Source organism: Heloderma suspectum, chromosome 5, assembly GCF_057233095.1.
Source record: "Heloderma suspectum isolate Gila_16-S chromosome 5, 16-S_ref, whole genome shotgun sequence".
Taxonomy (NCBI): Eukaryota; Metazoa; Chordata; class Lepidosauria; order Squamata; family Helodermatidae; genus Heloderma; species Heloderma suspectum.
Window position 1 is genome coordinate 154,970,539 of NC_139462.1, and position 131,605 is coordinate 155,102,143.

General features: G+C 45.1%; 2 protein-coding genes across 2 annotated transcripts; one reads left to right on the forward strand and one right to left on the reverse strand.

The window, feature by feature from the left end:
- Window positions 1-31,198: 31,198 nt before the first annotated feature.
- On the reverse strand, window positions 31,199-40,458 carry LOC146344674 (zinc finger BED domain-containing protein 4-like). The gene is made up of 3 exons (XM_084857886.1): window positions 40,156-40,458; window positions 35,507-35,895; window positions 31,199-34,310 (listed from the first exon to the last, which is right to left on the reverse strand). The coding sequence occupies exons 2-3, from the start codon at window positions 35,889-35,891 to the stop codon at window positions 31,720-31,722; spliced, it is 2,976 nt and encodes a 991-aa protein (XP_084714012.1). The 5' UTR covers window positions 35,892-35,895; window positions 40,156-40,458; the 3' UTR covers window positions 31,199-31,719.
- A 13,415-nt stretch (window positions 40,459-53,873) lies between these two features.
- TBX20 (T-box transcription factor 20) lies at window positions 53,874-115,547 on the forward strand. Its single transcript, XM_084860398.1, has 8 exons — window positions 53,874-54,118; window positions 63,036-63,276; window positions 68,157-68,321; window positions 81,193-81,301; window positions 84,501-84,659; window positions 88,968-89,044; window positions 111,103-111,215; window positions 114,299-115,547. The coding sequence occupies exons 1-8, from the start codon at window positions 53,992-53,994 to the stop codon at window positions 114,637-114,639; spliced, it is 1,332 nt and encodes a 443-aa protein (XP_084716524.1). The 5' UTR covers window positions 53,874-53,991; the 3' UTR covers window positions 114,640-115,547.
- Window positions 115,548-131,605: the final 16,058 nt, after the last annotated feature.

The following is a 131,605-nucleotide window of genomic DNA, read 5'->3' on the forward strand; positions in this document are numbered from 1 at the left end:
TCTATCTGCAAGCCAACCCACCCCAGTCCCAGGGTGCAACTGAGCATCAGCAGATGTGGCTCACTCCATCTGGAGGAATGTTGCACACATTAGTGGACAACACTGTCTCTCCTTCTGCAGGCACTGTATGTCCTATACTGCCTGTTTTATCCAAAAGGGGAGAACTGACATGCTCCCACGGTAGCCTACCCTTTCCCCACTTCCCCTGCCCCACAAGATTTCACAGGTTGGCTGGAAAAAGAGAAGTGGTGTGTACCTGTTAAATATTCTACAGATCCAATTGTTCTCAATATTTATCTGTTATAGGGTTGCCATCTTTTCATGAACAAAGATGGTTGCTACCACCCAACCGTGGCTGCTTAGTCCTGCTGCATAGACCGTGCAGACACAAAAAAGAAAGAGAGAGAGAGATTGCAATCATGGGTTGGATCCAGATTTAGTCATACTTAGGGCACAATCCTATCCAGATAGGCGGCCACCTCCAAACTCGGAGGCAACCGCCTATCCAAAGCAGGGCAGGGGAAGCATGGAGGGGATAGTTCCCTCTGCGCTTCTCCTGCCCTGCATTTTCGGCTAGACAGACAGTTGTGGCTGTCTAGCCGCAGGAGGGCTGAGCGAGGGAGGAGGCTGCTGTACGACACATTGGATGTGTCGTACAGGCATTTCTGCCCCCAGACATGCCCCTTTTCAGCCACTCCATGCTCCTCTTGTGAGCGCGGAGGATGGGAGTGGAAGTGGGGGGAGGTCGGTTCCCGGAAAACAGAATATCCTATGGCCATCTAACCGCTGTCTAGCGGCCATAGGATTGCTCCCTTAGAGAATCAGTGGGATTTCATCATGATTAAATGAAGACCCATTGATTCCAATGGGTCTGCTTTAAGTGTGACTAAGTCTGGATTCAACCTTTTGTTTTTAATTACAAACATCACCATTCTGTAGCATCAGAGTCAGGGTCCATTATACGTATGTGGGAATTGTGAGCAGGCTAGATTCATATCACAGGCTGGCTAATTACAAGATTTGGTGGCTTCACTTGCAAAATCAGGTTTCCCAAGCTGCTGGGCTCTCATACATGGCTGATGGGTTCCAAGGTGGTAGGCCTGCTCGATGAAATAATTGCAACCGAATGCACAGCAATGGCCCGTCAAAGCTAATATTACAACCCCACCCTCCGATCTTGAATGCAATGCTAAATCTCCTGTCATGCATGGAATGTAATTACCATTAAGGTTGAAAAATGAGAGAGATGAACAGCAGTGGCAGTTTTTCTCAGGTTTATATAAACACCCACTACAAGAAGAAGGCTGGAATGTTAGAATCAAAGAGCCCATGTCACATCAGCGCTTTAAATCTCTAAGTGGCTTCCTCGGAATCATCTGGCCTTGATGTGCACAAACAGCCGATAAAAGCCTCAGCTGAAACCAGTGCCCATCCGCTAATTTAAGAGTCGGGTGGCCCTATAGTCACTGTCCCTAAGAAAGTAGCAATTTTGGCACTTGGGTTTCTGAAAAAGGGTCGACTCTTTTAAAGAATTGCTAACTGGCCAGAAAGGAAGAAGAAATTACTTGGTCATTATTGCGGGTGGCAGAGGGAGGGGGACCGACCACCCATAGCCTCGATATTGGGAAGACTTAAGATATATCTGCTTGGCTGGAACTCAGTGTTAAAGTGCAAGTTCACTGGTATATTGCTGGACAAAGAGGACCCATCTCCTCATGGGGAGGTGGCACTTATGATGAGTGATGCTGACCTGCATGGGATTGTTCCATCGGCATCAACAGGTGTATCCATGACATCCCATGGGCTGAAATAAGCCAGGTTGATGGAAGTGGTACGAACAGTTACAGAACATCACATCTCATTTGTAAACTTCACCATCAAAGAAATGGATTGCTCATGTGGCTTGCTGTGTGTGAGATACTGGTGTCCATTTGGAGGTAAATTTCATGTCCTGAATTTGAGAGGTGGTTGTAAACATGTCCAATTTCCAGTCATTTCTAGTGATGCTGTCCTGGACAGGGCTGGCCCAAGAGGTTTTGCTGCCTGAAGCAAAGGACAAGGTGGCATCTCAACTCCTTTGACCATGTACAGAAGCTGATTGGATTGACGTTTGAATCTTACTTTAATATTGGTGATTGGATAGCATCCTCCACCACACCTGAGGAAGCAGATAAGTTGCGGGTGGGGAGGGGGAGGACAGGCTGTATGGCATACATTGCTCTGTCCTCTAACAACGGAGAACAGAGAGAGTGTTCATGAGGAACTGCTGGAATGCAGTCCCTGCTTCCCCCAAGCATCTGCTGCCTGAGGTGGTCGCTTCACTCTGCCTAATGATAGTGCTGGCCTTGGTCCTGGGCTACATATATTCAAGTTTTCAGCTATCTAATCAGTGTGGGCTTTCCTTAATTGTACTGGATTTCACTTCCAGTATCCATTTTGAGGCAGAGATTTACACATAGCCCATTGTAAGGTGCTCTCCATGGGCAGATGCTCAGGCTACCTTTGACACAGCCCCTGATTTTCAGCGTAAGGTACCTAAGCCCTTCTCCAATACTCGACTCTTTGGGGGAAGGACTCACTTCAATAGCTGGCCCATCTGGTGGTGTTGTGGTCATCCAGGAGGCATCTATAAGAATCCCAGTGTCCTCTGGTGGATCCATCTCCCTGGTGTCATTTCAACCTCTTTATACTGAGGGCTCAACTACATGTTTATGTTAACCATGCTTTTTGTTTAAAAAGAATGTTTAATGCCGCCACGTTGATTTTGAAGCAATAACAAACAACATGGGAGGGGGGGGGGAAATAGCACTGGTGTATGTGTGTGAGGGGGGGATTTTTGGCAGGAAACCAATACAGGACTCCAGTCTCAGATGGCCGTGCCGCTGCTTTTCTTTCAAAATAAAAGTGATGACATCAAGCACACTTTTTAAAAAGTACGATTAATGTAGTGTGTCGTTTGGCAGGGGTGCCTCCTGGGAAGGAGTACCATTGGCTGGCTCCCTCCTTAGCAGCCTTCTCCTTCCTGTCACCCACACTCTGAGGATTGCCTTCCAGCCCTTCTCCTGGCTTGGTTTTAGCCCTCCTGCTTTTGTCTTCCCCTTCTTCTCTGTTAAGGAGGGTTGTTGTTTTTAAAAGGCTCCTGGGATGAGCTGGGGTGTGGAACTTCTTTCAGCCCAAGGGCCTAATTCCTTTGCAGGGAAGCTTTCAGGGGCCACATTCCAGTGGTTGGTGGAGCCAAAGGAAAAAGGGGTGGGCCCAAAAAATTCCAGCATGTTGTAGTTCAAAGCTCTTCCTGCCAATAACTAAGCCTTAGCAGAGGCATTTCAGCTTTTAGAATGGGGGGTGGGGGGGATGCACAAAAGCCAGGAAACCACCAAATGATAGGTGGTCAGGAGAAGGGGGTGTGGCCATTTAGGGAACCCCGGAGGTCTGGATTTGGCTCTTAGGCCTGAAGTTCTGCACCCCTGACATAGGTTTTGGTGGTGGTGCATCACTTCTGGCCCAGCTGTGTGAACATCTACTCAGGCTGGCCAAGGTTTCGTGAGTAATACGACTCCTGGCACACCAGGGGCTTCTTTACATGGAGCTTTTATCCTGCTATTGAGATTGCTCACTCATGGAAGTTTGCAAGCTGTCACCCTCCAGGGGACATCCAGAGGTATTTCTTGGTTATTCCATCTCGAAAAGATCTGGAAATAATGAACTATCAAATCAAGTCGGATTGTAATGCTATTAAAACAGATGCTAGATGGTGCTGTTTCATTGAGATCTATGCAAGCTTGAAAATTAAAAACTTCCCTTCTCAGCAATCACATGGTTGCCATCTGGGAGCCCCCCGTAAATGTGGAAAGGCTCCACAACAGGAGGACAGCAGGTTTTTTTCTTTAATGTAAAGGCTGTCCAAATGTCAGCTTTAGTTTCTACCAGGGAAAGAACTGCATGTGCAGATGGACGTTTGCTTGGTCTTTGGTATCTGGGTGTGGTGGCTAAGGGTGCAATCCTGTGTGCATGTTTATACAGAAAGAAGTCCTACAACCCCCAGCATTCCCCAGCTAGCTAGGGAATGCTGGGAGTTGTAGGAGTTAGTTCTGTCTTAACGTGCATAGGATTGCACCGTAAGTGTATAAGCTACTGTAAACTCAGTAAGTTGCTTCCAGTAAGCTGCTGCTGCTGCTTCAGCCACACTTCTGCAATATGGGAATAAATAATGGTCCACCTTATAAGACTATTGTAAGAAGAATTGAAATAATGTATGTGAAATGCTTTGATCATTTGAACTGTGCAGTACATTATCGTTTTTCTGTAGTAAAGGGGTGAGCAACCTTTTTCCTGCCAAGGGCTGCATTCCATTGTGGGTAACCCATCGGGGGCCACATAGCAGCAGTGGGTGGGTCGCCACTTTTCTCTTTCTGCCGCCAGCTTTTCTCTATCTTTCTGCTATCTCCTTTTCCGTCTCCTTCTTCTTCTTTCCCACCCAGTGGGCTGCCAGGGATGGGAAGGACCACCCTTGCCAGAGGTCTGAACTGATCGCCTACAGACAGCTTTTGAAATTAGGTTGCGGGCCGCATGTGATAGGGTCGCAGGTTGCCCACTCCTGCTGTAGTATTCCTACTGCCAAAGAGACAAGCTGCTGTTCAGTTAATTGGCTTTTCTCTTCGGCATTGGGAAGTGGTTTGGCCATAATTGCGAACAATGCTCCAACTACACACATCAACATCTTGCATGCACATGTGTCCTTTCTTTGGATCCTGATAATTATTAATTTAATAATTAAAGCCAAAGGTACTATATATACAATGGGTTGGATCTAGACTTAAACACATACAAATAGGCTTGTGGAGGTGGACTTCCCTGCCCCTTCCTTCCCATGGCAGCCTCTTCAGTCCCTGAAAATGTGAGGCCGAGGGCTGGGGGCCCTTGCTAAATGGGATGACCTGTGGCAGTGGGGAGGGGGGATCGCTGAAAATCAGGCAGAGTTACCTTCCATGAGAGGAGCCTTTCCTCTCGCAGAAGGAAGTTCCTGAATCCAACCCAAGCATTTTCAAAACCAGCATCTAGTTTTATTCCAGAGACTCAGAATCATTCATAACAGGTATACCTGTCACAACATGATGTTGATCAATAAGAACTTCACATTTTGCTTCTAAATTATGCCTGTTTCCTTGGCTCTGTGCTTCATCCTACCCTAATGCTGGCACTGGGGGAGAGAGAAAAAAGATCAGGTGCTTTCTAAACTGATTCAATATTTATTAAACATTTAGTTGGGCTAAATGTATTAATGTAGACTTGCAACACTCAAGAAGAGTAAAAAGAAATACCCCCCACCCTGGGCAGGAATTCTTCAGTAGAAGTGAGACAAAAATTGAATACTTTAGAGAGGGTGAGAATGTTCTTATGTGTAGAAACCCTTTTTGCAATGTCACACAGCTAAACAAGACTTTTATCAAAGTGTACTGGCGATAAAAGCCTGGGATGAGAGAAGACGTAAATGAAAAAAAACAAAGACTCGGAGAAAGGAGTCGTAGCTAATGAAGAGTAATGTCCTTGTTGATTAATTTTACTCCAGCTGTATACGGGGCTGCAATTAAGAGAAATGACTTTTACTTCCTGCTAGCCTTTAGCTTCCTATCAGGAGTCTGTTTATTACTGATAAGTTTTCAAAAATTAGTGTAATGGTAGCCAAGGCAGGCGGAGAAGCAGAACTGGAGGTGGGAGGTGGGGAAGGAGACAGACAGAGTTGGAAAACAAAAATTCCTCAGAGCTTTCATCCTCACTACAGCTCTTTTGCCTTTTGATTCCAGATGAGAACTGTCTGTGAAAATAGAGTTGCACTTTATGCTTCTCTCAAGTACCAGAGTACAATGGGGATTCAATCTGGTGAGATCCAAGGCTGTTGGGTTTTTTTCTTTTTTGACTCTTGCTTAGAAGGTTTCTTCATTTTCAAGGAGTGATTAAATTGGTTAAATTTTGCTTTGCTCTTTCATTCAATTTAAAACCAGTAATTTATAATAAAAAATATTGCTTGTCTGGTACAGTGCAGATTTTCCCAGACCTAAATTTTGAACAAAATGGCAGGCAGGGGGTGGGGTGGAAATAAAACACACCAAAGAATAAATAGTATGAAGACGAATGTATACATAATAATTAACTCCATCGGGCCTACCTAACTGGTGATGCTGCCCACCATTTATATATGGTAGCCAACCAGGGACCCCATAAGGAGGTAATTTTAGACTGAACTTAATGATCTTCTTGGGCCCTACACAACTACCATTTCTCTCTCCCTGCCCCCACAACTGCCATTCAATGCTTTACACCTGATTCTACATTCCTGATATGTTAGAACAACAGTAACAAAACTGTTTGCCAACCTGGATTAAAAAAATATACTCCGAGCATGTGCAATTTTGCATTTTAAATTTGCTTAAATCATAGCATGGTCTTGACTACAGCATCATGAGGGCAGGAATATAATGGAACTTGCTTCTGCTGCCCTGCTGCCCTCATCAGCTATCACTCTCTGGACAGACATGGGGGGGGGCTAGGCTATGGGGCCCTGGACTTTGGCCCCAAGTCCAGCCCAATCTGCACCACTGCCCAGAAGCCTCTTCTTTTTGCTGTTTGGCTAGAGCTGCAGAAACAAGGGCTCTTCATGCACCTGTTAGGCCACAATTAGTGGCTTGTGGGCTGGATTTGGTGAGGCACAAGTTATGGAGGCCAGAACTACATCTTAGGTTTGTTGTGACAGAAAATAAAAGAAACTCTGTAAAGCACTTTACCTCATGAAATGTTTCTGAAACCATCCATACTTCATGACGTTATGTTCATTTGTTGTGGGGGAAAATGAGGGAAACTCTGTAAAACACTTTACCTCATAAAATGTTTCTAAAATCATTCATATTTTGTGACATTCATTTGTTGTGGGGGGAAATGAGAGAACTCTTTTAAACATTTTACCTCATAAATGTTTCTGAAATCATTCATATTTCATGACATTATATTCATATGGTTTTGCCAATGTGCATTAACATGTTTCACAAATACAGTAGAAATTACTATTATTTACCACATTTATTATCCCCCCCTTTCCCCCCCAAAGCACAAAGTATCATACATGGTTCTTCCCCATCCCATTTTATCCTCACAACCACAACCCTGTGAAGTAGGTTAGGCTGAGAGATAGGGAGAGAGTGACTGGCCCAAAGTCTCACAGTGATCGTCATGACTGAATGGGAATTTTAACCTGGGTTGCCCCAGTCCTCGTCTGACACTCTAACTAGTGATGCCACCAGATTTTATTAGTTGGCTCATTGGTTAAAACCCATCTGTTCACAAAGCTCTCCTTTCTAGCAAGCCTGGATTGATGTATTACGAATTCACTATTATGAATTTGCTATTAAGTCTGGAAGTGATTGTGAGCTTCGGAGCATGCACAGTAAAGTAGCACACAGATTCCCCTCCTTACATTTTCCATCATTCTACCACCTCAAAACCCTAGTTGAAGCTGCAGCTGCAGCCTTTCCTTTTCTGCAGCAGAGGTGGCGGGGGATTGGGAGTTGGAGAAGGTGGCCATGAGTAAGGGGAGGAGGAAATTGTGAGCGGGGGGGGGAGGAGGAAGGAGGAAATTGCAAGGGGGAGGAAGGAGGAAATCACAAGGAAGAAGGAATTCAGCTCATATATCATATCTTGTCAAATACTGATGTTGAATATTAAATGTTCACCGAATATTCACACACCCGGTGAATATTCAGAGAATATTTGCAAGCAAATTTCATAGAAGAGAACATTATTTCACTTCTGGTCTAGATCACCCATTGAGTTTGACCCTTCTCACTTCCATCTGAAATTTCACACAGAAGGTTTTGGGCTCCCTCCATATTGGAAAGTTCAGGTCTTAAGTTCACATACCACCCGTTGTGTAGATGCTGTTTCCTATATCAAGGTTATCAATTTCATGAGAAGTGCCTTACATTATTTTGATTACAGAGAAGACATCATGGGTTGGATTTATTCATACTTAGAGTAGACCCACTGAAATGAATGGGGCTTCCACTGATTTCAATGAGTCTTCTCTATGTATGACTAAATCTGGACCCAACTCTCTGCTTTGTAGACATTTTCTTTAACAATTTTTCACTTGGATTATGTTAAACTCCTTGTACAACTGTACTGATGAAATCCTTTATGTATGTGCATTCCAATGAGGCCCTTATTCGATTTTCAGGATTCAGGTCTCTTATTGATCCATCAGTTTAGGAAAGGATGAGGACTAAAGATTAGCTGAAAGACAACAACCTTTGCCCATTCTCAACCACAAATGTATTTCTGCCTTGAACAGATGGCAAATGTATTCCATGGAAATGAAGGCAGTTATGTTCTTCGTAGATAAGTGATGACACTGCGGAGAGAAGACATGGCTGATTTTTGCTTTTCCCTCAACAACACTGGAGACAGGGTCAATTGATTCACACAGCTGTTTCTGCACATGCTGGCTGTCACTTAACATGCACAGAAGCCATGTGACTGCTCCAGCACATGTAGGCACTTGGAACTGTGCCTGGTACATCTTGGTGGAAATTTAGTATTGGTAGCTGTATTTCTAAGTGGATGATTCAAGTATAGTAATCCCAAGGTTGGACATCCACTTACCTGCTGAATTTGTATCATCTGGAATCTGCACTAGGTCCCTTTTTTCAGTGCCAACATTTTTATTATTTATTTATTTATTTATTTAAAGTATTTTTCTCCCACTCCTCAGCCAAAAAGTCTCCTGGACCAGCTCACATACAATCATTTTTAACAAGATGGTCTCTGCTTTACAATCGAAAAAGACACAACACATAAGGAAAAGGTGATGAGGAGAGAAGAGGAAAAAATGAGGCAGTCTTTCAGCAGAGCTGATGGAATGGCCCCACTTCCCCTCTCATCTTCCCAGGATACAGCCTGCTGGAATGGCTGCTGGTAGTGACAGCTGAGGCAGAAGCCTGATGGAGGTGGTCTTTGAGCAGGGCTGGTGGAATAGCCCTGCTTCCCCTCTCATCTCCCTCTGTTACAGCCTGCTGGAATGACTGATGGTGGCAACATTTGAGGGAGGGGGAGCCTTCATGGACGTGGTCTTCAGCAGGGCTGGTGAAATGTTATGCCTGGAAGACTGTTTTTCTCTCTAGCTAGGCAGACCCCACTCTTTCTGCAATGGCTGCTCTGCCAGCTGATACAGAAATTACGTTTCCCCAGCAAATCCATGTTGTAGTGCGAGTGCTGAGGAAATACAGTTTCCCAGCAATGGGTACACTAGCTGCAAGAACATCATCTGAATTCCCCTGCGACACCCAAGTGATGACTATGCAGTTCCGGACAGCTTCTGGAATGGTCTCAAAACATACATGGAAGAAGACGTCACCAGCTCCCCGTGGTGAACATGTAATTTTGATTGCCAAGTTGTAACCCAGAGATTGCACTTTTACCTTTAACAATGCATATCCCGTGAGAGAGGTTGCGAGCACTGAACCTCCTCCAGCCCCATTCTTTCCCAGGGCCCTGTTGCTATCCTCCTCCTTCCCTATCTTCCAAAGAAAGCAAGATTTCAAGTGTGGCCCATAGCAGATGGGGAGGTGATTGAATAACATGTTCCAGCAGCACCCTCCGACATCACATAAGCACCGAAACAAGATGTGGTGATGGCCACTAGCTAGGTGACTTTAAAAGGCTATTAGATACATTTGTGGAGGAGGAATGTCAATGGCTAGTGACCATGATGGCTAGATGGAGATTCCAAGTTAAGAGGCAATATGTCAGTACCTGTGGTGTAGGGGAGATGTTGAAGTAAAGGGCTATTTCCTTTACACCCTACTGTGGGCTTCCCAGAGTCATCTGGTTGGCCACTGTTGGAAACAAGATGCTGGATGAGATGGACCTTTAGTGCAATCCAGCAAGGTTCTTCTTACGTTCCTATATATCAAAAGTAAATACGCCATTTCCAGGTTGTAACCTGATGTGTTAAGGAGTTCTTCCAAATGTTTAACAAAAATACTTGGTACTAAAAAAAAAGAAAAAACCATTGGGTTGGATCCAAACTTAGTCATACTTAGAGTCGACCCATTAAAATCAATTGGACTTAAGTTAGTCATGGCATTTTTACTTGATATTGTATGATTTTATTGTGTTTTATCAGTTGTACTCCACTTTGGGATTATTTTATAATAAAAAGCGGGTAATAGATGTAATAAATAAATAAAACAAATAAGTTCAATGGGTCTGCTGTGACAATATCTGGATCCAACCCATTGTATCTTTCTGCCATACTTGGTGGATAAGGAGAATAACTGTTTCTCCTAGGCTTTCTCAACTCTTTTTTTTAAAAAATAAATACATAAAATGAAATTGAAGAACAGCCAACATATCCCTATTTTAATTTTGTGGGACACCTGGGCCTCAAGTCAAAATAACAATATAAAAATCACCAACCAAACTTCTAGGTGAAGGTGAGTTTACATATTTATTTATTTATTTATTTAAAGTAAACTCACTTTAATATATATATATATATATATATATATATATATATAATTATAGTTATTTAAAGTAAACTCACCTTCACCTAGAAGTTAGGTTGGTGATTTTTATATTGTTATTGTGACTTGAGGCCCAGGTGTCCCACAAAATTAAAATAGGGATATGTTGGCTGTTCTTCAATTCCTTACTTTAAATAACCATACATACATACATACATACATACATATATATATATATATATATATATATAGTGGGGCCGCGGTGGCTTAGTGGTTAAGACGCTGAACTGCAGACTGGAAGGTCGGCAGGTCAGCAGTTCGAGACCCGAGTGCTGCGTGACGGAGTGAGCTCCCGTCTTCAGTCCCAGCTCCTGCCAACCTAGCAGTTCGAAAGCAAGAAATTGCAAGTAGATAAATAGGTACCGCCTTGGCGGGAAAGGTAACAGCGTTCCGTGCACCTCGGTGTTCAGTCATGCCGGCCACATGACCACGGAAGCGTCTTCGGACAGCGCTGGCTCTTCGGCTTAGAAACGGGGATGAGCACCGCACCCTAGAGTCGGACACGACTGGTTGGGGACACACACACACACACACACACACACACACACACACACATATATATATATATGACAATTCTATAAACAATAAACAATAGGGTGAAGGTACAGGTGAAACAGGACATAGAGCATAAAGCTATTAATGGCTACTAGTCATGATGACGATTTATTAATTCCAGTATCAGAGGTAGTATGTCTCTCAGTGCCAGTTACTTGGGAGCATGAGGGGTGGTGCTATTGCGCTCAGTTGCTTGGGAGCATGACGGGGGAGGGTACCATTGTGCTCATGTCCTGTTCGTGGTTGGCCATTGTGGGAACAGAATGCTGCCTATAGGCCCTTGGTCTGATCTATCAGTGCTCTTCTTACATTCTTATGTTCTTATGACTGCTGCTCTAGAAGCAAGTTTCATTATTAGCAGCACAAGATTGTTTCAAAGTTAATTGGGGGGGGGTGTGTGAAAATACCCTGCTGTTTACACCCATCAAGACTCCTTTTATGTAGAATTCCTTTTCTGATTGCCTCTGGGATATATAGTTTGGCTATTTTATCTGGACATGATAACTGCAGATGGCGAGAAAGTGTTTTAACGGTATTGCCTCTGTTCTTTCTGCGAAGGAACTTCCAAATATGCCGGAGCTGAGTGGATTGAACTTCTCAGCCTCCCTCTCTCATTCTCCCTCAGTCTGTTCCTTGTCAATTCACATCAGTTTAAGGTCAAGAAAGCTAATAGGGAACAAGGCACTACAAGATTTGAACTCCACCTTGCTTCCCCAGGAACACAACTGACAATTAGCACAAGGATCAGCATCAAAAAAGAGCAACCCAGCATGAAGTCTGTCTAATTAGTCATATGAACGGAGGGCTTCCCCTCCACTTCCTCAAGGAGCACATGCCTGTCAGATCTTATACAAGGGAGGCTGCTCTCTCCATCGTAGGGCCAAGAGGAGGTTGAGAACAGGTAACAGCAGCTGAAGAACTTAATTAAACCTTTGCCTAAGACAAAATGCTGTATGACAACCTTCCCTAACCTGGGGCCCTTCAGCTATGCTGTTTGGGGGATTATGGGAGTTGCAGTCCAGCACATCCGGAGAGTCCCTGGTTGGGGAAGACGGCTATATGATTATACTGTCTTCTGGTGCATTTTCCTCATAAATGCTTTGCAAACGATGTACAGCAGGACAGAAGAGGGCAAATATGATTCCCAAATTTGAAAGAAAGAAAGAAAGAAAGAAAGAAAGAAAGAAAGAAAGAAAGAAAGACATTTCCCTTTATCACCAGATCATCTCATAATAACTTTCCTTGTATTGATTGGCAAAAGGAGGAGGAGGAATTATTGGAGGTGAAAGCTGTGCCAGATCTCAGTTCAGAAAGAATGCATATTTATTCGGTTTTTAAAAGAAGAAGAATTTTAATATGGAGTTTTATTCCTTTAGTCTCTTAGCTTTTTATCTTTTATTGTTCACTGCTCCAGAATCTGTCTAGATGTGGAGCGGTATATAAATGTTGTAAATAAATAAAATTTATCATTTTCATTTCTTTCTTTCTTTCTTCTTTTTAAAGTCTGAAAAGAAGGGTAACTAACACCTCCTGGTTCTTTGGAAAGCATAAGACTGTTCATTTTCATCTTTGAGTTTAGATATAACATTTAACAAATTAGCACTCAATCTTTCTGGCTGAAGGCCTGGTAAAACAACCTAGCTTGAAAGGCAAGGAAGGAGCAAGTATGTGGATCATTCTAGAAGTTGTCACTTGTTTCAGGGACATGATGTAACTCATTTAGGGCTTCTAGACACATTCCCACATCTTCAGAACTCATTATTTTATTCACTGGACATTAAGAACATAAGAAGAGCCATGCTTGATCAGACCAAAGGTCCATCTAGTCCAGCATTGTGTTCACACAGTGGCCACCCAGATGCCCACGGGAGACCCACAAACAAGACATGAGTGCAACAGCATCCTCCCACCCATGTTCCGCAGTAACTGGTGTACATAGGCATACTGCCTCTGATACTGGAGGGAGGATATAGCCATGAGGACTAGTAGCCATTGATAGCCTTATCCTCCTTTAATTTGTCTAATCCTCTTTTAAAGCCATCCAAATTGGTGGCCATTGCTACATCTTGTGGTAGTGAATTCAATAGTTAACTATGTGCTGTGTGAATAAGTACTTCCTTTTATCGGCCCTGAATCTCCCACAATCAGCTTCTTGGGATGACCCCAGGTTCTAGGATTATGACAGAGGGAAAAAGATCTCCATAGCCAGTTTCTCCATACCATGCATAATTTTTGTACACCTCTATCATGTTTCCCCTTACTTGCCTTTTTTCCTAAGCTAAACAGACCCAGATGTTGTAACCTTTCCTCATAAGGGAGTTGCTCCACCCCCTTGATAATTTTCGTTGCCCTTTTCTGCACTTTTTCTGGCTGTACAATATCCACTGTATCTCACCCTTCTGCCAAAGAGCAGAACATGGGGCAAATTGGGTAGCATACATGAGGTTATTCTTATATCACCCACACAACTTGATGAGTTAGGCTAGGCTGAAAGAAAGCAACTTGCCCAAGGCCACCTGAGGAACTTTTTGACTTCTGAAGTGCTCTGGTAGCTGCCTGCTTAGAGCAGTAATATTTGTGCTGTTGAATCCTATGTGGAATTTAAGGGCCTCTGATGTCATGCCTAACTCCAGCCTTTTATTCAGCCACATCACTGATTGAAAAGTACGTGCATTGCACTGATGTACATTGTGCACAGTAAATTTTTCACTACATATCAGTGCCAACATGAGACATTGGAAATGTGCACCTGATCTTTAACCCTCTGAAGGTTAGCCTTATTGTAATGAAGAGATACAGATTTCCAAGCTTCAGCTTACCATGTTCCATATATGTGTACATAGACCAAAAAATGCAGATCTGGTGTCATGACGATCAAGTAAACAAAGCCAGGTGATTAACTGGGGGGAAATGTTGCTTAACAACTAGGGAGAACATTACAAGAGTATGACCATCTGTATTCTTTCTTAGGGTGTTTATCAGGGAGAGGATGATCACTGCTACTACTCTAGGAAACAATTATCTATGCTGTTTTTTATGGCAGAGGCAAACTCTGGGCTAGGACATGCATGCAACTTGATAATTCAGTCCACCTTGTGAGAATGCTGAGATTTATAGTCCTGATAATAAAAAAAGCACGTGAATATTACAGAAATTTGTTACTGCTTGAATCACTCTGTGTAGTGGCTACTACCACACAAGGATCAACTTAACCTAATAGTTCACTACAAAAATTGGGTGATTTCGTTTGCACCACAGCTAGGAATATGGTTCAGTTCACCTTTGTCCAGAATTTACCTAGTTTGTACCTCCTGGAACCTGAGTGCAATCTGCGGTTGAAGTCCACATGTTTCTGAGCTTGCAATGTGATTAACGAAACAAACAACAATAAAAAATGAGTTTGGGAAAAAAGTGCATTTTAAAAATGCACATGAAAAATGTGCACATTTAAAAAATGCACACATTTAATGAGTACATTTGGAAAAAATGTGCATAAATGTTCATGCAAAAAGAACTAAAAGCTTGCAATCTGATACAGACATGAACTGAAACAAGCTTCGAGGCAGAATTTATAGAACCTCGAAACCATCCCTAACCAGGGCAAGTGACTTCAGAGTTTGCAGTGATGTAGAGAAAAATCACCTGGTCCATTGGTAAGCTGCTGCAACGAGAATAGTTCACTGTGTGGTGGTAGTTGCTACATCTGAGTTGGCATCCATGTTGCAACCTCAATATATGCGACAGCCCTGAGCCCCAGTGAAAACCTTCCAATGGAAAATGTACCCAAAATAGTGAAGAAATAAGATGTCAGCAAATGACCTTGGTGTTCTTGATGGTATTGGATTGCATATGCCCTCGCCATCAGTTCCTATGGAAAGATTAACTGGTCAGTTCAATTCCCCATGAACATTGTTTGGTTAATTAGAAAAATGTCTAACTGAAGGATCAGTGAGCAGTGGGACTCTCCTAATGTTTTTTTCTAACAGATTTGCTGAAAAGGCAGCTCTCTAAGGGTCACTGGCTCTGAAACTGCTCTGGATCTGGGCTTTCAAGTGATGATAAGGAAGCTTTATCTCAAAGCTCCTGTGGTTTGGAAGACACTGGCATTTTGTGGCAGCATCAGCAGTTCAAAGAAAAGTGGAGTGAGTTACAGGCATCGATGGCTGTATATGGAGGGAATAAAAATGGCATGGAAGACCAAGAGCAGTCATGCAACATAAAGCCGTTTTGAGGGTTCAGATTGTTCATCTAAAGGGATTCTTCAGAATAATAAACTCCACTGGATTTGTGGGAGGGGAGGGGCAGAATTCCAAATAAATCCAATGTCCATCAGGTCACCTGTTGTTCTAGTCCAGAAACGTAGAACTGAGGGCCAAATCCAGACTTCAAGGGTTCCTAGATATCCACACACCCTTCCTCTGGCTCACCCCTTTCCCTCAACCATCAATCTTTTCTGGTTTCCCACTTTTTGTAAAGTATTTTCTCCATTCTAAAAGGCTGAAGTGCCTCACCTAAGGCTTAGTTACTGGCAATAATAGCTTTAAGCAAAAGTTTGCTGGTATTTTTGGTCTTTTGGTCCCATCCCTTTTGCCTTTGGTCCCACCAACCACTGGAATGTGGCCCCACAAGAGCCTCTCTGAAATAGAATTAGGCCCTCGGGCTGAAAGTGGTTCAACACCCCTGTTCAAGTCAATACTTGAGTGTGAAGGTTTGAGGCCTACAGAGGCAAAGGGGGAAAAACAGCTAGGCTTGGAGGCCTAGAGATTTCTGTTAGGAGGGGGTAACCCTGAGAGGAGTACTTTCATTTCTCCGCTTGAGTTTCATTTCTTCAGGTCTGAAGAAGTACTTCTGATTTTGAGGGAGGAGGGTATATAAAGAGAGGGAGAGAGCCACTAAGAATCAGAAAGACCAGGCTGCAGCGAGAGCAAGAGAGACAGCCAGAGCCTGAAGTGAGAGCAGAGTCTGAAGAGTGAGCAGGAACAAGCAGCCTAGAAAAGTCTGAGGACAGCTAGGGTAAAGGAACTTGCATTTTGCCAATTTTATTTTCTTTTAATCCCTTTTGTGTCACTCATCTCTATTGTGTAAATACCCTTTGTTGTAATTTGTTTGCTTTAAATATACTAGTAAGCTGTTGTAGTTAAACCCTGTGTCTAGAGTGTAGACCCCATGTCTACAGCCTAAACCTCATGTTATTGGAAAGGGGAAGTTTAATAGAAAGAAAGTAGGAGATACTCAAGGAGTTGCTGAGGGGGTCCAGGTCATAAGCAGAACTTTGACACTGAGATTCTAAAATCATGGGCTGCAGTGCATGAAAGCTTATGCTACCAAAAAATGAGTTAGTCTTTAAATTGCCACAACTTTTTTGTTTTTGCTGTGATATACTAGTGTGCCTGACCTTCTAGGTTCTGTAATCTAGAATGTGTCACTTCTGTTAAAATTTACTTCTGACCCACAGCAGCAAGCATAAAGGTGTATGTAGCAGCACATGTGCAATTCTATGCAAGGATGTCACCCACCAAAGTGACAGTTGCTGGGGGGGGGGGGGGTCCCAAAAGGTAAGGGTAAATTTAGAAGGGATGCCTGGCTTCTAAAATAAACACTACTAAAGCAAAGGTAGATTGTTGTGTGATTACATTTGACTCTTGTTTAGTTTTGCTGGCTGAGTGGAATCAATAAAGGGAACATGGAGTTCCTGTATAAAGAATGGAAACTGCAGTGGTTGTTATTCTCACCTCAGCCACTTTGTCCTAGGAACAGACAGGCTTATCGCTGAGACTTATCAAATTCTACTTGCCTCGTACCGCATTCCTCTTTCTTTTAACCTTGGGTTTCCACTATGATCTCGGCATTAAACAGCCAATGTAAAACTGCTTGCTAATTGGATCTCTGCTTTCTCATATTGGGGACTCTTGGGATCAAAACTGTTATCTACCTTTTACAAGGCCAGTCTCACTTTTACTGTGCGCTTAGCAAAACTGCCTAGTTTATTGGAGAAGGGCTAAAGGGATTTTCCAGTTCTTGTACTCTGGAACCTTTTAAGCTGGAAGCGCTAATCGTGGTGGTGGTGGTGGTGTTACATTCTGCTACATATATATGAAATTGGCAGAGATCACTTTCTGGTACAGTTGCCATGCAGGCCCACCTACATGTTAAGAGAGGTTCATTTTGAACAATCATTGACCCACACAACGGCAACTATATTGTAAAGAGGAGGTACCAGAGTGGAATACTATCAGTGGGCACTGCCAGACACCGGTTTCCCTACTGACAATAGCACCAAACTAGATGTGGGGGAGGAGTAAATGTTACTAACTACTGCAAGAGATTGGCGCTTCTGTTGATCTATATACACAATACAGCCACTGTCACCCACGCTGATCTTGCTAGTCAGTTTTAAGCAGCAGTAATCAGCACATTGATCGGCGCAGCCCGTGTGATTGTGATTGTCGTGTAGTCTGATGATCCAGCGCCCCTGTCGCTCACCAAAGAAGAGCACCCTCAATGGGAGGCATGTGTGTGCATCAGTTGACTGTGAAAATCATTGCTATGAAGGATACCTGTTAACCACTGTCCTACATATAGATTACACTTGCGGGGGAAAGATGTAATCAATTTATCCAGCATTTTCCTTCTTGTTTCCAGCGCCCCAGGGGGAGTTTCAGGTCCAACCTTGTAACCATCATAAAACTTGCACAGCCTAATTTGAATGTTTGAATTTTTAATTGTGCTTTTAATATATTTGTTTACTAGTTTTAATCAGGTTTTTATGTATCTGTTGTTGTAAACGGTCTTGCGTGCCATTTTCTTGATAGAAGGGTGGGAACAAATAAATATCGGCAGAGTCCTCCGCCTTCACTTCATCTTGGGACTCTGAAAATGCAGTGACCTGGTTCAAATGACCATGGGCTAAACAAGCCATGGTGGTTTGATTAAACCATAGTGCCTGCCTGGCATCGTTTTCCTAATCACTGGCCCATGTGCAGCTTGTCATGTTATCCAAACCTGGGCAGCATAGCTTGTTGGACGGGGAAGCAACCCTCAGATAACCCAAACAACCCATGGGTTGTTTGAGGGTTGTTTCCCCCTCCAACAGGTCGTGGGCTTGTTTAATCCACAGTGATTGTGTGAACCAGGTCACTGTGACTTCACCATCATCAAGTTTTATTTTTCCTCCCCATTCCTCCCTCCCCCCCTCCCCGATTTTTGTTATATCTTGCCAGATGAAGAGTCTGGAGATCTTGAAAGCTTGCATGTTTTGGGGCGATCTTTTGGTTGGCCTAATTACATCAATATGGATTTCAGCATTTTTCTTAGCCAACGTGGCTACTTTTGTTTGTTTGCTTTCAATTATCCAGTATGATTCGTCAAGGAAACCTTGCACTGCAGATCTTGAAAGGGGGGGGGGGGCTACCCTGCAAAGTCTTCATCACTTGGGGACTTTGGAAGGGCCTACTCTAAATGGTGTTGTGAAAGTCAGCATTGATACGCCTTTGAACCCTGGATCTTCTGCAGTTCTGATGGGCCCTGAAGTTTATTTTAAAGGCCATTTTGGCGCTATTGGACTGGAGAATGTTCCGTATGCCAAAGCTGACCAATGAAGAAAAAGCAAATTATAAAAATGACCTTTCATTCCAACAACGTGGCGAAGCTTTGTTTTATTAAACTGTTACGTCATCTCACAGAGGAGAATTTGGCCTATATCAGCCTTCCCCAACATGGGGCCCTCCAGATGCGTTACACCGCACAATTGTGGGATTATGGGAGTTGAAGTCCAACACATCTAGAAGGCACCAAGTTGGAGAAGGTTCCTTGCCTTCCTTGGGGCTTTTTGCAACATGCACACTTATTTAATGAAAGAATATTTTCAAAGCCAGACAGCTAATTGATTAAAATATTTAATGGATTGATGGGCTTAATTGCAAGGCAAAGAGAGCGATTAACAGCGAGGACATCAGGCACCCCACCTGGGCTATGAGATTGTGAGGTATAGGATCTGGACGGGCTACTGTGCCTTGCCCGCCTCTGTATGTGCAGTTAGAGAAGTTGTCTAGTTGTTTGCAAGATAAGTAAATTGTCATCCAAAACAAACTTTCTTAGAAGTAAATTCTATTGAAATCAGTGGGTTTAACTTTCAAGTAAACATGTCTTACAAGATTGTGTTATATGTAGTTTCACACGGTTGCAATCCACCTCCACCAAACCAGCTGCCAGTTTTCCACTCACTTCAGTGGCTCTGGTTTGAGCATTTGGTTTGCACAGCAAACTCCAAGAAATGTGTCAATGGCCATGCAGGTGGGTGACCGGGCCACGGGTCCCAGGTTCAATCCCCAGTATCTCCAGGTAGGGCTGCAAAGGGATAGGCAACTTGGTGCCCTCCAGATGTTTTGGAGCACAATTCCCATCAGCCTCAGACAGCACAGCCAATGGTCAGGGATCATAGTCCAAAACGTCCAGAGGGCACTAGGATGTCGTTCCTCCCGAACTAATGGACCAGTGCCTGACTCGGCCCTACAAGGCTCTCTTTGGCCTAGCCTCGATCCACAAAGAGTTGCAAGAGATTCAGCTGTGTAAAGAGTGCACTGGTGTGCTGTAGCAGTCGGACTGGGATGCAGGAGATTCAGGTTCAAGTCCCCGCTTGGCCATGAAGCTCACTGGGTGACGTTGGGCCAGTCACTGCCTCTCAGCCTCACCTACCTCACAGGGTTGTTGGGAGGCTAAAATTAGGAGGCTCATGTAAGCCGCCTTGGGGAAGCTTTCCTCCTTTGAGGAGGAAAAAAGGCGGGATAGAAACATAATAGAGTGAAAGCTGGCTCGCGCCAACCCCACCGCTTTTGCAAGCGATGCAGCCAGTCCAAGCAAGCGACAGCAACAACAGCCAACCCCAAGGAGTTGCAGACCCGGCAGGGCAGGAGGGGGTCGCGCTGGGGGGGAACGTCCGCCCGTAGCTGGGAGGGTTCGGACTTGCTAATGGGAGTAAAGCTCCTCTGGCGCCATCCGCCAAGCCCGGCCTGATAATGGGGCTGATTAAAGCAACCAGCCAGCGGGAAGGAAGCGGAGGGAGAGAGCGCGGGCAGGCTTGGCAGAGGGGGCGCCCCTGCACCCACGACTTGCGAGGCGGCGGCGAGACAGGCGATGCGGAGGCCGCCGCGGCTGCGCCCCCAAATCAAAGGCGGCCGGCTGCTCTCGGCTCCTCCGATTGGCTACGACCAGGCGCTCGGAGCGCGCAACGGAAGCCGTCCGCTCCGTGGCGGGTGCGACGCTGGCGGCGACGTGGGCGGGGCGCGATTTAGAGCAGGGGATCTAGGGGTGGGGATCTAGGGGGTGGGCGGGGCGCGATTTTTCATCTGGAAAAGGCGGGAGGGAAAGGGTCGAGAGGCCTGTCTCCCCCGCCCCCCCCGATCCTTTGATGTTGAAACAGACAGCAAGGGAACGGTACGCGCAGGTCACTGAACACACCAGTCGCCTGGGTCCGCCAGTTTGCACGGAAAAGCTTTTTCCTGCACCCAAGCCAGCTGGGTAGACTGGAATGTGAGCGTTTTTTAGAGATCTCTTGGGCTCTCCAAACTAGCACAAGCAGGGATCGTGATTGGTGCTCTCGTTGTACGCTCCAGCGGCCTCCAATTCCCCCTGTTTCGGGGAAATCGGTGTCCCTATTTTGCCGTTGGGATAGATTTGAGAGAAGCCTTGGAAAATGTTGTGGAGTGGATCCACGTGCCCTGGGCGTGCCATTCTTCAAGCCCCCCCCCCCCCCCCGGCCGCCCTCCAGATCTGTAGAAATTAACTCTTTCAAGAGGAGGGGGCAGTTGCATCTGGACTTCGGGGCACGTTTAGTAGCCTAGACATTGTTATAGGAATTCGGTGATGGGGCTTACTGAAAGGAACGCATAGCGCAGAACGTCCCACGGAACATTTATTGATGCCTTCCGAATAGCTAAACGAAGGAACTTGTTGAATCAAAGGCGATCGGTTGTTTATACAGCGCAGTGATCTTTATAAACGTACATTTTTACTCCACTTATCGGGTCGTTTCAGACTGTAGTTCTCGTTTGGTCATTTAATAGCCCGATCCTAACTATGTTGACTACCGGTGCAAACCTATACATGTCTGGTACTACTCAGAAGTAAGTACCAAGTAAGTGTAAGGGTGCAATCCTATGAATGTTTAGACAGAAAAAAGCCCTACAACTCCCAGCATGCCATGCTGGGAGTTGTAGGACGTTTTTCTGTCTAAACATGGAGAAGATTGCACTGACAATCTCATTTATTTTAATAGGGCACTTCCAAATAAGGCTGCCTTGGTTTATCTTCCATAGTACTTTAATCCCTGTGAATATATTCCAACCACTGCCTCCATTCACACATCCAGCAAGCTGTTTTATTTTATTTGGGGTGGGGGAGCTCTGGCTAAGTGAACCAGTTGGTGCCTGGCACCCCAACCCTAAACAGATCACGTGGAACGAAATCTCTCCTTAAGATTAATAGCTAGGGGTTACTTACAAGACAAGCCTGCAAGGTAAGGGGCACAAGCCAAGATCATCTGGACTGTTTGCTATGGCAATTAAACAAGGACAAGTCAAGAGACCTCAGAATGATGGAGGCAATTTATTAGCCAGAAATGTGTCCACCATTTTAGTGGCCCAGTGCAATTCCAGTATAATTCGTATTTCAGGAGAGGGAGGGGGGATTCCTTGAGCCTTGTAAAACACAATATAATATATATCCTAGATCCTTCCCCAACCTGTTGCTGGTGTGTGGACTACAGCTCCCATCCCAGCGTACCCCTGTATGGGTTTGATGGGAGTTTTAGTACAAGACAGGATGGGGAAGATTGCCCCAGAAATACTGATCTAGGGAGCGCTATGCATTTCCCAGCTGGAGGGAAAGAGAATGAAAGTGGCTTGTTTCAGATTTCCCCCCCCCCCCACCAAACAAGGTTAACCTAAATAATACCCCCACCCCTGTCAAAGGTACCCAAAGGCAGCCAAGTCATTTTTGGCACCTGAGGCAGAAAATCCCACAACTGCTCCACCTGCTCTCAGACGGTCAAAATACAAAATAATAGCAATAACTAACCATTTAGGACCCTTTCATGATCCAGAATCAGCTGCCTGAGGCAACCACCTTATTCGGCCTAATAGCAGGGCTGGCTCTGTCAGCTGTTTTAACACTTTTGAGATCCCCATCCTTGTGGGTTATACTTATACTTACTGAGAGCCAGTGTCATGTAGTGGTTAGAGTGTTGGACTGGGGCTCTGGAGATCTGGGTTGTAGTCCCCACTTGGCCATGAACCTCATTAGGTGACTTAGGGCCAGCCACAGACTCTCAGCCTAATCTACCTCACAGGATTGTTGTGAGGATAAAACAACCATGTAAGCTGCCTTGGTTTCCTTGCGAAAGGTGGGATATAAATGTAATAAATACAATATACCCCATACCTATGGGGCATCACCCAGCCACACCGATCTCAAGGGGAGAGGCTGATGCAGAGGCCCTTTGAAAGTGGTTCATTTTGGCTGGATCGTGCCCATACTGTGTATATTGAATATGTAGGGAGACTGTGCATGCACACTGGCCCATTTCCAGTATGCACTGTAGGACAAGGAACGATCTCCAGACTTGTATATAGAAAGGTGCTTTACAGTGCAATCCTATGCATCTTTACTTAGAAGCCGCACTGTGTCCAATAGGTTCACTTCCTCCCAAGTAAGTGTTTAGGACTGAAGCCTTGGGTATCTGCTCCATGGGTCAGATCCAGTGTTAGTCATGCTTAGAGTAAACCCATTGAAATCAACGAGACCTAAGCTAGTCATGACTAACTTGTCCCCTTGATTTCAATGGAACAACTCTAAGCATGACTAAATCTGGACCAAATCTTGTATGTTCAAATCTTGTCTGAGGAACGAATGCCTGGTAACTGGAGGTTGTGTGAACCTAGCAGGACTCCTGTGCTGTGCCCGCGTTCACACATGTGTCTGAAGGGGCGTGTGCGTCCCCTAGGCCGTTTGCAATCGCGCTTGCCTGCCTCTGCCTCTCTCCCTTGCTCGCCAGGGCTTGGAGGCGTCCTCGCTCCCACATCCCTCCCCCTGCCTGGCCCGTGGGAGCCTGCAGAATGTGAATAATTTTCAGGAAGGAGTTACACTAAGCGCGAAAGCTTTTAGCACATTATCCACTAGCAATTGGACTATAATCTAATTGTCAACCCTCTGGTCTTAATCGAGCTCCCCGCCCCCCTTTCCACCCTTGGATTTGCATCGGGGAGACGCCTAATGGGTTTAAAAAATGCCTGGCTTTTCACCGCAAGAAGGAGCCACCTCTGCTGGGGGAGGCGACATTGACGGCGGGTTGGTGGCGAAATTGGATAGAGGGCCGCCAAGTTTGCCAGACTCAGAACCAGCTCAGAGCCTGGGTTTGTCTCAGGTTCTGGAGAAGGCAATGGGAAAAGCAAGGGAAATTCTGCGGTGCAATCCCTATTGAAGCCAATGGAGGCTGCACAAGAGCACTATATTGCCCATGGAGCTCACACAGGAGAATTTCCCTGTTAACAAAGCTTCCAGGCTGATCCGCACATGAGTTAAGCTGTGATGCATTAAACGCACGCCTCTCAGTAGCCTGACATCCAAGTCCTTGGGCTCAGCTCATATTGGGACTGTAAGCCACCTATAGCATCCTTCCCCAACCTGGTGCCCACTTCAACCCCCATCATCTCCGGCCAGTATGGCCAATGGTCAATGTTTTCTGGGAGTTTGAGTCCAAAACGACAGGAGGGCACCAGTCTGGGCCCACATTAGATACAACCCATTAAATGAGACCTGTAACAAAATATTTCCAATGTATTCCCACCTCTAACAGGAGTGCTCCTGTTCAGGATTCCAGCCAGCCAGTAGTCAGCTGTGCCCTCCTCCAGCACACCATTCCATCCGTCCACCCCCTTTTTTGGTGGTTCTTTTTCAACTGACATTCAACATTCCATGGCCACCGAGCATGCTCAGTCCTCATTGGGCTGGTGTGTGTGTGTGGAGGGGGGAGGGCTGGCATTCGATTTTGGGTTAGATCCAGGATCTGCCTTCCTCTAAAGGAAGGACTCCCCTTGCAGAGGGACCCCTCTGCTGGATTTCTTGGGATACCCTGTTCCCCACAGCTCAGCCATTCAGCAGGGTCTCCTAACTGTAGCATTTTCAGGGGGCAGTTAGTCCAGCTTAAATCTGGATCCAACCCTTTATTATCTCTAAAAATATGTGTAGGTCTGCAAGCATGCTGATACCACGCTCTCGTTTCTCAGTGGCCCTGTTTTGGCTTCATTCCTCCCGGTGCTCAGCATCTGAATTCACTATTCGAAGGAGTGATAACAACAACTGAGACACAGAGGACGAACGGATGATGCCTCGTACCACCACACTGCAAGAGAAGTTTGTCTTTCTCTGACACTCCAGTTTTAAAGAAATCCTTTGTGAGTTTGTGGGTGGCTAGGGTATGCTGAGAGTTCTAGGACTTTTTTCTTTCCGAACATGCATAGGATTGCACCCCTAATTGAGAGCAAGCCACAGTGATCTCAGTCCGTGTTGCTTCAAGTTCCGCCTGTTGAAGTGAGCACAGGATCAGGCAACGATGCAGGCCAAGTGGTTTTGTTGACCTGATCTGTGTTTTTTCCTACTCCCTGGCGATTGCAAGCCATGAAAGAAGCCATGCTGGAGTTACTGTAGATGGGGCAAGGGTCTAGTAGGGTCTAGAGCTTGAGCTAGTGGGTGGTACAGAAATGTAATTAATTAATACTAAAGTTTGACATTGAGCATATGGAATAAGGATGCCCTGTCTTCTTTTGAGAGGAAAAGAACAAGGAAATGAGGAGAGTTTATAGCAGTGAAAAAGATGTGGAACCAAAAAAGTAAGGAAACTCCATCTCCCTCCCATTAGGTTTGGGGTATAAGCAGTTATAGAACGGTTCCAAATCAGATATGCAGAGGATAACCCAAGCAAAATTAAGCACAGCCAGAGTGTCCCACGTGTATTTCAGTGGAAGAGATTTACAGCCCAGTCCTATGCATGTCTACTCAGAAGTAATGGGATTCATTCCCAAGTAAGTGTGTACTGGATTGTAGCCTCCAGCTTTGAAATCCATTGGCCTTAACTCACGCTTAACTTTGGGTGGATCGTGCCCAATATATCATGTTGCCTTGATTTATTTTGCATATCAGCTGCTGCTTCTCTCCCAGGCCTCCCCCAGGTTTATCATTTGCAAACTCCAGGGTAATATTGCAACATAGGAGGAAAGAGGAGGAGCAGGCAGGCAGGCAGGCAGGCAGGCAGGCAGGCAGGCACCCCCCCCCCCCCCCAGCTAACACTGCGGTTCTCACATCACCTACAGGAGTATCCCGCCAAAGTTAAGTACTCTGTATCCTATACACCCTTTCCTGGGAGCGAGCCCACTTGAACTTAATGGGGCTTATTTCTTTACTTGATTTACACTCCACCTTTCTACCAAAAAACGGCACTCAAGGCGGCTTCTGAGTAGCCATGTATAGGATTGCGCTACTGAATTCCCCTTGATTTCAGCAGGAGACATGCAGCATGATATACATTGTGATATGTTTACTATTTATTTATGTAGAGCATTTTTACCCCATTCTTCAGCCGAAAAAGGCTCCCAGAGTGGCTTACAAAGGCTAATATTAAGACAGTCCCTGGCCTCAGGATTACAGTCTAAAAAACACAACACAAAAGGAAAAGGGTTTGGGAAGGAGGAGGGGAAAGAAGGCGAATACATTGCTGACCGATGGATTGGGCTAGGTTGGTCTCCCCCTTGCCATGATGCTCTTTCTGGGAGATAGGGAGTTCAGCCTCCCATTGGCCCTTGGTTCTCTGGCTCATGGATGAGGCCAGAGTCTGCAGTCCCAGGGAAGTGTCACTTGGAGCTGCGTGTTCATTCTAGCTGGGAGGGGTGGCGTGAGCTAGAAGGCAGCCTCACTGAATTCCATGTATCTTACTCTTTAACCATGCAATCCTATATATGTCTTCTCAGAAGTAAGTCCCATTCATTTCAAGGAGGCTTCACAGGTTAGTGGGTATAGGGTTGCAGTCCAGATCTAGTAAGCACTTTCAGGGCTGCAGCCCTAACTCTCTCCAGCTGATGTATCAATTGGATTTAAACGGCTTTTCCATTTTGGCCTGATTGCCCCATGGGATTGCTCTGGGGGATTTGTGGCCAGGGAATGTATAATATCACAAAGAGAGGCAGCATTCCTTTTAAAGCCCAAAGCCTACGCCTTTCACAGAACAGGTCCTGATTCTAAGGCTGCACCCGCAATCCATAAATCTGTAAAGCCAGTGCAATCCCTGAAGTCCGAATCAGCTCCCAGTGAATAACCACAGTTGTGAACAAAATACACTCGAGTCGTGGGTTAGGAATAAAATCTTACTGGAGGTAGAACAAACTTACATCTCAGGGTAAGATGGCTGAGATCAGCCTCATGGTCAGCATCACAGTTTGACCTTTGTATATGTGGTACCTTCCAAGTAGCGCATCGCACACTTCACCCCATTCCAGTCATGCTGAGATGGGTGGGCCACTTTCCTGCTCAGGATGCTCACAGCTGCAGCAATGTCTGGTGTGGTAACTGTCGCGATGAATAACAGCTTACCACTCACCCTTCGATACTGCTGATAATCTGGTAGCAGAACGTTGTCATCTTGTCCCTTCAGATCTGTGGTCATGGGAGTCTTGATCCCCTCTGCCTTTCTGAACTCCAGCAGCATCTCCTCGATCTTCAGTCTTTGACTAAGGAGGAAGCTCCTGTCTTCCCCTTCTCAACCTGTATGCACAAATAGGGAGTTATTGGACCCGGATCTTTAATTTCAGAGTTTTGCTTTTGTCTGAGCATGATTTCTGTCCTATCACTTTACTGCTCATAGCACGGGACCAGATCATCCACATACACTAGTATATATGCCCGCCTGCCCTCCTTCTGTTTGGTATAGAGGCAGGCTTCTGCCTTCCCCCTGATGAAGCCCAGATTTACTAGAACTCCATTAATTTTTTTCATTCCAGGCCCTGCTTGAGTCCATAGATGCTTTTATGCAATTTGCACACTTTCCCTGCCTGTTTTGGATCTACAAACCCCGGCAGCTGCATCATGCACAAATCCTCTATTTCACTGTACAGGAATGCTGTTTTAATGTCCAGATGCCTAACTTGCATCTCCCTGCTGGTGCTGTGCTTAGCATTGTTCTAATGGTAGTGTGTTTTACCACTGGGGCAAAAGTTTAACCATAGTCCTCCCCATACTTTTGGGAGTATCCCTTCACTACTAACCTGGCTTCGTAACAGTCCACTTCACTGTCAGCGTTGCATTTCACTTTGAAGGTCCACTTGCAGCCAATTGCCGAGAAGCTCAGCCAGGGTCCAGGTCCCATTCTCATGTAATGATCCATCTCTTGTGCCATGTTCTTCCACTTATCTGCCTCATCCTTAGACAGGAGGGTGATGTCCTGGCTCTTGGCTCTGCTGTGCTCGGGCTGCAAGGCATTAGTCTTGTACCATCCCCTTGGTGGCCCTGTCTGACTTCCTAGGTTTCTGCTGCTCCGTTGCCTTCAGGTTACGCTCCCTGGTGTCACTAGCCTTGCTGTTGGATATGGGTGTGTCAGCTGCCCCCTCATCTTCCTTGGGCGCCATGGGGTCCCCTCCTCCACTCTCTGGTGTGCTCTGTCCACTCCATGGTCCCAGGGCTTGCAGTCTCGAATTGCACGCTTTGGTTGATGCTACAGTCTTGGGGCATAAGGATTCCGTAGCCTTTACTGTAGGGGCTGTATCCCACCAGGACCCCATTGATGGCTCTGTCAGCCAGCTTGGTCCTTTTCTGCTCTGGGATGTGAGCATAGGCCTTACACCCAAACACTCTCAGATAGCCCACCTTTGGCTTGGCTCCATGCCACAGTTCAAAAGGTGTTTTATTGGTCGCCCTGGCTGACAATCTGTTCTGTATGTAGGCGGCTGTAGACGTGACGGCTCTCCAGAATTTGAATGGTAGATTTGCATCTGACAGCATGCTTCTTTACCATGTCTAGGAGTGATCTGTTGTGCTTCTCAACCATGCCATCCTGTTCTGGTGAGTAGCTGACTGTCCTTTGGTGCGTGATGCCTTGGGCCTGCAGGTACGCTTCCATCTCCTTTCTGATGTACTCTCCTCCATTGTCGGTACAAATGGCGCCCAGTGTCATGTGGAATTTGTTCTTGGCCACTGCAACAAACTCCTTCAGCTTGCTCAGTACTTGATCCTTATGTTTGATGATGTACACTGTTGTGAATCTGGAATAATCATCAATGAAGGTAACAAAGTACTTCCCCCCCTGTACAGAGTGTGTACAGGGTGTGGTGGTGTACAGAGGCCAACTGCCAAAACAGTTATCCTTGTTCCAATATTTCTGGCCCTGACTGTATTTTCTCCCTGGGCGGGAATCCCCCCATAACTTCCGCTGCACTTGCCATTGTTATGATTGCCTTGGCTAAACTTCCCCGCAATTTTCATAATTGTTTATGTATTTTTTTTCATTACTGCTTGGAATGTTTCCTGCCCTCTGTGCGCTCCCCCAGTCTCGTTTTCTCAGACAGGGACAGGGACTGTGATTTTATTAATTTCTGTGTATTTGCGGTTGATGTTCCTCGCGTTTACTGGTCTTGTTAACCTCAGAAAACCCAGCGTCTCCCAAATAAAAAAAACGGGGCTGCAGCTCCGCTTCTGCAAACTCTGTCATCAACTTCCTGCTAACTTCTTGAATGTCGTCTGCATCTGCATCTGCATGGTGATTTGTGGTGGAGTTCTGTTGTGTGGTGGTGGTTGTGTATTAGTGGTGGATTGGATTTGCTCGTGTCAGCATGTTGTTTGTGCATTGTGGTGGTTTTGTCTGGCCTGTGTGTATAGTTAAGTGGTGGCTGTGCGTGGCTGTCTGGTGTGTGTGTGTGTGTAGTAGTGGTGGTGGTGGTGGTGGTGCAGCTGCACTAAAATGGCTGCAGCAGCTGCACCAGTGCTTGGCAGGTGGGACCATGAGGAGACCAAGGCCCTCCTCATCAACATTATGAACAGCGAGGCAGCGGCAGCGCTGTTTGGTGGCTGCTCCTGCCGCAATGAAGTGTATTGAGCGCAGATAAAGAAGAGGATGGAGCGAGCGGGCCACCTCCTAACAACGGGACAATTACAGTCCACATGGAAGGCGTTGAAGCAGTCCTTCATCGGGGAGGGGATGGCTGCTGCTGAGAAGGGCACCGCTGTTGACCCCCCCCCCCCACTACTGGCACATCCAGAGTGCAAGTCAAGGCAAGCCAGCCCCTATTTTCACAGAGGCATATGCCTGGTAAGTTATATTTATCCCATCCCATCATCAAGCTTAACTGAATAGGAAAACAATGATGTGTACGGAAAATGAAGCTATCCCTTTGTGGTCTCATGTGGAAACAAACAAATCCTGACATCTAGCCTGCAATCCTATGCTTGTTGAACTTGGGACAGAAGAAGGTCCCATCATCTTCAGGCCACTTTGGCTGGTTGAAGGGGGGATGCTGGGAACTGCATTGCTTTTTCCTGTACAAGCACATGCATAGGATTATGTGGGCCTGGCTACAACTCATATTGCACACTGACACACTGTCCATTTCCGAGGAAATGCTGCTGCTGCCGCCAGTCTCCGCGCAGTGCAGAAGACTGGCACCAGCAGCAATAGGGCCAGCCTCTCGGTGTGTGCATCCTTCTGATTGCTGAATTTTTGCACCCCACCCACCCCACCTTTCTACCAAGACATTGGCACTCAAGTCAACTCATGAGCAAGTGTTGATCTGGGAGCTTGGAGATCTGGGTATAGTCCACTCAGCCATGGAAGCTTGCTGGGTGACTTCGGTCCAGTCAGAAAGCCCCAACCTACCTCAGTGTTGTTGTGAGCATTAAATGGAGAGGAAGAGGATAATGTGAGCCACCTTAGGTTCCTTGCACTAGGAAAAAAGGTGGCATTTATGCAATGCATCAATAGAATAAATAAATACCATGGCATTGCAAATGCAGAAATGGGGTGACTAAAAGTGCAATCCTGTGCATGTTTACAGAAGTCCAACAGTCCCCATCACACAGCCAAAACTGTCAGTACTGTATAATCTGCCTCCCTAATTATCACCTCATCATTAGACTTTGTGGTGGGAGGACAGAATCAGTGGTTCTTATGGTAGTAGGGATGGTGATAAACGGATCAATGAATGGCTGTGGTTTTGTTCACTCACCACATATATAACTGCATTCATTCTGTTACTGTGACAGCTGCACATCGTGCCTTGCTGGCGGAGGAGGCACTGAGGGCCGCAGAGAGGGAGGGAAGAGGAAGAAGAGGAGGAGACCCAACTGCAGCCAGAGCCAGCAGCAAGAGGAGCAGCATCTGTGGAGGAAGGCCACCCTTCTTCCACATATGAAGCCTCTCCTCTTGCGCTCCTGATGCGTCTGATGAGAGATGTCCAGAGGTTCAGCACAACCTGTAAGTAGTACTACAGAATGGCACCTGAGCTAACAACTCTGCCTGCAAGATGCATATTACCAATGTGCTTTATTCTTCTCTTTCTACACACAGGTAATGACCTTCAAAGAAGGGTGGAGGCCCTACAGTAGGAACGGCATCCTCCTCCAAACTGAAGCCTGCAGCCAGCCAGCACTGCCCAGCATCACAATTGTTTTAGTGTTTTGTTTTGTTCTGTTTGTTTATAAAGTTCTTTCTGAGAAAAGTTAACAATTCCTTGGTTCAAGTCCACAGATATATTTTTTTTAATCTAGATCATTTTACACAATGATCTCTGTGTTTGCTTACTGTTAACCGCAACAAGGATGCTTTCCAAGCCAAACAAGCCCAGCTGTTGTAAGCTTCCCTCATAGGGAGATGGTCAGTCCGCATCCCTGATGTTATGAAGTATGCTTTATTTTACATGGAGGTGCATATCACATACATGTAAACTAAACACATACCGGAGGGATCTTTTCACACAGAACTCTCGGTGCTTAGGAAAACCCAAAAGCTGAGGGAGTCAAGAGAGAGACCACAACAAGGTCTTTGAAAGTAATTCCTTGATTTATGAAAGAAGAATTTAAAATGAATTAAAAGCACACATCAAGAGAATTAGAACTATACATACATTTGGGGAATCAGAATCATACTAACATTCAGAGGGATAAAGACATATACAGTCAATAGCGAAGTACACTAGGATGCATAGAAAATTGGGCATGTGTGTAGTAGGGATGTACGCTGTTGCATAGTCCGCCACACACAGTCGGGTAGCGCAACTGGACTCCGCATGTGAGTTATTTTAATGCTCCACCACATATCACCAGTGCTTTGGGCTCTGCCCAGGCCAGACAGGGACTGCTTGTTTGGACAAAACACGAACAGGATGTCTACGTACGGTGTGGAACATGTACGCTGCTGGTACAACCACCACTGTGAGTTGTTGCCTCTTCTACATGCACATTTGGAAATGGTGTTTTCTCTACCAATTGAAAATGTGCATGTGCTTGGGGTCACACTCACAATTACGTGATTCTGCCTCATTGTCCCTCAGAACTTTGGCTCACATTAGCAGCAGTTATCATCATCCCAGGGGTCCTCCTTGTCACTTGATGACTGCTCTACTCTGCTGACAGTTTCAGCTGGCGGAGGGAGGTACTGCTCGGGAATCCATGCCCTGTTGGAACGTATGAAGGCAAGGGTGGAGACACATTCTGGTGTGAGTCTACTTTGGTGGGTAGTGACAATGTTGCCAGTGGTGGAGAAAAACCTTTCAGAGGACACGCTCGAGGGAGGGCAAGATAGATGCCAAATGGCGACTTTGGTCAGGTTTGGCCAAATGCCACGTTTTTTCTCCCAGTATAGGAGAGGATCACTCTCTGGGCTGCAGTGCATTTCCCAGAAATTGTCTCTGGCATAAGCTTCCAGTTCCTGGATAGCCACTGCTTTGGCGCCCTGCGTGCTCCCGCTTACACCGAGCTCCACTGCCATTGAGCAGTACAGGTAGAACTTTCCACGAGATGCCCCTGTATCTGTATGTTGTGTTGGTGGTGCAGCTGCTGTGGCGTCATCATCGCCCCTCCTGCTGGTGACGTTGCTGCTGCTGCAGATATTATCTTCAGGGGAGGTAGTAGTCCTACTAGCCTCACTCTTCCCCAGCTCCATCTCATCCAGAACATCTCTCTGGCAGCACTCCATGACTTTCTCTGTCAAATACCTTTTTAGACTTTGGAAGTCAAGGTTTTGGTTTGGCAGCACCACCCTCATTGTGCTATCCCGGAACCGTGGTTCAAGGAATGAGGCAGCAACGTATTTCATGTCCCCCCTCATCAAAGTGATGTGTTTGTTGGTGCCCAGCTCCTGCAGAAGGAATTCAGCAAGCCTAACTGCAGGACTGGGGACTTGACTGCCTACAGCACTGGTGCGCTCACAAAGCTCAGCATGGCGTTTTCTCAGCACCCCCTCTATAATCTTCAGCACAGGTAGAACTTGGCCCAGTGTGGCATAGTCTGCACTCAGTACTGTTGTGCATTCATCAAATATGTTTAAAATGTCCACCAGGTCTTGCATCCAGAGCCACTGATGTGGTGTGACAAAAAATTTGGAGTGGTATCGTTTCTCAATAATGTAGTCATTTATAGCTGCTCTCTGCTGACAGAGTCTCTGTAGCATATGCAATGTGCTGTTCCAGCGTGTGCGCACATCCAAAATGAATTTGTGTTGTGGAAGGCCACGGCTACGTTGGATGGCGCCAATTGCCTCCATTGCTGAGCAGGACTGCCTGAAGTGGGTGCAAATGGATCGGGCCACCTTAAGTAGCTTGCCTATTTTAGGAGATGCGTCGCTCAATCCGGAATGCACCACAAGGTTCAAACAGTGCACAACGCACTGAACGTGGTTTAGCCGTGCAGTGCGGGCTGCTTTCAGGTAGTTGGAGCCATTGTCTGTTGCTACACAGCCCACTGTTAGATTTAAGGGGGCCAACCAGGACTGAACAACACCACTGATGCTACTGGTAATGTTTTCTGCTGTGTGTGTCCCTGAGAACATTGTGAGGGCCAATGTCGCTGTTCTCCGAGTCAGTCTGCTGCTTGCATCGACGGATACCCACTGCGCGGTGACACACAGATAAGACTTTGTTTGATTACTTGTCCATGTTTTACTCGTTAAATGTACACTTCCTCCAACTGCACATTTCAAATCCTGTTGGAGTACCCTTTTGATTTCAGAAGCCAGGGCTGGAATGGCAACGCCACTAATGTAGTGACGAGAGGGGAGATCCCACTGAGGGCACACCTCTTTCATGAAGCGCTGGAAGTCCTCGTCTTCCACCAAGGAGAAGGGCAGCATATGTTTAACAATGAGCACTGTCAGGTCGCGATTCAACTTTCGTACCTGGACGCTGTCAGGTGGGAATTTCTTTATCAGCGTAAGGAATTTCTCCATTGACACCTGCCTCTTAGCCAAGTTGCCTTCTGTGCCCTTCTCACCTGGACCACTTCGCGTTAGGTCTTTGGAAGACGAGGCAAAGAAGGTGGTAATGTTCTTTTTGGATGGCTGTGACAGGGACGTGCTGTTACTATCTTTGGGCACAAGAAGCGTATGATGCACCTCCATGTGTTGCCTCATGTCAGACTTGTCTGCTCGTCCACAGCCCTCTTCTTTTCCTAGCCGCACACGGCTTCTACAAATATTGCAAATCACGACATGGCAGTCATTTTCTGCAAATGTGAAGAAGCGCCACACATAGGAACTCACCCTGCCACCACTTCTTCTTTGGGGAATGGGGGTATCAGTTTCAGATGAGGTGGCATCGGGAGCTGCACGTTTCCGCTCATCTGTGGATGGTGTTGTTAGCATTGTTGATGGCGATGACCAGCATTTAGCAGGGGATGTTTGCTCCAGAGGTTTGGGATTGCTCCCAAAGAACCCAGCAGGCTGGACCACAGAGTCAGACTCAATCTCAGCAGGGACATTGATATAGAAGGGCTCCTCGTCATCTTCGCTGTCCAGATCACTGATGAAACTAAGTCCCCCGGCCTTTTTTTCCAAATCACGTGAGCCGCTGCCCACAAGATGATTATCAGCAGGCAGCTGTGGACCTGGTTCATCTGTCCCACTTCCACTCTCTGATGCAGGGAGGACGGTTGTGGGCGTCTCTGTAAAGATTCAAAACAGAAGCAGAATTTCATGAGAACTGCACCTTTTACACATGAGTAATAGCAAAGAGAATAAATCTGTGTACTTGTGTAAATCTATGAAACATAGGTTGTAATTGCGATCAATCAACATTACACAAGGTGCATATGTAAGCTACTATTGCACTAGCTAGTACTGGGAAAACAGCACACGACACAAGGTGCAAAAAAATGTACAGACAAACTCCACGAGTTATCTAAACGTGTCTTCACTGCTAAAAGTCTGAAAAGCATGGGGGAGGAGATATCTGGCTCCCTTGCAAGGTCCACTCCTTTGCATCAGTTCTATTATATCACTGTGTGAGACTCAGCACCTACAGGGCTGGCCCAAAGCATTTTGTTTCCTGAGGCAAAGGATAAAATGGCACCCCTCCATCCTACATAGAGCGATAGCTGAATCTTACTTGAACAGTGACAATGGGAGAGCTTCTTCCACCACACCAGAGGACAGCAAGCTGGCTGAGGAGGTACAAGGCAGTCTAAGGAGAGCCCACAGTTCTGTGCCCCAACCCTCACTGCTGCCTAATGATAGGGCTGGTCCTGAGCACATACTTGGCAAATCCCACTGCCTTTTTCCAGAGTGCATTTGTGGTCCCCCAGGAGCAATGCCTGATTAGTACGGCCCTGTTTTAAAAACCATCCTCAGAAATGTAATTGATTAATCAATTCACATTGCAGCTCTAGTTAAAAGAGATCAAGGCCAAACAAGACAGCAAAGTATGATGAATGGCTTTGGAAACAAAACAAGAACAAAACACTGAAGTGTTTTCCCACCGAAAAGGTGTATCGTTTGAGAAATTACTGCAGTTCTTCTAAAGAGTTGGGGTTTTGTTTAGTATTGGAGTACCATATCACATTTTAATGATATGAAATATGGTCACAGCAGTGAGTATGAATGAATGTAAAACAGTCGTGTGTGTTTTGTGATGTGGAAGAAGAGGATCCCGCGGGGCAGTCTTCCCCACCCTCCAAAGGTTTTGGACTTCAACTCCCATCAGCCCTAGCCAGCATGACCAATGGTAAAAAATGCTAGGAGTTGTAGCCCAAAACATCTGGAAGGCTGCAGGGTGCAGAAGGCTAATGTAGGGACTATTCAAATATTCAAAGGTATTTATTTGTATCCAGATATTTAAAAGCACCTATGATGACAGTCTTACCAGATTCATCCTTTGGAATGACGTAGACAACTTGACTTTCATTCTGCCGCTGTACAGTCTCCTTGGGAACATTTTCATCCACTTTGGAGACACTGCCCTTCCGCTCACCATCCATGAACTTTCTTCCTCTTCCTCTGGAGTTGTGGCTGGCTGTGCCTGTGCCACTTTCTGTGGCAGTATTTGGTGGTCTGTGCTGCTTACGGTTGCAGGGTGGACTACTGCTGGGGCTGCTGTCACTGCTGGTCACACCTGGGGCTTCCTCCTCTTCCATCTCATTCTCAACACACCGTGGAAATACAACCTCAGCGGTGTATTTTCTCGCCGGGCGTCCACGCCTCTTTTGAGTGCTGCATTGCCCATGGGTTCCTCTTTTCTCCATGTTCATGTCTCTGGGCAGGAGGAGACAGAAATGGATGTGGCAAAGCTGAAATCATGTGAACAGCCTACAATCGCAGATGTAGTGCAGTATAAAAGTAGTTTCCCCCCGGCCCCCCATCCATCCATCCAATGCTAACTAAATACGGGCATATTGCACAGCAGATTAGGCAGAAAAGCCCAAGATGGAGGATGTAGTCCATCCATGCAGCCTGAAAAACACGAACCTACAGTACACACAAGACGCTGGGGGATGGAGTCCTTCTCAGCAGGCCCAAACAAAGGCTGCTGGCCTGGCTGCACAGGCCCTCCCCAAAATCACTAAGAAATACTAAGTACATAGGGGCACATGGAAAGCACATTAATTTATCCTAGACAGCCTGAAAAGCCCAGGAGGATGGAGGATGGAGTCCTTCTCTGCAGGCCCAAACACAGGCTGCTGGCCTGGCCTGGCCGCCCAGGCCCTCCCCAAAATCATTAAGAAATACTAAGTACATATGGGCACATGGAAAGCACATTAATTAATCCTGGAAAGCCTGAAAAGCCCAGGAGGATGGAGGATGGAGTCCTTCTCAGCAGGCCCAAACACAGGCTGCTGGCCTGGCCTGGCCACCCAGGCCCTCCCCAAAATCACTAGGAAATACTAAGTGCATAGGGGCACATGACTCTTGGAGTTGTAAAGCACATTAATTTATCCTGGAAAGCCTGAAAAGCCCAAGAGGATGGAGGATGGAGTCCTTCTCAGCAGGCCCAAACACAGGCTGCTGGCTTGGCCGCCCAGGCCCTCCCCAAAATCACTAAGAAATACTAAGTGCATAGGGGCACATGACTCTTTGAGTTGTAAAGCACATTAATTTATCCTGGAAAGCCAGAAAAGCCCAGGAGGATGGAGTCCTCCTCAGCAGGCCCAAACACAGACTGCTGGCCTGGCCTGGCTGCCCAGGCCCTCCACAAAATCACTAAGGTATACGACCTACATAGGGGCACATAGAAAGCACATTAATTAATCCTGGAAAGCCTGAAAAGCCCTGGAGGATGGAGTCCTCCTCAGCAAGCCTAAACACAGGCTGCTGACCTGGCCTGGCTGCCCAGGCCCTCCCCAAATTCACTAAGAAATACTAAGTACATAGGGGCACATGGAAAGCACATTAATCCTGGAAAGCCTGAAAAGCCCAGGAGGATGGAGGATGGAGTCCTTCTCAGCAGGCCCAGCAGGCCCAAACACAGGCTGCTGGCCTGGCCTGGCTGCCCAGGCCCTCCCCAAATTCCACTAAGAAATACTAAGTACATAGGGGCAATGGAAAGCACATTGATTAATCCTGGAAAGCCTGGAAAGCCTGCTAAGCCCAGGAGGATGGAGTCCTCCTCAGCAGGCCGAAAAACAGGCTGCTGGCCTGGCTGCCCAGGCTCTCCCCAAATTCACTAAGAAATACTAAGTACATAGGGGCACATGACTCTTGGGAGTTGTAAAGCACATAAATTAATTCTGGAAAGCCTGAAAAGCCCAGGAGGATGGAGTCCTTCTCTGCAGGCCCAAACACAGGCTGCTGGCCTGGCCTGGCCGCCCAGGCCTGGCCGCCCAGGCCCTCCGCAAAGTAACTATGAAATACTAAGTACATAGGGGCACATGACTCTTGGAGTTGTAAAACACATTAATTAATCCTTCAAAGCCTGAAAAGCCCAGGAGGATGGAGTCCTCCTCAGCAGGCCCAAACACAGGCTGCTGGCCTGGCCTGGCCGCCCAGGCCCTCCCCAAAATTACTAAGGTATAGTACGTAAATAGGGGCACATGTAAAGCACATTAATTAATCCTTGAAAGCCTGAAAAGCCCTGGAGGATGGAGTCCTCCTCAGCAAGCCTAAACACAGGCTGCTGACCTGGCCTGGCTGCCCAGGCCCTCCCCAAATTCACTAAGAAATACTAAGTACATAGGGGCACATGGAAAGCACATTAATCCTGGAAAGCCTGAAAAGCCCAGGAGGATGGAGGATGGAGTCCTTCTCAGCAGGCCCAGCAGGCCCAAACACAGGCTGCTGGCCTGGCCTGGCTGCCCAGGCCCTCCCCAAATTCCACTAAGAAATACTAAGTACATAGGGGCACATGGAAAGCACATTAATTAGTCCTGGGAAGCCTGAAAAGCCCAGGACAATGGAGTCCTCCTCAGCAAGCCTAAACACAGGCTGCTGGCCTGGCTGCCCAGGCCCTCCCCAAAATTACTAAGGTATACGACCTACAGAGGGGCACATGGAAAGCACATTAATTAGTCCTGGAAAGCCTGAAAAGCCCAGGACGATGGAGTCCTCCTCAGCAGGCCCAAACACAGTCTGCTGGCCTGGCCTGGCTGCCCAGGCCCTCCTCAAAATCACTAAGGAATACTAAGTACATAGGGGAACATGTAAAGCACATTAATTAGTCCTGGAAAGCCTGAAAAGCCCAGGAGGATGGAGTCCTCCTCAGCAGGCCCAAACACAGGCTGCTGGCCTGGCCTGGCCGCCCAGGCCCTCCCCAAAATCACTAAGAAATATTAAGTGCATAGGGGCACATGGAAAGCACATTAATTAGTCCTGGGAAGCCTGAAAAGCCCAGGAGGATGGAGTCCTCCTCAGCAGGCCAAAACACAGGCTGCTGGCCTGGCCGCCAGGCCCTCCCCAAAATTACTAAGGTATACGACCTACATAGGGGCACATTGAAAGCACATTAATTTATTCTGGAAAGCCTGAAAAGCCCAGGAGGATGGAGGATGGAGTCCTTCTCTGCAGGCCCAAACACAGGCTGCTGGCCTGGCCTGGCCGCCCCGGCCTGGCCGCCCCGGCCCTCCCCAAATTCACTAAGAAATACTAAGTACATAGGGGCACATGACTCTTGGAGTTGTAAAGCACATAAATTAATTCTGGAAAGCCTGAAAAGCCCAGGAGGATGGAGTCCTTCTCAGCAGGCCCAAACACAGGCTGCTGGCCTGGCCTAGCTGCCCAGGCCCTCCTCAAAATCACTAAGGAATACTAAGTACATAGGGGCACATGGAAAGCACATTAATTAGTCCTGGAAAGCCTGAAAAGCCCAGGAGGATGGAGTCCTCCTCAGCAGGCCCAAACACAGGCTGCTGGCCTGGCCTAGCTGCCCAGGCCCTCCCCAAAATCACTAAGAAATACTAAGTGCATAGGGGCACATGGAAAGCACATTGATTAATCCTGAAAAGCCTGGAAAGCCCAGAAGGCTGGAGGATGGTGTCCTTCTCAGCAGGTCCAGCAGGCCCAAACACAGGCTGCTGGCCTGGCCTAGCTGCCCAGGCCCTCCTCAAAATCACTAAGGAATACTAAGTACATAGGGGCACATGTAAAGCACATTAATTAATCCTGGAAAGCCTGAAAAGCCCTGGAGGATGGAGTCCTCCTCAGCAAGCCTAAACACAGGCTGCTGACCTGGCCTGGCTGCCCAGGCCCTCCCCAAATTCACTAAGAAATACTAAGTACATAGGGGCACATGGAAAGCACATTAATCCTGGAAAGCCTGAAAAGCCCAGGAGGTTGGAGGATGTTGTCCTTCTCAGCAGGCCCAGCAGGCCGAAACACAGGCTGCTGGCCTGGCCTGGCTGCCCAGGCCCTCCCCAAATTCCACTAAGAAATACTAAGTACATAGGGGCACATGGAAAGCACATTAACCCTGGAAAGCCTGAAAAGCCCAGGAGGATGGAGGATGGAGTCCTTCTCAGCAGGCCCAAACACAGGCTGCTGGCCTGGCCTAGCTGCCCAGGCCCTCCTCAAAATCACTACGGAATACTGAGTACATAGGGGCACATGTAAAGCACATTAATTAATCCTGGAAAGCCTGAAAAGCCCAGGACGATGGAGTCCTCCTCAGCAGGCCCAAACACAGGCTGCTGGCCTGGCCACCCAGGCCCTCCCCAAAATCACTAAGAAATACTAAGTGCATAGGGGCACATGACTCTTGGAGTTGTAACGCACATTAATTTATCCTGGAAAGCCTGAGAAGCCCAAGAGGATGGAGGATGGAGTCCTCCTCAGCAAGCCCAAACACAGGCTGCTGGCCTGGCCTGGCTGCCCAGGCCCTCCCCAAAATCACTAAGGAATACTAAATACATAGGGGCACATGGAAAGCACATTGATTAATCCTGGAAAGCCCAGGAGGATGGAGTCCTTCTCAGCAGGCCCAAACACAGGCTGCTGGAGGATGCCTTCCCAGTTCCCCCCGACCCACCCAAAAATCATTAAATATAGGGGTACATTCAGGTTCAGTAAATATATCAAAGAACATACCTTCCCTGTAATAAAGGTTGAACTGCAGTGCCGTAGAATGGGGACACACACAAACACACTCTGTCTGCAGCAGCGCCTCTCGTCTCAGCGTCTGGACTGGAGCAAGTGAGGCTGGACGCTCACGCACCGCCGTCTTATGTGTGAAGGCGGGAAAATTGTTGTACTCCGTCCCCGCCCCCGCCCTTTTCAGGCGGGGGGGGGGTTGCCTGGAGGGATCTCAGTCACCTGACCTCACCTCGCCTCCCCTTCACAGACAATAAAACAAAAGATGAGGCTAGGTGCGCTTCGTGACTCCTCCCTCCCAGCGCTTTCACAGGAAATGGCGTATTTATTAAATAGTTTTGTAAAATCCCTTTCCCATTCCATTTCCATTTCTTTCGTTCCGATTTGCGGAGTTTCTTATGTAAATGCTTTCGTAAAACCTCCCTTCGGTGGAGGAAAAAAAGAAAGAGTACGCATGCGCTCCGGTTCTGGTAGACCGGGGCCCCCTTCCGGGGAGGTTTCCGTGTGCTGGATTTGTCAGAATTCGATCATTTAACTTTCAGGCGGATTTCTCTGACATCCCTACTTTGGTTACCAATTCCCTCACTGCCTCCATACTTCTGTGCCAGAGGTCAATACAACTGCTGTGGGGCATGTGGTCTGGCAAGCTGGCTCCTTTCTCATTTTAAACAGCCTGCCCTTCCAAAAGTGCTTTGTATCTATGCTGGTAGGCTGGTGTACTTTCTGCAGGGCCTCCCGCACTCCCTTAGCTGTTTTTTCATTTCTGATGTAGAGCAACAGGTCATTTTTGACTGATAGAGCAATGGTTGCCCTTGCTTTTCTGTCCCTGTTGTCCCAGTCCTGGGGGTTTTCTGTGGTGCACACTGACCCCAAAACCTCCCACAAGTCCTCTTTCATTAGCACCATTTCCATCTTGAACTTCCATATCTGGTAGTCTCTAGTGCCTAGCTTTTCGGTGGCTGCATATATATTGCCTTCAACCATTATTCCACACTCTGAAGTTTTTCTCCCTTTGTCTGTCCGATAGGCAGCACTCACAAGTTTGTGAGTGATTCTTTGCAAAAGAAAGACTTTTCTTCCGTTATCAGCGGCTGGGCCCCTTAACCTGAAGTCTGAATCAGCTCCCGGTGAGTAACCACGGGTGTATGCAAAACACACTCAAGTAGTGGGTCAGGAATAAAGTTTTACTAGAGGTAGAACAAACTTACATCTCAAGGTAAGTTGGCTGAGATCAGCCTCATGGTCAGCATCACTTACAGGAGGAGGAAGAAAGAGGAGAAGGAGGGGACAGGAAAAGGATAGAGCAAGCATCTCAACAGTCCCCTCCGTCTCACTCAGGTACATGTTAACCCTTCAAGTTCAGGTGAAGTGATGGCCCTAGTCCTGCCAACAATCCCAAGGGCATTTGCTTTAGAAGCTGGGGAGGAATCTGGGTAGTGGGACATCATGTATCAATCCAATCAAAGTTCTACATTCTGTTCATGTTTTCTTCACATGCTATTTTGTTGCAATCAATAGGACTTACAAGTGCTCAGCATTGGCAGGATCATGCCCATGTGTCAGGGTGAGATAATACCACTTAAGGCTGCAATCCTATACCCACTTACCTGGAAGTAAGCCCCATTCTATTCAGTTGGGCTTACTTCTGAGTAGACATGCATAGAATTGCACTGTAAGAAGAATTCTCAGGCACTCAAAAGCCTGAGAACTGCACTAGAAAGTATATTTCTCAAGTACATGGGGGAGGGAGAGTACGTAGTTTTTTGTATTTTTTAAAAAACATACATATTTGATTTCAAGCCCAAAAAAACCTTTTTAAAAAAGACGATGTGATTGGAACCAGCTCGCAGAAACGTGTCTCTCTAACCACTTTGGGTTTTCAAGTACCTAAGCTGAACAGATAATAAAACGGGGTCTCGGACACTTGCGGCTGAATCTCACTAACCCCCTTTTGGCTTTCATTCCTAGATAACAGGCAGCACCAGACACAAAGCAGTCAAGTTTGAATAAGAGGAGGAAATGGATCAAACACTGCAAAGTGATATAAAAATGATTTCAAGAGGTCCAAGCATGACTAAGTCTGGATCCAAGCCAGTAATTCCAACAGGGTCCCGATTCACACATGCATGTTTGCTCATCAGTCTTCTGTGGCGATGGCTGTTTGCTGTCAACGAGGGCTAGTTAAACAGGATACAAATTTGTTTAAAATAAATACACTGAATTTATCACTCCTCATTTGGTTATGCAACACTTGGCTTTCTGCAGAAGGTGTGAAGGGTGCTGGAAAACACTGTTATGTTTGAGTTGACCTATGATGATGTGAAAATTGGATCTGTGACTGTTCACACATGCAGGTCAACACTTAATGAGTCAATGAGTAATGAACACCTATGTGTGAGTGTGTCCTAGGTGTCAATACCTATGAAGCTCTAAAGAATGACAGAGTGGTGGAGTATGGTAGTGGCAGGTATATATCTGATTAAATTCTACCTGGGGGAGGAAGCAATGAGCTAGCTATCTCCTGGAAATCTGTGGTCATTTCCTTTCTGAGGCATTGTCCTCCTAAATTACCTAGGGAGGTATATATTACCTAGGGAGGTGGTGGGCTCTCCCACACTGGAGTCATTCAAGACGAGGCTGGACAGCCATCTGTCAGGGATGCTCTGACTTGGATTCCTGCATTGAGCAGGGGGTTGGACTCAATGGCCTTGTAGGCCCCTTCCAACCCTGCTGTTCTATAATTCTAAATCTATACTAGCAGCCATGAGGTCGCAGTTTGTTAAAAAAAAAAAAAAAAGTTTGAGTTCTCCAGTTGTTGCACTTTGCATCCAGCACTAAATATTCAAGAGGTGACTCACAGCTTTGGCAATTAAGCCTCTCGCGTGGTCTAGCGTAGGGGTGGGCAACTTGTGGCCCTCCTGATGTTTTTGCCTACAACTCCCATGATCCATCACCACTGTCTATGTCTGCTAGGGCTGCTGGGAGTTGTAGGCCAAAAGATCCGGAAGGCCACAAGTTGCCCACTCTTAGAGCAAATTCATACCAAATAGTAGCCCTGGTCCAGGTCCCTAGAGGCTAGACTCTCAGCAACTGTGCTTCTGCCCTCACAATGAAAAGCATGAACAGAGCAAAGGCAGACTCCTGGGGAAGTTTAAAATCTCTGGATTACTTACCAAAGTCGATCAAAGGTTTCCAGAACAACTCCTTTTCTACCCCAAATCTCTTCTTTAGAAGTCACAACATCCCAGCAAAACAATTGGGCTGTAAAAGGCCTATATTATAACTGTCTTTTAAAGCCCCAATTCTTTTACTCAGAAGTAAGCTTAATTGAGACAAAATGGGGCATACTCACTACAGCTTTAGATTATTTAGAAGGAGTAAATTCCATCAATTTTGGGTAACAGTGCCCTCTTCCCCAATCCAAATTACATTTGCTCCTCCACCTTCCTGCTTACTGCATTTTTAAAAAACAAATAAAAACAAACCTCTTTCCTGTGTCTATAAGAATATAGAAACATATTTAAATTTCCTGAAATCCCACCAGACTATTGGCACTGGGTATCAAATGTTGTTTGTTGCAAAGGCTTCAAAATGCAGGCAACCAACTCTAATTTACTGTCCTGTTTGAAGTTGATTAATCATGTCATAAGAGGTATAAATTATTATTTTCAGTATCTTACTCTGTCATCAGATCTTCATGGGTTGGATCCAGATTTATTCATACTTAGAGCAGATTCATTGAAATCAATGGTACTTACATTAGTCATTACTATATTGATTTCAGTGGGTCTGCTCTAAGCATGACTAAATCTGGATCTAGCTTCATATACTTTGGATATTAGGGATATATTTAAGGATAAAAACACTTTTTATTATTCTTATTATTTATACCCTATTCTTTCCTGCAAAGACCTCATGGTGGCTGCATGGTTCCCCCTCCACCTCATTTTATATTCACATCAACCCTGTGAGGCAGGTTAGGCTAAGATATAGTGAACTGGCCCAAGGTCATCCACTGAGCCTCATGGTTGAGGGGAGATTTGAACCCAGACATATGCACTCTAGCACAATCAGTTTACCTTCCAAATTTTCAAAAGCCACAATTCTGTGCACACTGTCTCATAAGCAAGGAAATAGTTTACATTCAACACAACAGGAAACAGCACATACTTAAACTGTGGAACTCACTGCCACAAGATATAGTGATGGCCATCGTCTTCAATGGCCTTAAAAGGGATATAGATAAATTCATGGAAGAATTTCATGATGGCTATGTATTACCTATCAGATTGGTTATGTACTTTGCAGCCAAAGATGGAGAAGCTCTATACAGTCAGTAAAAACAAGACCTGGAGCTAACTGTGGCTCAGATCATGAGCTTCATGTTGCAAAATTTCGGCTTAAATTGAAGAACGTAGGGAAAACCATTAAACCATTCAGGTATGACCTAAATCATATCCCTTATGAATATACAGTGGAGGTGAGGAATAGATTTCAGGGATTAGACCTGATAGACAGAGTGCCTGAGGAATGGACGGAAGTCCGTCACATTGTTCAGAAGGCAGCAACTCAATCCATCCCAAAGAAAAAGAAATGCAAGAAAGCCAAGTGGCTGTCTGATGAGGCTTTACAAGTAGCTGAGGAAAGAAGGGAAGCAAAAAGCAAGGGAGAAAGGGGAAGATATATCCAACTGAATGCAGAGTTCCAGAGAATAGCAAGGAGAGACAAGAAGGCCTTCTTAAATGAACAATGCAAAGAAATTGAGGAAAACAACAGAATGGGAAAGACTAGAGATCTCTTCAAGAAAATCGGAGATCTCAAGGGAACGTTTTGTGCAAAGACAGGCATGATAAAGGACAAAGAAGGCAGGGACCTAACAGAAGCAGATGAGATTAAGAAGAGGTGGCAAGAATACACAGAAGAACTATACAGGAAAGATCTGAATGTCCCTGATAGCCACGACAGTGCGGTCACTGAACTTGAGCCGGACATCCTCGAGAGTGAAGTCAAGTGGGCCTTAGGAAGCATTACTAACAACAAAGCTAGCGGAGATGACAGTATTCCAGCTGAGGTATTTAAAATCCTAAAAGATGATGCTGTTAAAGTGCTGCACTCAATATGCCAACAAATCTGGAACACTCAACAGTGGCCACAAGACTGGAAAAGGTCAGTTTACATTCCAATTCCAAAGAAGGGCAACGCCAAAGAGTGTTCAAACTACCGCACAATTGCGCTCATTTCACATGCCAGCAAGCTTATGCTCAAAATCCTACAAGCTAGGCTTCAGCAGTATGTGAACCGAGAACTACCGGAAGTACAAGCTGAGTTTCGAAGAGGCAGAGGAACTAGAGATCAAATCGCCAACATTCGCTGGATCATGGAGAAAGCAAGAGAATTCCAGAAAAACATCTATTTCTGCTTCATTGACTATGCTAAAACCTTTGATTGTGTGGATCACAACAAACTGTGGCAAATTCTGAAAGAGATGGGAATACCAGACCACCTTACCTGTCTCCTGAGAAACCTGTACAAGGGTCAAGAAGCAACAGTAAGAACCAGACATGGAACAACCGATTGGTTCAAAATTGGGAAAGGAGTATGACAAGGCTGCATATTGTCGCCCTGCTTATTTAACTTATACGCAGAGTACATCATGAGAAACACCGGGTTGGATGAATCAGAGGTCGGAATTAAGATTGCTGGGAGAATTATCAACAACCTCCGATACGCAGACAATACCACCCTAATGGCAGAAAGCGAAGAGGATCTAAAGAGCCTCTTGTTGAGGGTGAAAGAGGAGAGTGCAAAAGCTGGTTTGAAACTCAACATTAAAAAAGATCATGGCATCTGGCCCCATCACTTCCTGGCATATGGAAGGGGAAGAAATGGAAGCAGTGACAGATTTTATTTTCTTGGGCTCCAAGATCACCGCAGACGGTGACTGTAGCCATGAAATTAAAAGACGCTTGCTCCTTGGGAGGAAAGCTATGGCAAACCTAGACAGCATAGTAAGAAGCAGAGACATCACCTTGCCCACAAAGGTCCGTCTAATCAAAGCTATGGTTTTCCCAGTAGCAACATATGGCTGTGAGAGCTGGACTATAAGGAAGGCGGAGCGCCGAAGAATTGATGCTTTCGAACTGTGGTGCTGGAGAAGACTCTTACGAGTGCCCTGGACTGCAAGGAGGTCAAATCAGTCAATCCTAAAGGAAATCAACCCTGAGTGCTCATTGGAAGGACAGATACTGAAGCTGAAGCTCCAATATTTTGGCCACCTAATGCGAAGAGAAAACTCCCTGGAAAAGACCCTGATGCTGGGAAAGACTGAAGGCAAAAGGAGAAGGGGACGGCAGAGGATGAGATGGCTAGATAGCATCACCGATGCAATGAATATGGACTTGAGCACGCTCCGGGAGAGAGCGCAGGACAGGAAGGCCTGGCATGCTATGGTCCATGGGGTCACAAAGAGTCGGACACGACTGAACGACTGAACAACAACAACCTCTACTTAACTCGCCCTTTAATCACCCAGCCCATATCCTGGTGCTTTAAGAACTGTGGCATCTCCGTCCGCCTTTCGCAAAAATGGGAATCCCTGGGCAGTATCCAATGGTGGTCCTACGTAAACTAGGCCCATTTACTCCAATGAATGGGTCTACTCTGTGTAGGAGTACCATTGGATGCTACCCCCAAAGCCCCTTTAGTGCGGTTTGGTTAACCGCGCGATACAACAAAGCTGCCCCGATTGCCTGATTCGCAGAGAATTGCCGCCTGGCTGGCGTATCAGCTCCCCGGATTGGCTGAGCCCCAGGCATGCGCAGCGTCAGCGAAAAGCGGAAGAATCCGACTGCGGCACCGGTGGGCGTTCCATTCATGCAGTCGGCGAAGGAGCGGGAGCGTTACTCAATGGGCCGGCTGGAGTTCTGTCTTAAAGGAACAGGCTTGATCTGCCCAAGGATTTTCTCCCCCCCGCGCCGCCCCGCTTTCCGAGGGGCTTTCCTTTCCATATAAGGAAAGCAAAAGGCGTCTGTGCAAAGGGAGGCCTGGCGGATCCTGCCTCATACCAGAGTTTGAGGAGATCTGCCAACTGAAGCCTGCAAGTCTAGTATTCTGACAGGTGAGATCCGCCATACGCTCGCAAACCTCCCGCGTGCTCCTAACTCATCTTGAGCCCACTGAAACGAGCCTCACTTGAAAAGCCTACGTTGAAATCAAAGGAACTTGCTTCAAAACAATCCAGTTAAAACGAGGCTGCGACCCTATGCTCACTTACCTGGAAGCCAGTCCCATTGAACTCAATGGGGTTTACTTCTGACTGAGTAGACATGTAGAGGAAGGCATGCGCGGTAAATCTGTTCTCCGCCCCACTACGTTTCCATGGCCGAGATTTGCAGCACAGTGGTCACTGAGCATGTTTCCTAAGTCCCTACAGTGTTCAGCGGGACTTGCTCCCACAAAAATGTGCATACGATTGCAGTCTTGAAAGCATGAGCTTTCCTCTTCCCACTGCAGTCAATAGGACTAAACAAAACTGCTTAACGGCGCAGTCTTATGCATGTCTACTCAGACGCAAGCCCCATTGAGTTCAGTGGACCTACTCCCAGGGGAAGCGTGTATCGAATTGGAGCCTAAATTTGGTTGGTCGCACAACTCGTGCTGGAAAAGAGTTTCGGCACAAATATTGTAATTTTATTACTATGTTACTTGTAAGCCGCCTTGGCAGAAGGATTTGTATGATGAAAGGCGACATATAAATAATAGAAATAAATAATAAATACATACGTTGAAGCTGTTCACTATCCAGAAATATATAGGGCTGTATCCAGGATCTGCTTTCGGCGAGATACCTTGTTCCTAACTGAGGGATGTATATATGTGACTTTCCCAAAACGGTTCTCCTTTTTAAAGCAGCCCTGGGGATTTCTACAGGTTGCGTTCATAACGGTAACATCCGGGAAGGGATCCGTTCAACACACGATCGGTAAACACTTCGGGTGAACCATTTCCTACTGAAACCAAGACAGAAAGGCTTTCAGATCTTCCCACGCAGCTTGGCAAAGCGGCTAATGCCTCTAAAGAGGGTCTTTGGGGTCGAAGCCTCATTGGATGTCGGGGTATTTCTAATGTGAAGAAAAAGGATGGGCAGGATGAATCTGCAAAAGAAAGAAAAGGGGGGGAAGTATTAACAGCACTCTGCACATGGTCAAAGGTGCTCTCCTCGTCCCCACATCCAAGGACTGAGAGAGTTGGCTAAACTGGATTGTAATCCTGATCCAATTAATTGAAAAGGAGTTTTGCCCCTCCCTGCAATTCATTTTGCTCGCAAAGGGGTTTGTTCTCCATATTTGCAGTCACTCTGCCATTGTTAGGACTTCAGCAGTTGCTGAAAATGTCAAAAGAAGGAAGACCAGGGAAGCCAGCGAGCTTTCGGGTGGGCACGTCAGAGCTGCAATCGCAGGGTCATTTACCTGGGAGTAAGCCCCATTGAATTCACTGCGACTTACCAAATAGGCTTAGGCAGCAATGCTGAATTCACTTATTGGGTAGTAATCGATCAGTCCATCTTTATTACAGTCCTATCACCCATTTAGGTTAAAATACAGAACAGAACAACAACAACTACAGTTAATCCAGTTTAACTAAAACAGTCAGTTACCAAGAATCGAGTCGCATGGGAAGTAAGTCCCAATGAACTTACTTCTGAGTAGATATGTATAGGATTGCACTGTCAGAACCGGACTACAATCGAGGACACCCCACCCCACCCCCGGAAGTGGAAGGGAGTTTTAGAGAAATCCGTTGGATTTAACGCTAAGCAAACAAAACCCAAAGGGCTTGGGATCGGGGTCGTTATTAATCCGTTTAAGTCCAGGCTTAACTGGTGAGTGGATCGGTTTAATAAACAGAATTGTGAAGTCTCGACTCACCAGTTTACAGGGCACGAAAAAAATAGCTCACATTTTCCAGATACATTCCAGGGCATGCAATTCGGGAGAGACGGGCAGCGGTTTGAAATGAGGAGAGAGGGAATCCAAATCTGGTTTCTTTGGGGAGCAATCCGTTCTAATGATCGGCCAGCCCTCCCTCCGTTCCTAATTCAGCAGAACAGAGGACATGAATCGAAGCGGACGCGGTGGGAAGCCCACTCCTGGAAAGAAGTTTTCTCGGTTTCAGTGACGCTCTCAACCAACACCACAATCCTAAACACGCAACATGGAAATGGACTACGCAACCCGATCCTATGCATGTTTACTGGGAAGAAGATTCCACTGAGTTCATGTCAGCTCATGGATTGCGCTGCAGTCGAACTACCTGATTCTCTATTACCTCGGGAGTAGGGGCCACGAAGTTCAGTGGGTCTTCCAGTTATAACCGTTCATAGGATTGCAACCATAGAATTTAGAACTAGGGTTCTGCCACCTTACACGTACACTTGGGAGGAATAAGAATGGCAGCAAAGGAACTTAACGGTAGTTTAGTGTGGACCAGATATTAAGGGTTTTTTTTAATGTCTTGAAAGTCGCACATTAAAGGTAAAATCCAGCTTAAGTCCTACTTAAAGGAGACCCATTGAAATGAATATGATTTAAGTTAGTCATGACTAACATAAATCCCATGCATTTGAATAGGTCTACTTTAAGTAGGACTTATTTGGATTTTAGCCTAATACCCCGTCCGAAAGTGTGAGCCATGCAACGTTTCTTACTTGGAAGTAAAAGTCATTCAAGGAAATTGACACCCTCCACTTACTTGGTTTAGGACTGCGACAGAAAGCTTATGTTTTATTTGGTAACCTTCCGGAAAAGTGAATGTTGGCTTCAAAGAAGCACCTATTTTGTTAAGATACCTTATCCTACCGACTTTAAAAAATAAAAGAATGTGGGGGAGGCAATAAAGGTTTTCCTAAAATCAATTATTGCATTCCTTCAAATAAACGAAGGCTGCAATCCTATACACACGCTTATGGGAGCAAGTCCCAGTCATAAAACTTACTTCTGAGTAGACCTACATAGGATTGCACTGTTAGCGGCGCGATGAGGGGAGAATATAAGAAAACACTTATGTGTAGGTGTTGTTGTTTTTAAAGAGTTTTTAATGTATGCTAAATCTTATAAAGGAAAAAAATCCTATAGGGAAATACCTTTAACGCGTTTGTACTGACACTTCCGACTTACGGCCATTTGTAGCACCAATCCACAACCCAGACAACACCCTCATCCAACTACGTTACGACGTGAAAGTAGGATACCACATTGAAATCTATGAGAGTTATTCATAGACGTTTATTGCGCATCTGTGGAAACGTACGTGGTCCCATTTCACGCGATGGGACGAAAAAATGCCCAATAAAGCTAATTCCTGGGATTCAGGCCCGGCACGCCTTTCTGGAAGAAGAGAGGAGACGCCGTCGGCTTCTGTCGAAGTGGGTCCATTTTCACTACGATTGGAATCGGGCCTCTGAAGTCCCTGGCTCGGTTTCTGCTCGGGACAGCTGGTAAGGCCACTTTTCTATGAAGAAAAGCGACCAAGTCCACGAGTGGTCGATTGTGAAACTGACCAGCTCTCCCTGGCGCTCATGCTCCGTGGAAATTGGAGGGGCTCGGTGAGTTCGTTTCTTGCGGGCCAGTGGTAAGAACACACGTGTGGCCGGCGCAATCCCGAACACGTTTACTCGGGAGTAAGTCCCAAAGAGGCTTATTCCCCAGTTACCAGTTCGGACTGCGGTGTAGTCTTGAACTACAACTGAAATCGGAATTGTTCGGGAGGGCTGAAGCGAAAAGACACACGCCACCTACCCGCAAGTAGTCAAGTAGTTTTCCGTGAGTCTAGGGAAAGGGATCGCAGCCTCACGTGCCTTCTTTTACTGGCTGGCAACCGGATCCAAAATTCGCCGCCCTGGAAAGGAAGTTCTCAGTCAAAGAAACACATTCCCAAGTGACAATCACATGTTAGATAGACCATATTATCCCAACCTCATTCCAGAAGAATTAGACAATAGGTTAGATAGATCAATGGTCTTATACAGTGTAAATCAGCTCTTCGTGGACCAATGGAGAGTATAGTCTGTGTTTTGGTGTAAAAGGCTGGGAAGAGGCGTTGTTGTTGTTGGGTTTGTGGTCCAGGGTTTGTTTGTTTGTTTCGTTTGCACGGAGAGCTCGGAATACACAGCCCTGCGTGAAGCCAACCCCCTTAGGGATGGTTCACATTCACATGTAATTTATACACGCGGTTACTTGGAGGTGTCTGTGTGAACTGTAGACATGAACTTAACACAGGCACTTAAGTCCATATGCATGAACTCAAACAAAAACAAACCGGCCCCACCGAAAAGCAGGGCCTTTGAGGGGATACGAACATTCTCTCTGTAGTGTTAGAACTGTAACCGTCCTTTCACACGTGCGAGCCCTCACTTGTTCAGTCAGCGGGAGATGAACAGGCGTGTGTTTGTGAACCCTTTGACTTTAACTCCGGGCGAAGTGAGTGCCATCAAGCAGCGGTTGTGACTGATCAGCCTATCGCTTAAACAGTCAAACCCTATTCATGATTACTTGGAAGTAGGTCTCACTTCAGTGGGATTTTCTTCCAAAGGAAGTCTGCGGCCATAATCCTCCGACTTCTAAACGAGGCGTTTAAACCATCGGCCTCCCCCCCCCCCCAGACATACACTTGGCCGCATTCACAAATACTTTTCTTTATTATTGCTGCGAGGTAGTCGGGATGCAGTCTCCGCTTTGTCTCTGGGTAGTATCCAGCGTTAGTCCTACTCATAGTAGACCCATGGAAATTAAAGACTAACTTGTCCCATTCACTTTCATGGGTCTACTCTAGACAGAACTAACATTGGATACCACTCTCTGAGTATTGCCATGAAGGTTGCAAGACTCTCTACACTCACTTTGGAATAAGTCCCCTTGCTTGAGCTGATCCTTCTGCTGCTGCATAGGATCCCGCTTAAAGTAGGACGAAAGAGCTGAAGGACAAGGGCACAATCCTATGCATGGTTAGACAGAAAAAAGGCCTTCAGCTCCCATCATCCATGACCATTGGCCATGCCGGCTGGGGCATGCTGGGAGTTGCAGGCCTTTTTTTCTGTCTAACCATGGATAGGATTGCGCCTTAAGCCCCTTGACTGGGTACAATATGGGGAAGTGTGTGGTTCTGAGGAGGAAACCAGTCGAGTAGCCTCCCCCAACTTTGCGCCCTCCAGATATTTTTTGGACTGCAACTCCCAGCATTCTCAGCCTGCATGGCCAATGGTCATGGATGGTGGGAGTTGTAGTCCTAAAGTCTGGAGGGCCCCAGGTTGGGGGAGGCTGCGGTAGGCCTACCGTGGGCAGGAGTGCCTTCGCTGGTATGGCTGGACCTCCTCTGGTTGGGGGGCGGGGGGAAGCGGCTGAGGGAAAGGAGGGGAGTCCTGTGGGCAACGGCCAAAGCATGTGCGAGCGGGGCACCTGGACACGTTTCAAGTCCCGATTAGCGATGTAAGGGCCCAGGGGGAACAACCCGGGAAAATTCGGGGAGGACGGAGTTTTTCTCATCCTTCTCCCCCGCCCCCGATTTTTTTCTGGAAAAGAAACAAAAAAAGGGGTGGAAGGGAAATAACTTCCCCCCCCCCGCAATTTTCTCGGGCCTTCACACCTCTAGTCCGGTTCACAGCAGTTTGGGATGGGAGTTCCTTCGCCTCCTTCCACCTATTGGCAAGAATAAATCGCAACATCGCCACCACACCGCCATCGACAGCGCCTTTGCTGTGGTGATTAAAAACACACACACGCATCTGAGAATAACTACATATTTTCCAGAATCAGACATAAAGACAGCTGGTCCGCGATGAGGGGTGGGTGGGAATCCAAAATCCACAGCCGGGCAAAACCGTTGTTAGGAGCACCATCCAAAACGCCGCAACTTCTTGTTCTCTTTGATCAAAGCTGGTCCAGGCCATCCCAACGCACCCCCATCCCCCAGCTGCGCGCCTTTGGCAGGCGGACCTCGGCTCCCGGGAGCCGCTCGGCGCGTAGAACTAGTGCGGGATCGTCACATGTAGGCAGGCCTGTAGCCAGGAGTGGACGGGGGGGGGGCTGCCCCCCAATTTACAAATAATTAAAAAACAGTTGACAATTTTGTCTTTAAAAGGCCTGCAAACCAGGCGAAGCCCCCTTACTTTGGGGGGACCCCCGCCACTCTAGGCTGGCTATGTCCCTGCATGCGGGCGGCGATGGCCTGGGGGTGGAGCGCGCGCGCGCTCCCGAGAGCCCCCCTCCAAATGCTGGGGGAAAGGCGGGGGCGCCCCCTTCGCTCGAGTCTCCCCGGAACCCTAAGCCAAGCCCCGCGGGGGCTTCCGCGGCTAGGGCGAAAGGCGCGTGTGGCGCGCCCCTTCCCCCCCCGCGCCCCCCCCTGCGGGATCAGGGAGCCCTGACGTGGCCAGGCGCTGATTGGCCGGCGGCCGATAGGATCTCGGCGGCCAGCAAATTAAGGCGGAGGCGAGAGGGGGGCGTCGCATTGCCCCGGCAGGCGCGCGGACCGGGCTCGCCTGGCTGGCTCCGCTTCCCCTCCGCGGAGACCGGACCGCTGCCTCGCCTCCGTCCGCTTGGGCAGGAGAAGCGGGGAGCGGCGCAGCTGGGCCCCGGCCCGCCGCTCGCGTCCCTCTGGGGCCCGGAGCAGTCCCGCCGCGCCCGCCTGCCGGCTGGCCCGGGAGCGCCCGCCTGCCTGCCTGCTTCCAGCCGTGCGCCGGCTGGCGGGGCGGGCTGGGCGCGGGCGGGCGAGCGGGGCCGGGGGGGACCCGGCGGCTCGGCGCGATCCTGCGCTCGCGCTCGCCGCCCTCGCTCCGCCGCCATGGAGTACAGCGCCTCCCCCAAGCCGCAGCTCTCCTCCCGGGCCAACGCCTTCTCCATCGCGGCGCTCATGTCCAGCGGGAGCTCCAAGGAGAAAGAGGGCGCCGAGAACACCATCAAGCCGCTGGGTAAGTCCCCGCCGCGCGGGCAGCCTCAAGAGCGCGGGCCGCCCGAACCGCGGGAGCGAGGCGAGGAAGCCCGGGTGGCTGACCGGGCGGGCGCGGGGCGCTTTGTCTCGTTTTCCGTGCGTCTGACTTCGTGTGCTTCTCCCCGTCCATCTGACTGTGCGTGTGTGCGCGCGCGAGTGTGCGTGTATGTGACTGTGAGTTTTGGTGATGCGTCCGTGCGAGGGTGGGTGTGTGTTTCGTTCATCTGACTGTGTGTGTGTGAGTGAGTTCGTTTGTTTTTATTTTGGTCTATCTGGCTGTGTGTGTGTTTTCGCGGTGCGTGAGTGTGAGTGTGTGTGTGTGCGTTGTGTATCTGGCTGTGTGTGTTTTTTCGTGTATCTGGCTGTGTGCTTTCGTGGTGCGTCTGCGTGTGTTTCCTGCATCTGACTATGTGTGTGTTTTCGTGGTGCGTCTGTGTGAGTGTGTTTCATGCCTCAGACTGTGTGCGTGCGTGTTTTCGTGCTCCTGACTGTGTGTGTGTGGCTTTTCCGAGGCGATCGATCCAGAGTGACTCGCGTAGGATGCATGTGCTTGGGCTGGGTTGACATCTGGTATCTCCCCCCCCCCCCCCGGTCTGTGGGCGACTCGATCTTGTCGATGTGACCGAGTTGAGTGGGAGTTAGTCCCAGCTAAGTGTGTGTGTGCTTTTAGAATCGCAGCCTTCCGAAATACTGACTGATGAAAAGCTGCACTTCTGGTCCCCATTGGATTCGAGGTCTCGGCTGTAGTTGATTCCAATGGTCCTGGAATTGGAACGGCCATTTCCAGTGTAAGGCATCAAAACAAAAATCGGATCGAACGTTTGAAGTACCACGGAGACAAACGTTTCAAAAGTAGTCTGGAACCAGGTGAAGGATCCAAATCTTCCTAAAATGGAACTGAGAGTCCCGTTGGGCCACATTAAAGAACTGCAACTCGACACATTCTTTTGGGGGGAGCAAGTCCCATTGCACACGGTGGAGCTGACTTTCGAGTGGTCGTAGATAGGGTCGGGCTCCAGTGCCATACAGGAAACTGCTAAGTGGGAAAGTCACAGCCGCAGCCTAAGAAAACTGGGCTCAGTTGGCTTTTCTTTTTGACCTCTCTTCTTTCTCTCTCTCTCTTACCAAAAGAGTTTAGGACCAACCGTTTCGGGCCATCTGTCTGGAGAAAGCACTTTTGACAACTTTGGGAAACAGCTAATTGTAGTTGTAAAATTAGCCACAGGGAAGCTGATGAAGTGGGATCTTCTTTTTTCCGTTCTTTTTCACTTCCCACAAGATCCGTTGTTTATAGGGGCTTGAAATCTGCTCATGGCACAGGGGGAGAGAGACCGATCCACGCAACCCGCTTAAAGCAGTTACTGGGAATCTGATGGGCCTTTGTAAGGTTGTAGTTCTGCCACCATTTACTTCACAGTAAGACGGCACAATCCCATGTATATTTGGCTGGAGGCACAGTGGACACAGTGTGACTTACTCCTGAGCAAACACGAGTAGGATCGCACTAGAAGGCCCATTTAGGTTGGTGGGACTGCTTCTGAGTGAACGGACAAAGGATCGGGCTGTCCTTTCCTGGATAGGAGTTTGCATTTTTTTAAAAATTAACAAGGTTTGCCCCTGAATAGATGCCTGGCAGGAAGAATGTCTGTAAAATTATTGGGATTCCTTTCCGGCTAATAGCCCGATCTCCAAACTGCGTTCTGCGGCTGTGATCCGGAGTGCATTACATAGAATTGGGTCCCATTAAGCAATGGAAGTGACTTGCTTTCAAGTCAATACGCTTAGGATGGTGGGGGGGTGATTAGATGTTAACACAGCTGAGGGAAGAGAAGGGGGTTGCTTTCAAGCAAAAGGCCAGTCCCCACCGCAGTGAAGTCGGTGGCAGAACTTCGGCAGGTTCTGAAATGCAACCCAAAGGCAAGAAACCAGTGTGTTTGAGTGTGATCCTAAAGTAAACCTCCTCTAGTTTGCGTTGGTGGCAGCCTCATCCTCAACATGGTTACTCTCAAGCAGCCCCCCCCCCCCGCCGCCGCCACTGCCTTCAATGGAATTGCTTCCTGATAAACATGTTGATATTGCAGTTGTATATTGATTACTAACACACAGTTCCTAAACATTTTTTCAAACCTTGGAAGTAAGTCCCATTTCTTCTCAAAAGAACTTGTTTCCAATCCCAGAAGTTACTGTGTGGACCCAAGGATTTCCCCTTAAACAGTAATTCAGGCAGAAAATTTCTTCTTTAGCCTTCTTGGTCTCCACCACCACCTTCTCCTCTTCTTAAAATGTATACAGCGTCACAAGTTCATAGATTTATTTTTTACAAACCATAAATAGAACCCTGCCCCAGGGATCGTACAATTATCTGGAAAAGAGCAAATGTTTCTCTTTGTCTATTTATCTTAAGATACTATTTTATGGACTTCGAACTTGATCATACTTGGAAAACAATCTTTTGTGGGGCACTTTTCTCTCAAATATATATTAATAAAAGCCCTTCATAATTGACCCGTATTCTAATGACTTTCGTGGGTTTCCTTTATGGCTGTTTTAAAAACATTAACTAGGGAGCAATCTGCTATACATTTCTCAACACTTCTCCCTTCTGTTTAGACAGCTTTTCAGCCATGAATAGAAATAATGCAAGCTTAAGCAACGACTTTTATCTTGGCTAATAAGTAGGGGAGAGCGAGAGATCCCACTTGAAATTACTGTGTTAGAAACTGATAACGTAAACAAAAATGAGCAAGTTTTCGCTTTAAAATGGAGGCAATACATTTTATCCCTAGCCATCGGTTGTCGATATATTTGCTTATGAAGCTTTCGCTCCTAAAATAGACCCGTTTCCCATTCCAAATGTCATACTTCAATAAAAGACGTTTGAATAACGATTCTTTAGGAAGTTTGATCAAGAGAATTTGTTTAATGTTCTTCACAATAGCGAGAGTTTAGCGAGAGCGGAAGGGAGTTCGCAATTCTGTCTTAACGCGGTGGGGTTATTGGCATGGATGTGCTTTCCCACAGGCGCTTAGGAAAACCCTGGTCTCTTTTCCTCTAGTAAATTTCCTTCTAGTAAACCCTTAAATAAAAATAAGCAGAACAGTCAAGCTCAGGACTGAAGACTTTCAAACGACCAGACTTTTCAGAGCTGCTAGGCTAAATCCACTAATGACTAAGATGAGCAACAGGAGATTGTGTGCGTGCATATCTCTAAGGGTTTTGTTTTTAATTTGTTGGATCTCTACTTGGGAGGAAACCTCTGGCTACTCCCTTTAAATCTAGTTGAAGTTGATGGCACTTAACTTAGCGTCCCAAATCGACTGTGTGGGTAACATTGAAATGACTGACTTAAAATGTCAGGAGGAACTTAAGGCCCATTTATTTCAGTGGGGTCTACTCTAAGTAGGACTAACGTTGGATAGGAGCTGTTAGCTGCCGGCTTTCTTCTGCTGGAATAATAGGCCCAACTTGCCTTCCGTTCTGTTTGGTCCATTTCCCAAACGGGAGACTTCGGCTGAATCTTGTGCATCCAGAAGTGCCTTAGAACCGGATTCACGGAAATGCTGGGCTCTGCTCGGAGGCCAGTTCCATTGACATCAATGGGGCATCCACACTTCGATCTCTAGGTCGGTCCAATTAAGCCCAGTGGGGCACTGTCACGAGTTCAGGGTATGAATGAATGTCCAGACGATTGTTTTAAGACCCGGGGGAACGATTGTGGTCCGTTAGATCTGGGGCAGAGTGTGGGAGTAGAATGGGACTGACTGCACAATCTCAGCATTTAAACTGAATGCCCTCGGGATATATCGAAGGATCTCTGTATGGCCGTGCGAGTTACTCAGCCAACCTGTGGAGGGCTTCTATGGGATGTTTTGTGCCACCTGTTTGCTTGAATAAAAATTGGTTTCTGGAGATTCCAACTGTATTTAAGAAACCTTGAATTTAACACTGCGGGGCTGACTGTATGGGATGTCCCGCTGACATGATGTTTGAGACGTTAGCACTTCAAACAAAAATTCCCACGGGACAACCCTTTAAAGTTCCTGCAAAATGCGTGCCTGATTCTGGTCGTAGTCCTGCAACTATTGCAATTAATTTCCTTGCGCGGAGGTGAGGTAGTCCTTTAACGTTGTTGTTGTTCTAAAACGGGCTGCTAAAAGTTTTGACATCAGTGGGACTTCATTCCAAATAAAGTCACAATGGCCGAGAATTTCTCCCGAGGAAGCCACCTGTCACTTTAACGGGATTGCGCAAGAGGCGGGTCCATTCATTTCAATGGAATTTGCGCAGGAGAAATCACTGCTGGGTATCCTAAACGGGGTGTCGGAGGAATATGAGCGACCATCTTCTGTCCCTCCAGAAGTCTAGGTACACTTGTATTTCTTATTAGTAGCTGTATACTTTAGGACAGGCTGTTCTCAACGCTGCTGTTAAAACGATGCGCAACTCCGGAGTTTGCGCTGCCTTTAGCAGTAGGTTTTAACAGGATTAATGTTGGTTGTCTTCAGCGGGGTGGGGAATTTCGCCACAGCGTAATTCGAAATGTCGTGTTCCGAGTCCTGTGGGACTGAAGCTCACTGGAATCAAAGACCTTTGGCCGAAAAGGGGGATGCGGATCAGGGTTGGATCCTGTCCTCAGGATTTCCGAGAATCCGAGTGAGAGATGGGTGATTTGATCGGCTTGCTGATGAAGTTACAAACCAATAGGCTGTCCTAGACGTTCTGAGGAGGAGGTAACCCTTAATCGGAGGTAATACTCGGACTGCACCCTGCCCAATGCGCATAGATTTTCAGCGGCGCTTGAGTCTCAACACCCCCAAACCGAATCAAGTTTTTTCTTGGACGTAAGGTCGCAATCCCCCTATACACACTTCCCTGAAAGCGAGCCCCATAGAACTCAATGGACCTTACTTCTGATAGACACGTATAGGATTGTTCCGTTCTAGCACGATGTCTACTCGGAAGTAAGCCTCATTGCGTTCATAGGGCTTCCCCCTCCCCCAGGAATGTGTGAATACGATTGCTCTCCTAACCTCACTTTTTTTGTAGGGCTCGCTTCTCTCGAAATGTGTGGTTCGGTTCGCGGCCTTACACGGGACTAGTTTCGTTGAAAGTGCATATAAGAGAGAAGTGCGAGCGCGTTCTCTCCCAGTCTCTGTGTGTGTTTTCTCTGGCATTTGGTGGGTTAAACGCTTTGGATCAATCCTGATCCCGAAGTTTACCTAGGATCGGCCCAGTTAGTTGACGGGGTCACCTCCTGCCATTCTGGGCAAGTTCTATTTGGGGTTTCCTTTCCCAAGTGCGCTGCTAATTGGGAGGACAGCTGAATAAGGTCTCCCTCACCACCAGGCCCTCTTCTCAAGTGGTTTCTTATTTTAAGGGCGGCAAGAATCGGGGCAATTTGACCCGTGCCCTGCCCTTCCCTTCCCTCAAGCCTGTGTCGTCCAGTCGAGGGGACCCCTGATGAGCTGGAAAGCCCAGGCACCACGCGGCAGAGATCTTCTCCTGCGTAAATCCCGCTTCAGCTCAGTGAGACTTCTGCAAGAGATCTTCCCCGCTCGCTGATGCTCCTGACTGGATTTCACAAGGAGCTGTTAATCGGTGCCCCCTTGTCTCCAGAACATCTTCCCTTAAGCCCAAAACAGACGTTGGGCGCAATCCTATGTATGTTTAGACAGAAAAAGGCCTACAACTCCCATCATCCATGACCATTGGCCGTGCTGGCTGGGGAATGCTGGGAGCTGAATGACTTTTTTCTGTCTAAACATACATAGGGTTGCACCCTAAATCTGTGCCTAGCACCTCTGTCTCTCCCCATTCCCGTTTTTACTCTAGAGTAGGTGCGGGGTCCCGATTCAGAACAGGACCCTAGTTTGGGGGGGAAGTTAAGGATCTGGATCGGGGCCCCTGGACCCTCTCTAGAGTAAAAACGCCGATAAGGGCCTCGCTGCTAGTCACGCATTGAAAATAATCGTTCCACACAAACCGCTGTCCTGATTGGATCGGGAACCCCAGGGCGCCGTAGTTCTGCGGAACTCGTTGAGTTATGCGCGCTTGCCCGCTCGAGGCGTTTTCTTCGCATCTTCTCCTCGGGACCTGAAGTTTTGGCCTTCCGCGCTCCAGCTGAGGCTGAACTGGGCGTCGCAAGAGCAAATCCGGTATTGGTTTGTGGAGGGAGATCTAGATTAGAACAAGGGTCAAAGGATCGTTTGATTTACTGGACCAATCGCCCTCGTAAAACAAGGGGCTCTCTTTGGAACCGCTGCACGTAGGACAATACCTCTCCAGGCAGAGCTGGTGGAGTCAGAAGTCAGAATAAAACCAAACTAAATTGTTGCGTGTCCACTTTGACCGGAAAGGATAGAGGCCGTCCAGTTCAATTAAATTTTACTGTTCCTTAGGCACTTATATCGGGAAAACCTCGACTCTCATGGCCCTTTTATCTATTTATATTTATTCATTCATTCATGACATTTATATCTCTCCACTCCTTTAATGAGCTCGAGACGTCATACGTAAGCCGTCACCCCCCCAAACTGTATCTTCACAACAACCCTGTGAAGGAGGTTAGGCTGAGAGAGAGCGACTGGCCCAAGGTCCCCCACTGAGCTTCATCGCTGAATGGCAATTTGAACTTGGGACCCTCCTCTCCAAGCCCGACACACTAACTACTACCAGACCATCCGACCTTACACGTTCATTTCAACAGTAGCTGAAATTTATTCCATTTCAATTACCCTTTGCACGGGGAACCAAATCACAACCGGCGGAAGCTACATGGTTCGTCCATCGGTCACAAATTGGAAGCATGATCACAAGCCGCGCAATCCTAAGCATGTTTACTCAGAATTAAGGGCCACCACTTATTCCTTTGTAGGAATTTGTAGCTGGAGTTAGGCACTTTTAATTTTTGAGCTCAATGGGAGGAAGTTTAGCGCGTGCAATTCAGAAGTCCCATTGAGTTCAATGGGACGTTTTCCCGGGCAAGTGTGGATAGGATGGCAGTCTAAATCTCCCGCTGAAATCCAAGGGTTGTAAAGGTGCGTTTAGTTTGTGTTCCATGTTATTTCGTCCATTGTGCTTTGATTTTGTAAAAGCACACATTTAATTACTTACCCTCTAATTCTCAACGTATTTAATGTGCAAATGTACTACAGGTGTTGACTGTGCCCTGTAAAATTTCTTGTCAAATAAACCAGATTTGCAACCGCGTTTTAAATATCTTTACCTAGAGGTAAGTCCCACTGAGTTCAATGGGACTTCCTTCCAAGAACGTCTACTTCGACCTTTCCGGCGCAATCCTGTCTAAACGTGCATAGGATCGCATCCTAATGGTCGTTTTTATTACCCTCCCCCCTTAGTTTAAAAAATAATGTATTCCTCGCATTCCATTTCGAATTCACCTATCCCGCATCCATCGCTGTTTTCAAGGGAGGCAGGTACAAACTCTTTTGATCTAAAACGTTTCTGATCAGCTTGTATCGAAAAACAGTACGCATTTTCAAGGACAAGCAATTTCCAGCACAGGTACTCTGGAGTTACTTCGAGGTTCCAGGCCTGGGTGAGGTGGTAAACCTGTTCTTGGATCCTACCACTACAGATTGCAAGGGAAGGGTCACATGATTGAAAGGTCCTCTATTAAAAAGCAAAAAATAAAATAAAAAATTACACATAGAAAACTAGATGTTAGGGCGAGTGTGGGAGGCCCCCCCCCCAGCTAGTTTTCTACCTGCAAGGGTTTTTGTTTGTTTGTTTGTTTTTAACGAAGAGGAATAAGTAATATCTGCCAACAGTCTGAAGTGGTACAACCCAGGCCCGGGTTTATCATCTCAGGGAGAAGGCAGTTAAATGTCTTGGGTACTTCTCCAAAATACCGTCAATTCTACAAAACCATCACGATTTCTTTCTCTAAATGGTGTCTGCATCTTTCTTGCTCTTCTAATAACGAAACCGTTCTGTGTAAATCGAAAGCCTGCATGATGGTCTTAAAGCCGTAGGCGCTGAATTCAAGGGGAGAGATGGCGTTTCCTTCTTCTACCTACTAAAATCTTGAGGACAGAACATAATAGAAAACTAGAGGTCGAAGGAGCGGAAGGGGAGGGGTTGGGGGAACCTTTCCATATACAACACTCCCCGCACCCTCTTTGATCAGTTTTAATTCCCAGTAATTGAAAGTGATTGTGTAGCCTGGGAGAAAACGTTTGTTTACTACAGTTTAAACACCTTTCCTTGTCCTGTTCATTTTCCCAGAGAAAAGCACACGGTTTGAACCTAAGACCCGTTTATTTTAGAGGGAGAGATATTTAAAAAAACAAACGAACACTGGTGCTTTACTTTCACACTGAAGTTCAGGAAGCGTAACTTTCGCTGAACCATGACCGTATTTTTCAAGGGTCTGCTTTCCAAAAGGGTAAATGTTTGCTCGCTCAGATAAGGCGAGAATGGGGGGAAAAGAAACCCAATAGTCTAAAGGCACAATCCTATCCACGTTTAGGCAGAAAAAAGTCCTACAACTCCCAGCATTCCCTAGCTGGGAGTTGTAGGACTTTTTTTCTGTCTAAACATGCATAGGATTGCGCCCTAAGCCTAGTTTGATTGTCTTGATTTTCTGGGTGCCTCCAGGCTGAGGCTATCACGGAGACGTTGTCAGTTTCGTATTTATCAACTTCATTTCTGGGAGCTGCGGATCTTTCCACATGCGTGTCAATTTCATTTCCTGGGTTATTGGCTTTATACTGGAATCCTTCCTTGTGGTTGTCAGTTTCACCTCTCTGGTCCCTCTAGCCGCCGCCTGGGCTGTCGATTTCTTTTCTTTAAAGCTCTGATGTGGTGACTGGTTAATTCATCAGGATCGGTCTTCTCACTAGGTTGTTGCCCTTTCTCTCTTGTCCTCCTTCCAGAGCAATTTGTGGAGAAGTCATCTTGCTCTCAGCCTCTGAGCGACTTGCCCAGTTTGGACACGCACGGGGAGTTCAGCAGCAGTAGCAGCCCCTCTTCCCTGTGCACTGAACCCCTTATCCCCACCACTCCCATCATCCCCAGCGAGGAGATGGCCAAGATCTCCTGCAGTCTGGAGACCAAGGAGCTTTGGGACAAATTCCATGACCTTGGTACTGAGATGATCATCACTAAATCTGGAAGGTAAGACATTGGGAGAACCACGGAGGGACTTGGTTGGGAAGTGAGACACGGCTTAAGAAGTCTTCAGCCTTAGCATGATATAGATGCTCGTATTTTGTAGTTGTGACTATACATGTCTACTCAGAATAATTGTTATCAGGGAGGCTTACTCCTAGGTAAGTGTGTGTAAGATTGCAGTCTTAAAGTAGTTGCTAAAGGAAATCCAGGAGGTGAGAGGGTGAGACTATAATGTTGTAGGACACAGAGCAAGTCGAATTCAGAAGCGAAAAAAGGAAGAATGTACCACGAGCTGGGTAATTTACTCAAAGTAGCTTGGGAATTTACCCATCCCATATTTGAAGCATCTGGGTTGTGCTAGAAGAACTTCCTTAATGCTGAAGGGGGGTGGGGTAGGGGGTGGATTCCTTCATCTCTACTCAATCAATGTCTCATCACTCCATCATGCCAGGATGCACTGGATGACACACAGCTGAATGTGTGAACTGCCACCACTGAAAAGGATTGTGTCTGAGTGTTGTCAGATGAGATGAACGCTTTTGTCTGTTTTTGGTCTGAGATGGCTGTTTCACACATGCATGTCATCAGTTGATATTGAAGTCTCTGAGAGTGATGAACATGCATTGTGTATCTGCCCTGATTGCAATGGTCTATGGCTGTAAGCAACAGAACATTTTTGCATCTGCCTTTATAACTCACAGTAGATGACTTGCAGATATTTTTCTTACATTAATGGATAATGCAAGCCAGCAGAAATAGACCTGTGCATCCTTCTTTTTCAAGGGGGTGGGGGAACTAATAGAAGATTGAAAATACTGTTGTTCCAATGCAAAAAGAAGCGTTGTGGTATTCTCTGGATTTGTTTGTTTTTAGTTAGCACTATTTAGCTAGTTTGGAATAGAGGAACACATTTGCCCTTTAACGAAAGCATCAGTAATGACTGAAAACCATATTCAACCAATATGATTTATGAACTAATGCCATTGTGGAGGCGTGGTGGTACAGTCTGTATGAGTGAGTGGAGGGAGAAGAGCACTTTACCAGACGCAATTTCCAGCCATCTTACTCTGTTACAGCAAAAGCAACAAAAGGTCTTGTGGCACCTTAAAGACTGACACATTCACTGCAGCATATAGGCTTTTGTGGACTAAAGTCCCCTTCATCAGATACATGAAGCTTTTCTGCTACGCATAGCACAGTATCCAAAATGTTCACTAAACAATCGGAGCCCTAAAGGGGCTTTGTAACAATGCTTCCATTCTGCCAATATTTTAAAAACATATTAACACACACACTTACACAAAGTTGTAATTTTACCATTGTAGTAACCCAAAATGTATATTGAAAGACGGAAGTCCAATTGTTGTGTGCTAAAAAGAAAAGAAAAGAAAAAGCTTCTCTTGGTTACAGCAACATCAGTGTTCACTCCCTGTAGAAGTCCGGTTAAAGCACAAAAGCTGGGATGCTAATCATATTTGGGAAAACTGGTATGAGGATTTATTAAGGGCACTCGTTTCTGTCTCACTGCGTCCTTTACATTTGGCTAGCCTAATCTGCAAAGTAGCAGTCCTGGTCTTAAACATGAAGCCAGAAGTCATAAGGGCTGCCTTCTCTGGAATGGCATGGTGTTGATTTAAAAATAAAATGACAGAGCCTAGAGCTGCCTGCAACAATGGGATCCCTTCTGCTCCTGGATTCTTCTGCCTGAAGCTCTACACTGCTTCATGGTACAGTCAGCCCTGCAAAGTACTTAGGACTCAATGGGCACTGCCTTCTGAGAAAAGGAGGACAATGTTGGGCTTTCTCCTGTTCGTATTACTTTTCTAACCCACCTTTCCTCCAAGGAGCTCATAGCAGTGTGCATGGTCATTCCCCCATTTTACCCTTCCCACAACAATCCTGTGAGGTAGGCAAGGCTCATTGAGAGTATAGGCTAATTTTCAAATGTTCAGTACAGACAGAGAGAAAACTAAGTTGGGCAAACAGCTGCCACCACCAGGACTGTTCTATTTTGAGCATGCAAAAAATCTGTCCTGTGTTAAGATACCGCTAGATTAAATGAGTAGGTTATACTTGGGGAGGCTTTTTTTTAAATGGGGATGGCGGGGGGGGGGGGAAGTTGCCTGAAAGATCTCTACGAAATAGCTTGGCAAATCTCGTTTCACTCCACTCCCTGTCCTGAGCTCATTGAGGCAAAAGCACAACTTCTTTCATGCTAATTCTTGAAGCTATTCACCAAGTTCTCTGGCGGATATTTCTGCGGTCTCACAACAGTCTCAAGGTGTGCTGGGTTATGGCACTCCCTGTTAGGAAAGGCATAATCTGTATTTCACTGTAAGTGGGAAGCCAAGAAATGACAGGTGAGGGTGAAAAATGGGGTATTATTTAATCTAAAATTCTTGCCCTGATGATCATAAACACTTGGAAGGAAGTCTCCCTCCTTCTTCCTAGACATTTGCAGATCAAGGTTTTCATAAGGCTGTTTTACATGTTACACAGAGGAAACCCAGATTTGCCACAGACTAAGCGGGGATCTGCAGCCAAGCACAACTCTCTGACAATTGTACCTGTGGGATGCAATTGTTCCTGTACAGAAATTTGTCACATTCACACTTTATGTTTTAGATCTATACTTAAAACCTGCTAAGTGTAGACACCTTTCTTTTACAAAAAATGTAATGGGTGAAATGACATTAGTGAAATAAATGCAGAGTTGTTGCTCAATAAATGCCATGGGATCTAGACAGCTCTTCTCAAAGTTATACTTGTGGGAAGACTGCACTTTCCCAGCACTTATGGAGCAATATTTGGTCAACTGGAAAATGCTCGGTTGTCTCCCCTTTCCATCGACCGACCGGAGCCGTCCCTAACCTGGTGCCCTCCAGATGTTGCTGGACTTCAACTCTCATGAACCCCAGCCAGCAGGGCCAATGGTCAGGAATGATGGGAGTTGTGGTCCCAAATATCTGGAGGGTGCCACGATGGGCGAGGCTAATCTACTGCCTTCATCGAGACAGGGTAAAGATGGGTGCGCGCGCACACACACGTGTGTGTCACCTTTTGAACTGTGTTGCAAAATCGCTAATGACTCAATTTCCAATGCTGCCATTTTGTGATTTTTTTTAAGTGTATCTTTATTGTCCTACTTACACTGCAATCCTATACATGTCTACTCAGAAGTAAGCCCATTGAGTTCAATGGGGCTTACTGCTGGGGAAATGGGTATAGGATTTCAGCCTTAAACATAAGGATACTTCAGTGTTAACAAATAGCATTAAAAACAGCAATGAAAGTAGGACTTACGGGATATAAACTGAAATCAAGCAAACAAATAAGCAAAGCCATCTTCTTCCCTTGTCTTTTAAAAATGTAGTTCTTTTAAGATGGTATGCTCATCTCCAGCAGTGAAGCATATCTCTATAGTAGCTTTGTAAATATGAATAGTAGCTTTATAAATATAAATATAAATAAATTATACATTGTAAATAAATTGTAAATAAATAAATATATTGTAAATAAATTGTAAATTGTAAATAGCATATCGCTATAGTAGCTTTGTAAATATATAATGGAGGTTGAACCTAAACATGCCTACTTCCACTCATCCCCCACTCTAGCAAGGTTCTCCTCAATTCCTCAAGTGGAAATAAGATCATGTACTACTGGCACTGGATCAGGGCCCGTGTATGTGCAGTACTGTGGGGTGGGGAAAATCATTATTTGCTTCAGATGCGATGTGAAGTAGAAGCGTGAATGGCTCTTGATTCTGCCACTCGAAAGCCCAGAGAAGGGATGAATGAATCTGTCACTTTTTCTTTCTCCCGCATTTGAATTTTTTAAATCTCAAGGCCTCTCCATCTCAGGCATGAAGAAATGCGTGAACTTTGGTAAATGGTTATCAAAAATGAGTCAAAATGAAATTCTTACCCTCCTGTCCAAATTCAATAGGTGGTGCAAAGTATTTTGGGTTGGCTTGCTCTTGAATGGGCAGTGAAGACCAATTAGCTTCACAAAAAAGCTGCTCCTGTGTTGATCCATATCAACTGGTTTGTTGATATGGATCAATACAGCTGTCTGAATTTTTGCATTCTCCTTGGGAGTGTGGAAGGGAAGGAAAGGGAAGGAACCTTTGCCATGATGAGCATCTGCACTTCGGAATTTACCACTGCACTGCGGGTGCTGTGACTGCAGTTTGGGCCTCTCACCATTTGCCCTCATTTTCATTCTCCACCGCCAGTGTCTCCATTCAACTTATTGCTTATTTGCTTCATTTCTTAATGTTATCCACAATCCCAGAGGACCCTCCATTTCAGTGGAGGCCGGTGGCTCAGATATCAGTGGGCGGTGAATCCACCCTGGGTTTCATACCTTGGATAATTCCTTTAGAGTTCTGACTGGTTCTGATTGAAACCTGGAGTGGATTCACCACCCCACTGATATCAGAGCCACCAGCCCCCACTGTTCCATTTCCTTGTGTTCCCAAAGATCGGATTGCAGCTTTGACCTGCCTCTTGCTTCTCCTTTCTGAGGGTCCCGGGGTTGCCTGAAGGGGACATGGGCAAAAAATCTCCCACGCAAATTTCTTTCTTTGACTGCTGGGAGAAACATATGGCAATCAAGCCACAGTGTCAATCCCGCCTCTCTCCTTAAAATGCACTGAAAATGTTTAAAATATGGAATGGCTTCAGTCAATGTATATTGCAGAGAGATATGGCTTGTTTTAAATATCTCCAAACAGAGAGATGCAGGCATGTTTGGAATTTCCCTGTTTCTCTGATGGCCATGCTCTAATGTCTGTTTCTGGTCCGTTTCCAAAGGGTTCTTCTTTTTCTCTGGTCTCTTCTTTATATATTCATCTTCTTGTTTGCTTCTGTCTGTTTCAGAAGAATGTTTCCAACCATTCGGGTTTCCTTTTCGGGTGTTGATCCAGAAGCCAAGTTCATTGTGCTTATGGATATCGTTCCGGTGGACAATAAGAGATACCGATATGCCTACCACAGGTCTTCGTGGTTGGTTGCTGGCAAAGCGGACCCTCCTCTGCCTGCAAGGTCAGTCCATGTGCAAGAGCTGGGGAACCTCTTTCAACCTCAGAAGAAAATCCATTCTGGGAAAGCTCTTGGGGAACACATTCCAGTGGTGGGTGGGGCCAAAGACAAAGGGGCGGGGCCAAAAATGCCAAATTGCCAGCATGTTGTAGCTTCGCTCTCTTACTGTCAGTAACTAAGCCTTAGAAGAGGCATTTCAACTTTTTAGAGTGGGAAAAAACTGCAAAAAGCTGCGAAACCACAGAACAATCAGTAGGCAGGACCAAGGGTGTGTGGCAAGCTGGGGAGTCCCAGAAGGATGGACATAAGCGCGCGCACACACACACACACACACACACACGCGCACACACACAAATATCTGCTGTTAACCTTTCACATCACTTTGCAAAACTGGCAAAAAACTGGCACTAGAACTGGCAGCTGCTGAAATCAATGGCCAGGATGGTGGTGGAATCTTTTACATGAGCCACAAGTCACGGGATGTGATGCAGCCAAATGTAGGAGAGAGGGCCTTTTCTGTGGTGGCCCCCACTCTGTGGAACTCCCTCCCTAGGGAACTCCGTCATGCCCCCTCTTTAATGAGCTTCCGTCGTGCATTAAAAACGTTGTTGTTCAGGCAGGCATTTGGGGTGGGTTAGGGTATTTTAGAAAATGTTTTTATTGTAGAATTTTATTGTTTTAAACTGTTTTTATTGTATGTTGTACATCGCCCAGAGTGGCTGGGTGACCAGCCAGATGGGCGATTAATAAATTTAATAATAAATGAATAATAAATGTAAGCAGATTTTAATGGCAGAACTGTGGATGTCCTTATCTTTCTCCCCCTACTGAAATCCTTAAAATCTCTGGCTGTGATCTAGCCAGAGTTAAGCAGTGCTTCAGCTAGATCATGCCCAGAGATCTTAAGGGTTTGATTTGCCTCCCTTTCCACCAAAAATAAACAAATAAATGTTTTTTATGTCAAACAGTTTAAACCGAGCCTTTTAAAATGTCTGCATTCCCCACCCCTTGCTACAATTCTTTCCACTCTCTCACCTCAAATAAATCCAGATATGTTTAGCCAAGTGCAAGGCAAAAATATTAGATTGTAGCTTGATGCCTTTCATGAAATGACATTACTTTTTTCAGCTGACAGCTTGTGTTTATGTACTGTAGTCGATTAATTGTTCACTTGCTGTTCAAGACAAAGAGACATAACCTGTTTTTCAGTTGAAGGCACGTGTCTTTTAGCTTCTGGATATATCATAACATATTGGGGATGGGGGACAAGGGGAGCTAGGGACTGGCGAGCTTCTGTTGGCTCAGTCTGGAGCCAGCAAAGGACCCCTTCGTGCTCCCAACGCCGATACCAGGAGCACAACCAGACCAAATTCTCTTTCATGCACACACACCTAACCCCTGCAACAGCCCAAACCCATGAGCCCCTAAATCTGGGGTGAGGAAGCCCTGGCGGAATGTCAGCTGGCCATCACTGTCAGCTGGCCCTGACAGAAAAGGAGGCAGGTGAGCTGAGCACCTTGTCCCCATCTTCCCTTGCCTTCCTTCCTCACCTCCTTGGCAGTCCTGCAAAGATAATGGTGCTGTGCAAAGATGGCTGTGCTGTCTCTGTAGGTTGCAGCTTATTCCCTGCCATTAGGCTGCCCCCACCATGAGGCAGAATGAGACGGCAGCCTCAGGTGGTAGGTGCAAGGCAGCAGCAAGGTGTTGGAGCTGTGGACCACGTGACCTGCTCCGAGCTAGCTTGCTGCCTTCAGGCATGGCAGATGCTGACCTGTTGCCAGTGCTGAAGAAAAATTCCACTGCCCATCCAGTTGGCTTTTGTACAAGGAATGGGAGGGGGTGCCATCTTGTTGTTTGCCTCAGGCAGAAAAATGGCCTGGGCCCATCCTGGGGAGGTCCCTTGAGCTGGCCACTCATTGGATGCAGCCAGTACCTGGCAGGGGTAGAGAGCAGTGATGTATAGTGGTAAATTTTGAAGTGCAGGCAAAAATCCAGGCAGCTGTGTGGATCCATCTCTACTTTTGCATCTGCCTATTGTATGTGTCTTTTGTAGATCTTTTGTACAGCAAATGAGTCTTAATTGCCAGTTCAAGTCCAAGCCACCCCCGAATACTTTGCGTTACAGCAGGGATGCCTCGCAACAATATATTCTTGCTGGGAGGATCCATTTCTCTGTGGCTACTTTGAGGACTGCAGCTAAGCTCAGAGGGAACAGGGAAGCCAGAGGGGGTGGGTGGGGGTGGCAGATGACATCATTGTTCCTGCTAGTCAAACAGTCCAAGTGCTTGGACCTTGCACGACCCCCTGGCTTTGCCACACCACCAGCACAGCGGTTCTCCCAACAAGCATGAGCTCTGTGAGATGTTAATCGTTCCTTCCTCAAAGAGAGGGGGGGGGACCCCCAAGGTGGGCTTTGGGAAAGGCAGGAACAAGACCCAACACTGAGGTAAACCACCACTTTCTACCAATGGAATCCTTTTTGTTATAATAAAGTCTCATTTGTAAAGTCACCACTACTTAACATTTATTTTAGGCATTTTAGAGAACAATCCTACACATGTTTAGACAGAAAAAGTCCTACAATTCCCAGCATGCCCCAGCCAGCCATGCTGGGTGGGGGATGCTGGGAGTTATAGGAATTTTTTCAGTCTAAACATGCATAGGATTGCGTCCTTAATCTCTCTGTATAAAAATATTTCCCCGTGCCCCCAGATAAAAAAAGAGAGATTGAGAATGAGCAAACAAAACAACAGTGAAACAGCAATAAAAAATCTACACTGTGGGCATCTCTACAGGACCTAAAATCCTGCATTTAAAACAGGGCTTTCTGCTTCTGTTTTAAATGCAGGATCACAACAACTCCCTTTTTCATGTGCTTCCCTTCCCCCCTCCTTCTCCCCCTATCGGAGTCTTCCATTATCTTTCATTGATCTCACTCCTCTTCTTGCTGCTTTTCCTCTTTTCATGGAGGAAACTGAAGTGGAACACAACAGCGTAATTTGATAGCTCATTGTCTGCAATCTACTTAAAACCAAACAAAGGGCATTTAGTGCAGAAGACACCCTGGAGGTTCACTGCGTCATCTAAAGAGCCCACAAACTTCTGTGAAGGAGCAATCTCATTCTCCGGATAAAAGCTCCATGTGAAGGAGCCCTGTATTAAACAGTTTAAAACATAAAACTGCATAAAAATCTAATCTAAGAACCAGCAACAAGGGAAAAATAAAATCAATCATTCAAAACCTGACACAGGATCAAAAAGGGTTCGAAGCCTGTCTAAAATTGGGAAGAGTGGGAGTTTGGCAGATTTCTGCAGGGAGAAATTTTCACGATCATGAAGGCACTACCAAGAAGGCCCTGTCCCCAGCGCTCCCCCCCCCCCATTTGGTATTAAGTGGTGATAGGACAGAGAACATGGCCTTTGATGCCGATCTCATGTAGGCAAAAGGGGTCCTTTACATCAAGGATGGGCACAAGGTAAATCTCCAGATGTTTTGGACTTTGATTCCCAGAAGCCCCTGCCAGCATAGCCAATGGTCATGAAAGCTGGTAGTTGAAGTCCAAAAAATGTAGCTCTCTGGAATGTGCCCCACATATAAATGGTAAAGAGCACCCAACTGTTGTAATGTAACAATATAAAAGATGCAATTTATCATACAAAATGTATCATCCAGTTGCTGTCTATAATTTGTGCATTCTTTGAATGGTTCTCCATCATGTATCTTGAAAGTTCAATCCTGTCTGATTACATTTTCCCCTATTTTTTTTAAAACAGGCCTTTTAGTGCTGCTTTTGCACATGATCATCTTTTGTACAATAAAAACACATTTTCTATTGTTACATTACAACAGTTTGTTTATTTATTTATTTATTTATTGCATTTATATCCCGCCTTTTTCCTCTTTCAGGGAACCCAAGGCAGCTTACATTATCTTCCTCCTCTCCGTTTTATCCTCACAGCAACAACCCTGTGAGGTGGGTTGGGCTGAGAGTCTGTAACTGGCCCAAAGTCACCCAGTAAGCTTCCATGGCGGAGTGGGGACTAGAACCCGGCTTCCCAGCTCCCAGTCCAACACTCTCACCACTACACCACAGCATTTCTATGTGGTGTTCTGCCAGGGTTGCTTTGTGCTTTGCTTTTTGGATCGTGGCCATTGGCAGCAAATAATCTAATCCAGCAAAGGAGATTTCTGCAGATGCTAATTGCATCCACATCACAATGCTAATCCTCCCCGCCCTTAAATGGCTGGATTCACCTCTCGACTCCGATATAGATCCCTCATCCAGGAACACTGGTTGTCACACACACCCAGTTGTGGCTCCTATAATATGCATCCTTTTCTATTGCAATAGTCCTTGCCAATTTTGGCATGTCCCCCTTTAAACACTGGCCTTAATCCTACAGAAAGCATCTTGAAATGCTTACAAAAGAAGCCTTGAGTTCAAATTATTGCCCTGAATGGTTTTGGTCAGTGAAAAGGTTGCTGAATTCAATACATTCAGTTCAATAAATTCATTTCAGTGGGACCTAATTCTAAGTAACTTAGCCCGGATCCAAATCAAGATATATTATTTATTTGTTTGCTTGTTTATTATCTTTTTCAATCCAAATTTTGGTAATAGAGGGGGTGGCATCTGCAGCTTACTTGTCTTCCTGCATGTACAAGCGTGCTTCTTAAGATCATTCCTAGGGTGCTGGTCAGTGACATGTAGAGCTGCTTCAGACATAATGCCATACCATGGTTTGGTGCTACAAGAGTGACCCTTCAAAGAACCTTCAGCATTCACACACCTTCCTCCCCTCAGGCATGATAGTTCCTTCCCTCCTCTCCTGGTTTGAGGCAATCAAGGATTGGAAACCAGGATCAAATCCTAGTTTCCCAGTCCTGGTTTGCAGGCAAGCACGAACCATATTTTTGCTGATTTGGACAAAATGGCAAAGTACAATTTGCCAGAAAAGAGGCAGGTGTGTGTGTCCCCCCAGAAATATGGGGAAAGGAGGAAGGTATGTGCCAACCCACCGCTTCTTGTAGACTTATTCTCATAGTACCAAACCCTGCTTTGGCACGGAGTCTGCACTGGTCCATATACTTTCTTCACTTTCTTCACGTGGAGCTTTTATCCTGCTACTGAGATGGCTCTCTCACGGAAGTTTGTGGTCTCTTTACATGATGCCATGAACTTCCAAGGCATCTCCTACACTAAATGCCTTTGTTCTGTTTTTAAACAGATCACAAATAATAAGGTATCAAATTACCCCATTGTGTTCCACTTCAGTTCCCTCGTGAAAAGAGGAAAAGCGGCAAGAAGAGGAGCGAGATCAATGAATGATATGGAAGACTAAGAGAAGGGGGACAAGGAGGGGGAAAGGGGAGGGGGGAAAGGAAGCATGTGAAAAAGGGAGTTGTTGCAATCCTGCATTTAAAAGGGAAGCGGAAAGCCCCACTTTAAATGCAGGATTTTAGGCTGGTGTGCAGATGCTCTTAATCATTACGTCTTAATGTTTGGATTCAGATGCCAGTAATTTGTCCTCCTCTTCCTGCAAAATTAGACCTGGCCACTGGCTGGGGGTCAGGCATAGCTCTTCTGAATGCCCTATAGCAGCCTTCTCCAACCTGATGCCTTCCAGATGTTGGTGGACTTCAATGGCCTATTGTCAGGAATGGCCTATTACCAGTATGGCCTATTGTGAGCAATTGTGGGAGTTATATTCCAAAACATCTGGAGGACCCTAGGCTGGGGAAGGCTGCCTTATAGTATCCCTATTGTCACATAGTACAATGAAGACACCTAATGGAACTTCATTAGGGCTGACTCCTATGGCCCCAAATACCCCTGTGTATGCAGTGCCTCCAGCATGCACCACCGCTTGCTATATAATGGAGTGATCATCTGATTGTTCAGCCATGCGGCCATTTCTATTTTCAGTGCACAGGATGAAATGCATAGCTCTTTTCCCACTCCCCTTGTGCTTTGGAAATGCCTGGCGATGCAATAGTGCATGTACAGTGGCTTTATTCCACGCTCGGGATCAATCTGGAATAAGGTGAATTAGCTCTACTGTTTGAAGAATTGGACCCAGCTTCTTCCTTGCATCCATATTTGGTGCATCTTCTTCAGGTCAAACTGAAGGACTTTAAAGCAAGCAAGCAAATAAATAAAAATAAACCAGAGTATTTCAAAAGAAATCCTCACAACAATAAATGTAAAATGGTTCAACCAGAGGTGGTGGAGTGCCTCTGTAATAGTGTCGGGTACTTCCTAGAGTGGTTCTTCTAGCATGATGCCATCCTATACAACAGGGGTGGGCAGTCTTCTGGTTTCTAGTTCTTTTTTACTAGAACCTTGAGATCCGTCAACCAGAGCTGGGCGCAAAATTGTGTCTTGGACAGCCAGTCATATGCTAAGAATGAAAGAATAGGATGATGCCTCTGAGCATATGCTCAGTACACGGATTTGTGGTTGGTATCAGAACCAAGTGTACAAGTCCTTTCACACAAAGAATCTACTCCTGGTTTTTCCCCAATGTTTTTTTCAGCAACCTAATTTATGGGGGCGGCAGGTGGAGTGGAGTTTTTTCACTGTCATTATTGTTAGGTGAACAGGAGTCAGGAACCCTTGGTGATCTACTGCAAATCATCCAGGGACTTACCAGTAGACTGTGATCTACCTTCTGATCACCTCTGCTGTACAAGATGCAGCACAGAGGAAATAGAGTCAGTTTGGTTGAAAACTAATATAACCTATCTGATATATGGCGGGTGGGTATCTTAGAGAGGGCCTTCTTGGTTGGGGTACCCTGGACTTGGAATGGTGAAGTTTGCCTGGAGATCAGTGAAAGCTATTTTATTCAAACAGCCTTTTGTATGAGTTCCAGTTGTAATTCTGCCACTGTTCTGAAAATGGCTTGAATTGCTGGGTTGGAGCCAGGATCTATCAGGCATGAGAGGAAGGGCTCCCCTTGTGGAAAGTCCCTCCGGCAGATTTTTAGGGATCCCCCTCCCCCACAGCTCCATTCAGGAAGATCTCCTGACTATCTGTGTAGCATTGCCAGGGGGCTGGAGGGGCTGCTGTGGGAAGGAGGGGGCAGGGAAGTCCGCTTCCACCAGCACAATTGATCCAGCTTAAGCCCTGATCCAACCCACTGTCTTTTAGGCTGCTGCGCTACTCTCATTTTTTAGCTTTGCCTTTGTATTTGAATCTTTGGTTTTTGTATCGTCTTGCTCCTGTGTAAGCTCTTTTGTGTACCTACAGAGAAAGGCGGGATGTAAAGTAATTAATAAATAGAATAAATTCACAAACATGTATGATGCAGTTACTTTATATTTATTGCTTAGATTTAGACAGTGCTGCTTCTGCTGAAGCATTCAAGGCAGTTTACATTTTTGAATAATGACAGCGGGTACTTCCTGATGGAGGGCTCAGGAAGTACCTGCTGGAATAGTGGGAAAACATGGGAGGGTTACAAATGGAAGACACTGTTGTCTGGACATTCCCCTGCCCCTAAAATTCCGTGACTGTGAATGAGGCAGGGAGACACACAATAAAGACTGGGTCTGGAAGCACCAGGCTAAGAGATGCAACACTAAAGGGGGAAAGAAATGGGCAAGAAAAAAAGGAGAGAAGCATATTCAGAAATCGACTCTCATCCTGGCTGGGGATGCTGGGAGTTGTAGTCCAACCTAATTGGGTTGCAGAAGGCTGGTTTTACATAATGAAGCTACATAAGAACCAGGTAGAATGGTTACTGCAGGAGCCCTTGCTGCCTTGCTTTTCCCTGAGATAGAGCCAGATGGCATGGCTGGTGATGGTAGAGACCCTTATGGGTCTTTAATTCCACATGCACTTACAGTGCAATCCTATACATCAGGGGTGGGAAATCTTTGGCCCATGAGCTAGATGCGACCAATGGGGCCTCCCTGTCTGGCCTGCAGCCAGCCTCCCTCTCCTTCCCTCCCCCCCCACCCCACCCCACCCCACCCCACCCCACCATGCAGCAATTAGCCTTGTAAAAAGCCTCCCATTAACACCAAGGGAGGGTTTTTTCAAGATTAGTTGCCATCTTTGTCTGGAGTCACAGCTGGGTAAGGAAGGGTGAACCCTTTCCTCCCCATAGCTGTGAGTCCCTGCAAAGTTGACCCTCTGTGCACCGATACATGTCCACTCAGAATTAAGTCCCATAGACCTCAGTGAGGCACACTCCCAAGTGAGTGAGTATAGAATTGCAGCGCTAAACAGATTTCTGAGGCATTTTTGGATCAAACATCCTTTTACAAGGGTAGCTTTTAAAAGTGTCAGAGATAAGTCTGTTTAAAAATAATGAATAGCAGCTCCTCCTAGGGATAGCCCTAACTGGATATTCAACCTGAATGAACTCACTGTTCTGTAATGCTTCTGTTTCTGTTACATTTCTGACTCTTAGGCTGCAATCGTACTCCCACTTACCTGGAAGTAAACCCCATTGAACTCAATGGGGCTTACCTCTGAGCAGACCTTTATACTATTGTGTTGCGAGGTGTAATTCTGTGCCCTTGTATTCATGAGTAAGCCCTATTGAAAACAGCAGGGCTTAACCGTGGGGAAAGTTGCACAGGCACGAGCTACACACACAGCTGAGTTGCATACAAGTCAGGTCCAAATATCCATGAAACACTAAAACCAAAGGATTTCCCTCCAGCCTTCGGAGCTACTTTTAGCAAACATCCCATCACAAACATCTCAGAGGCATTTACCAAGGTTCAGGCAGGCATGGCGTATTTTGGATAACATTTGCTCAGGAATGGTGCCTTCAGCCTGCCTCCTGATCATGCTAGTCTTGACTGATTTTAGTCTGATGCGTTCGTCTCCTCTGTTTGGACGGTGTCTTGCAGATTAAACTGAAACTCTCAATGGCTTAAAGTATAAGCACACAGCTCTGATATTAAGGTCTAGTGGGTTTTCGATTTACCTGGTTTCTGATACCCTGATACTAAAGCCACATTTCTGCATGTACGTTTAAATGGAGGTGTTGAAATAGTGATACATGTGTTAAGATTGTGTCAAATGACACTCAATTATGGAAAAATCTATGCATAGGTTTACTTACATAAGTGACTGAAAGAAAGAAAGAAAGAAAGAAGTCATGGATGTAGAAAAGCTTTGGTGACATTTATACCCTCAGGCTTTCCTCACATCATTTCTATACAGAAATAACTTTCAGCGCTACCACTGCCAAAGCTGAAATTAACGAGGATTATCCAATACCATTTGAAAGCGTTTCTATTCATAAACCTTCATCACAGATGACCATTAAATCCTTCTTTTCCTGCTGTCAACATGCAAAGCAACTTTTCTTTGCTTGCTGTGAATGCACAAGGAAGCATTCCTTTAGAGAGAGAAAAATCCATTGTGAAACTTTGCAAGGCTTCCCAGGTATAGAATATTATTTAGCTTAAATGGCTTTACAAGCCAGACCAAATGTTTGAAAGACATACCAGCCCTATGAGTTCCAGCTTGTAGATAAATCTTCTGCATGCCTTGTATTTCTTTGGGTTGTTTGTTTCTTTAACACTGGCATCAGAATGTTGATTAGTTCCCTTGACAATACAAGCCACCCTTTGCTATTTGCTTCATGCAAACTATAATGCCATCATAGTCAATGTCTGGCTTGATTCAGAACAGTGCAAAATCCAGCTAAAAGCATAATTCCTCCACCCTAGTGCACTGACTATGCTGTGCCTGTTCTTTATTTCATTTGTATACAGCCTTTCTTCCGAGGAGCTCAAGGTGGCATACATAGGTGTCTCCCATTTTTATCCTTACAGCAACCCTGTGATGTAGGTTAGGATGAGAGAGAATGACTGGTCCAGGATCACCCAGTAAGCTTCATGGTTGGAGGGGGGGGGGATTTGAACCTGCGTTTCCCCCAATCCTGCTCCAACACTACAACATGCTGGCTATCAGGAAGTGTTTATATGAGCCATTATTACATGGACTATAAGGCTATCAATGGCTACTGGTCATGATGCCTCTATACTACCTCCAGCATCACAGGCAGAAAGCTTCTGTATGCCAGTTGCTTGGGCTCATGAGCAGAAAGGCGTTATTGCATTCATGTCTTGGTCTGGGCTTCCCGTCAGCATCTCAATGGCCACGGTGCAAACAGAATGCTGGACTGGACAGTCCTTTGCTCTGATCCTTCATGGCAATTCTTATGTCCTTATTGTTATTTTAAGCCCTAGTCAGAATAGCTGCAGGGAAACGCAATCCCTGTCTTCCATTTGGACAAAGACATAGCAGTGAACACACTGAATAATAATCTAGAAGGAGACATTAAGCATCAGCTACTGCAATTAAGTTGTGCTTGAGATTATAGAAGGAATGAAAGATTCCAGAAATAATCAAGCTTTAAAAGAGAAGCATTTATTCATAACATTTCTTTGGAATTCCCTGCCCCTGGAGGTCAGGCAGGCACCAACACAACTGGGCTGTTTCCGGCGCCTCCTGAAAACAGCACCGTTCCAGGAGGCATTCCTTAATTGACCAGTCACAGTTTCATTGGTATTCTGTTTTTAAAAATAGCATAATTTTAATTTGGTGTTTTAATCTTTTTATCCTTTTACTGTTTTATCTCTTGTGTTCACCGCTCTGAAATCTGTTCTAGATATAGAGAGATACACAAATATTGTAAATAAATAATACAGGCCAGCAAATGAAGAACTGAATAGGTCTGTTTCAGACATCTCTTATGTCAATCATATTTACCTGCAGCTGCATTTCAGTGGAACTGGCTTGCACGAATGCTACACAAGGCAAACCTATATTATGTGAATCCTCTCTTCCCTAAACATACATATGGCCCAAACTTTACAACTGGAATATGTTATTAACATGAGTTTTCACTTCAATAAACTGACAGCCTGCATACTTTGCACTGGTTAGAAAAAAAATGAATTTTATGCAGAATGTGAACACGTTTGATCAGGGTCATGATAAGAAGCACAATGATGGGTTTGTGGGTATAAGCGGTCTCTTTGGGTCTTTGTATGATGAATGAGTCTCTGAATCATGAAGTTAGTGGAAAGATAATAGAGGAGAAACCTGGGGTTTCATAATACAACCCAGGTTTTCCCTTAGGTGCAGGAGTTAGGAGATAATGGTTTTTGCTAAAGACAAAATTAATTATCTCTGTGAGCACAGCCTTGGAAGAAGATGGTTTGGCAGAGGATCTGGGGAGGATGTGAAAGACCAGAATTAAAGGAAGGGAGGTTGACTAGTTGGTCCAGTGTGTGTGTGTTGGAGGGTATCTTTTCATTCCTCCTTCTTAATATAAAGCTCTGGTTGGTTACTTACTTACTTACTTACTTATTTTAGGCATTTCTGTACTGCCTTTCTGAAATCAACCAAGGCAGTGTACAAAATCAATCAATCAATCAGCAATCAGGTAAAAACATCATAAAACAATAAAAGCACCATTCAGAACCATGCTAACAATTTAAAAAGCCAATTTAAAAAGATGCATCTTGACCCCCTTCCTTGATATAGAGAGTGAGTAACAGACTCAACTCCAAAGTGAGTTCATTCCAGAGTTTGGAAGCAACACAGGAGAAAGCCCTTTCCCAGTGCCTGACAATTGGGCCTCTGCAAACAAGGGTGTCTTCAAAAGTGCTTCTCCTGCTGATCTTAACAGAGTAAGTTCATACCAAGACAGGCAGTCCCATAGATAGCCAGGCCCTAAGCTGTTCAGAGCTTTAAAGGTTAAAGCCAACACCTTGAATTAGGGCTAGAAAACAATAGGCAACTAGTGCAGATCTTTCAGTACTGGAGGGATTGAGATCATGATGTTGTTAGCAATATAGCTGACACATTTTGCATCAATGGAAGCTTCCAGATGCTCTTCAAGGTCTAAGCATGGTGTCACCAAAGCAAGGATACCGTTGCCAGATAACTGTTGCATATCCAGAGCCCTTAAGATTGTTTCCATTTCTGCTCTGTCCAATCAGAGGATAAGGAAAGATTGGCCATGATGTGAAAGAGTCAGAGGAATGAGTGGGTAGAATGAAAAGTCCTAATAGCTAACTACTGGAAACCCAGCTTGGAAACTCTTTGACCTTCTTAGAGAAACAGTTTTAGCCCATTTCTTTCCTTTCTGGCCGAGTGGCTGTTCCTTTTATGAGCTGTATGAAATTCAGCCAGTGAGCCTTTTTTCCTGGCACGCTTTTGTATGTGAAGCTTTTTCCTGACACAGTGCTCCAGCTAAAGCTACACATCATGTGACTTCAGACCGGTTCTTGGGACATTTAATTTATTCCTTGTTGATGGGGCTTTAGATGAGTGGCTGAACCTAGCTGGAGAAACAGCATTGCTGACCAGTGAGTTATGTCCAGTAGTTTAAGCTGTGATGCTGCTGTACAGCCAGTGGTGTAACAGAGCCAGGATCTGCAGGGACGTAACTCTGGCACTTTTTGATTAGCAGGGACACTGATGTCATCTGCCATCCTCCTCAGAATTTTCTGTTCCCTCTGAGCTTAGCTGCAGTTCTCACAGTAGCTAGGCGTGGGAAATGAATTTTCCCAGCAACAGTTTGTTGTTCCCTGTTGCAAGGTAAAGTATTTTGGGGTAGCCTGGTGTCGGATGAGCAACTAAAACCCATTAGCTTAACAAAAGACCTGCTCCTAGTGGAGATGAAAACTGTTAGAACTGCTTTGTTGATATGGCTCAACACAGCTGCCCACATTTTTGGACTTTCCTTGGGGGTGTGGCTATGGGATGAGCGCCTGCACTTCAAAATGTAGCACTACTCCACTGTGTATGAAAACTGTCTTACAAAAGAAAATGTTGTGGATACAGATCGGCTTGATTGACATTGATGGGCCCTGTGTCTGTTGGCTTTCTAGACTGTACGTGCATCCGGATTCTCCATTTACAGGGGAACAATTGTTGAAGCAGATGGTGTCCTTTGAAAAAGTGAAGCTGACAAACAACGAGCTAGATCAACACGGCCACGTGAGTAGCTGGCCCTGTGGGAAGGGAAAACAATAAGAACTCTCTCAGGCAGTTGCACCTGCCGGCACACCTGTTAGAAATGGGCATAGCATGCAGCAAGCCCCAATAGCTGTTGGGATGCTGCCGTTATTTGGAGATAGCAGTTAAAGGGCTGTGAAATTTCATGTGCAGGGAGTGGGGTACTTTGGGCCAGGGAGAAGGTTCTTCCAGTTATACCTCAGTTCTCCTTCTCCTGCTTCTACCCTTTCTCTCCCCCACCCTCAGCACCCCAGCTCCTTTGCCTCATTGTATTCACCAGCTTACACCCCCATTTTAAAAAAATCTTCCCTAAAGCAGACCCCACAATGGTGCGTGTGCGCCACAGTATTCCCCCCTGCCAAACAGTTTCCTGTCTTCTTTTTCTCTTATATGTGCAGAGGGTGATGAGAAGACTGATTATTGGGAACAACAGGCTTTTATATAAAATATAATATTATATATGATCTGCCCAGATAACTTTTGTTATTGGGTGGATTGAAAAAGATAACAAACAATCAAACAGGTAATACATAATGGTTTGGATCCGGCTAAGTTACTTGCAATTGGGTCCCACTGAAATCAATGTGAAGAGTTTTTCATGATTCATATCATGTCATTGACTTCAGTTTGTTTGTTTGTGTATTTACTGTACCTTTAAATTGCCCAATAACCAAAGTTCTCTGGGCAGTGGACAATATGTTAAAATCAAGGTTAAAATGTTACAGCAAAATAAAAACAGTGCAGAATAAAACCAAGAGAAAACCAGCAGCAAAGGAAACTGAACTAAAATCAGCAGCAAAATAAAGGCGCTAAAAGCAGTTCTTAAAATGTCTGGGAAAATAAAAAGCTCAGTGGGAAGTAAGTGCAACTAACTAAATCTGGATTTCTCTCTCTCTCTCTCTTTGTGTTTGTGTATTGAGGTATAGTTATATATGAATAGACAGATTCTTGTTGGTTTTTAACAAGAATCAGTTTTTCTTGACTGTCACAATAGAGAAAAGCTTATGTGATTTCCGTGATTGCCCTTGTTGGGTGTCTTTATTATGTAGCTCAGGGATGGGCAACCTATTTCTGTCTGGGCAGGCTAAACTGCCCCACAGACCAAAACGGTGAGCTGGATATAGCCAAAAAAAGAAAGAAAAAGAGAGCATCATACTGCTTGGATGTTAGCTTTGCAGCTATATCTATGTGATGAAGCATATGAAAGCAATGGGCAGAATCTAACCGGGCGCTTACACCCCTACCGATTCTCTTCCACCCCGCCAATTTCATTGTGCAAGTGGGACTCACCACTTGTACAACGGAGATTTGGCACTTCCCAGAGGAAACCCCGAAAGGAGCAGGAAGGCTCATACTTTATGTAAGCTCTGCCAACCTGCCCCATTCCAGAAATCAGTGGTTTTCTTGTTTCCAGTTGCCCTTGGAAGAACTAAATCGTCAATCCACAAGTGGTGGGCACCTCTTCTGGGTGGGAATTGGCGAGGCACAAGAGAATTGCCAGGGGCGTGAGCACCCTGTTAGATTCTGTCCTATTTTTCAAAGAAATGGAGATAAGTACTTTTAAAAAAGCAGTAGCATTAGATGAGCCAGCCTGACAGGAACACAGTAATATGGTAAAGATACGTTGCCTCTTTCCATTTCGTTGAATCTAACCAAAGAGCCCAGGGCAGCAAACTCCTTATAGTTGGGTGTTTGGGTCCTGACTGATGCTGCTTTAATGGTAAGAGTGGAAGCTATGGTGTGTACCAAAGAAGAAATGTAGTCATCCAGAGTGCTTTTGTGACAGATCCATTCTACAGACAGCTATTGGCTTTAATCAGGATTAATACAGGATACTGCATTCCTAACAAACACCAATAAATGGGAAAGACCGTTTTGGTGTGTTCTGTCCAAAATCCTTTTGCTATTGCAATTGATGATGCTGATGATAGTATTACAATAAAATGACCTGGTCTAAACAACCAACAGAATAAGGTGGCAGAATGGACTGTACTGCTTTAGTTGCAGATAGTAGCAGGTCATATTTTGAATGCATCCTTACATTCTTTCACACACAAACTCTGTGAAAGCCGAAAACAAAACACACACAAAACAGTGCCAGCTCCACGTTTTTGAAGGCCCTGAGTAAGACACCCTCAATGGATACTCCTATGTATGTATACTCCTATGTATGTATACTCCTATGTATGTATACTCCTATGTATACTCCTATGTATACTCCTTCAGTGAGTATACCTTTCACTGCCATTTTCACCAGCTCCTGTTGCTCTTTCTTTGCTTTCTTATCGTTGCTACCACTTGCTTGCTTGGCAGGCAGACAGCCAGTCAGCCAGTAGGCCGTGGCATCCGCTGTTCCTTCTTCTTACCACCACCATTGTCTGGGCCAGAGCAAGAGGCAGATAAAGAACCAGGTTGCAATGGTGAAGAGGAGGAGCAAGCCCAGGGAGCTCTTGTAAGTGGGCCCTGCCTGGGGAGCGGACCCTCAGCAGGAACCTCACTATGCCTACCCTTGACGCAGGTCCTGACAACAACAATACTAATAATATAAAATGACCTGGTCTACACAACCAGCAGAATGGGGTGGTAGAATGGACTGTACCACTTCACTTGCAGATAGGGGGTCATGTAAGGAAGCATTCAAAACGTTAAAACACATACGAACTCTGTGCAAGGACACCCCCTGTTCCCAAGGCAACAAGGTGAAGCATTCTACTCCAGCTTGCTTGATAGATAGATAGACAGACAGGCAGACAGACATTGTTTTTTGAAAAAAACGCTGTATGTGTGTGTGTATGCATATTTTAATGCAGGGAAACATTCAAAAATAGCATCCAGGTCAACTACAGTCAGACGTGGTACAGTCTGCTCTACACCCTTATTCTGCTGATGTGTACAGCAAGTCTGAATTAAAAGACCTATGGAGGGAGGCAGCCTTCTGGAATCCTGTAAAATAGGGCTGAAAGATACAGTGTTTATGGCAGAGTAATTTCTTGGCTTATTATGTATTATGCATTATGAGATCTTAGGGGTGGCTTGTAGAAGAGTTGATGTGCTTGATGCAGAAAGCCCCTTGACGAAATCTCTGATAAGAAACCAAGGATGCCCCCAATGTTAAGGGTGCTGCTGCTTGCTGAATTTGAGCACTGAATTTGAGATTTCCTCTCTTTCTTTTCTCTGCTAGATAATCTTGAATTCCATGCATAAATATCAGCCCAGGGTGCACATCATCAAGAAGAAAGACCACACGGCTTCCTTGCTGAATTTGAAATCCGAAGAATTCAGGACATTTATATTTCCAGAGACGGTGTTCACTGCTGTCACCGCCTACCAGAACCAATTGGTGAGTGTTTCTAGCTAGTTTGATTGCTCTTGTCCCCCTGTCCTTTCATAAATACTACTTGGCTGAACTCTGAATACAAGGGCTGACTCAGGCAACCAGGACTTGAATTGCTGGCGAGGTGGGAGTGGGGGCAGAAGTGCCCGAGCTCTCTTACTTTTTGTGTTGGTCCACTTAAAAGTGCAGTCCTATGCATGTTTAGACAGAAAGAAATCTGGACTCCTACATCTCCCAGCATGCTCCAGCATGAGGCAGTGGTTAGAGTGCAGGGCTTACACCCAAATGTAAATCCCTACTCATCCACCTAACTTGGGAGTGGGCAACACATGGCCCCTGCCCCATTCCCCCCAGTCCGTGTGCCTCCCGCCACCCCACTACCACCCCACCAAATTTAGTGGCAGCAAAAAAGTATTATTTTATGGGGGGAAATGCATTTTTAGTACTAAAGAGCGCTAAAAGGGTCAAATTTAGCTTGTTTGCAAGCTATATTTGTCATTTTAGCACTCCATAGCTGCTACAGAGTACTAAAAAGTTTAAATTTAGTTTGCAAACGAGTTAAATTTAACCTCTTTAGTGCGATGGAGCACTATGGAATGATTTGCCTCCAAATAATGGTGACAAAATGGTGCTTTGTTTAATTTTGGAAGGGGCATCCCACGAACTGCGCACTGTCCTGCCAACTGTGGCCTGGGGCAGAAGGTGGGGGAGCCTGGGGGAGCAAAAATGGCCCCTGGACCTCCCACAATTGGCTGGGGGATGCTGGGACTTGTAGTCTAACACAACTAGAGGGCACCACGCTTGGGAGCACTGCTCCATAGATTAGATTCCAGATCGTGAAATTAGTGAATTCTTCATTTTCTTATGAGTTTATGGCAGATGTCATTTTTCAAAGCAGGTTTGGAAGTCTCTGTTTACCTTCTCAACATTTTAAATCGTTTTCCAAACTGGGCCTGGGGAAAGCAGTCTTACGGAACAAACAGGGCAAATGCCTTCTTCTGAGCTGAGTTTTTTGCAATGGGATCTCTGTGGAATGCTTCTGAGACAGACTTTGAATGGAGAATCTTCTCTTTGCCCCCCTCCCCAGCCCTGTTTTGTAAAATCTCAAAATAGCTTTCTGACATACTTCCTAAGCCATGTCAGAAAACCCTTCTCTGTGCCTGGATGAAGTGCTCACATCCAAGCCATTTGGGGAGGTGTTACTGGAGAATCACAAGACCACTGCCCTATATCTGAAAGAGGCAGCCTTTCCCAACACCTTTCTAATACAGACATGTCTGAGCTTTCTGATTAAGCGGAGAGGCAGTATGGAGGATCCAGCCGGAGCTGGATGTGGGGCCTGCCTACAGCCATGACAGCATGCTGGGCCTCTCCTGGCCTTGGGAGTGGCACAGTGGGGCAGGCAAAGGGCATCACAGCAGGCCAGTAGGGGAAAGAGGGGGCATTCTGGAGAAAGCTTCTGCTGCAACTCCCAGTATTCCTTAACATTGGCCGTGCTGGTGAAGCTGATGGGAGTTGAAATCCAAAACATCTGGAGGGCATCAGCTTGGGTAAGGCTGTTCTAGAGTCTGATGTCTATCCAAGAGCTTTTCTACATGAGGCGTTATGTGTGCATTCGTCATTCCCTACTCACAGTTGTTTACAGGTTCTTTAGACAATGCTATGACGCTCAGTTTTGCTTCTGTTTGTAAACAGCAGTTTCCACGAGTTTTTTTTAGAGCAGGGAAAATGCGGCATTTAATTGTGAAAGCCAAAGAGTGAGATTTCCTGTTGTGTGTTTCAGCTATTCCACTGTATCACAGTGCCACCTAGGGTTTATGTAGCAAAAAAGCAGGAAAGGAAACAAAATAGAGACAGCGGATCAACAGCCTCATGCAGAAAAGCCCAAAGAGTCTAAATTCACAGCGTCAGACTCTATAATTCAGCCTTCCCCAACCTGGCGCCCTCCAGATTATTTGACTGCAATTCCTATCATTTCCATTCTGGCTGAGATTGATGGGAGTGGCAGTCCAGCACATCTGGAGGGTGTTAGGTTGGGGAGGCTGCCAATCCATGCCAGAATACATCTCCGCCCCTGATTTCAGATGCATCTCTAGTGTTGATTCTCCAAACTTGAACTCTTTTGATCAAATGCATATATCATACCGTATTTATTTGGATGTTTAAAACTTGGCGCATTTCCAAAAAGTTTAGAGTAGGTTGCTGTTTATTTAAAAATACCCCCAACCCCCATCTGGATTTTTCCTTATGGAGAGAGATTAATATATTTTTTAACAGAAACTGCTCTTAACTCAAAAGGTTCGAGGTTTTCAAACCCTGTTTTCTAAAGGAAATGACTATGTAAGTTATTACTATATATACATTCATTGCTCCAGTTAAACACAGTGGCTATGCATTTACTGGTCCTATGGATCATCCTAATTTGGAATCAAGCATTGGGCCCATTGAAAGAAATGGTGTTTGACTTGATAAAGCTGTTTTAGAAAGCTCCAGTCTCATTCTCAAGCACATCCCGTAAATCCTGCTGAATTTCCCCTTGGAACTTCTCTAGAAATCCTCGAGAAGGATGCTGTCGTATTACGTATGACTAATGAAAATGGAACCACTCTTATTTTTTTTACCATTTCTTTCAGTGCTGGTTTTAAGGGGGATGATTACATTTCTGCAGGTTATTAGATAAGGGCTAAATACATTACACTTTCAACAAACTATCTCACATTTAAGATTTAAAGGTCATGCATTTGTTTAAACAGTCAAGCCCTTGCAAGAGAGTTGAATTGTAGGTCAACTTTCATTTTGACTAGCTTTCTTGGAGATGCTCTTACGATTCATTTGGGAACCTGTATAAGAGATAGATAGATAGATAGATAGATAGATAGATAGATAGATGACTGCAACCTTATCCAACAACACTAACCAAATACTGCTTCTTATGCTGATATCAAATTGAATATCACTATAAGAAGAAAACTGACTGGCTTTAATTTTTTCCAAGAAATGAATAGGGCTTCTCATTCTGCAATACTTCTTCCCCCTCTTTAGAACCAATCTATTATTTTTATTTATTATTTAAAGCATTGCTACTCTGCTCTACAACCAAAAAGACCCCTTGGAGCAGCTTCCAAAAATCAAACATTAGATAGTCCTTGCCCTCAAACATACAATCGAAAAGATGTAAAACACAAGGAAAGAGATCAGGGAGGAGGAAGGAAAAAAGAATGATGGTGGTGGCTGATTCAGTTGTCCAGATGGATGGAGATATACCTATTCCAGATCTGACTGTACTTAGGTTTGGCCCACATCTATTCTCCTTCTGGGCTGTTCTTTGCTGGACTGTTCTTTTTCTTTCTTTCTGCTCTTTCTCATCTCTTTTTACTTTCTGCTCATGAGTGCATCCACCTTGTGGAATGCTCTCCCAACAGAGATGTGTCAGGCCCATACACTGTATTGATTTAGGCGGTACATAAAAGCCTGTCTCTTCAAGGAAGTATTTGTGTGTGTGTTTTTACTGTTTTAAAACATTTTATTTATTTATTACATTTATATTCCATCCTTTTTTCCCCCTTGTAAGAACCCATGGTGGTTCTCCTCTTCATTTTATTCTCACAACTGTGAGGTAGGTTAGGCTGAGAGTCAATGACTGGCCGAAAGTGACCCAGTGAGTCACCCAAGTGGGGACTAGAACCTGGATCCCCCAAGTGTCAGTCCAACACTCTAAGAGCTACACCACTCTGGCCCTTATGGTTAATCTGCTGAGCTTTTAAAAATCCTGTTCATTATTTCAGTTTTTAAGAGAGTTTTAAAGATTGTGGATTTTGTTTGTTTGCCACCTTCAGTTCCTTTTCAGGGAAATAGGCAGGGTATATGATTTTACATCAAATAAATAAAAACATAAAATAACATGCATCTTTTCTCATCCCCTCAGGGCAAGATAGTTCCTCAAAAGCCCTTCTGGTGACAGTTGGTTCAATGTTTGCTTTAAGAGAAATTAAGGCTCAGATCCAAACTTAGTCATTCTTAGAGTAGGCCCACTGAAATCCCATTAATTTAAGTCCTATTGATTTCAATGGGTCTACTCTATGTATGATGAAGACTGGATCCAACCGCAAATGAGAGCAACTTGAGTTCTTGAGCCTTGAAGCTAATGAGGGTGGTCAAATGTCCTTACAGCCTGAGCAGTAGGGTAGTCATAGAAATTGACAATCTACCTCCAAGACGATAAAAATTCTGTAGAAGCCCGGCATGGATCTTGGTACTGATGTGTTGGTTTGGATCATGTAAGCTGTAAGATTTACTAATCTTCTCTGTTTCCAGATAACCAAACTGAAAATTGACAGCAACCCTTTTGCAAAAGGATTCAGGGACTCTTCCAGACTCACTGATATCGAGAGGTAATGGAGACCTTTTGTTTACTTTTTGTTCAGATAAGATAATGGGAGGGAGGGAGGAGAAAGCTGACTTAAAATGTATCTTTTTGGCTCCCACGAAGCTGTGCGTGTGGGACTTACGTTGCACTGAAGAGCTCTCGGGTTCTTTATAAACAACTTGAAGATGGAGGTACTTTGAGTTTTAATTACTCCTTCAGATGATGCCGATTATGCTCATCTTCCTCCCCCGGCTTTTCAAATTGGTTGTTTCTGGGCCTTCAAATGTACAGATGCATGACTTGGTAGAAAACAGATGACGGCATAATTTCAGTGTTTTGCCTTTTATCTCTGGTACTAATTTAAGCCCTTATCATGTCTGTTCTCACTATCCATATCTCTTCAGTCCAAGCCGACTGAAGCATTCAACTGTAAGGGGAGGCTAAATATTTAGAGGGGCCTTGGCTCAGTGGTAGAGCATATGCTTTGCAGGCAGAAGGCCCCAGGTTCAATCCCTGACGTCTCCAGGTAGGGCAGGAAAAACCCCTGTTTGAAACCCCGGAGAGACTCTGCCAGTTGGTGTCGACAATAGTGGGCTAGATGGACCCATGGTCTGTTACAGTTTAAGGCAGCTTCCTATGTTCCTAACTGCTGATTCAAACACTCAGCAAGGTCATGTAGTGGAGTCCTCATGAGACTCTGAGATCTCAGTACATGGCCTGTGTGTACACAATAAAACAGCCTTCCCCAACCTGGTACCCCTGGGATGTTTTAGACTATAACTCCCAGAATTCCTGACCATTGGCCATGCTGACTGGGGCAGATGGGAGTTGGAGTACAAAAGATCTGAAGGGCACCAGGTTTGAAAAGGCTGCAGTAAAGTCTACATGTATGTGGAAAGCTTTTAGGGAGAAGGCTTAGCTATATGCTTTTGCTGAATGTTTGAATCACTCCTGGCTTAGCCTTCTCCCTGTTGTGTAAGCTTAGCTTTTGAAGTTCCCATGGGGGCACTTCCAAAGAAATGCTCCATCCCTATGTATGTTCAAAGACCATACGATGTACCCATCTATGTATTTGGAGCCATTCATAGATCATTTTTTAATTGTGTTGTTAATGTATTTGTTTCATCGTTGCTTTAAGCAAGTTTTTATTTTAAAATTTTGGTTCGTATTATTGTTAGCCTCCTTGAGAGACATTTTGTGGACAGGTGGAGTATAAATCAAATAAAGCCACAAGTGTATGCATGTTTAGACAGGGAAAAAGTCCTACAATTCCCAACATGGCTGGCTGGGGAATGTTGGGAGTTGTAGGACTTTTTTCTGTATAAACATGCATAGGATTGTGCCCAAAATAAATAAATCAATAGCTCTGAGTTAAAATGTGAGTTTTTCTTCCTCTTTCCCAATCCATTTTCCTTTTTTGTCATGTCTTTTGGATTGTAAGTCTGAGGGCAGGGGCTGTCTCATTATTAACCTCTACATGCCTCTTTGGAAGCTTTGTTTGGCTGACGAGTGAAGTAAAAATATAATAAATATTTATAAAATATTATAAATGCCAGCTCAGTTAGGGACTCCCTGGGATATCTTAGGTCAGCACCTTCCGACCCCAATTCCCTATCTTTAAAATGGGGATTGGGGGGAAAACAGAAAATAATGACCTACAGTAGGGATGAGGAACCCATGGCTCTCCAGATGTTGTTGGACTTATGGCTGTTGTAGTCCAGCAACATCTGGAGGGCCTCGGGTTCCCCACTGCTGACCTACCATCACAGGCTCAGACTTCAGAAACCCAGGAGTCCCTCACTTCTCTTGTAGTAAGAACTTGGTGCACACGGATGTCATGTACCTGTAATACACATTGCCTGTGTGTCTAGGAACACACCGAATAATCTGAATTGCCACTTCAGGCATACAAATAAAAAAGTTTGGGTGTGGTCCAACCCGATGTAGTCATTTGCTGTACAGGTAAACTACTTACAATTACAGTTTGGCTAAAGGAATTACATTACACCAAAGAATCCTAAAAGATGATGCTGTTAAAGTGCTGTACTCAATATGCCAACAAATTTGGAACACTCAACAGTGGCCATAAGACTAGAAAAGGTCAGTTTCCATTCCAATTCCAAAGAAGGGCAATGCCAAAGAGTGTTCAAACTACCACACAATTGCACTCATTTCACATGCCAGCAAGGTGATGCTCAAAATCCTACAAGCTAGGCTTCAGCAGCATGTGAACCGAGAACTACCGGAAGTACAAGCGGGGTTTCGAAGAGGCAGAGGAACTAGAGATCAAATCGCCAACATTCGCTGCATCATGGAGAATGCAAGAGAATTCCAGAAAAACGTCTATTTCTGCTTCATTGACTACGCTAAAGCCTTTGATTGTGTGGATCACAACAAACTGTGGCAAATTCTTAAAGAGATGGGAATACCAGACCACCTTACCTGTCTCCTGAGAAACCTGTACGAGGGACAAGAAGCAACAGTAAGAACCAGACATGGAACAACCGATTGGTTCAAAATTGGGAAAAGAGTATGACAAGGCTGTATATTGTCACCCTGCTTATTTAATTTATACGCAGAGTACATCATGAGAAACGTTGGGTTGGATGAATCACAGGTCAGAATTAAGATTGCCGGGAGAATTATCAACAACCTCAGATACGCAGACGATACCACCCTAATGGCAGAAAGCGAAGAGGATCTAAAGAGCCTCTTGTTGAGGGTGAAAGAGGAGAGTGCAAAAGCTGGTTTGAAACTCAACATTAAAAAAGCTAAGATCATGGCATCTGGCCCCATCACTTCCTGGCATATAGAAGGGGAAGAAATGGAAGCAGTGACAGATTTTACTTTCTTGGGCTCCAAGATCACCGCAGATGGTGACTGTAGCCATGAAATTAAAAGACGCTTGCTCCTTGGGAGGAAAGCTATGGCAAACCTAGACAGCATAGTAAGAAGCAGAGACATCACCTTTCCGACAAAGGTCCATATAATCAAAGCTATGGTTTTCCCAGTAGCAACATATGGCTGTGAGAGCTGGACTATAAGGAAGGCTGAGCCAATGCTTTCGAACTGTGGTGCTGGAGAAGACTCTTACGAGTCCCCTGGACTGCAAGGAGGTAAAATCAGTCCATCCTAAAGGAAATCAACCTTGACTGCTCATTGGAAGGACAGATATGAAGCTGAAGCTCCAATATTTTGGCCACCTAATGCGAAGAGAAAACTCACTGGAAAAGACCCTGATGCTGGGAAAGACTGAAGGCAAAAGGAGAAGGGGACAGCAGAGGATGAGATGGCTAGATAGCATCACCGATGCAATGAATATGAACTTGAGCACACTCCGGGAGAGAGCGGAGGACAGGAAGGCCTGGTGTGCTATGGTCCATGGGGTCACAAAGAGTCGGACACGACTGAACAACTGAACAACAACAACAAAAGAAGCTTATAGAGGTAGATGGTCAAAATGATAAAATTCTAAACCCATTTAGGATTTTACCGATAAAAACAAGCATCATGAATTGTACTGGAAGCCCAGTGAAGATGCTGAAGGCCACTGGTATTATGTGTTCTTTCTTGCTTGGACCATTGTAATGAAAATGTGTTTACTGGTACAATTTGTACTGTATTTATTGGGATGCTAATTTATATGTATAAATGCAAATTTATAAAGAATTGTTCTAATTTAAATAGAGATATGGTACATGTCACCACAGTGTGACCAGGTGAGCTGTGTGCCTTGCTCAGTCTGCTGTCCAGGAACCATTGATGGGCAGCTTCTAGGCCCAGTTTTCCCTTCTGATGGTTCTTTATCTTTATACTGGACTTGGACCGGACAGCCCTTCAAACAGAGAACACCTTCCAAACAGAGGACAGTCCTCTGGCAGCCTTTCCAATGCAGGACTGTCCTCTATGAAAGAGGACACATGGTCACCCTACAATATGCCCAGGGATACTTTTGCTTGTTCACAAAATCTGAGAGGATTTCTGCCTAGGGGCAGATTAATTAAATTGGGTAGGTATTCCGGTTCTGTGAAAATGCATTTCACCCCGACTTCCCCAAAGTTGTGCTGCAGATCTGTTGGCCTATTGTGGGCAAGTTGTAATGCTCCCTAGAGATGCCAGAAATTAGAAAATTCCATTGTGCCAGCTATCAGGATAAAAAGGGTTGTACTGCAAAGATGAATCCATTGACCTAGTAGATGGGAAGCAATAGAAAAGGTCTCTCTTTTTTTAGTGTATATTTTATATGAATTAAAAGCCATGCATTGCAGAATTTCAATAATTTCATTGAATGGCGGACCTTGAAAGCAACTTGCAAAGGTAATAGAGTCTCCAGCACCACTTCTGGAAACAAAAAAGATTATCAGTTCCATTTACATGCCTTGGCACAGATTGTTTTGTCAGTTCACATTCGCACCTTCTGGAAAAGTGGATATTTGATTAGCTCTTGTAATCAGATAGTCTGTTTTATGGATGGGCTACCTAAGGCAGACCCAATTTTGTGTATGAATGATTTGGGACATTAGCATGGTAGCCTATACTGTGCAGCAGCGCATCCAAGAGAACTCTTATTCATCAGATGTTGTGAGTCTTTGGGTTGACCTAAATAGTGTGAATGTGGGATGAAGCTTTGGATTTAATTTCCAGATATTTAAGTCTGCTTTTTTTCCTAACTAGCCTTTAGGGAGGGAAGCAAATCAGATCAATTGATCTTTAGAGACCTAAAGAAATTACATTAGGTTGGAGTCAGTTACTGCACTAAACCATCTAGTAATTGGATTGCTCCTTGTAACTGATTGAAAACAGCTTCTATCTGCAACAATATAGGCCGGGCTTCCTTACAGTCGATCTGAGAGAAAAACACATCTTTTTATGACATGATGACAGACATTGCACTTTTCTAGCCTAATTGAATATGGTTTTATAAATACATGACTCTAACAATTTCAAACCTCCCATTTCAGATTTACGGTCTTTATCGGGACTTAATTTGAGCAGGCAGGGCCCAACTCCGGAATCTGTAGTCCCAGCCTGTTTTCAATACCAGGACTTGGACTTGAAGCATGTTAAAGAATAATAAAAATGAAAGTGCTCCTGAGCATGCACAGAGTCCTTTCCCTTCACCACTATAAGTGCCCTGTGACTAAGTAGATGAACATCTAGGTTTAGAGATAAGCATGGTTTCCAGGTTGAGACCCAGTATGTGTTGTTTTAGAAACTCAACACTTTTTTCACTATATATAGGTTTGTCCTATTTGCTTGGAAATCCAGGAATTTTCTGGCTTTCCACTCAGTGCTAGGTAGTGTTTCGCCTAGCCCTGGACCCAATCTACACAGGTAATTTAGTGCAGAATGAAAGCATATCAGGTCACTGGCAACACATGACATTGTCGCCATGCTGCAGCAACTGTGCAGCTTTCCTCTTAAAAAGGCACATTTTTGCAAAGTCCTTTTAGTGCATCTTTTTTCCTTAAATGCGGCTCCCACGCAGTTCAGCTGCAGTGTGCCCCGTTCCTCTGAATTAAATCCTGCATACTGGGCATGCCTAGGGGTGTGTCTGTGACCTGGTCAATGGGTGGATCTGTCCCTTTCCACCCCCCATTCCTCTCCCCTGCCCCCGCCAACCTTTGAAAGTAGCTGCTTTGGTCACAAGCTTCTCTTCCCACTTAGCACTATTACTCAGCAGCTCTGTTTGGCTGCTGGCTTTTCCTGTTTATTTTTACTTTGAACTACAATATTGCTACTTCGCAGTCCTGTAATCACACAACTGTGCAATGTCACATTAGCGCGATAGTCAGAATTGAATTGGACTGGGGCAGTAACTCACAGGGACCAGGGCTTCAGTGCTGCTGATTCACAGTCCTGTAATCACACAATTGTGCAATGTTGCATTAGTGTGTTATAGTAACTAATGTGGGGAGCAGTGCTTCAATATTGCTGCTTCACAGTCCTGGTGCATGTGAGGGAAGAGGAGCAGGGTAAACAATGTGACATAATTCATCTCTTCCATTAAACTTCCCTGAGCAGGGGAGCATCGAAAGGGGCGGGGAGCAAGCCTCTTTCATTTGCTGAGCAGCACCTACACAGTGGAGTTTAGAGTGTAGATCCTTCATTGCTTAAAGCCATAGGCCACCACAATGTACATTAAAAAGTGGGGGACGACAGTACAGTGCAGTCACATATTTGTATATACATAAATGCACCACACATCCAACAGAATCATCCCTACTAGGCTGCTTGGGCTTTGGCATGTATTTTCCTTGCTGCCAAGGCAAATTTTGGTACCTGGGCAGTGGTAAAAGCATCAGTGCTGGAAAGAAGAACACATACGTGTTCTAAGGGCACTCTATTTGAGAGGCACTGGAGAATGATGGCAAGAAATTTATGCCTAGGATGGCCACAGAGGGGACATCTTAGTAAATAATGAGAGACATCCTCAACCTCCCCAGACCCTCAGATACTGAGTCACTGATGGAATGGGGTATTGTCAAATCTTCCCTCCAGGAAGGCAGAGAGCGTGCATTGTAGACGCAATACTGTAAATGATTGCCTTAAGTGGGGCACAGTCAAAGTTGTAAAGTAAATCTCCAGACCAAATAGGGATGTATGGATCCCCTTACCTGGGGTCCGTGCGGGGGTCTGCAGGCAGGGGCAGGCGATCCAGTCCTCCCCCTGGTATCCTTCCTGGCTGGCTCTGCTCCGTGGGGAATCTGCGGAGCCACCAGCCAGCTCCAGTCACTGCCCGACTTCCAGCCGCAGCCGGTCTGCAGACACAAATGGTGTCCGGCATAGGGGACATCATTTGCGTCCCTCCCCTTGGCCGTGATTGGCTACTTAGATATTTACGCAGCCAATCATGGCCAATGGCAGGGACACAAATGGTGTCCACTGTGCCATTTGCATCCCTGCTCTTTGCCTTGATAGGCTATGTAAATATTTACATAGCCAATCACGGCCAACGGCAGGGACACAAACGGCATCTGCTATGCCAGACGCCATTTTGTTCCGCAGCCCGGCAGCAAATGGCTGCGGAACAAAGTCACTGACCTGGACCAGCTGCTGCCAGGTAGGTTCCATCCCAGGGGGAATTCGGGGGGTGGCGGGAGGGGGTAGTCCGTTCCGCCATGGACTCCAGGGGCCTGGATTCCAAAGAATCTGGCCTCATTGGAGTCTGTGGCGGATTTCTCCGCCATCCCTAAGACCAAATGACATCTTATATAATGGATACCAGCAAGAATAAAGCATTTGTGAGATTGTAACCAAATCCGTCCACTTAGAATATAATTTTTTTCTTTAAGCATCTGCTTTACTATATCAGAAGCAAAAGAAGGAAAGGACTCGGTATCAGTTCCATAAGCTTGCAATATAGGTCTGGTCAGGTTTATCCAAGACTTTTGGGATGGGGTCTGAGGTTGCTTTTGAAAGTACTTTTTTGGAAGGCAGGAGTCACTCATGTCAGCTTGAACCAATATAAAGCAAGAACAGAATGAAGAGATTTTTAACTGAAATCAGTCCCACTTCTACCCTTAGAAGCGCCCTGGGTGTACCCAGGGGGAAAGTTAAGAGGGATCTCATAAAAGAGTTCTGAACCACCTCAAAAATAGAGGCATTCGTGTATCCCCATACCTCTGCCCCATACGTCAGTTGTGAAACTACCTTCTTCTGAAATATCTCAACTGCAGTGGCAACCAAGCTTCTCCCTTGTGATCTAGAGAACTGAAGGAGGGACTGAATAGACTGGGATGATTTCAGCTTAATTACATCTAGATGTTGTCTCCACAAAAGTTGGGCGTTGAAGTTAAGGCCCAAATATCTAAAGTTGTTCATTTGTTCAATGGATTCATTGTCCAGCTTCCACATATGAGTTTTCCTTTTCTTCCCAAATTTTTCCTTTTCTTCCCAAATCCTATAATTTTAGTCTTAGCATAATTAATAGACAAATGCTCTCTTGTGCAAAACGTACTCACCTTTCTCAAGAGCCTTTGCATTCTAATTAATGTAGTGGAGATCATTGCAATGTCATCCGCATATAGGAGAACTGAGAGTTTCACATCCTGAATAGATGCTGGAAAGCATTCCAAATCACTCAGTTCTTGTACAATGCTGTTAATATAAAAGTTAAAAAGAAAAGGGGCCAATAGACATCCCTGATGCACCCCTTTATCAGTTGGAATGCGTTCTAATAACAATCCATTCGCCCCAAGCCTGACTCTAAGAGTGGTGTCAGAGTGGAGCATTTGGATTAAAAGAAACAGCCTTCTATCAATGTTTGTGGCAGATAGCTTTTGCCACAAACAATCTCTATCTACAAGGTCAAAGTCTGAACTAAAATCCACAAAAGTAACAAATAACTCTTTTCTGTCATGCTGAGAATATTTCCGTATTAGGTGATGGAGAACAAAACACTGGTCTACTGTAGATGTCCCCTTTGCAAACCCTGCCTGTTCTTCAGCTAAAATCGAGTTTTCAGCTGCCCATGACTCTAATTTGCATAAAAGATATTTAGTATATAATTTTGAAACAACATTAAGCAGACTGATTGGTCTAAAATTATTTGGGTCTGCTATACAGCCTCTCTTGTGAATAGGAACAACAATGCTCACTTCCCAGCCCTGGGGGATTTTTCCATGCTGGTTTATATAGGTAAACATTGTAGCAAGAATTGGGCACCGCCAAGTAGAATTGTTGTTGTTGTTGTTCAGTCGTTCAGTCGTGTCCGACTCTTCGTGACCCCATGGACCATAGCACGCCAGGCCTTCCTGTCCTGCGCTCTCTCCCGGAGCGTGCTCAAGTTCATATTCATTGCATCCGTGATGCTATCTAGCCATCTCATCCTCTGCCGTCCCCTTCTCCTTTTGCCTTCAGTCTTTCCCAGCATCAGGGTCTTTTCCAGGGAGTTTTCTCTTCGCATTAGGTGGCCTCTTCAGGGGCCTGTTTAGGAGGCAGGGAGGCAATCAAATCACACACTTCATCCCAGGTTACTGGTTCCCAATCAGGGCAGGAAGACAAAGACAAGGAATCCCTGCCATAAAGGGGGTCAGAGGAGATCCCAGCAAAAGATTGTCTAAACAAGGCTGAAAAGTGAGCTTGCCACGGTGAGGAAGCAATTTGATTATCAATAGCACCATGATATTGTGCTTGTCCCTTTTGTCACTAACATCCAGAATCTGGTTGAATCTCTTTCTAGAATTGCCAGCCCTAGCTCCATCCAGGATTGTTGTACATACTCATTCTTTTTCTGGTGCAGGAGATTTTTATATTCTTTGCACAAGCTGATGTAGACAGTAAAGTTTTCTAAGGAGTCTTCTTGCCTTAATCTCCTGATCGCTCCTGCCAACCTATGTTTCTGGGCAGTGCACTGTTTATCAAACCACCCTTGACTAGTGTGCAGGCCTGAAAAAGGAGCTTTAGTAGTGACCACAAATGGTTGAAGTTCTTTTACTATTTTCCCATAAGTTCCCAGGGGGTCCAAGGAGGTAAAAAATTTATCTCTCAAAGACAATATCTTGGGGGTCACTAGGAATAAGTTTATTTCTTCTTGCAGCTTCCCATTCCAACGCAGCCTTTTTTCTCCCTGGGTTATCAAATTATTTGCAGAAGCAAAAACGGGGGTGGGGGGGGACTTTTCCAGTTGGTAACGAAAGAGGCATCTGAATTGGCATGTGATCACTCTCTGGTCTAGTAAGGATTTTGAAATTGTTGAAAAAGAATAGAGCCAATGGTGAGGGGAGCATAAAATCTATCACACTCTTGCCCTTTGGGCCAGTATATGTATATAAGTTCGAGTCTGGGTCTATATATGTCCCATTACATATATGTAAGTGAAACTTAACAACAAGAGCAAAGAGGAATTGACCAGCTTTAATAAGCCCCAAATCCTTAGAATTTCTAGTAGGGAGAGAAGCCAGATCTTCTGGAGTAAGTCCCATTTTCTCACCCATTTTACATTTGTTTTGTCCTAGTCTAGCATTCATATTACCTGCTATCAGAATTTTGGGGTCAGCCTGTATTTCAAATAAGGTGGAGAGGGCCTGATCAAGTTCATTCCATATGGAGGTACCTTCATACTTTGAATTCTGCAGGGAGGAATATACATTTACTAAAAAAAGAAAAGAAAAGACCTGGAGGCCAATCCACCTGAAGAATTAAGATGTTACTGCTATCGCTTACATCAAGCTGTAAAATATTTGGGTTACTATCCACTGAAACCATAGTTATTAGGCCGCACCAGGCACAGCCTCTACTGTCTGATTTGCTAGCTGGTTGGGTGTACACAAGGTATCCTGGAAAGGTGGGAACAGTCATAGTAGTAACTCAGGTTTCTTGAATAAAAAGAACTTCAAATTGAGTGCAATTTTTTTTTTTAAATTATCATCTACCAGCTTGGGGGGTCTTCCTGCAACGTTCCAGGAAAGTAATCTAATAGAAGTTACAATGCCAGCCTTTGAAGAGGAAGATAGTCAGCATAGACCAGCCCTCTTAATGATAGCAGCAGCTTGTTTATGGAGTCCTGTTCCTTCAGATATAATTCCACTACCTCTGTCTCCACATGGCCTGTCTATTGCTGGAGTCTGAGAGGGTGTAGTTAACCGCCGTTCATATGCAAATTCTAGCCCTATGAAGTGTCCATCAGCTATACAGTTCTGTGCTGCATGGTTCATAGTTTGAAGAGGCAGGGGACTGTGGCCCTATTTTTCAGAGAATGTGCAGGAAGAAGGGGTAGTAAAGTTATTTCTGCTGTAACTTTTTGAAGTTTGATTTGAAAGAATCCCAGCTCATTTAGGTTTGATTTTCCTAAAGAGGTGAACTTGGGAGGCTCGATAGCAGAAGGTGAGTAGGATGGTGTCAGGCAGTGCTGCGGCTGTACTGCGATTTGCTCATCTGCAGCCTTTTTCTCCAAGGAGTTTAAATTAGATGGTTTCAGTGATCCTGTGTGGCTGATGTCATCTGATTGACATCAACCAGAGGAGGCTTTTGCAAAGTGTCCAAAGCAGGGCAGCCTTCGGCTAATCTTTTCAACAGTGCATGGAGCCTGGTAATAAATGACTATTGTTCCATTACTGGCAGGTCATAGAATGTATTAATTAAAGCCTCTTCTTCAGGTATCACAGAAATAAATTGTTGTTCAACTGGAGGGAATTCTTTACCAGAGTCTGTATCATATTGGCTCTCAGTTCAGTGGACCATACAGAGAGGGTTCTTATTCATATGCCTGGTAAAATCTAAGTCTTTGACTCTAATCTCATTATCATCATGGTCTAGATTTATTAAATTGTTAGAGTCAAAGTTTATCAGAGCTGACTGTTTTTTGACACAGGGGGTCAGAGTCAGGAGGGTCTCTTGTCTGTGGGTGTCAGTATCCTGACATTTCACAGACAATCCTTCAATCAAAGCTTGGGTCCAGGTGTTTAAAAAATGTCTTTTCACCTGTATCCCAACATTGGCAAAAGCCCCCCTATATTGAGGATAGAGTGCACAGTGGAGGTTTTAGTGAAGGTTATTTTTATCCCAAAATTAGGGTAGTCAAAGGACAGGGTAGTTAATTAGGGTAGTCAAAGGACAGATCTTCAACATCCTCTATGTCAAGAACTGACAGAAAACCTACACAGTTGATGACGTTCAGTTCTACTCGCTGGACTCCTCCTACTCAAAGTATGGCAGATTCAAGTGCTGTTTGATCCATGAAAGTGGGTTTTTAGGTAGTGTATACTCTGCTTTTCTTGCTTTGTGTGTTGCTGACAGACCAAAGCTATTTCATGAAAATGCAGATATAATCAGAAAACGCTTCTGAACCCGTTCCCATGTAGACTGGGCCCAGGTGATGTGTCTCTCTCAGTACATTTTTTCAGCAGTAATACTTTCTAGCAGAATGCATCATATGACATCATGCATTAAGACCACTACCATGGTCTTAATTAATTTAATGGTCTTAATTACCATGGTCTTACCACCACTACCATGCATTAAGACCATTACCACTACCACTATCATGCATTAAGTACCACTAAGTTCAAGGAATTTTGTAGCACTGAGCCCTGTTCAAATTGTACTTCATTAATTCATAGCATTTTTATCCCACACTTGAGTCAAAAAGGCTCTTAGAGTACAAAGGTAAGAAATATGACCATCTCTAAAAGACATGACACAAAAGGAAAGGGGATTAGGAGGGAGGAGGAAAAAAAGCAAATTTGGGCACTAGATTCTTATTTGCAAAGTCCAGATCTACACACAGTGGAAGGGCTCTTTCCCTGAAGTTGTCAGCAGTGGCAGCTGATAGCAAGAGAGAACGATGAATCCAAGCATGTTGGAGACATGCCTCACTCCTGCTTCCTCTTCCTCTCATGGTCTCAGCGGTGTCAGTTGGTAGCAGGAGCGGTTCTCAGCAGGAGCTGTAACCAGGCACAGGAAAGGGATGCCTGACTGCTACTTTCTGTAAGGCAGCCCCACAACATAAAAAGGGGCACTTTTCTGAGTATGTGGGGTTTGTGACCATGGTTGCAAGCCCAACCCCTTGCTTGTCTGACTTCCATGTACTGGGGGAGAAAGGACAATCTGTCTGCTTATATTGCATCAGTGACGTTTCTGCACTGAATCCTTCTAAATAACTAAGTTTTATAACTAAATTCCTGGATTACCATAGGAGAATGTCTAGGGATACTGATATTCTCACAACACAGTACCAGGTCTCCTGCTTTCATTTTAAAGAAAGTTTCTAGTAGAGTTGTGCCAGCCTTTTGCCCACAGACATGTTCAGCTCTGTAAAGGGGAACTTGTTGGCAAACTTTCATGACCTACCCATGCCTTGCTTACCTTTTTTGTATGCTATTTGCAGCTGCTTCGTCCTCCAGTTTGCAGCTTCAGTGCCTTTAAAAACAAAATCAAAACACTAGGCTTCTTCCTCAGGCAATCCCAGCCAATCAGGGATCATGCAAGCAACATGGTAATGGCTTAAAGCCAAATCAGAATGAAAGCAACACTTCCTATCCTCGCTCTGAATGGTCAAATATTTTTGGCACATTTCTGTAATTTTCAGGGGGGCTGTGATATGGGGACGGTCCATTTTGCAGTGTGTGTGTTTCTGCATGTAATGTCCTAGAATCTAACTAACCCTTGTAGAACTGAGAACCACTGAATATATAGGCTACCTGAATGTCTGCCCCTTTTCAAGCCAACTTACTGCATGCAAAGAATCTACCATGGCCTTCCTGCATGTAAGGAATTGTCACCCTATGCAATGAATGGATCCATATCAGTATTGTGTTGGATTTGGACACAGAGAATTAAGTGGCTGTTCCCTTCGGTAAAGTCCAGGCCCCAGGCTTTCCGCACCCCAGCTGGCCTTAGGAGAAACCATGCACAGGAGTTGTATTAAGAGCCCTGCCAGGGAACTGTATAAAGCTCTGTTAATAACCCGTAATAATAATGTTACCAACCCCTTTGTGGAGCCTGAAATCAGTAGATGATTTTATTCTGTTTTATTTTTTTGAAAATGGTACTCCTTGTTTTAATGGAACTTCTATTGAATATGCATTGATTGAATGTTTATTGTATATGTTCTGTATCATTTTTATCTTGTACGCTGTCTTGAGAAGATTCCTCCCTTAAAAGCTGGCCTAGAAATTATTTAAAATAAATAATAGTCAATCCTATAGACAAGGATTGCAGCAGGATAACACTTGGATGAGAACTTAGGAGGTATTTCTCAAGCCACTTCACATGCACCTGAAGCAGGGAAGCCATTTCACAGTGGGGAAAACCTATGCTGCTCTGGTATGTGTGTTAATCTAGAATCAAATATGGGTGAGGCCACTTGAGTGGATCTTTCCCACCCGCACATTTGGTCTCCCAGCTAGCCAATCATTACATAGGAAATGTTCTACCATGTGGCTAGGATGGCCATGTATCTTCTTTTAGGGACGGCAGTCCTCCGTTTGAAGGGCTGCGAGAGGACAGTCCTCTATTTTGAAGGTGTCTTCTATTTAATGGGCTGTCCAGTCCAAGTCTAGTTCAAAGATAAAGAACCATCAGATGGGAGAGCTGGGCCTTGAAGTGGCCCATCAACAGCACCTGGACAGCAGATTGAACAGGCAGGCACACCGGTCACCTGGTCACAGTCTTCCACACTAAGATGAGATGTACTGCATTTCAATCTAAATTATAAGAAATGGTGTCTAAATTTGCAGCTATACATATATATATGATCATATGCACATTTTATGCAAATTGGTGTCCTCTTTTGTTCTCTTTTTTTGGCGATTCATCAGTGGCTACCCTAGCTTCTGATATTCACACACATGCTGCATCTGTGTAGGATTGTACCATGTGGAACTGGCTCGTGTGTGTGTGTGTGTGTGTGTGTGTGAGAGAGAGAGAGAGAGAGAGAGAGAGTGTGTGAGAGAGAGTGCTTCTCCATGGCAATAGTGTTTGTTTTTGTATTACAGGTTTCAGTTAATCATCTAAGTCTTTTTAACTTTTAGTCATTTCTTTTTCTGCAATGAAGGGCTGAGTGGATTTATTTTTGTGCCGCCTTCTGAGCTCACATAGGTGACTCATATCTGATGCTTTTTGCAATCTGGGCATCCTTCCAAATATGCCAAGAGGAAGCTATGTGAAAAGCAAATCTTTGAAAATCAGAACTAAAGAAGCCCTTCAAACTGATAACTACCACTTCATGTACTCCATATCTGGCTTGTTTGGGGTTCCCCCCCCCCTTTGTCATGCAAATCAGATTCACAAGATGTATTGATTTTCTTCATTAATATTCTTTTCATTAAAATTACTTTTAAAAACACACCCCAGAGAATAAATGGGGATTATTTTTTACTGTATGAATGACCAACCTGCAGCACAGGAAAAAAGTTTGTGACACTCCTGGGAGCAGGAAGCAGGGTCTGGCTATGGTACATAACCCGGCCTTCTATACATTCCCACCTTACCTTTCCAGCACATCACTGTTGCCTGTTCCCTGGCTTTGATTGTCTCCCTCTTTGTTTCAACTCATTTACTATACAAGGTTTTGATTAATAGCAGGGCCAGCATTAAGGGTAGGCATGGTTGGGCACCTGCTGATGGCCCACGTACCAGCAGAGGCCCACTGACAAGAGCCCTCTGGACTTGCCCCTCCCCTTCACCATTGCAACCTGCTTGTTCACCTGCCTCTCACTCTGGCAGGTGAATAGTGGTGGTGGTGAGAAGGAGGAGCAGCAGATGCTCTGGCTTACTTGCTCTCTGCCTACTTGGTAGTTCAGCAAGCAAGTGGTAGCAATGATGAGAAAGAGGAGATGGAGCAATAGAAGTTAGTGATAATGGTGGTTTGAAGGTAGACTCACTTGCCTTGTTCAAGGGCCCCTGAAAACCTGATCAACAGACACAGTCCAGAGAAAGTTAGGAACACCCACCACGTCAAGTGTTTAACTGCATCCTTACAGGCTGCATCCCATGCTATGATATATAAGATGGGCAAAGTCCTTGAGCGGGTCATGGCCAACCAGCACCAAGTGCTCTTGGATGAGGCTGGTTATCTAGTCCATCTCAGTCAGGGTTCAGGCCAGGTTTCAATGCGGAAACAGCCTTGGTCGCCTTGCATGATGATCTATGTTGGGAGAGAGACAAGAGGAGTGTGACCCTGTTGATATTTCTGGGTCTCTCGGTGGCTTTTGATACCATCAACCATGGCTATGGTTGCTATGCCCCTACCTGGACAGAGATAACCTGGCTTCAGTTGTCTATGCTCTGGCAACCTCCAAGTTAGATTATTTCAATGCACTCTGTGTTGGGCTGCCCTTGAAGACTGTTCAGAAGTTGCAGCTTGTGCAAAATGCAGCAACCAGATTAATAACTGGGACCAGAAGGTCTGAGCATACAACACCAATTCTGGCCCACTTGCATTGGCTGCCTGTACGGTTCTGAGCCCGATTCAAGGTGCTGATTTTAACCTATAAAGCCTTACGTGGCTCGGGACCGCAATACTTGATGGAGTGCCTCTCCTGACCAGAACCGGTCCAGACGCTACAATCAGCACCTGCGGCTTTCCTCCAAGGGAGGCTCGGAATGTGGCAACAAGGGATGGGGCCTTTTCAGTGCCCCCCCCATTATGGAATGATCTCCCCACTGAGGCTCACCTGGTGCTAATGCTATCATCTTTTTGGCACCAGGTTAAGATTGCCCTCTACTCCCAGGCATTTAATGGCATGTTATGGGGCATCTTTGTCAGCTGTCTTAACAGGTCTAGCATTTTATTGAAATTGTTTTAGCTGTTTAAATTGATTTAAATTTTGTATATTGAAATGTTTTGCTGTATTTTATTGTCTTATGAATTGTTGTGAACTGCCCAGAGAGCTTCGGCTATTGGATGGTATAGAAATTAAAATTAAAATGATGATGATGATATCACCCTTGCCCAATCTGGTGCGGAAGCCCCAGTGTATATATGGAGCTCCTCTGTCTGCAAAGGCTTCTCAACTCACTTCAAAGGAGGAGTAGCACCATATGCGCATAGGAATACATGCATATGAGAATGTTGTGGGAGTCCGAGAGGGGAGTGGAGTCCAGGGGACTCCCTCCCCCCCGCTCAGCCTCCTGGACCCTGCTTGCCAAACTGCCACCACCGCCCGCCCCTGCTCACCGCACTGCACGAGCCACTGAATAGCTCCGTGAATGACCAGCAGGCGCCCATTCCCTTACCAAGCTGCCATTTTGCAAAGAAAAAAATGGCAGTCCAAGGTTTTCTGTAAAAAAAAAAAAAAAAGTTGTGTAAATGGAAGCCGTAAAAGGGCCATTTCTGCAACATTTATGCTTGTAGTGTTGCGTAAATGGACCCTTTACGGCCACCATTGATGTAACATTACTTTCATGGAAAACCCCAAGCCACCATTTTTTTTTTGCAAAATGGTAGTTCGGCAAGGGAATGAGTGGCTCATTGCTGAACTGGCTCTCGCCAGGCACTCACTGGGCTGTTCTGCAGCTTGCTTATCATGGAGAGCAGGGGTGGGCAACGGTTCGGCCAGTGTCTGGCAGGGATGGACGGAGGTGAGTCCATCCATCCCTACATGCATAGAGCTGTCCCCTCCATTAAAGCAAATGGGAAAGTCTACTTGTGTGGGAGCTCTATGTGTGTATCAAGGATGCGTTCAGAGCTCTGGATCAGAAGCAATGACTGTTAATACCGTATTGCCAAAGTTTATCTTCTGAGAAAAATGGGAGTAAGTGTTAGAGGCAATGAATATCTGACTATAAACAGACTCAAAGCTTTTCTAAGATTAAAGTAGAATTGAATAATTATTCTCAAAATGACTGGCTCAATATGTATCATTTTTGAAAAAAGTCCATTTATGCTGTATAAAAACACCCCAAATTGAATTTCTGTCTCAAATTGCCATTGATATATTTTTATGGGGTGGAATTGTAATAGGAAATATATTGATCTGTCTGCTGGTAATTTATACAATTATCTGCATCTGCTTATGAAAAATACCATGGCAGGGGCTGCCTGTTTATAACCGAACCTTGCAGCTTAAGCTCGTGTCCAGACCCATCAGAGCGGAAACCTTGCTGCACTAAAAATCAGTGGCAGAGCTTCTGTGTACAAGTAGTGTCAGATACATGTAGTGATGGAGCTGACCGACTATTTGGGAGCGGGTTTGCATTGGTCCCGATGCCCAAGTGAACAGCTGACTGTCTGAATGAGGCGATGCATGTACAACTGTTGTACATGCTTCAACTACATGTAGGGCAGGCGTACTGAACCTCAGGCCAAATCTGACCCATTTGGGGTTCCAGTCTGGCCCTCTGGGGTTTCCAGATAGCCACAGCTCTTTTGCACAACCACCTATCATTTGGTGGTTTCCCGGCTTGTGTGTGTTTTTCCTATTCCAAAAGGTTGAAATGCCTCTCCGAAGGCTTAGTTACTGGCAGTATGAAGCCAAAATATACTTGTATTTTTGGTATTTGGGGCCCCAATCCTTTTTGGTTTTGGCCCTGCTCACATCAGGGCTGTGGGCCCTGAGAGCTTCTCTGAATCTGAATTTGGCCCTCGGGATGAAAGAGGTTCTGCACCCCTGCCTTTCCGAAATGAAAGGAACTTGGGTAGGCACAGCGCTTGGTAGATTGCAACTAGTTTAGAGGTCAGGAGCTGGGGGACTCGGGGCCAAATCTGATCCTTGGGTATTGCCATCTGGCCCCTTGCATGCCACTTTACAGGCAAGAGAGCCATGTAGGAGGATGGCTGTAGCTCTGGACGTGCTGGCAATCCAGTTTGACAGATGATGGGGGCCAACCTGCCCCCTTCCAGCCCCACATTAGGGTGGCTGTCCCATAAACTAGTAGCTGAACAGGCACTAGATGTCAGCAGAGGGGTTTCACACCTGCTACCTGAGTTCTTAGTTAAGAAGAAGGCAGACTATCACTAGTTAAGGAAATGTTCTGTGTGTGATTCCCCCCAACACCACCCTTTCCCAAGGTCAGGCTGGCTACAGTATGTCTGATGTCAGGGTTACAAATTGCTAAGACTGATCAACTCTAATGCCCTTGGCCAATTTGAGCTTAATTTATCATTTTGCGCTGCGCTGACTCTTGTTCAGTTCTCCAAAATAATGTGTGTGTTAGGGGGTGGGTGGTGGGTTGGTTACATTTCTCCTTTTCCTAGAAATGGTTTGGGGCAGGGGGAAGCATTAAAATCCATAATATAACCAATGCAGCATCTCTCTTCCCCCACCCTTCTCTTTTTTCTTCTTCCCTTGTAAGATCTTCTGGGAGATAACTCTGGTATAGCCACGGTCTTCAATCACTTAAAAGGCAATAATTCAATTATACCATCCTCTCAGTAGCAACTGCCATTGCTTTCTGTCCACTTCTAGTCCCTGCAAGTAATTTACTTTGATAAGATTCTCCCCCCCACATCTCGCCCCAGTAGCTTACCCTGATATATATATTTTTTCTAAGAGACTCGCATATGTAATGATACCAGTGATATTCCAAGGACAAAACAATTCTCAGTCCTTTAGCAAGAAAATGTGGTGGTGGAGGTGGGGGGCACTGAGGTGATTCATTGTACCATTTGGTAATTCCACACACCCCATTTCTTATGCTTTGTGCATTGTTGAAATGCAAGGCATTTTGAACTAACCTGACTTACTCAAAGGCGAGTTCAGAAGGGATCTCTGCCAAACACTAGGTTTAAACGGCTTCTGTTAACTGGATTGTCTACGATGGCAGCCAATTTGGAAGTCCACCAGGTCAGACTGGTCTTTGGGGAATCCTGCTAGCTAAAATGGCTCTGCTCCTAAATAGGTTAAATCATTAAATAGCTCCACCTCGCTTCTGCCTCTTAAAAGCTGTGTTGATGAATACTGCTTGGCAGACAGTATTCCATTCAGAGAAGCCATTTTGAGGCCCTTTTCCTTGACCTAGAAAGCCCTTAATGGTCTCAGACCTGCATATAGTAGAGAACACTTCTTCCCATAAGGGCCTGCTTGGGTAAGAAAAGTCCTCTGGAGAAGGGGAGCCCTGCTTCAAGTAGCTCCCACCCATCCTGCAAAATCAGTTATGGTTCAAAGAAGGGCCTTTTTGGCACAGGGTGGCCACTTATGCATTGCCAAAAAAGAGGAATTGCATCACCAAAAAGAAGACAACAGAGGGTGCAGATTCACATAAAATTTGCATATGCTAATGTAAGTGTTGATGAAAATTTAGAAATAATTACTATAATTTTACTATAAATCAATACAATTCATCTCGCCATAGTGGGGAAGACTGGGACCAGGTAACCCATGTGCCTTCTCAGACTGCTGTTAGGGGCTAACTGTTGATGGGCAATTTCAAGGCTCCTGCATGCCCTGCTTATGGTTCTTTATCTTTAAACTGGTTTCAGACTGGACAGCCCATCAATTAGAGCAGGGGTGGGCGACATGTGGCCCTCCAGGTGGTTTGGCCTACAACTGTCATTGGCTATGCTTGCTAAGGCTGAGGGGAATTGTAGGCCAAAACATCTGGAAGGCCACAAGCTGCCCATCCCTGAAACAAAGGACACCTTCAAATAGAGGACTGTCTTCTGCCAGTTCTCCAAAACAGAGGACTGTCCTCTCTAAAGTAGGGACACCTGGCCACCCTATGCCCCAGTCTTATAGAAGTCACACTTGAAAAAGGCTCACTGTCACCAGAGTCCAACTGTACAGGCTTCCAGAGGTATTACAAAGCTTTTGTCTTCAGGAAGAAGGTTTTGAGTGATTTTTTTGTCATTGTGATCTGACTGACACTGGCTTTGAAACCCATTTTGCAGATCTTATATGATGCTGTGTTTTCTACAATGACAGATTACTAGGCTGTTAGAACAGGTTCTTAGTGGACTCAGAATAGTTTGATATAGATGTCTTAATAAGTATAGAAATAAAATTGAAAGGGCTTTCCTGGAAATATTTGTTTACACTGTCAATGATTAGGGGCTGGATCCAGTTACAATGCAATCCTTTATGCTTTTACTCAGAGTAAGCCTCTATTGAATTAAATGGGACTTATCAGTGTGTATAGGACTGCAATCTCAGTCATGTTGTAATCCCATTTGAATCAATGTGATATTCGTCATGACTAACATGCCCCGTTGATTTCTATGGGACTAAGGCGTGACTTTGTCTGGATCCAACCCTATAAAGGCATAGTTAAAAACTTCCACATTAACTGCAGGTTATGGTACTGTGACTTCAGCTTTGCAATGTGGATGAGATGTTAGTAGACATTTTTGTTCTGTGGTAGGTGTTTCAACTGATCTTCTACTTTTAATAACCGTATCATTTTGTCATGCTATTATAATAAAAGCATAGTATTTATACATCTAAATAATAAAAGCAAGTAAAAAAAGTACAAAGAACCAGTTTTTAATCCAGTATATCTTTGAATATTCACTAGTCACTAACCACTTCATTAACGTAATGTGTAGTTAGATCCTAAGTTTGTCAGAGATTGATTTTGTTCTCAGCCTGCAAACACATTCATTGAAACTATTTCTAAGTGTGCATTTAATAGTGCGAAGGGAATGCCGTTGAAATCTATATGGTCTTTTTGTTAACTTCAAAAAAATTAAAATCAAACTTTGGCTTAATTCTGTCCTTCCAGTGAACATGCAGAAAGTCAAGCACATTGCTATTTTTTGCATGAATTTAATTTGATTCAGCACTAAAATCGCTACAAGGTGTCCTATGAAAAACCGAGATAGCCTGATTCAAAATGACCCAAGCAAGCTGCAGTCTAGAAATTTGGATCAAAGATCTACACAGTTCCTTTCCATAAACACCCATGAATCCACAGTTGGTGGTGGTAATTTCTGCGTTGGCTTGAATATAATGCAATTGGGATTGGGATGCTTCAGGCAGATGTGGAAATAATCTTGACCGGCTGTGATCAGGAAGGGGTTAAACAATTGTGTGCTTGACGAACTAACTCTTCCAGTGCTTGTGCTGTAAGTAACTAGAGGCTGGGGCAAACTCCTGCTGATTCCCAGCTCCTCATTGGTCCGTACTATTGCCCAATCAGTTGCTGGCAGAGTCATGTGCCTATGATTCCCCCCCACTCCTCCCTCACCGGTGATATGCAGTGGCTCAAAGTGCTGTATAGTGTTAGGCTGCAGGCACAAGGGCACTAAGAACTTGTAAGGATACCACTGTGTCTGGCCTTCTGCCCTCACTAAGCCTCACAGTTGATATCTGGTTTGTCATCTATTGCCTTGAAAACATGGCTAAATATTCCAAACTGAAAAGAAAACATTTCATGATTTTTACATTATTTAAATAATTGTGAGTGAATTCCAAGCCCTTTAAGCTTGTTCTTGCACCCGTGTCTGGCTTGTTCGTGGGTTGGATGCTGCTATCATGCCATCCTAACCATTTTATGGGCTACCCCATAACGTCATTCTTCAGCCTGAGTTAACGCTACTGGGGTTTCTGCACAAGACATCTGAATGTTCCATTAGTTCAAAAGGGTCAAAGCATATGCTGTCATTTCATGCCAATCATACGAGGACTGGAGGGGGCGTGTGATTAAATAAATGTAGAGCTGGTTTTCAGGCTGTTACTGATGTTGCATATGATCTTTTCACAGGGAAAGTGTAGAGAGCCTTATCCAAAAGCACTCCTATGCTCGATCCCCCATCAGAACCTATGGAGGAGAGGATGACGTGCTAGGAGATGAGAACCAAGCGACACAAAGCAGAGGTAAAGAGAGGTCCTAATACAGAAAAGCAAAGGTTCAAGCCTCCAGGGCTCCTCTGGGAGGAGCGGCTTAAGGGACTCTTGCTTTGTTGCTTGAAAATGAACCCAGGATTTGGGGAGAATATCTTTGGAAAAAGAAGTTCTGCTTTCTTCCATGCAACTCCTGCATCACCACAAATCTGATTGCACAGAATGTCTGCCTTGAGCATGACCTGTCATGGAGCCTGGTTGGATGATGGATGGATGGATGGATAGATAGATAGATATATTGCACGCGTGCACGCATGCACGCGCGCGCACACACACACACACACACATCACTAGCCTGTTTGGGGGCTGACACACAGGAGGGATGGAGAGCTCTGTCCCTCCTCCAACAGGTCACTGCTTTTGTGTGCCTGGCGCAGTAGAGGGGACTTCCATCATCTGGCAGCCTGCGTGGTGTCTAGCTGCAGAGAAGGGATGGAGTGCTCCATTCGTCATCAATCAGCCCACTCACTTGCCTATTTGGAATGCTGTGAACCCCCCTCTAAGCAATCCTTTATCACCTCTGCTGACCAGGAAAGCAGGGCCAGCCCTACCATTAGGCAGGGTGAGGCAGTTGCCTCAGGCAGCAGATACTGGGAGGCAGCAGCAAGGCATTCAAGGAGAAAACTGTGTGCCTTGCAGCCTGCTCTGCACCCCCTACATTAGCCTGCTGCCTTCAAGTTCAGTGGAGAAAGTTGTCCCATCATTAGGGTTGAAGACAGACTCATCTGCCAGTCCAGTCAGCTTTTGTACATGGAATGGGAGGGGGCGCCATCTGGTCCTTTGCCTCAGGCAGTAAAATGTCTTGGGCTGGCCTTGAGGCGAGTGCTTAAATATGACCCTAGCGTAGATACAGATGCTTCCAGAACATAATCTAATGGAAAGGTGCCGAAACTCAGGCCCAGGGGCCAAATCCAGCCCTCCTGGGGTCCCAACCTGGCCTTCCGGGGCTCCCCGGGTGGCCCTAGCCCCTTCCCCTGGAACACTGGTCATTTGGCAGCTTCCCAGCTTTTGCACATTTCCTCCCACACCTTCTAAAAGGCAAGAGTGTTGGACTGGGAGCTGGGAGATCCGGGTTCTGGTCCCCACTCAGCCATGGAAGCTCATTGGGTGACTTTGGGCCAGTCACAGACTCTCAGCCCAACCTACCTCACAGGGTTGTTGTTGTGAGGATAAAATGGAGAGGAGGAGGATAATGTAAGCCGCCTTGGGTTCCTTGCAAGAGGAAAAAAGGCGGGATATAAATGCAATAATAACAGTAATAAATCCTCAGGCTTAGTTACTGGCAGGAAGAGCTTTAAACTAAAACATTCTGGTATTTGGGGCATTTGGCCCTGCCCCTTTGCCTTTGGTCCTGCCCTGTTTTCTCTTCAGCTGACCACCACTGGAATGCAGCCCCCAATCGCTTCTCTGAAAATGAATTTGGCTCTCGTGCTGAAAGAGGTTCAACACCCCTGATCTAATGCTACTTTCTCCTACTCCTGAAAGGTTGAAGGCATTTGGGAAGAAAATGGCCTAGAGGCCTCTGGACAGGCTTAGGCAAACTAAGTACCCATGCAAACTATGCAAACTAGTACCCATGGTGGCAGGAGAGTGCAGAGGCACCATCCATGAGTAGGAACATCTGGAGCCCCTGTCTTCAGAGCTTGCACAGCATGGATTGGATCCTCTCCAGTCTCCACAGATGACTCCTTGGGAGGTGTGTGGGTACTGCTATGCTCTGATGACATCCGCACGGCACATTAGTACCCAGAGGTCTCGGGTGACCCTTGGTTGGAATGGTAGGGTTCTAGGGCTGCTTCTGGTCTTATTTTCCCCTGTTTTTGAAGGTACCAATAAAAAAGGTTGTGTGGGGGGAGTGGCCCAAAGTTATGTGTTCTCGTAATGTTAGAATGATCAGATCTCAGCCTGACACATGAAATGTACAGAATACCTGAAGCCATCTATTGGTTCCACTTGTCAGTTATTTGCAATATGATAAAGATTCATGACTTTGGCCACTCCCCCTCCTCCTAATTTTCCTACTCACAGCATAAGTAAACAGGTGTGTGTGTGTGTGCGTGCGTGCATGCATCCACATGCAGAGAGGAAGGGGAGCAATTTTGGAAGCCAAAACGCGAAAATTCTGTTCCAGCCGGGGTGATTTTGTTTCCCAGCAACTCTACGTTTGGCTCTTCGCAGCATGCAACAGGTATCCTAAATTGCAATCCAAGTAGATGCTGGCTAGATAAGTTGCATTGTGCCTTGACAGCAGTGCTCAAAATAGACTTTGGATTAGCCCCATAGGGACATTGCTCACTGACATGGTATTGCATTATTATCTTTCTCTGGCCAGCTTGATGGGCAAGGGCCACTTGAAGTCCAGCTCTGTTTGCTGTTATATCTGGGAATGTCCTTCTTTTGCCCTCTAACCTTGTCCAGTGTTGCTATTGTAGTGGTGTTACTTATGTCAATCAGTTCTCTGGATCTAATTGCCTGTACAGCAGAGGCCTTGCTCGAGTCTTGACACTTGGAAGATTCAGGGCCCAATATGTCCATTGGCATCAATGGAAGGGTTTTTTTCCCTACACTTTTCTACTGTGATCGCCCAGGAAATCTCCCACCCCCACCCCAATGTATGGCAATCAAGCTTAGGAAAAACCTCCCATATGGCCTAGGAGGAGGTCATAGCTCAAAGGTGACCCTGGAGAGCTGCTGCCAATCAGTGTTATCGATACTGGCCTAGATGAACCAATGGTCTGACTCAGTATAAAGGAGCTTCCTATGTTCCTACCAAAGGAGCTTCCTATGTTCCTACCAAGGGAAATATTTGTTTAAGTGTAATTGCCATGCAGGAGGGAGGATCAACCCTTCTCTTCCCAGCTTCAGTCTCCTTTGAAAATTGCCCCTGGCATGGCAGTTAAGCTGAGGGGAAAAAAACTTCTTTTGGCACTAGTGGACACTTAGGGCTGTGGGGAATCAATTTGGGTCCTTGGAAAATAGATTTTCCCAAGGCCTAGCAATGCCCCTGTTGTACAGTAAAGCTTCAGCTTCCCCCCCCCCCTTCACCTTGTTTGCAGGGTCAGCGTTTACCACATCTGATAACTTGTCCCTCAGTTCCTGGGTCTCTTCATCGTCCAGTTTTCCTGGATTCCAGCATCAGCAGTCCTTGACTGCTCTTGGTTCCGGCACCGCATCCATAGCTACGCCAATCCCCCACCCGATCCAAGGATCACTGCCTCCGTACAGCCGCCTGGGAATGCCTCTCACACCTTCTGCCCTGGCCAGCTCAATGCAGGGAAGCGGCCCGACGTTCCCTTCTTTTCACATGCCTCGATACCACCATTACTTTCAGCAGGGGCCTTATGCGGCGATCCAGGGACTGCGCCACTCCTCAGCGGTGATGACGCCTTTTGTATGACTGACCCTAAGGCAAGGGGAGCCAAGCCACCATCACACGGAAATAACTATGGACCTGTCAGAAAGGCCCATGGAGAAACAGTAGAGGAACTCCTTAAGCGAACCAGCTTGCCTAAAACATTATAGAGCTAGATTCCTCCTTTGAGGGGGGTCAGTGTTATGTGAAGTATGCAGCTTCAAGTGGCTCAGAAGCCTGACTCTGATACAGCCAAAGGGACTCCGACAGTTGCAAGGTCTGTAATTAAATGCCGAATGATCTGAAGGTGCATCATAACCACTAGATAAGCAGCTGTGTTCATGCAGCAGTGTATAGTTGTATTGTGTATAGATCTCCCCTCTCGACAAAGGCAAAAGAGGCAATACTATGCTAATAAGTCCATTGCTTTTTTTATGAATAATGGGGGAAAGGTGTTGTTTTGAGCATGTTTAGGGTACTTCAGCATTAAGCTCACTAGGCAAGAAACAGAGGGTAAATACTATTCACCATTTTCCCCCATCCTTTTCATTCCTTTATTTTAAACTACTGACCCCGGTTCATTAAGAACATTAGGCGTAATCCATGGGATTTCCTCCTTCATGAGCCCTGTTGGAAATGAATGGAAGCTGTGCAAGTAAAGTATGCGCTCCTGTGAAAGTAGAGCATGTGTTCAGGTGCAATTTTTTCATTGAAACAGTTTTGCGGAGAAGATGTTGCCTGCGGATTATGCCCGGTCAAACATTTCTTAGTTCCAAACCACAAAGCAATTTGTTTTCTTATCATTTTTTCCTGCTTCTTGTTCACAACATTATCTCAATTCAGACGTGGTATTAGAGAACCATACCAAAACAAGAAAAAAAATACTCAGTTGAGAAATGTTTTGTTTGTATTTCTTGGGCTGAAGCAATTTAAACACCAGTTTGCTGGAACTGAATTGATTTCTGAAGACTGATTCATTTGAAATCTGAATATGAAAGATCTCCATGCCTCACCCTACAGCATTTCATTTTGTTTAGCATATTGGGTCAAAACAGCAATGGTCCATATAGCTAAGATTTTCTCAGAAAGTGACTACAATTGAGATAAGTGATGGTAAAACAGGGCAACTGTGAATTTTCTATCTATGATTTTATTCACAGCTTTTTGCAAAGGTTAAGAGGGTTTAGGATTCATCTTCAACAGTTGGTTGTAGTGACTCAGTCGATGTGTTCATCTGTGGCATCTGTAACATGCTTCTCAGTCACATCAGCCACAGTGGCACTATATCTGGGAATGGGTGGGGGTGAGGTTTAGCATGGTGTCCCCTTACTGGAAAACAGTAGCAGTTTGAAGCATGGCAGAATTCTCCACTTAAATCAAGCCTGATCCACACACGTTACTGAGTGGCTGGATGGATCCTGTAACCATTAAGTTGCTCGGATCACAAGAATAATACTGATGCCAAAGTTTGTGGACCATATTGTGTGTGCATGGGCACGTGCGCATGGTCATGACCAGGACATCCTACCAACTGCATCAATTATTGAATGTTACAGGAGTATTGTGAGGGACAGCCACAGAAAACTGGCAACCCCATTGCTCTGGCTGTGTAGGAACCAGGCCTACCTGTGCTGTAAGAATAATGGTGGAGAATTCACAAATGGGAGATCACTGTTGGCATCTGCTGTTAGCATCTTCAAGGTCTTCTTACTTGTATAATTAGTTTTGGCTCCAAAGGTGAGTGCCCTGTTCTCCCCCCCCCCACACACACACAATTATTATTCACTGCAGAATGCTGCAAATTCAGTAGACAGATGCTAACAGGTTCTATGATGAAAGTTAACACAGTGAAATTAAAAGACGTTCTACTGGGTGTAGTCGTTGCCTAAGATTAGAAAAGGGCAAGTGGGAAGACCTAGGCTAACTAAAGCCCACTGAATAGGAACCAAATATGTATTTCTGATATGGAACAACCAAAAGGAACAGAAAGCCACACATATCAAGATGAGCCAACACTGCCTGAAACAGCTTAGGGTGCAATCCTATGCATGTTTAGAAAGAAAGAAGTCCTACAAATTCCAGCATGCACCAGCCAGCCAGCCAGCATGGCTGGCTGAGGCATGCAGGAAGTTGTAGGACTTTTTTCTGTCTAAACATGCATAGGACCATTCCATTATACTGTTGTTCAAGTCACAGCCTTAAACATGAGGTTGTATTCCTTGATTCTCTTAGATCAGTCTTCCCCAACCTGATTCCTGCATATGATTTGGACTTCATTTCCCATCAGCCCCAGCCAGCATGGCTAATGGTCAGGAATTCTGGTAGTCTGAAGGACACAGGGTTGGGTAAGGCTGTCTTAAATTAACAGCATGTTTGTTTGGACCACTGTTGACACTGCCAAGAATATCAGAGCCAAAATAGAAGAAGTCAACTTTATTACTGAACCAACTTAGTGCATAAATTTGCACAAGTATTCATGCTTCACAGATGGCTCTGTGGAGACATTCTGTGGAGTTTGGTGGCTTACCCAGTTTTACCAGCAAGGCTTGTGTACTCTTGCCAAGTACTGATACAGCAAGAGTGTTTTCTCAGCACTATAGAATGTGATGTTTATTTCAGTGACATGAAAAGTTGTTCAAATCTTAATCCCCCCCCACCCGCCAGCCACATTTTCTGCTGTCCACTTGCATTTTCATAAAACCCATAATGCAGAAAGAAACCAAGTGACGTAGAATGCAAGTCTCTCTAGTCTATATACCTCTAAGGCAGGGGTGGGCAGAAAGTAGGTATCCAGATGTTTTGGATCAACTCCCAGCATTCCTGACCATTGGCCATGCTGGCACAACGTTCTGGGAACTGAAGTCCAAAATATGGAGACCTACCTTCTGCTCACCCCTGTTCTGAGGTACTGCTTTGTGGTCTGTGGACATTTGTTAGATTCCTGAACATTTCAGCTTTCAGACAGGGGAAAAGGAAGCAAGTTTCTAAGTCTTATGGTTTCCAAAGCAACTGATGGAGAAAAAAGCTAAAGATTTGAAACAATGAAACATTTCGAAAGGCCCAGTTATGTGAGGTTTTCAGTTCTCATGATTTCTAATTACATACTAGGAAGATTTATTCAATGGATGAAGCATGTTTACATATTTGAGGGTCACTATTCCTGAAGAATAAAAAGGTAAAGGTGTCCCCAACCAGTCGTGTCCGACTCTAGGGTGTGGTGCTCATCCCTGTTTCTAAGCGGAAGAGCCAGCGCTGTCCGAAGACGCTTCCGTGGTCATGTGGCCAGCATGACTGAACACTGAGGTGCACGGAACGCTGTTACCTTTCCCGCTGAGGCGGTACCTATTTATCTACTTGCAATTTCTTGCTTTCCGTAAAACAAATTAAACATGTTCACCAAACTTACATGATTATTAGAATGAACAGCAAATGTTGATGGTGAGTCTAAGTGCACTAATGTGGAAATAATTCAGTAAAACTGGTAGCATTTGAGTTCAGGAGGGTTGTTAATTACATGTGAATGTTAGCTTCATCCCTGCTTCTGAAGTGGTTCTCACAGTGCAATCCTATGCATATTTACTCAGGAATAAATCCCATTATGTTCAGTGGGGCTTACTCCCAGGTAAGTGTGCATAGGATTGCAGCCTCATGTTGTGCAAGTTGTGCATAACTAGTTTATAACCCAATCCTAAATCTATGGCACACAATCTAGAGAATGTTAAAGGAGGGTGGAATCACATAACTGTTAGCTGTGTGGCTTAGAATGGACTCTCTGGTAGGGATAGAATTTAACTCAAAAAGAAGTTAAGGTGCAATCCTATGCATATTTAGACAGAAAAAAAGACCTACAACTCCCTTAGACTCTCACAGATTAAAGGAGGCCATCTTTATTGATCTACCATAATTCAGAACAGTACAGTATGTCACAAGCACAGAACAAGAACTAGACATATGTGCAAAGCGAATAACTCAAGTACATGATCTCATCCACAGACTACACATCAAGTCACAAGACAGATAACATGCCTATATGTAGCATATTATGAAGGGGTTAAGCATTTGTAAAAGGGGATTTTTTTTTAGTTTGACCTAGGATAGAAGGATCAGTCTATTTCTGGTGCATATCATTTTTGCCTGCATCATTCATAAGTCCGATCCGTCCTGTTTCTGCATTTCTCTTTTTTAAAAAAATCCACATGAAAATTCATATTTGAATATGTAATTTTGAACACATTTTGTCACAAAATATGCATTTTGAAATGTATTTTCTCTCAAAATATGCTCTGCTAAATGTATTTTATCCTAAACTATGCATTTTTAAACAAATTTGGTATGGGTTTTGGGGGGTGGAAAACTGCATTAAAATTTGTAGAAGGTTGAAACCTGAAGAATAACGATGTTCCAATCTGCCCATCACTCTGAGTGATGCAGATCAGGTCAGTTTGTATGAGAATTCACAAAGGCCATATTCTTCAAGCGTCCTATTTAGAAGACAGGCTAGAAAAAAACTACCCATTTTACAGATGGAGTACACTAGTGAGGCTAAGATGAGTTCCAAGGACAGTGAATCGAGCTTTGACAGAAAACTGTGTCCAAACATATACGGAGCAGATCAGTGAAGAAAAATGAACTAAGAAACTACAGCCTACCGATCAACTTTATATACATGCCTTTGGTCAAGTAATTAAGCATAACAACCCAGAGGCAGGATTTTTACAGCCTAGTCTATCTGCCCAAGCTTTCCATGTCATTGTCTAAGCATTTTAACTAAATTTGCCTCCCTGCCTCTGGCAGAAACCATAGCACTCCACTGCAATATTCCTGTAACAATAATCCAGAAGGAACCTAAAATGCAAACAAGTGATTTATTAGGAATAGGGTGGCCAGGTGTCCTATGTTAGAGAGGCAGTCCTCCCTTTTGGAGAACTGGCAGGGGACAGTACTTTATTTGATGGGCTCTCCAGTCCAAGTCTGGTTTAAAGTCAAAGAGCCACAAGGAGGGAGAGCAGCAGGGGCCTTGAAGTTGCCCATCAACAGTTGGCACCTAAACAGCAGATAGAGAAGGTCACAATCTTCCCTGCTCTGGTGAGATGTACTTCAATCTAGACTTTTAAAGCTGTACCTGGAGAGCCCAAAAGAACACTGCACCTCCTTGAGCCAAAATCTTCTTCCCCCCAGGACCTCAAACCTCCATTTGCCTCTCCAACTAGGGTGACCACTTATGAATCCCTCTCCCCCAAAAGAGGACACTCAATTGCATAAAATTTGCATATGCTAATAAATATGTGTAGGTGCAAATTCAGAAAGGTTTATTATAATTTAAATAGAAATATGGTTCATCTCACCATAATGTGGAAGACTGTGACCAGGTGACCTGTGTACTTTGCTTAGTTTGGTGTCTCAGTGCTGTTGATGGGCAGCTTCAAGGTCCAGTTCTTCCTTCCGATGATTCTTTATCTTTATACAGGCCTTGTACTGGACAGCTGTTCAAACAATGGACAGTTCTTTGACAAACTTTCAAACTGGGGACTGTCCTCTGTTTTTTTAAAAAAGGACACATGACTATCCCCCTACTCCAAAGGCTGAGAAAGGGAAAAGATCCCGGCAGGGCAGGCTGATGGGAAAAGGAGTTCCTGCCTCACAGTTCTATCACATTCCCCTTCCAACTGCCAGAAACAACAGTTTTAATTGAAAAAAAATACTCACAAATTGATTTTTTCCTCAAGTATACTCCCTCTGTCCCTCCAACAGATAAAGTATGGATTTGAAAACACAAACAGTTAAATACTGAGAACCTAACACAAGTAAAAGACTAAATATTGAGATCCCAAGATAATAACATCTAGGAAGGCTGGGTCCACCCTTTAAAATAGCTATGTAGGCCTGGCCTGAACTCAACCCATGCTCTCTGACTGCTCTAATAATATGGAGCAGGGGTAGGTAACCTGGTGCTCTCCAGATGTTTTGGACTACAACTTCTATAAGCCCCAACCAGCATGCTTAATGGTTAGAGATTGCGGGAGTTGTAGTATGAAGCATCTAGAAGGCAGACGTTGCCTACTCCTGATGTTGAGAGTGAGTAGTCTGACCCTGGAGTGAGTCAAGCATCACTATGTTCATAGAACTACTTGGGAATCCATGGGAGTGGGTTGAAGGCAACAGAGACCCAAGACTATTGGTGGCTCTTGACTGGGTCAGAACTGCCACCATTGAATGGCTCCATCCTAAATCTAATCCTGAATATTTTAAATGGGACTCAAGTGTACTTGATTTGCCCTGGATTGAGACCGATATGTGTGTAGAAATAAGCACAGAAACGATTATTCAGAATAATGTCGGGAATTCTTTGTGCCAACTTTGTGGCTGCGATGCATACATTGAACCTCCTGTAAATGGTGGTTGCCTCTTTCTCCTAATTGCTACAGAATGTGCCATGCGCCACCCTCACGCCACCTTTGCATGTGCTGAACATTCCTCAGTATTGAAGCAAATGGGACAGCCACTATTCAGGCAGTGTTCCAAGTACACATCTGAGCACTGAAACTGTTGTATTGGGATGGACATGTTTAGGGTTGGGAGGGAGCATGTGTCTCAGAGAAACACCCCCATTTCAATTATTGCAACTTGCTTTTATTGTGAAGTCAGATTCTTTATTTTCCCTGCTCATTTCTTGCAGGGAAATATGGTTCTGGAATTTCCCCTTTCTTAATGGGAATAAAGTTTTATTTATGATACTGTTAAACTGTCAGTGATTTCAGTTTCTTGTTTAAAAAATGTCAGGGTATGACTATTATTTTTTTTTAAGTACTAAGCAATGATTTCAATCAATAAAGGTGCAATCCTATGCATGTTTAGACAGAAAAAAATCCTACAGCTCCCAGCATGCCCCAACCAGCCATGTTGGCTGAGGAATGTTGGGAGTTGTCTTTTTTTCTGGTTGGGGGAATGTTGAGAATTATAGGACTTTTTTCTGTCTAAAAATGCATATGATTGCTCCCTAAATGTGTTACTTTATAAATAACTTTTTTTTTAAGGGTTTTGGACAACAAATACAGGTTGCTGTATTTTAGCTCTGCCATGTTTGAAATAAGCATTTGGTTTCTTTCTGTAACACCAGTAGTATGAGGAAAGTGAAAACTGGAGATAGTTTCTCTTAACGGAATGTATTACAGGTCTGTTGTTTGCTGTGTTAAATTGTTCTAATTAATTGCGTGAGCACATTCACCATGTAATGATGTGTGTGTGTATATGGCAGGTGAGGGCAAAACGTTTATGGGGATGGGGGAAAGGAGTTGAGTGCATAAATTAGGAAATATCATACAACAACAAAATAAAAAAGAGTTTCTTTTTAAGTGCAATATATTTATTTCTGCCAGAAATATAATATCAACATTATGTGATATTTGAAGCACTAAATGTGGTTTGTAAACAGCTTTAAATGATTATATATATATATATCACAAAGTTGTACAGAAGTGCAAATGTGTGGATAACTCATTTTCTTTCATTAAAATATTGGGATTTTTAAATATAATATGTATTTATTGGCTGAACTTTACTGTTTGGAGTGTAAATCATTTGATGTACTTCTGAAATGACATGCAAAGCTCAGGATGGCGACAAGCAACCTATGCCAAGACCCAAACAGCTCTTTATGTACACATATTGTATTGTATCCAGATTTAAGTGTGAGCAACTAGGCTGGCAGAAGTGGACTTACCCACCCGCTCCTTCCCACAGCAGCCCCTCCAGCCCCTAAAAAATACCACACAGAGAGTCAGGAGACCCTGCTGGGATCCCCGAAAATAATATCTAGCATCCTACTGGATACCAGGAACAGGGGCCTTCTCAGTGGAACATTCCCACCCCCATTCCCCAGAGATCCTACAAGCTCCCTCTTTTCCCATTTTAGGCAGGAGCTGAAGAATTTTTTCTTCCTGAAGGCATGCTGTCTCTGACCACCATCAGCATTTCCTCTACTTCCAATGTTCACGCTGTGGGTATTGTTGTTTATGTAGCCAAAACAGCACCACGCACATACAAGAAGGAGGAACTAGCAGAATTGAGGAAATGCCAAGGTTTGTGGAAGTACAAAAAAATCTTTTTAAAAAACTGTAAGCAGGGGGGACCCCCCAAATATCCCAGTGAGGGTTGAGCATTTTCAGTGGTTATAGAATGATGATGGTTGGGGTGGGGGAATGGAACCAGAAAATAGGGGTAGGAAATTGAATGGAGTAGCTGGAATCTTGAACAACAGCAGCAGTCTACATTGCAGCCTTTTGTGATAGGTCCCATTTTAAAAAATGAATAGTAGGTACTTAAAGCCATCTAAGTTGATGGGCATCACCAGATTTGGTGATAGTGAATCCCGCAGTAATGATATAGGCCTGATCTTACAGTATCATCTTTTGGGGCCTGGGACAGGCAGGGTACAAAACTGGATAACATGCCATAGGGCGTCTCTGTAGCTGCAGTGAAGCAAGCCATTCTTCATGGTACATCCCCCCCCCCCCGCTTTTTTAAAATAACTTGTAATTACATTTTATTTGAGATGTAGCTGAATAGAGCTAGGTTTTGAGGTTCTGTAAATGGAATATAGGTAGTTTTAAGTCTAGGTTTGGTAGGAATTTCGAAGCAGGGTGTAGAGAACTCCAGGGGCAGTATCCAGTGTTGCTCCTGTGCTAGCAGGACCTGGTGTTAGTGCAGCAGGAAGCTAGCGGTTCTTGAAGCAGGCAGAAACACTTGTTTCCGGAACGGGGCACATTTCCAGGGTTGCCTTTGGGAGCAGTAGTTCCTGTTGCACTAGTGGTAGGTCCCACGGGTGTGATGGAACAAGCAGAGAGGCAGTACTGGAGACTGCCCCAGCTATTCCCGACAGCACCTATAAAACTGGGCCTGGTGAATGGCCCTGGTTTTATAAAGAAGGCGGGAAGCAGGTTTCTCCTTTCAGGTGTGGCCATGTTTGTGCTGCCAGCTCTTCATCAGTTCTTCTATTCTCATCCCAGTTGGTTCCTCAGGGGCTCAGCCTGACCCCAGTTTCAGTGTGGCATTTTCTGTGCTCTTCATCATATTCTTTCAGGCCCTGCTTGGAAAGAAAGAGGTGGGGGTGGGAGAGAGACCAGCACTATTAATGAAAACAGGATCTCACTAGCAGTGTTAGGTCTCTTTTAAAATCGTTTTGGGTCCAGCCAAAATGATTTTATCTCACTGGGCCCTATGTTTTGTGGACATATTTGTACTCCTCACTGGAATGTTACACTGGCTAACAGATTTTCTTTACCCTCCCATGTCTCAGTGAAAGTCAAATGGTCTTACTGCTACTTTTAGACTAACAGCTTTTATTAAAATTGGCCACAAGGGGTCAATGCTACACTACGGGGGTTATTTAGCTGTGGGAATAGCTTTCCATTAGGGCACTGTTTCTATCAGAATATGACTTGAATGAATGAACCAACGCTCAGTGGAAGATTTAACATAAGACAAGAATGGCCTTCCTGGATCAAACCAAAGGTCTATTCAGCACAGCGTATTTGTCTCCAACAGTGCAATGTCCCCGAGGCAGTTCACAAATTACTGCTTTGTATGTTTAGTGATCAGAGAGATACTGCCTCTGGATACGGCAGTATGATTTTTAGCAGTCATGGCTAATGCTAAGAGCAAGACACACAGGGGCTAGCAAAGCCCTGTTTAAAACATTTGATCCAAAGAAGCGGTCAGAATGAATATAGGTGAGAAATGTACAGCTAAATATTCTATGGAGAGGCTATGAATTTCACTAATGTAAAATATATCACTTTTAAAGGCATTGACGCCTATGGCCATTGCCATAGTTTGTAGCAATGAACTCTGTCAGTTCTATACATTTGTCCTGAACTTACTGGCAATCAATTGTACAAGCATGGACCTGCCACAAAATGTAGCAGTGTATCCCCAGCCCTTAAAAGGACTGCTCCTGTTCAGGGCTCCAGCCATTCTTGAACAGGAACACTGCACTCCTGTTCAGCCCTTGTAGTGTGTGTGTGGGGGGGGGGATTCAGGAGGGAGAAGGGAAAACAGGATCCCATCCCATGGCCTGCCCTTCCTCTGCTGTGCTATATAGCACTAGAGGGCTTCCAGACCACAACCTGAGCTGTGTAGCAAGGCTCTTGAGTGGGAAAGGGAAAAGGTGTCCTTCCCCCTTTATTTTCTGTTGAAATATCCCTGTATAGTACAGGGAGGTGTTTGTGTTTTTAGCTTCATGGCACACATTCTCCACCCCCCAACCCTAAACCTCCTCCAGGATACTCACTATAAACTGTTAGGGCAGCTTCCTCCAACCTGGTGCCCTCTGATGTGTTGGACTACAACTCCTATCATCCCCAGCAAGAATGCCCCTCTGCCTGCTGGCTGGGGTGATGGGAGTTGGAGTCTAACCCATCTGGAAGACAGCGGGTTGGGGAAGGCTTTATGTTAGGGGCTTGAGAGATGTCCTTCTTGAATAACCCAGCAACTTGAACATTTGTGCCTTGGAGGAAGGTTTCCTTCAAAATGCATCAGGCAATTGACTATCCTATTAAAGTTTCCTATATCTTCCAGTACCATTTTGAGCCTAGCCTCTCTTCTCCTTCTCCTCCTCCTCCTCCTCTGCTCTTGGGGGCTTGGGCAAGTCAATTTCCTCCCTCCTGCTGCCATCTATTTTCCTCCCCACCCCTCAACTGAGACACTAACTTTCTGAGTTTCAACTGCTCTCAACCATGCAATCCTATGCATGTCTATGCAGAAGTTAAGTCCCATTGATAACGAGTGTTTCTCCCAGGTAAGTAGGTACAGGGTTGCAACCTTAGTTCATAGACTACTGCCTGATTTTTGGTTCCTGATCCTTTCCACCCCTCTCGGTGTGGCAGAGCTGGAGAACCTGGGGCCATCCAGATGTTGCCCCATCTTCCATCAGCCCTAGGCAGAATGGCCAATGCTCAGCAACATCTGGAGAGCCACAGGTTCCCTACCCCTATTCTGTGGCATCAACTGCCAGTAATGCTCTGTAAGACCTTGGACTTCACAGGACCTCATCTAGCTTTGTGGGGAATTTACCATTTTTCTTTTAAGTTATACAGTGATATAACTTTGTGTACCTATGGAGTATGCCGAAATGACTTCCTTATTTTGGATGGTCCTGTTTTACTTCCAAACTGATAGGCACTTAACCACCTGAGTTCACTGTTAGAGGGAATGGTGATTCTGTAGCCACAAGTTCAAATATTTTGAGAGGCAAAAAATAGTTTATCTCATGCAAATAAAATGTATGGAATCAATTTCTAAGGAAGTGGTCCATGTTTATTAGTTTCTGGAATGATACATTTGAAGACGATGTACATCCCTACTCACTGTTTACATTAGTATAAGGTATCAATCTCCTCTGTAATTTCCTTGTATTGCTTTGTTTTTTTTTATAAAGTTACAGTGAAGTGACCAGTACCAATGCAATGCATGTATAGGAATGCATGTATTTATACTGGTTATTTTATCGCAATCTATGTATGTATCATTTTACAGTGTGTAATCGTTTAAAACTGTGTGATACTGTTACATAATTTATCTTATTTCACTTTCTCCATAGCACTGTGATTTTATTAACTTGTATCATATGCTCCCCTTAGTCAAAACCCCTCAATTTCCTCATCCTTTTTTCATGGGTGTGTGTGTGTGTGTGTGTGTGTGCACGCGTGTGTGTGTGGGGTGTCTTTTTACTAACAATCTGCATGTTGTGAAATTTTTAAAAAGTTAAATCTCAGAGATCTATAATAATCCAAACTGAATTTATTTGGGGACATTTACAGCTCAATCCTATGCATGTTTACTCAGAAGTAAGTTCCAGTATGTTTAAGGAGGCTTACTCCCTAGTAAGTTAGCTAGCAATCCTATACACACCTACCAGGGAGTAAACCCCATTGAATCAGTGGGCTGGATCCAGAATCCACCTTCTGTTGACAGAAGTGCCCTGGTCATCAAAGGTACCTCTGCCTGATTTTCAGGGATCCTGTTTCCCCATCCCACAGCTCACCGCATTCAACAGGGCGCTCCATTTTCAGGGGGTAGAGGGACTGTTGTGGAGTGGAGGGGTCAGGGAAGTCCCCTTTCCTCCAGCCCAGTTGCACAGGCCTAAATCTGGATCCAACCCAATGGGATTTACTTCTGAGTAGACATGTATAGGACTGCACTATTAATAAATTATAAATAATTGTAGACCAGTACAATTTTTCCCACTTAGTACTTAAATGTGCCAAAGTATATTTATAAACTACAATATTCCTTAAAATACAGTGTATTAGTGATAGCTTTCTGTAATATTTTCCTGTACTTACCACAGCAGGGTAGTTTAAAGAGAGGAAATGCGTATGTCCTAAATCTTGCAATGCTATCATTTTACACACACTCAGTGCCATCTGTTGGTTACATGGTGCTATTTTCACATATAGTGATTAAATTGTACTGGCAGCAGTGTCTGTTGTGACTTCTGTAACCATTTTAAGCTATACATAACTTATTTTTAATTTTAATTTTAAAAAATTAAAATTAATTAATTTTTAATTTTTACTCTCTCATAAAAAGAGAGAGTAAAAATTAGGTCTGACAACTGATTAAATATATTTAATTTAATCAGATGGATTTTAATTGATGAATTGATTAAATCTCAATCCAATCCAATGATACAGCTGTAGCAAAATCCTGTGCAAAAGGTAAGTCTGATCTCGTCCAGACACTTATCTTGGCAGGAACAATCTTGAGGAGTTGACATGTCCACCTGTGTGGGTTGCATGCAGGGCTGGTGTCAAGGGTAGGTATAGTCAGATGCCTGCCAAGGGCCCACATCCCAACAGGGGCCCACTGACAAGAGCTCCCTGCAAGTACTCCTCCTCTTCACCATTGCAACCTTCTTGTTCATCTACCTCTTGCTTGGGCCCAGACAACGGTGGTAGTAAGGAGCAGTAGATGTCACTACCTACTTGCTCACTGCCTCTCATGGCAAGCAAGCAGTAGCGATGATGAGAAAGAGGATGAAGAGCAATAGCAGCTGGAGACAATGGTGGTGAGAACTCACTGGTAGACTCACCAAGGGAGGGGGCCCGTTGAGGGTATCCTGCCCAAGGGCCCTCAAAAACCTGGAGCCAGCACTGCTCGCATGTGCATCATATGTGATGTGATCTGTGTCGTAGAGGGGAAGGGGCACAGTCACTCCATACAAAGTGTGAATACAGAAACCCTGTATTAAATGATAACTTACCATGGTGTACATCTCGGGCTTTTCTACATGAGGCATTTATCATGCACTCGTCATTCCCTACTCGCAGCTGTTTACTGGTTCTTTAGATGATGTCATACCCCTCCGATTTCGCTTCTGTGTCTAATCAGCACTTTCAGCAAGTTTTTTTTAGAGCAGGGAAAATGTGGCATTTAATTGTAAAAGGGAAAGAAAGCACAATTTCCTCTTGTGTATTTGCACTATTCTGCTATACCACAGTGTCACCTAGAGGTTATGTTGCAGAAAAGCTGGAAAGGAAACACTCCTTGTATAGTGCTCAGATGTCAATTCTGTGATGAAACCGAAAGCAGATACAGCCAGTTAACAAGCTTCATGTAGAAAAGCTCGTAGCCACTTGATAAGCCAGCCATCTCTATTGTTCTGCCAAATAAGTAAGATAAGTCTTGCCACACTTCTGCGCTTGATCTAAAATCCAGGGAAGTGAAAAGATTCTTTTCATTACTTGTCAGGGTGATACAGACAAGTGGCTTGCCAAGTGATTCTATGTAAAGCACATAGTAAATTGGTCAATTATCATCTGTACTTGCCCGTTGACTTGTGCCATCCATATGTTCGATCCATTGTGTGCTTTGTTGTTTGTTACTTATAATAACATAACAGGTTATCATCACATATCAAATGTCTGTATTTTTAAGAAGCTAGTTCAAGAATTTCCTGTTCCTGCCAGAATCTCTCTCTCTCTTTCTCTGCTTTGTCACCCTGGGCTTTTGTGTGTGTGGATGTTACAGAGAGTGGTAAAAGTCCATCAGACTTCTTTGTAGGCAAGTCCAGTTTGGTTGAGCTATAATATATGATGTTATGTCCTGCAAAATAAATTGTAATCACAACTTTTCAAAATATCTGAGACAATTACTGATCTCATCGCAAAGAGCACAAATACTGGGTGGGGGTGGGGATAGCCACGGGGAGACTGCAGCCCCTACCTCCCGGGAAGAACGTCATAGCAAAGGGGAGACCAGTCTGGCCATACATGGGCCAGAGAAGGAACTGCTGCAGGGAGCTTGCTTCGCTCTTTCCTACTAAAAACAACTCCTGTAAGAACTTTGTAACTAAGAACTACTAGTGCCTGGGGTTGGGTTTTTCCTTCTCCCTTCCAATCCCTTTTGTGTCATGCGTTGTGCCTTTAGATTAGAACTCTGAGGGCAATTGTCTTATTAATCTTTGTAAGCCACTCCGGAAGCCTTTTTTTGGCTGAAGAACAGAGTAAAACTACTTTAGATAAATGGGTGTTTAATGCTGAAGATAACGGATGGCATCATGGAGCATCCTTTAAATACACTGCCATGGCAGTGATGAAAAGATCTTCCTTCACGGCTCCTGCAGTATCTATAAATGCCCTCTAGCCATTTTTATATGGTGTCTCAAGCTTCTTTGCTCTGAAAAGACCTTCTGCAGCATTTCTGCTGCCTGCTTATGACACATCATGAAGAGGATTGCATGGTTCTTCTGTGGCAGACTGCGGATGGTTCTGCATCAAGGCAAATGATTGGATTACATGGCATTTTGGTTCATTCCAGCTCGGATTCTATAATGTTTAGCTCCTGACAACTGTCCATGCATTACAACAATATCTTTGTTTTGGTACCTAGCCACAGAAAACTAAGCAGATAAACACACATCAATTAATTTTTCTAACACTATGAAAAATATAGCGTAGCTAGAATGTATAATACACAAAAAGGCAAGAGTGGTGAGCTTTAGACTAAATTACAAAGATGGGTAGTGAATAAATATTTATTTTTATCTGCATCCATGTAAAGTTCATCACAGCAATTATTACAGGCATGTTTTGCTGTTTTTTGTAAACTTGGAAAAAAACAGCCTCCTACCAACCACAGAAAATTAATGTGTGGTTTGTCTTGCCCAGAAATGCATACAGTGGTGAAACAAAGGGATTTCAAGACATCAGTACAACCTGGAGCCAGCAAGGTTATGCTCAAAATCCTACAAGCTAGGCTTCAGCAGTATATGAACTGAGAACTACCAGAAGTACAAGCTGGGTTTCGAAGAGGCAGAGGAACTAGAGATCAAATTGCCAACTTTCACTGGATCATGGAGAAAGCAAGAGAATCCCAGAAAAATGTCTATTTCTGCTTCATTGACTACGCTAAAGCCTTTGATTGTGTGGATCACAACAAACTCTGGCAAATTCTGAAAGAGATGGGGGTACCAGACCACCTTACCTGCCTCCTGAGAAACCTGTACGAGGGTCAAGAAGCAACAGTAAGAACCAGACATGGAACAACCGATTGGTTCAAAATTGGGAAAGGAGTACGACAAGGCTGCATATTGTCGCCCTGCTTATTTAACTTATATGCAGAGTACATCATGAGAAACACCGGGTTGGATGAATCACAGGTAGGAATTAAGATTGCTAGAAGAATTATCAACACCCTCAGATACGCAGATGATACCACCCTAATGGCAGAAAGCGAAGAGGATCTAAAGAGCCTCTTGTTGAGGGTGAAAGAGGAGAGTGCAAAAGCTGGTTTGAAACTCAACATTAAAAAAACTAAGATCATGGCATCTGGCCCCATCACTTCCTGGCATATAGAAGGGGAAGAAATGGAAGCAGTGACAGATTTTATTTTCTTGGGCTCCAAGATCACCGCAGACGGTGACTGTAGCCATGAAATTAAAAGACGCTTGCTCCTTGGGAGGAAAGCTATGGCCAACCTAGACAGCATAGTAAGAAGCAGAGACATCACCTTGCCGACAAAGGTGCGTCTAATCAAAAATATGGTTTTCCCAGTAGTAACGTATGGCTGTGAGAGCTGGACTATAAGGAAGGCTGAGCGCCGAAGAATTGATGCTTTCGAACTGTGGCGCTGGAGAAGACTCTTACGAGTCCCCTGGACTGCAAGGAGGTCAAATCAGTCAATCCTAAAGGAAATCAACCCTGAGTGCTCATTGGAAGGACAGATACTGAAGCTGAAGCTCCAATATTTTGGCCACCTAATGCGAAGAGAAAACTCTCTGGAAAAGACCCTGATGCTGGGAAAGACTGAAGGCAAAAGGAGAAGGGGACGGCAGAGGATGAGATGGCTAGATAGCATCACTGATGCAATGAATATGGACTTGAGCATGCTGCGGGAGAGAGCGCAGAACAGGAAGGCCTGGCGTGCTACCCATGGCGTGGTCCATGGGGTAACAAAGAGTCAGACATGACTGAACGACTCAACAACAACAACAACAACAACCTGGAAGGAAATAATTCTTCTTTCAAACTGAAATATATTGTCAGAGTAAAGACTTCATGGGTTTTGGCTCAACAATTAATCAACTCATCTGTATAAAAGCAGGAATATATAGCTGATTAGGGGCTTGCTGGTTGGGCTGAATATTCAAGTTTACTTAATGTGCATTATTGACCCCTTCAACTATACAGCTCTACTCAAAGTGCTGGTATTAACATTCAAAACCCTAAACAGTTACCTGAAGAATTGTCCCCTCCCATACACACCTGCCCATATCCTAAGATCATCTTCAGCTATCCTTTGTCGGGAGCCCCCACCAAAGGAAGTGAGGTGGGTGGCTAGTAAGAAGAGGGCTTTTTCTGCTGTGGCACCCTGGTTGTGGAATGAGCTTCCCAGAGAGGCTTGCCTGGCCCCTACATTGTACTCTTTTATGCACCAGGTGAAGAACTTTTTATTTTCCCAGGCATTTTAGTTTTTCAGTTTCTGTTTTAAATCTACTACTGTATTTTAAATC

Bases quoted from the DNA above. Each gene is read 5' to 3' on its own strand.
- LOC146344674 (XM_084857886.1), bottom strand. From the start codon at position 35,891: ATGAACATGGAGAAAAGAGGAACCCATGGGCAATGCAGCACTCAAAAG. The intron at 34,311-35,506 runs GTAAGACTGTCA...GAATCTTTACAG, and splicing joins CATTCCAAAGGATGAATCTG to AGACGCCCACAACCGTCCTC.
- TBX20 (XM_084860398.1), top strand. From the start codon at position 53,992: ATGGAGTACAGCGCCTCCCCCAAGCCGCAGCTCTCCTCCCGGGCCAAC. The intron at 63,277-68,156 runs GTAAGACATTGG...TGTCTGTTTCAG, and splicing joins ATCATCACTAAATCTGGAAG to AAGAATGTTTCCAACCATTC. The intron at 68,322-81,192 runs GTCAGTCCATGT...TTGGCTTTCTAG, and splicing joins GACCCTCCTCTGCCTGCAAG to ACTGTACGTGCATCCGGATT.